The sequence below is a fragment of the Solanum tuberosum genome, unplaced genomic scaffold (genome assembly GCF_000226075.1).
Source record: "Solanum tuberosum cultivar DM 1-3 516 R44 unplaced genomic scaffold, SolTub_3.0 scf00136, whole genome shotgun sequence".
In the NCBI taxonomy this organism is placed as follows: Eukaryota; Viridiplantae; Streptophyta; class Magnoliopsida; order Solanales; family Solanaceae; genus Solanum; species Solanum tuberosum.
Window position 1 is genome coordinate 1331874 of NW_006239061.1, and position 101825 is coordinate 1433698.

General features: G+C 33.3%; 12 protein-coding genes and 2 long non-coding RNA genes across 21 annotated transcripts in view; 10 read left to right on the forward strand and 4 right to left on the reverse strand.

The window, feature by feature from the left end:
• LOC102593148 (actin-101) overlaps positions 1-6285 on the forward strand; it is a 24605-nt gene extending 18320 nt beyond the window's left edge. Inside the window, exons 5-6 of one of the 2 annotated variants that reach the window (NM_001425383.1) lie at positions 5206-5722; positions 5866-6285. In NM_001425383.1, the coding sequence (NP_001412312.1) occupies positions 5206-5722; positions 5866-5931 (583 nt within the window). In that variant the 3' untranslated portion in view covers positions 5932-6285. The remainder of the gene's footprint in view (positions 1-5205; positions 5723-5865) is intronic. The other variant, XM_015310660.1, reaches the window with a different exon arrangement.
• Positions 6286-6330: 45 nt separating this feature from the next.
• Positions 6331-12397, forward strand: LOC102593487 (uncharacterized). 4 transcript variants are annotated; one of them, XM_015310659.1, is made up of 4 exons: positions 6331-7161; positions 7265-7324; positions 7655-8017; positions 10976-12397. In XM_015310659.1, the coding sequence occupies exon 4, from the start codon at positions 11008-11010 to the stop codon at positions 12184-12186; it is 1179 nt and encodes a 392-aa protein (XP_015166145.1). In that variant the 5' UTR covers positions 6331-7161; positions 7265-7324; positions 7655-8017; positions 10976-11007; the 3' UTR covers positions 12187-12397. The 4 variants fall into 4 exon arrangements, with proteins under 4 accessions (XP_015166145.1, XP_006351820.1, XP_006351821.1 ...); XM_006351758.2 differs by having other exon boundaries at positions 6331-7324; XM_006351759.2 differs by having other exon boundaries at positions 7265-8017.
• A 3152-nt stretch (positions 12398-15549) lies between these two features.
• LOC102594237 (WAT1-related protein At1g68170-like) lies at positions 15550-18274 on the forward strand. Its single transcript, XM_006351760.2, has 7 exons — positions 15550-15932; positions 16047-16109; positions 16732-16848; positions 16933-17167; positions 17393-17551; positions 17624-17775; positions 17865-18274. Exons 1-7 carry the CDS (start codon positions 15739-15741, stop codon positions 18115-18117), a joined length of 1173 nt encoding a protein of 390 aa, XP_006351822.1. The 5' UTR covers positions 15550-15738; the 3' UTR covers positions 18118-18274.
• Positions 18275-19637: 1363 nt separating this feature from the next.
• On the forward strand, positions 19638-37005 carry LOC102594897 (uncharacterized). The gene is made up of 5 exons (XM_006351762.2): positions 19638-19641; positions 31841-31861; positions 33741-33870; positions 36347-36397; positions 36744-37005. The coding sequence occupies exons 2-5, from the start codon at positions 31847-31849 to the stop codon at positions 36770-36772; spliced, it is 225 nt and encodes a 74-aa protein (XP_006351824.1). The 5' UTR covers positions 19638-19641; positions 31841-31846; the 3' UTR covers positions 36773-37005.
• LOC102594575 (multiprotein-bridging factor 1c) lies at positions 21523-22252 on the reverse strand. The gene has a single exon (XM_006351761.2). The coding sequence runs from the start codon at positions 22048-22050 to the stop codon at positions 21610-21612; it is 441 nt and encodes a 146-aa protein (XP_006351823.1). The 5' UTR covers positions 22051-22252; the 3' UTR covers positions 21523-21609.
• A 711-nt stretch (positions 37006-37716) lies between the features above and the next one.
• Positions 37717-38819, forward strand: LOC107061424 (uncharacterized). Its single transcript, XM_015310661.1, has 3 exons — positions 37717-37892; positions 38059-38109; positions 38556-38819. The coding sequence occupies exons 1-3, from the start codon at positions 37757-37759 to the stop codon at positions 38600-38602; spliced, it is 234 nt and encodes a 77-aa protein (XP_015166147.1). The 5' UTR covers positions 37717-37756; the 3' UTR covers positions 38603-38819.
• A 4341-nt stretch (positions 38820-43160) lies between these two features.
• LOC102595895 (GTP-binding nuclear protein Ran2-like) lies at positions 43161-46515 on the forward strand. Its single transcript, NM_001288004.1, is given in 8 exon segments — positions 43161-43201; positions 44169-44238; positions 44576-44632; positions 44769-44886; positions 45319-45408; positions 45506-45685; positions 45780-45857; positions 46180-46515. Coding segments are annotated over 8 exon segments (666 nt in total). The 5' UTR covers positions 43161-43198; the 3' UTR covers positions 46250-46515.
• Positions 46516-47508: 993 nt separating this feature from the next.
• LOC102595557 (uncharacterized) lies at positions 47509-48935 on the forward strand. The gene is made up of 3 exons (XR_001473969.1): positions 47509-47702; positions 47817-47867; positions 48708-48935. It is a non-coding gene; the product is annotated as an uncharacterized lncRNA (long non-coding RNA).
• Positions 48936-49573: 638 nt separating this feature from the next.
• Positions 49574-52309, reverse strand: LOC107061425 (uncharacterized). Of its 2 annotated transcripts, none has more exons than XR_001473971.1 (4): positions 52151-52309; positions 51145-51220; positions 50886-50970; positions 49574-49850 (listed from the first exon to the last, which is right to left on the reverse strand). It is a non-coding gene; the product is annotated as an uncharacterized lncRNA (long non-coding RNA). The 2 variants fall into 2 exon arrangements; XR_001473970.1 differs by having other exon boundaries at positions 49574-49854.
• Positions 52310-55841: 3532 nt separating this feature from the next.
• On the forward strand, positions 55842-59344 carry LOC102595232 (GTP-binding nuclear protein Ran2). The gene is made up of 8 exons (XM_006351763.2): positions 55842-55951; positions 56977-57046; positions 57396-57452; positions 57594-57711; positions 58135-58224; positions 58321-58500; positions 58592-58669; positions 58995-59344. Exons 1-8 carry the CDS (start codon positions 55949-55951, stop codon positions 59062-59064), a joined length of 666 nt encoding a protein of 221 aa, XP_006351825.1. The 5' UTR covers positions 55842-55948; the 3' UTR covers positions 59065-59344.
• Positions 59345-68854: 9510 nt separating this feature from the next.
• LOC102596237 (tubby-like F-box protein 8) lies at positions 68855-73267 on the forward strand. The gene is made up of 6 exons (XM_006351766.2): positions 68855-69299; positions 69676-69724; positions 70525-70992; positions 71186-71273; positions 71722-71854; positions 72341-73267. Exons 3-6 carry the CDS (start codon positions 70645-70647, stop codon positions 73053-73055), a joined length of 1284 nt encoding a protein of 427 aa, XP_006351828.1. The 5' UTR covers positions 68855-69299; positions 69676-69724; positions 70525-70644; the 3' UTR covers positions 73056-73267.
• A 1862-nt stretch (positions 73268-75129) lies between these two features.
• Positions 75130-77824, forward strand: LOC107061426 (uncharacterized). 3 transcript variants are annotated; one of them, XR_001473972.1, is made up of 3 exons: positions 75130-75315; positions 75697-77056; positions 77492-77824. XR_001473972.1 is itself a non-coding variant. In XM_015310662.1 (2 exons), exon 2 carries the CDS (start codon positions 75762-75764, stop codon positions 76935-76937), a length of 1176 nt encoding a protein of 391 aa, XP_015166148.1. In that variant the 5' UTR covers positions 75130-75315; positions 75697-75761; the 3' UTR covers positions 76938-77230. The 3 variants fall into 3 exon arrangements, 1 of the variants encoding a protein (XP_015166148.1); XR_001473973.1 differs by lacking the exon at positions 77492-77824 and adding an exon at positions 77392-77482; XM_015310662.1 differs by lacking the exon at positions 77492-77824 and having other exon boundaries at positions 75697-77230.
• Positions 77825-79124: 1300 nt separating this feature from the next.
• LOC102596569 (ABSCISIC ACID-INSENSITIVE 5-like protein 5) lies at positions 79125-83446 on the reverse strand. Its single transcript, XM_006351767.2, has 4 exons — positions 82585-83446; positions 82401-82472; positions 81742-81771; positions 79125-79630 (listed from the first exon to the last, which is right to left on the reverse strand). The coding sequence occupies exons 1-4, from the start codon at positions 83254-83256 to the stop codon at positions 79550-79552; spliced, it is 855 nt and encodes a 284-aa protein (XP_006351829.1). The 5' UTR covers positions 83257-83446; the 3' UTR covers positions 79125-79549.
• A 3730-nt stretch (positions 83447-87176) lies between these two features.
• On the reverse strand, positions 87177-100577 carry LOC102596909 (probable helicase MAGATAMA 3). Its single transcript, XM_006351768.2, has 20 exons — positions 100411-100577; positions 100169-100328; positions 98979-99106; positions 98555-98752; positions 97801-97992; positions 97545-97580; positions 97130-97218; positions 96884-96934; positions 96115-96226; positions 95933-96038; positions 93683-93780; positions 93483-93596; positions 93277-93369; positions 90751-90804; positions 89989-90047; positions 89335-89419; positions 88389-88757; positions 88101-88223; positions 87912-87998; positions 87177-87586 (listed from the first exon to the last, which is right to left on the reverse strand). Exons 1-20 carry the CDS (start codon positions 100510-100512, stop codon positions 87395-87397), a joined length of 2448 nt encoding a protein of 815 aa, XP_006351830.1. The 5' UTR covers positions 100513-100577; the 3' UTR covers positions 87177-87394.
• Positions 100578-101825: the final 1248 nt, after the last annotated feature.

Genomic DNA, 101825 nt, shown 5'->3' on the forward strand with positions numbered 1-101825 from the left:
AAATCGATAATACAACTTTCGAAGTGGAATATTTGACCCGGGCAGCCTGTCCATCCATTCAGCTTTGACGAGTGACAATTTTTCTTTGATTTCGGCAAAATCCCATACTTTTGGAAAGAGAAGATCAGTATCGGGTTGGTGTTTCCTCTTGTTGCACATGCCGACACTCTCGTAACTGGCGAGGACTTCATCTATAGTCGGAGTCAACTCTACTTCCCCAAACCGAAATACCATGTTGTTGCTGTCCCAAAATTTCACCATCGTTCCAATCAAGTCAGGGTAAGCCACCATTTCCATTAATGATGGGAGATGGCCTATGTGTCTTTGCACTTTCTTTTTATCCTCCTTGTTCATGAATTTCCACCAAACTTGGAGATAAGGGTCAGGTATAGTCACCATTCGAGTTCTCAACGGCTCAAACGTTGGATTCATCCTACAAGAAAACAAACAAAGGTAAGTTAACCCCCACCCCCACTTGATAATCGATTTGTTTAAAAAATGACATATACATCCTTCAATTAAAACACATAAGTATGATTGTCTTTTTATTGGCAAATGGGCCAAATAGACACAAGGTGGGCTTCTAATGGGCCCAACACGCCTTAGGCGTTGGGTCGACCTAGTTTAAAATGCGCTAAAATTTGGGATTTGGTTTCGCTCTACGCTAGTTGACTAAGAGTGGCTTTGAAAGACCGGGAACCCAAGTGGACAACTTAGGCTGAAATTCACGACAACCATTGGACGCATGACGTACCAATAAATTGCCGATCCTTCCGAAAAAGGGTTGAGTATAAAAAGTCCGGCTGCGATTATGCAGAAACCGTCCTTAATATACTATACAGATAATAGGAAGATGCCATGAAATGCAATGACAGTTATATTAATTAAAACACTTTGAGAGCAAATAAACAATTTAGCAATTAATACAATTAGTCAAACAAGTCAAATCTTATGGTTAGAACTTAATTAAATCCCCAGCAGAAGTCACCATTTTGTTTTACTTAAAAATATATAGAAAGGGAAAATGAATGAGTTTTCAAAAAATCGATTAAACTTGGAAAAATGACTGAGTTTCCGGAAACTCGATTAAACTTATGGTTTAAGAGAAATCGAATTTCCAAAAGGACAGAGTCGCCACTTAATTTTTAGTAAAAAAAATCAAGAAAAAATATAAGGTTTTTCAAAAAGATTCAAACAGATAAAATCGATTGAAAACAAGGGTTCGAGTTCAATGTACGTTCCGAGAAGGTATTAGGCCCTCGGAATGCCCGCTAACTCGCGGTTGACCGACGATTTGACCAAAATGATTTTTTGACTAATTTTGAAATTTTAACTTAAGTAAAAGAATTTATTTATTTTAACTAATTATTTTTTAAAATTTAACTGAGTAAAGAACTCATGACTTTGACTAATCTTGAAAATTTAACAAAAGTAAAAGAACTCATTTATGACTATTTTTTTTTATTCTAACTAAATAAGAGAACTTACTTATTTTAACTAACTTTGCAATTTTGACTAAATAAAAGGACTCATTTATATTAACTATATATTTTTTTTTTTGAAATTTTTAACTTAGTAAAAGAACTAATTTATATTAACTATATTTTTTATTTATTTATTTATTTTTGAAATTGACTTAGTAAGAAAACTAATTTATTTCGAAATTTTAACTTAGTAAGAAAACTAATTTATTTCAACTTATTTATTTATTACCCTTAATATTTTATCACTTTATTTATTTTAAGGGGGAATGAACTAAAGGAAAATTTTCAAAAAGGGGAAATGACTTAAGTGACAAGACAAATAAAATTAAAGCTAAGTATAACACAAAGATACTTTAATTTATATATATAAAAAATAATTTATTTATTTTTTTTTTTTAAAATAAAATGAAAATGGCTATCTTGAGGAATTTAGTTAAATTAGAATCATAAATTAAACAAAGTTAGTCAAACACAATATCAATAATAAGGGAGGGAAAGGAAATAATCAAATTTGGGCCTTTCCCACATCTTGGACCTTGCTGAAATTGTCTAAGGCCTTTGGGCCTATTTTGCTTATGGAAAAATCTGCGTATACCCTTTACGTATATCACTGTATATGGACCGTGTTTGGGTCCGAATTTCTGCGTTTTTTCCTTGAACAATAGCTATTGACTTATGTCTTATCATCAGACTTGTATCCTCGTATTTTGCAACCTGTAAACCATATTTCTTGCTGTATACGAGTGTATATAGCAGGTATATCACCCCTTTTTGGGCCTTTTGAGACCTGCAATCAGCCATTAAACTGTACACCTGCTTCCTTGGCTTCACATATTAATCCATTGGGACTCGATTTTAAAGGTAACATCGAAAGAAGTGCAAGGATGGAGTCCAAAGTGAACTCGAATCGGTGTCACATGCGACAAAGTAAAGAGAGAAAGAAATTAATTAATAGGGTAAAAGGAATATAACATTCGAGGGTATCAACAAGCAATTTAGTACTACCAGTAAGTAGGGGAAGACACAAATAGAAAACTTAACTTACTCTTAAAATAGGATAGCAACATATGCAAAGAAGATATCAATTAGTCTACCCACTACCAAGATAGGACGAATCTATTTCCATTTTTATGCCGTAAAATACTACCCATTAGATGTGATCACGAGATGGACATCAACTGTATATATATTCAAAAAAAAGAATGCAAGCAAGATATGTTCTAACTGGTGCATGCATCATTAAAGGGAAATAAAGAAGAGAGAAGAAATAAAATAAAAATATAAAAATAAGAAAATAAAAATAAAAAAAAATATAAGAAAAAAAAAAAAAAAAAAGCTAACAAAAGAAAGTGGTTTGACAATTTGCTAGACTTAATCTAAGCTCAACCGGAGAATTCTCAAATGGACACTTAGTCACGTATTGTATGCAAATCATGAATAACATCAAATTTAATTCATTTAAAGAATCTAAATTAAACAATCTCAAGGATAAGAGCACACACAACTTGCTTGGTGATTAACAAAGGGGCTTAACCTTAGACACTACAAAGAAACTAGTGGAAAAAAAATGATTTAACTTTGACAAAAAAAGTTACTGCCTCAGGGAAATAAAAATCAAACCTCACATTTCACCTCACTATTTCCTACTTAAATCACAGTAAATAAGCCAACTACACATAGCTAACATTATTCGTGTTGCAACTACTCATAGTAAGGAGCAAAACAACTAGAAAGAAAGAATCAGTTTATCATTTTTTCGCTACTCGAAAATTAACTAATCTCATAACCACAAGTAAAATATTGGACAGAATGGAGGCATAGACTTGACTCAAACACACATGTTAAACCATAGTACAATCATGAGATTCGCAACTGGAGAAAACAAGTTGTCATATCCAACAAGCAATAGGCAAAACAACATACAACTTTCATACTAATCAGTTATAAGATTCAATCCTCATCTTGAAAATCCAATAACATCAATAGTAGCTTAAAGACGATGAAAATAAAGAGTACGAATTCACCGACATTCAAGTAAATGGACGAGAAGAAAACAACAAGACAAACCCAAATGGAGAAATAACAACATCAATTACGAAACGACAAAATTTTTGAATCCACGCTAAGAGTAAATACTAAAATCGATTCAAGATAGACATAGTACCAAGACACCAAGAACTCAAATAACCAACACATGAGACGAAACAAGATAAGGATGAGGTCGTTACCTTCTTCTGGGCAGCGAACTGGATAACAAACGAGCAGAACGAACTCTTCCACCACACGACCACGAACGCCAACAGCGAACCAAAGAACTAGGTGGAATCTCAAATGAACTTGTGGTAGGCAAAAAATGAAGGAATGGAACTTGGACTAGAATTAGTTATCTCCTCTTCTCCTCTGATTTCTTTAGTGCATTTAGTACATCCCTATTCTCGCCTAAACTAGTTTCTTCAAAAAATCCCCCCCTCCCCTCCAACCGTGAGCAAAAGGGAATACATATAGGGATTATCTAGGGTTCCCCCTTTCTTTCTTTTTTTTTTTTTTTCGGAGGGAAAGAAATAAAAATCCCCTTCAAAAGCCAAATTCAAAATTCAAAAAAAAACTTCCAAAACCTTTCACCCTTCCGGCTGAACACCTTTTCTTTGAGATTTTGGTTCATTCCCAAAGGGGAAAGGAGGACAGAGGCGTGCCTGCTATAGTGCTGTGGAGAGAGACGTTGGCTGCTGTCGAGCATTTAATGGCTCTGTCGTTTTCCCGCTGGCGTGAAGACGTTGTGGTCTTACTCTGTTTGGTCGCTGCCGCTAATGCTGGGATGTCATACTGTTGTTCCTGGGTTTCTATTGTGAAGGGGAAAGGAATTTGGGCCGGGTTTAAGGAGTTATGGGCTGGGAATTGAAGTGGGTTGGTTGGGCTTGGGAATTGGGCTGGTAATTAAAGGAAATAAAGAGGATAAGACTATTGGGAATGGGGTCGACTGGTATTGTTGTTCACAAATTGTTGTTGTATTATTAATGTAAGTAATGTGTGGGATTATTGGAATGGGGTTGGAAAATGGGCTGGGAGTTATAAAGGGAATTGGACCGATTTTTGGTATTAAGAAAATGGCCCAAAATGGTTCTTAAATGGGTTTATGGTGAGGTGAGTTAGATTAAATTTAGGGAATAGCTTTAGAGATTAATTCGGCTAGAATCTAAATGAATTAATATTAATTAATTAGCGAGCTTCTTAATCTTAACGAAGTAAAATAATTAACTTAATTATAAACTAATTACTTTAACAATATACACGACTAAATAACCAAATATTTAAATAAGCTAAAATCCTTTCGAGACAATTTTGAACATTCGTAAAATATACTAATTAGACACATAATTATATACTAATTAACTTAATTATAAACTAACTATTTAACTCAAAATTGTAAACTATTAGATAACTAAACAAACTAACCAAATATCTAATTAAACAAAATCTTTTTGAGACGATTTTCCAATATTTATAAAATACACTAATTATATACATAATTATATAAAAGACATATTATTATTTAAAAATTATAACAAGTGACAAACTATTTGAAACAACTTGCAAATTATTCTATTATATTTTTTTATTTTTTATTTTTGAAATTTCTAAAATTAATTACTTTAAAACATTTGAAAATTAAGAAGCTCGAAATTAATTATTATCGGGGAGGGTCAAAATTAGGTGTCAACAGGCGTGATCTTACTGATTGTCTGATGAAAATCCTGACCGAAAGAGGTTATTCATTCACCACTAGTGCTGAACGGGAAATTGTCCGCGATATGAAAGAGAAACTAGCATATGTTGCACTTGACTATGAGCAAGAATTGGAGACCGCAACGAGTAGCTCTGCTGTTGAAAAAAGCTATGAGTTACCAGATGGTCAGGTGATTACCATTGGAGCAGAGAGGTTCAGATGCCCGGAAGTCTTATTCCAGCCATCACTTGTGGGAATGGAAGCTGCTGGAATCCATGAAACAACTTACAATTCCATCATGAAGTGCGATGTAGATATCAGAAAGGATCTTTATGGTAACATTGTCCTCAGTGGTGGAACAACAATGTTTCCTGGTATTGCTGATCGTATGAGCAAGGAAATTACCGCTCTTGCTCCCAGCAGCATGAAAATCAAGGTGGTGGCGCCTCCTGAACGGAAGTACAGTGTCTGGATTGGAGGGTCTATCTTAGCTTCTCTCAGCACCTTCCAACAGGTAATACATAACATAACACGTGTAGCTCACACTATTACAATGCTTGCACGTTTCCTCAAACTCTTGCTTTGTAGAGCTGTATGTATTTGTTAATTTTTTAGCTGGGACCATTGCCTGATTTTGTTTCTTTGAACTACTGGCAGATGTGGATAACAAAGGGTGAATATGATGAATCCGGTCCTTCCATTGTCCACCGGAAATGCTTCTAAGCTGATCGTGAGTGGAGTTCAATGTTCTCGTTATCTGCTTCAACAGTTTGGTCATAGTTCTGAGCAGGACTTTGTTAAAGTTGGAATGTTTTGAGTTCATAAAGATGGAAGGTTTATACTGTGCTATAATAGGGTGTAAGCTTTTAGATCGTACCCAATCTTTTCTTAATGTCATTTGAGTGTTAGTGTTGCCTACTGTTTTAGGTGTTTAGAGGTGAGTTCTTTTCCTCCTCGCTTTTAATCTTCTTGTTCTTCTGGATTTTTGGATTGTTTTTTTCCGCATATACTTCTTATATACTGAGTAATGTCACTTCATGGCTTATAAATCTTTGGTATATGGTGTTCTCTGTATCGTCTCATGCTTTATACCATGAGAGGCATTGTAATGGCAGAATCAGAATTTTTACTATATAAAGAAGTTAAGATAATTCAATCTAACATTGTCATTTGGTTTGCCACACAAAAAAAAAGAAATATAATCCCGTCATAAAGCTTCTCATATTACGTTTAGTTTGTATCATAATTCACTAGGCAAACTTTGTTAAGTTAAAATAAACTTTTGATGTTTCGGATGTAAAACTATAAAATAACTACTCAATACTCCAAAGTTCGAGTTGTAATCACGATATATAATAACTTGAAAAAAATACAACGAAATTACACTTTGTATCACTTTTACAACTTCTGTGGTCCTTTTAGTTATTTTTCCTTTTAGGGCCACAATGCTCTCCTCTCATGTCTCAGAAAGAAAAAAGAAAAAAAGATTAATCAAATTCCTAGAAGGAGCATAGGTTAATTTTTGTAGCTTTGTTTTGCCTCAGCTAAATTTTTGGCTGTTCACTTCCACCCCAAGATTGAAGTGTTGAAAAACCAAGTTTAGTTGTGTTCTCTCAATCCAAAAGGTTCAATTTTTAATTCAAAATCATGATACAGAGTTGTGGGGCTGCCGTTTTGTTGGGTAATCTTTTGGTTTCTTAATGGGGTTTTCATGTTCTTGAATCAAGACTTATAGTGTTGGTTTTTCCATTTCAGCTTACTGCTATGGAAAATGGTCATTCCAAGATGCTGAAAGGCAGCTTATTATAGAGGATAGTCCTTTGCCCTTTAGACATATTTCCACTAGTATATCAACTTTCGATTCTTGCTTTGAAATGAGGGTAGGCACCGGAGAAAATATGCAAGTGATGATGAGAAAATCTAGTAGTTCGGGAGAAAATTCTTAGGCATAATGTATGTGGAGAGATGAGTAGGAGTTGGTACATTAGCTATGTTGGGTATGTTGTTGTATTTTGAAGAATCCACTCATTCTTACAGTTTTGATATTTGTATGCAGAAGCAAATTAAATTTTCCCTGTGACATGGGACGACAGCAGATAAGATGGAAGAGAAGACGGTGAGACTTCTAGTTTCCACTGTTTCATACATTGGAGAGGATGTTGCTTAGGAATTGAGCTGTGTTGGAATTAACCCAAAAAATAGAATTGGAAGACTGTTTCAAAGGCCATGTCTTAGATAGGTTGTAAAAGATGTGAAACACTTGGTGTCTAACTGATATCTTGGGATAGGTATTTCTTGTGAAGTTGCTGAACATCCACCTCTTTGGACTTGGCCGAGTCTTCTGATAAATCTATACAAAGATTTTGAGCTCAAAATAGTTGTTTCTCCAGGAACTATTTTTAGATTGTACCTATACCATGTATTGACTCTTCAGTGATTGTTGCAGTTGGTTTGTGGCAAAGTATTTGACCTTCCTGTAGTCCTCATGACCTTGAAAGTTGCTAGGCTGGACTGTTAAAAGCAATGCACCAGATATAGTCATCACTAGATAAAGATTCTAATATGACATGGTTGTCCTAAAAGAGGAAGGAACAAGCGGAAGCACGTGAATTTATGACCCTCCCTGCTTAAACTAGAGAAAACATGCCCATTACCCTGTGGAGAAGCAACAATGTGACTCTGAAGGCCAACCAGATTGAGTATTTGCATCTCTGAAGGCTGAGATAGGAAAGTGATGCATGAGGCTTGAACCATAAGTTCTGACATTAGAAACCGGTTAACAAGAAGTCAATGCTTATTCAAGTGAACTGTGAGTGAGCTGTCCTTTTTTCATTCAGATGCCATATGTATGCTTCCTTCTTCATTATCTCCCTTTGCTTTGGATATGGACAGAAGTAGATTATTTATCAAAAGAAGAAGTGAACTAACTCGCTATTCTGGTCTCATCATATGCACGTTAGTGTTGTTGTATTAAGATATGTGGTACCAAATGGCTTAAACTTCTGTTGTGACCATCTGAGGGTAGAGCTTCAACAGAATGTGCTTTTCATTGGTATGAATGAGTTTAAGTGCCTAATGCTTTCATGCATGACATAGGATCATAAAACAAAGCACTCATTTTCTTGTTTATTTATCTAATTGATTTCTAGTTACTTGTGTTATTGGTTTTGTTAAGACATAATTGAGTAGCTGTGAAATTTACAAGACAAAAACTTTAGTCTGCCCGAAAACTTTTAAATGTGCTCCTGTGTTTTTGGTTCCTATAGTTGAATTAATGTCCATCATCTTCTCTACTATGACCTAAACTCACTACCTGTGCCTCTCCTTTTCTTCCCTCCCTCCCCTATGATTGATTTCTTTTTTCTTTTAAATGCTGATTAGTTTCTCTGGTATCTTCCCCTTTTTGTGAACCGGAAGATTTCCTGCTCATTCACCATAGAACATAATACACACTATTCAATGAATCATTAGAGGCACTATGTAGCTCCTTTTATGTTAGAGGTTTGGTCCATGTCCCCCCAAATTCTGTGGATGAATAGACATGGTAGGGGTCAAGCCTAACCTTTACACACCTAGGCTCACAACTTTTAGTGATGGCTTAATTAAAAAAATAATTCAGAGGCACTCCAAGAAATGAAACAGAGGAGACATAAATGGTTAGGCAGGGAAAGAAAATAAGTTAAACAGTTATAGGGATCATGAACTTCTTGAGGGAAGATTACTCAGTTACTGAACCACATCAGTCCCTGTGGTGCATCCCTGTTGATAACATTATATTTTTTGTATAATGACTAAAGTTCCAGGTTGGGATGTCATCACTTGGATGATGATTGTAGTCACTAAGGCAACAGAAAAAAAATTGTTTTTGAAGGGACGCCCCCAACTCCCATCATGACATTGGGGATTGAAGTTGCTAAGAGTTTAACCTCTCTCTCTCTCTCTCACACACAGAGAGAGAGAGAGAGAGAGAGATTTGATGATTGAAACCTTTTCCTCACCTCTACACCTCATATCTCTGACAAAGTTGTTTATCCATTATATCTTTATCTACTAGTTTGCCTTAATCATGTTCAGATAAATTTGGGGGATAAAAGTTGAGAACGGTAAAATTAAGAAATGAAAGAAACTCTGCTATGGGTATATACAGAGAGAAATATATGGGAGAAGCAAAAGGAAAGATGAACAGCTATTAAAAGCAACGGCTTATATACGCATTGAGAGCCAGTAGGCACTACTTGTCCTCTCTACTAAAATTTATCAAAGGGTGCATTTAAGATTGATATTCTATGTTCCAAATTTAGCATTTGCCTTAGTGGTAAATTGAAGTTGAGAACAATTTTATCCACTTGGTTGTGAGTTGATATAAATGTATCGCTTGTAATCATTCTCCAAACAATGTGATACAACCCAGGGAGAACCACACCCCAAAAGCTGGCTATTAAGGTGGGAGAGCCCAAGATCATATAAACCCCACATCAGCTCCCCATTTAACCGATGTGAGACTTTTTTTGCAATAGGATCATAACACAATGTTGTGGATTTTTGAAGTAGTCTATTTTACTTTTGGTAGGAAAAACACTTTAGGGAGAGATTCGTGGGTTGGGGGTGGGGGGTGGGAATCCCCAGAATGTATCTGCCATTTATTTTTTCAAGATTGCTATGCTGCGTATTTGCCACACTCTCATTTATTGGATTAAGTGAGCTGATGTGTGAAGGCATTGTCACTTAAAACCACCTGTTGCTATCATCGTCCAGTTGTCATCAACAACGGCCCTCGTTTTACAAACCTCACTCCTATATTAAGTTTTCTTCTTCCTAGGCGATCAAACCAAGGTGTTTCAGAAAGCGCTCAGTAATCCCTTGTGCCTCCTCCTTAAAAGTAATCAAGATCTTATATTTAAAGGCTTGAAAGATTTACTTTATATTACTTAGTAAATTCATCGTTTTTTGCTTTGTATCTGCATTGGTATGATGTGTTTGAATCAATTCTTTTCCTTTCTTGTTAGTTCTTCATAACTATGAATGTTTCTTGTAGTTTTATTGTTTCCATCGAAATAACATGAGTTCTTTTTTGTAAGTTAACTCTAGGATTAAAGTCTTATGTACTTTGTATTCTACGTCTCCTAGCCTCAGTACCCCCTTTTCTAGTTGCAGATAGTAAAATCAAGAATCCACTTTTTTTGCATCTTTTTTTATGCATGAACTCAATCCTGAGAACTTGTATACCCTTTCTTCGATGAACGAGCAAAATCATATGATTTTTTTTACTTACTTTATTAATGGATATATCTGTTTCTCCTTCCTTATCAGTAGTAGCAGCATTATTCTCGTAATCCCTTGTCCTTCGATTCATGTTACTACTTGTCGTTTCTTTTGCTTCAGTTATCGCGTTACTTGGTAGTTGATACTGTTCCTTTCTCTGAATGCTATGTAATGCTTTCCTTATTATTTACTATGAAATCTTTGATTCCGTATTTTTTCTTTTCTACTGGATTTGATATAACCTTATTTGAGCGGAGGGTCTTTTGGAAACAACCTCTCTACCTCCACGAGGTAGGGGTAAGGTCTGGGCACACTCTACCCTCTCCAAATCCCAGCTGTGAGATTATGCTGGTATGTTGTTGTTCTTCTTTATTAATGGAGCGTGATGATTCATATAGCCAACCCCAACTTACTTGGGATTGAGGTGTAGTTGTTGTTTACTTTAGTATGTTTTGCTCTGTTAATGTGAAACATTGATTCATCGTCTTGATTTTTATAACTCCAGGATTAAGTGGACCGCTGGATTTGTTCAGATCAATGCAAGTTAATCACCATCTAGCTGGTTACCCTAACCAGAGTCCAGTGGTTCTTATGCAGCATGCTCCACAAGCAATGTCCTTTGGTGTAAGCAACATGGAAGACACCCCCCAAGAAATGCAGTTGCTTGGTGCTGTCAGACTCAATAGAGTTGAGATGCCTGAAGCGTATCATGAGGGTTTGAATGATGTAAGAGAAGTCTCTGGACATACTGAAGGGAAGCAGCCAGTGTATCAGCGTATGAAATGGTCAGATGACATGGTTAAGCTTTTGATTACTGCTCTTTCTTACATCGGAGAAGATGCTTTGAACAATGGAGTTCTTGTCAAGAAGGGTAAATGGAGGGCCATTTCCTGTGTTATGTCTGAAAGAGGTTATCGTGTGTCGCCTCAGCAATGTGAGGATAAGTTTAATGATCTGAACAAAAAATTCAGGAGACTGAATGATATACTTGGGAGAGGTACTGCATGTAATGTTGTGGAGAACCCTGTGCTTCTGGAAAGGATGGACCTACCTTATGATTTGAAAGAGGAAATGAACAAGATTTTAGGTAGCAGACAATTGTTCTATGAAGAAATGTGCTCATACAACAATCGGAATAGATTATTCCTTCCCCATGATCCAGTGGTTCAGCAATCTGTGTTTTGGGCTGTGAGAGGTAAATACAAATATGAAACTGGAAGCATGTCGCAGGATTTGCCTTTGAAGAGGAAGATAGGAGGAGAAGAAAGAGTTTCTAATATGGCCTGTGCATCTTTGGACCGTACCACTACAGCAGATCCAAATTTGGTGCAGCATATGCCTGCAAAAAGGAAAGCAGGAGGTGAAGAAAGAAATATGCATATGGCCCGTTTATCTCTGAACGGTACCACCACATTAGATCCAGATCCAAATATGCTTTATCCTAATAGCAATGGGATTCACTTCTCTTTGAACAATAAGGAGAAAAAAATGCAGGATGAGCATATTCTCCATCGCTTACAACAATTGGAAGAACAAAAGCTACAGATTCAGGCCCAATTTCTGGAATTGGAGAAGCAGAGGGTCAACTTGGAGATTTCCTGCAGTGAAGAAGACATGGAGTTACAAAAGATGCAGCTGGATAATAAGGTTATCAAGCTTGAGAATCAGCAACTGATGCTTGAACTCAAACGTGGTGGAAAGCAGCATTTTGTCTGAATCACGTACCAGTGTTGCAGTTTGTGGTCTGTACTTTTCTGTCTTGAAGTACCTTCTTTTAAACTTTCAATGTGTATTTTCTCTTTTTGTTCATGTTTACTATCTTTTGGTGTAGTATGTGCAAACTTTTAATCTAGTCTTGTTCGGCCTTATGACTGTACCATTACTCTATTGGCACTAATTCGGGCTACTTTATTTATGATGTGTTTGAAACTTCCATTTTGTTACCTGCTTCTATCTTCCATTTTGCCGGTTGAATTATCACAGCCTTTGTCAGGAAGCACTTATGCTGCATCTAACTTAATCTTAATTGAACTGATGATAGAATATTACTAAGAAGAAAAAAAATGCCAATGATGCTGGCATCTAAAGTAGTGATTGTAGTTTTTTTCAATCTTACTAAATGCTGCTTGTGATGCTTGACTGGAACTTTGTATTACATTTCAGAAAATTACTGGTGGTATTGTAGCTAGAGCTGGCAGAACTTCTCTCTGAACTTGTCAATGTTAAATCATTCTTTCCTTTTGCTGTCTAGAAATTGAGAAGGCCCTATAGCTACACTTATTTTGTATGGTTACTTTGTTAAGTAGTGGGGGCAAATGCTCAATCGTTGTGAGATATTTTACAGGATGACATAGATTCGTCCTGTGGAAACTGCCTCTTGCAGAAATGCAAGGTAAGCCTGCGTACAATAGACCCTTGTGGTCTGGCGAGCTTAGTGTACTGGGCTGCCCTTTTTCATGCCTTCTAACCTTTGAGACCCTGTAACCAACTTTTGATGTGGCTTCCTTCAAAAATTGTAGAACAAAACATGTTTGACAAGAAAAAGTTGTTTCCAAGCAAATTCTTGGCTGTGTAGTTGAAGTTGAAGACTGAAATGCAGAGTGTGTGAATAATGAACAAACAATATGAAAAGAGTATAAAAGATTAAGAGAACTCCAACAATTATATGAAACACCAAAGTATAAGATACTCCAAAAAAAATATCCACCTGAAAATCCATGCAAGTCTCCTTATATGTTTTTGCTGCAATTTTTCCTTGAGAACCTCAAGTAACCAACCAAAAAAACATAGGCATCATATATCATTGAAGCTCTGCTTGAAATTAAGAGTCTATACTGATTTCTCTTCAGCAGCAGCTGGTTGTTTAGCATCAGTTTCATCTGATACCTTTGCTTCTTCTGGTTTTTCGTCTGTGGTTTCCGAGCTCTTCTCATCTTTAACTAATGATTCATTTGCTGTTTCACTCTGTGAAGTTTATTTTCAAAGTATATTCAATATTACTAACTTCAAACTGAAAATAGTAGTATTGCTACAGAGAGATGGAGTCAGAATTTGACCTTATGGGTTCGAAATTCCATGATAGCAGTAACTGGATCTCGAGTTTAATTTTTGTACATATATAGTTAGTGAATTTATCAACACAATTACAGGGTTTGGATTAAAGTTACTGGGTTTGTTCGAACCCATAGGTACCTGTATTGCTACATTCTGTAATAATCTTATGTTATATACTCATTATTGTTTATTGCATGTTGAAACTAGTTATAATTTGAAATTTGATTATTGTAGTGCTAAGTTCATATCATAAAAAAAGTATATATATTTATACCTCAGTGAGTAATGATCCACTATCTCCAGCCAGTTTCTCATCTTCCACTTTCATTTCTCCGTCAATCTGCTTGTCAACTGCTGTCACCTCCGTGGTGGTGGTGGTCTCCTCCTCCTTTGGTTGCTCCGGTAGAGGTGCTGCCGCGGCGTCAGCCTTGATGTCCTTTGGTACACTAGCACAAGCTCCCATTTTCTTTCTTTAGGGAGAAATTTTAATTAAGTGTTGAAAGGAACTCTTAATGTCCCCCCTCACAAACTTAAATATAATGCTGATTCGTTGGAGAAAGGAAGGTGGAAAATATATTTGATGAATATTTTTTGCTTCAAATATGAATATTACACACATATATGGGGAAAATGAAATGTATATTAGAGGTAATTTCGATTTTCTATCTCAGTCAAAGAAAGTTTTAAGGAAAGTAAATATGCAATTCATGGAATTTTATTAATTTCAATCACAAAAAGAATTTGCTCTCGTTTCCGTGTTTGGACCTGGATGAATGAACCACCGGGAGCTCCTATGAGAGTTGGTTAAGGAAAGTAAATATGCAATTTATGGAATTTTATTAATTTCAATAACAAAAAGAATTTGCTCTCGTTTCCGTGTTTGGACCTGGATGAATGAACCGCCGGGAGCTCGTACGAGAGTTTTTGACTGCCTTTTAACTCTTTGTTAACGGAAAGTTGAAAAATGCATGTATTATTATGTAACAAAAGAGTTTTTCTTTTGGTAGAATAACAAAAGAGAATTATATTATAATGTTATATACACTGTGCTTTGCAATAACATGTAGTAGTATAATATTATACGTAACAAAAGAGAATTATATTAATGTTGTATAAACTGTGCTTTGCTATAACATGTAGTAGTATAATAGTATGCGTAAATCATTAAATGGATCGACAATTTGGTCATTAGGCATTATAGTTACTATTGTAGTATAACAAAATTGAAAATAGACTTGGAAGCAATTAACATCGAGAAGGTAGAGAAGTTATTTTTGATAGAATTTTTAGTCTATATATACTTAAGTCATTGCGTCCCCTTAAAATACACACATTTGCTCTTCATCACATGTACCTAAATTATTGTATATGTCCTTAATCGCCCTAATGTAAGCTACATTTACACTTTTAGCCTCCAAACATATTGTATATGTCCTTCATTGCCCTAATATAAACTACAGGTACACCTTTAACCTCCAAACATATTCTTCATATAATCCTCACAGACTTAATTTACAGTAAGCTTTTTCTAAGTCAATGAACACATATGCAAGTTTCTCTTCCTCTTTCGTTATACCGCTCCATCAATCTCCTTGCGGGATATATATATATATATATAACACCCCGACATGAATCAAAATTAGTTCTCGCTACAATAGACACAACCCTCCTCATCCTCATATTTCCACCCAATCATAATTAAGAAATGACAAATAATATTAGTTCCGTGATAATAATATTATGGTAAGTCATTTCATAATGAATAAATTTAAGGAATAAAACTTTTTTACTAACCTAGTCTCTCCCGCTTTCACCTCTCTCATTTACGTCATGCATGATTTCATTTATGTAACAAAAAAAGAAAAAGTAACACTATAAATATATACAGTTGTGAAAATATAACTTTTTATCCATACATGTGTACTCTTTTTTTTCTCTCTTTCTCGTGATTTTCTCTAACAATTTTTCACCAATCCCCCAAAAGCCAAAAGTCTATTCTAAACATTTTTTTGCTAAATCTTTTGATTTTTCATCTTGTAGCTTAATCTATCTGCATGCAAAACAAGAAGGTAAAAAGAAGAAGAGGGTTATAAAATTAAACCCTCCTTTTTTACGTTCTTGCATTGTTGATTTTGTGTGTTCCTCTTCAAGAAACCCTTTTTTTTTTGGGTAATTTTTGGGTTGTTGAAAGAGAGAACACAGCAGAGAAGATTAATGGAAAATTTATGCAATGTGTTGCATGGAATGAGGCCACTTTTGCTTATGATTATGGGGCAAATGATACTTGCAGGAATGAATATTGTGTTCAAACTTGCAACAAGCGATGGCATGAATTTTAGTGTTTTGATCTTTTATCGCTCTCTGTTCGCCTCTGTTTTCATGATCCCTTTAGCATTCTTCATTGAAAGGTTCAATCTTTAATTCAACAACTTGTATTTATTGTGTGGGGACATGGATTTTTCTATGTTATGCTTGTTTTCTTGAAATAAGGGAAAGTTTCATTCTAATTTTTGTTGTTTCAGGGGAAAAAGAGCCAAGCTAACAAAGATGGTTTTATTCCAAGGATTTCTGTGTGGTCTACTTGGGTAAGCCGTTCTATCTTTTTTCTTCTTTCTTTTAACTCTTCTATTAGCCAAGGGTCTATCGGAAACCGCCTCTCGAGGTGGTGGTTAGCTAGGTTTGCATACAATCTACCCTCCCTCACTACAAGAAAAGTGTGAATTACATGGGGATTTTCCTAGGGATTAGTATGAAAATTTGTAGGAAAATAAGTTTACTACGGATTTTCATACTAATCCCCAGGAAAATCTCCATGTAATTCACACTTTTCTTCTAGTGCCTAGACCACATGGGTATGTTGTTGTGTATTGGTTTCTAACTCTTTAAGTTGAAGCACCTACTTGTTTAGTTCAGTTCAAGAATGAAACAGTGTTTAGTCATAAGGTTTCTTGATCATTTTTATATAATGTATTCCATGTGTTTCAATTTGTTTCACGGAGTTTAAGACGTACAATGTATCGAATGCTCTTTAATCTTGTGGCTGTGGTGTTAGGCACATGTGGAAAGTTGAAATTAAAGAGTTGCCTAAAAAGAAACAGAAATCCTATTTGAAAATGGCTAAAAACGAAAGTGAAAGAAATAAATTGAAACGGATGGAGTGAAAGATTTTTGTAGGCAATTATAGTGAAAGGGTTCTTTTTGTTGCAGGGGATCAATAGGCCAAAACATGTACCTGCAAAGCTTGGTCTACACATCAGCAACTTTTGTCTCAGCCATGTTCAATCTTATCCCTGCCATGACCTTTATCGTTGCCATCATATTGAGGTACTTTTTGCGAGGATCGTTGTTGAGTTTATTAGTTTCATTAAATTTCAAACAAATGAGGTAGTATTATTGTGCATTGATCAGGTTAGAGAGGCTGGGTTGGCATTCAGCAGCAGGTAAAGCAAAGGTATTTGGGACGATCATTTCCATCAGCGGAGCGATGCTCCTATCACTCTACAAAGGGCCAGAGATACATATGGGGAGCACAAACATAAACTTGTTGAGTTCCCCAAAACATAAGGGGGAAAGTAAACCTTTAATAGGTGCTTTTCTTGCCATAGTTGGTTGTACTTGCTATGCACTATTGTTGATTGTTCAGGTGAGTTAGTGATGCTTTGGAAATGTCTTTTTATCTCATTTCGTGTGTAATATGTAGTTTTAAAAAGCATTTTGTAACATTTCAAAGTAACGGATGTTGATACTTAGCATTAGCGATAAGTTGTGTGCTGGTGCAACAGTATAGGAATAGGAGGGATGTTGTAATTCAGCAAAAGTGAAGGTATACCTGTTATTTTTACCAATCTATGTGTTTCTGTATGTACAGGCTAAAGCGGCTAAACAATATCCATGTCCTTACTCATTCACCGCTCTACTGAATGTAATGGCAGCAGTTCAATGTTTTGTTGTTGCAGTAGTTGTGGAAAGAGATTGGAATCAATGGAAATTGGGGTGGAACATTAGACTTGTTGCTGCAGCATATACGGTATGTATGGGAAATAATAAATCATTTCTTAATTGAAGTGTAAAGGATGATCATCTCATACTTGTGTTTCAGGGGATTTTTTGTTCTGGAGTACTGTTTACCATCCTTGCATGGGTTGTCCGGATGAAAGGCCCGGTATATGCATCCATTTTTAACCCTTTGATGCTTGTGATGGTGGCAATTACTGGATACTTGTTCTTGGGAGAAAAGTTGGTCCTCGGAACGTATGTCATTTTTCCCTTAATTTTCAGTCAGCCAAAAAACAAAAAAGTGAAAATGTAATGCCTATTCTAACTAATGTTGTTCACTGCAGCATCCTTGGATCAGTCGTGATAGTGTGTGGACTATACGTTGTCTTGTGGGGGAAAGATAAAGAAATCAAGAAAGTGAGCCAGTTGGTTCCGGATGAAGAAGAGATTGACATAAAATCTTCATCGCGTAAAGGCAGTAGCCATGGTGGTAGCAGCAAAAGGGAGGGAAAAGAAGAAGAAGAAGAACAAGAAGAGAATAAGAGGGATTCACAAGTTGGTTCTGAAATATTAGGAGGTATATACATTTATCACTAGAAGATGAAGGACTATAATGTATCATCAAAAAGTGATGAAACATGAAATACCATTTTTTTCCCTTTATGAGTTACGCAATGTGCAACATTACAACAACTAACTGAAGTTTTGTGTTGATGATTATATGACAAGCTAAGAACTAATTGTACTGCGATGAAAAGGAATAGAAATTTTTTTCTTGTGACGTTACTATTTGTTCAACTTTTTACAAGTTTAAATGTCTATTGGTGGTACACGTCTAAAGTTAGAGGGCATAAATGTCAACTGAAGTTAAGTTTACGTTTATGAATTTATGTCTTATGCCTTTTACTTACTGTCTTAATCTAGATTATTCATTCATAAATTAATCAGAGTGATCAACCTAATTCCATTTCCAGTTACAGTACTAACGGACATTGGCAAAGAAAATAACTGTTGTTCAAGAATCAGTACATTTTTCTATAAATACAAATGAAGTTACATCTGCTGTGAATTATATAGATGAATGAAAGTTACAAATATATCTGGTTCGGCCAACTAGTTTACCAACATACTAGAGATATACATAACATATACACTATCAATGTATAGTGTATTTGTTCTATATGCTGTATATATGTATGTATGTATAAATTATACATATAATTAGTATAAAGTATATATAACCTATACTTACTATATATTTTGTGGCCAAATAGTCGAGGCCTGTGAATTCATCCTTGCTACATATGAGCCAAGCAAAGGACGACAAATGGCGTAGTATTAATAAATCTGAGTTCAAATAAACACAAAATAAGGAGTAATTAGTTAACCGACTCTTAGGGCCCGTTTGGCCATGCGATATGGTATCATGATATGGAATCATGATATGGTATTATGATATGGAATCATGAGATGAAATTGAAGGTTTGTTTGGACATGCGATATGGAACTTTTGTGTTGTATATTTTCTCATAAACATAAAAATCATATAAGTTGTAAAACTATTAAAATAGCCCCAATTGTTTATTCAATCTTATCAAATAAACAAAAATTATAAAATCGCATAATAAATTATTACAAAGTTATTTGTTCTCCACTTAAGTAATTGTTTCATCTAACTTTAATTTAATAAAAAAAATTGAACATAAATTGTAGTGTACTAGTCTTTAATATAATCCTCCCACATAGTACGGACAATTTCCTCACGTTGAACTTGCATTTCTCGATCATGTGACCGAGAAGACGAACCAACATTGTTACTTTGAGCCATTTGTTGGTCAATATCCTCCGCAACTATATCTTCATGTTCATAGACCATAAATATTTCATCACTACTTTGGTATTCTCGCAAATAATTATGTAACACTGCACAAGTTATGACAATTTTCACTTGTGTATCAATATCATAATGGTTTATGCCTTGTTTCAGTATTCTAAATCTATTTTTCCAAGCTCCAAAAATCCGTTCAATCACATTGCGCAGAGATGAATGCCTATAATTAAATAGTTCTTTGGCATTTTGAAACTCTCTTTCACTTCCTCGGTAATCTTGCAAATGATAGCGTAGTCCTTTGTATGGAGCTAAAAATCCTTTTGTGTTTCGAAAACCAGCATCAACAACATAATATTTACCTACCAACAAACATTTTATAAAAAATTACTAAAAGCATATGTGACGTAAATGAGACAACTTTGTGTAAATAAATAATATTTATTCTAAGGATGTAATTTAAAGTTACCATGTGGCGGAAATGAAAATTGTGACGTTGGTTCAACAAGTGCATTCTCAAGTACTTTACTATCATGTGCAGTACCTTCCCAACCAGCAGCAACAAAGGTAAATCGCATATCAAAATCACAAGCACATAAAACATTTTGTGATGTTCTTCCTTTGCGATTACGATATGCTTGTTGCACCCTTTAGGAACCTTCCCTTCTATATATGTTCCATCAATCGCACCAACACAATCCTACCAAATAAAAAATACATCAATATTAGTTTACTGAACATAAAATAAATTGGAAGCATTATAGAATGCACTTCATAAAAATAATGTTTGTAAGAGTAATAAAAATAGTGCTTCCAAGACAATGCAAAGTCATAAAATAAATATTATCTCTTTAAACAAAGTTGATAGGAAATATGTAACTAAATACTAATAACTTACACATAAAATAGTAAAATCGCATGTCCAAACGCTGATTTCATCTCACGATACCATATCGTGATATGGTATCGCATGGCCAAACGCCTACTTAGTATGAATTTTCTAGATAGCAAGGAAACTATATGTTCCATGGTAAAAGAGCAATTTCTAGCTAATAACATAAAACAACTCTCATAATTAGTACAAGATAGAAATATTTTGCCACAAAACAGATCGATCGACCATATCATAAAATAACATTATGAATCGCTATTTAATATTTTTACAAAGCCATAACTTGGAAAAATTACAGGGCGACTAACTAATTAGAAGCATTACAACAACGGCAATAACCTTTATATCCCTCGCGTCCGTTCATTAATCTTCTTCGCTAGATCGATTATCTTCTTCTCAATCATCACTTTCTGTACCGCTTGCCTTACCTCCATCGGACCGCCACTGCTTCTTCCGCCTCATCTAAGCTTCCTCACATTAACAGCTGTCTTCTTGTTCAAACCGGTGTCGAATTTCTTCACCGTTCACCATGCCTGGTTCACAACTTACGGATCCTTGTGCCTTCATCTATGGCTTGTTCAGCACGATTGGATCCCACTCTTGTTTTAATTGGTCGACTCGACATCTTCGATCGATCAATTAACTAAAATTGTTTGATAAATAGTATTGGTTTTTGTTAGTTGGATGAACTTTGGATTGAGAGGGAAAAAGGGGAGAGGAAGGATTAGTGGATTGGGAACATGGAAAGTTCTGGTAAAATGTGGATAACAGAGGGTGATAATAGACCAATTTTCGTATATTTGGAGTGAACACAAATTATTTTGGAAAAATCTACTCCGTGTCTCTGTCGATTTTAATTTGACTCATACATATTCTTTTTTACCACAATAAAGAGTTCTGCTAAACAAGATATGCTTTTCTGAAATAGACTTAAATAAATTGAAATTAGTGTAATTTATGCTAAGTAGCCTCTCGTATTTTTATTTTATTTATAAATTAGCTTAATTATCAAAATTTGTTAAATACGTTGTTCTCAGTTTCGTCATTAACGACGTCTACAAATTCAAACAAAACCGCAAACTAAGTTGAACCCAAAAAAAAGAAAGAAGCAAACTTTCTTAATTGAGTATGCTATTCATATAGATGAGATCACGATTGTGGAATAATAGTCACATATTTTTTATCATTTTATTATTTGCATTATAGGACAACATTTTCTTGTGTAGTTATCTGGGAGCAACAACACAATCTAAAAATATCATATCACTATTAATTTTCTAAAAACAAATTAGAAAACACTGAGATCCTTCACATCTATACAAGGAACAACTATAGCCTTTCCATTTCCACACAAATTAAACTATACTTTTCATGACTTATGAATTTTACCTCTAAGTTTAACACCAAGCACTTTCTCCATTTTCCCCAACACAAGTTGATTAGGCACTGCCTTACCATTCTCATACTCCGCAACAACTTGCGTCCTTTCATTAATCTTCTTCGCTAGATCAGCTTGGCTCATCTTCTTCTCAATCCTCGCTTTCTGTATCGCTTGCCTCACATCCACTGTCACTTTCTCAAGTGCCGCTGGTTCCGCCGCCTCATCTAGCTTCTTTACATTAACAGCCGCCGTCGCCGCCTTCTTGTTCAATCCACCGTCGAATTTCTTCACCGTTTGAACTTGTGCTCCAGCTCGCAATGCCTGATTCACAACTTTCGGATCCTTCAGGTCTTGTGCCTTCATCTTCGGCTTGTGCAGCACGATTGGATCCCAATCTTGTTTCAATCCGCCTGTTGGTCGCATCGGCATCTTCGATCAATCAAAATATTAAAATGAATGCAATTCAATGAATTAATACTGGTTTTTGTTAGTTGGATGAAATTTTGATTGAGGAAACAAAAAGGGGGGAGAGGAGGCTCTTATATATAGAGGAGAGAATCTGGAAAGTTCTGGTAAAATGTGGATAACAAAGGGTGTATGGAAGGTTCTGGAGTCAGCTTGAACTTGTTCTCCAAGGACCAAGAATAATACACCAATTTTCGTATATCTTGAAGTCCACACAAAGTAATTTTTAAAAAATCGACTCACTCCGTTTTTTATTTGCTTGGTTCAACTTTAATTCAATACAAAAATATTAAAAAGTAAAGAATAATTTTGCTAAAAAAAGATATACTTATTGAGTGATTAGGAGGCTCAAAAAATCGACAAACAAATTGAGGTAGGAGGGGTTAGTTCGTTGAATATTATTTATTCCTCTTTTATTTTTACTTGTATTACTTCTGTAGTTTTTTTGTCTTTTAAGTTTGATTACATTAAATTTTGCTATAATGATCGTTTAGGATGATTTTGTCTGGTTGTTCGTAGGAGTCGGCATAAATATCAAAAAATCGAACCGAACCGAACTATTTTGATTTTTCGGTGTCGGTTCTTTATTTTCAAAATTTCGGTTCGGAGTTCGCGGTAAGGGTTTCGAAACTACGGTGCACCGAAGAACCGAAGTTTTATTAAATAAATTTACAAATATTTAAATTATATTAATTAATAATATTTATATATTTTGACTCAAAATATTTACTTGGCTCATTTCAATTTTTAAATGACAAAACAGTAAAGTGTAAATCCTAAAGACCTAAAGTCTATGTTTTGAATGTGTTGAATCGTGTATCCAATTAAGAGATAGTGTCGTTTGATGGTGTTGTGTGTTTTTTTTTTTTTAAATGTGTGGACAAATCTTTGTAGACCTTGTTTTGTGAGTAAAGATAATTGTTGTGTGCCATTTACCATTTATCTGCATATGTCTGCTGATTCTGTCGTTGTATATTTAGTTGGTCATCTCTGTAGCAACATGGGAGGGTAAATAATCCATCTAATTAACAAATCCTTTGGCATCTTTGCTAGAAACAAAAACAAAATTTGAATTCTTCTAGTTAAAGAATCATCTATGCAGCATCTTCTTAATTATAAATTAAACACATGAAACTCTTAACACTTTATCATATTCCCTCTTTATTTTTATCCACATCGAAAAACCAATTTAAAAACACTGAACTAGACCGAATCGAACCAATCTAGTTTGGTATGAAATATGGTGCACACTTTTCTAACATCGAATACCGAAGAATCGAACAGAAATTTGATTAAACCAAACGCCCACCCCTAATTGTCTGTAGTATTTTGTCATGATTGTCTTCATTTATATTTTTTTTTCAATATTATTTTGGACTATTTTTCTTAAGCCAAGTCTAGCTATATATGAGTAGCTTAAACCGTAAGTGGCGACTTAATTTAAATCTGCGTAAAAGTTATGCAACCCGCGTCTCCTCCTCTCTATCTATATACTTATTATACTCCATATATACCACCATTACAATAAGCATTCGTCTTCTTCTTTGCTATTTCTCCAAGTAAGTAAATTTTCTTGTTCCTCTGGTTGTAGTTACTTGATAATTCCTCCTTTTTCCGATAATATAACAAGAATCTTTTGTCACAACATAATGTTAATTTTAAATTTGTCTACTTTCTTCCATATTCTTGATAATAACTAGTATGGGAATCTTCCTTTTTCCTTTTTCTTTTTTCGTGTTTATGCATTTTCTTTGTGATTCTTGCATATTAATTAGTTGATATATTGTTTATTCCGTTTAATTTACCTTTCCCCAAATGCATTTTCTTGCTTTCTTGAATTTGATAATTGAATCTTGACATATTCTTCTTTGGGGGGTCTGGGGAGTTCGTTTTAGTCAGTTGTATTGTTTATGTGGCTTAATTTCTCTTTTTCCGTATATCTGTTTACATATATTTTATTAAACTGTTGATGATCAGGTTGATAGATATTGGATGCATTACTCCATACTAGTGGTATTCTTTATTAAACTGTTGTTGAAGAAAATATGTCCTTAGACTATAACAACACACCCAATTTCAGTAATTAAATAAATTATTTGGTCACATAATTAATAGTGATTGAATTTTGTTGACGATGAATATTTTTTGACTATCTTTTGATAGCTTCAAGTCTGCCCCTTTAGCAATGTGAACCTACATCTGGAATTCAACAAACTAGCAACTCCATTGTGTTTGGAGCATTATTATGTCTTATCAACTCTATTTTTCATAGAATGCTCTCTCATCTCTGACCTATACACACTCTTTGAATATGATATGTTTTTCCCAATGATTAAATACGGCTTTCTTTCTTGCCTGTGGGTTCTGGGGAGGATTGACATATACTGCCAATTTCATGAAAGGGGAGATAGCATATTTACTTTTCCAGAGCAGCAAGGCAGCTTTGGAATTGATCGAAAAGTTAAATATGCTCCTTGTAAAAGTAGCTATGCACATTGAGTTGTACTCTTCTCCAAAAATGTTAGTAATAACTACAGTATCTCAGTGGGATTTCTTATGGTGGGTGATATTATTGCTTACTATTTCTGGATACCCAACTATTGATGCTTGTAATTGTCTTTTAATTAGTGATTAGAAAATCAATTCGATTTGCTTTCCTAACTGCAGGACCATTAGCCTTTAATGCCGCAACAAATGCTACATCTGGTCAAACACAAAACGTATCTATGGACTCATCCACTTTACCGACATTTGGAAAGAAATATGACTTTGATAGTGTCGCCAATGAATCTCTGGTGTGGTCCAGGGATGTCAATGTCTCAGACCCCTCCATACTTGGATATCCAAGAGCTCTTGCATTTGGTGTTTCAAACAAATCACACTTTGGCACCCCTAAACTTGATTCCTACTCTTTTGGCCAACCAACAGCATCCATGTCAGGGAGCAAAGGTTTACTTTATTGTCCATTTTCTCATGTATTGGAGCAGATTAATCAACATTTTAATGGAGAATTTTGTTTTATAATCTATATGCTCTATATTAATCTGAAATTCTTGTTGAGCTTTTATCTAGTACTACTAAGTAGGAGTACTATTTATTCCTACTTCATATTTTTGGATATCTTAAGTATTTAATCTTGATCAAATTTGCAAACCAGGAAATGAAAGTACACCGCCTTTTGTCAAGAGCTTTGGTTTTGGAAATTCAGCATTTGGCATTTATCATTAAGGAAGTAGAATAGCATCATATATTGCAACTCCAAAGAACGATATCACAGGACCCTGTGGTTGAAAAACTCAATTCATTTGTGGAATGCAGACTTGTCAAGATAAAATCCAGGAGGAGTAGAGGTTTGAGGACTACCAGTTAGGTGATAGAGGTATTCTTAATCTCTTATGTGGATTCAGATTCTGCTTATTCAAATATGTTATTGCTACCTTTATATGTGCATATCTTTCTGTAATTAAATTGATCAAACAAATTTTTTGGTCTCTATCCAAGCAAACTCAGAAGAAAGACCACTTAAGTCATTGCATGAGAATGATCTATAGACACTCTTTGAGTATGTTATTCCCATGATTTCTCTGCCAAATGGATTAAGTACGACTTTTTTTCTCGCCTGTGGTCCAGGTTAGGAATGGCATATGTAGATGCTACACTTAATACTGCCAATTTCATGAAAGGAGAGATATCATATTTACTTTTCTAGAGCAGCGAAGTGGTATGCACATTGAGCTGTACTCTTCTCCAAAAATATTGGTAATAACTGCAACATCTCAGTGGGATTTCTTACGGTGGGTAATGTTATTGCTTACTAATTGTGGAACCAATCTTGTGCCAGCTATTGGTGCCTTGTAGTTGTCTTTAATTAGTGATTAGCAGATCAATTCAATCTGCTTTCCTAACTGCAGGAACATTAGCCTTTAATGCAGCAATGAATGCTACACTTGGTCAAACACAAAATATATCTCCGGGCCCATCCACTTTACAAATATTTGGAAAGAAATATGACGTTAACAGTGTGGCCAATGAACCTCTGTTGTGGTCCAGAGATGCCAATGTCTCAGACTCCTCTGCATTTGGATCTCTAAAAGCTACCTCATTTTGTGTTTCAAGCCATTCACGCTTAGGCACCCCAAGATTTAATTCCTATTCCTTTGGCCAACCAGCAGTATACATGTCAGGGAGCAAAGGTTTACTTTATTTTCCATTTCCTCATGTATTGGAGTAGATTATTCAACATTTTGAGGGAACATTTTGTTCTGTAATCTAGATGATCCGATTGATATAAAGATTATTTACCGTTCATTGTGCATTACTTTATGCTCTATATTCATCTGAAATCCATGTTGAGCTTTTGTTATATATTACTAAGTACTATTTATTCCTACTTTATATTTTTGAATATCCTGAATGTTCAATCTTAGATCAAATTTGCAAATCAGGAAAAGAAAGTTCAACACCTTTGCTCAAGAGCTCTGGTTTTGGAAAATCCGCATTTGGTATTATTCAGAAAGGAAGTAGAACAACATCATACATCTCAACTCCAGATATAGGTAGCACAAGACTGGATGGTAGAGAAATTCAATCCATTTGTGGAATGCAAACTTATCAAGATATAAGCCAGGAGTAGTTGAGGTTTGAAGACTACCAGTTCTGTGATAAAGGTATCTTTAACTTGTTTTCTTATCCATAGATAACAAAGAACTCTTCTTTGTATTTCATTAAATTTTGTATACTTCATGGGTGAACTTGCAGGTCAGAAATGTGGTTCTTCATTTAGTGTTCCAGCACACAGGGTCATTGACAACAGGAGGCCTTTCATATCACCAGTATTTAACCAATCAACTGTTGATCAACCTCATTATTCCCATTTTCCAAGTACATTTGCAGTGGAAAGAGCAGGGGTTGACTCTCTATCAAATGAAAATTCTACCCCATTTCCGAAGTCACAGCAGTCCATTTCCCATAACTCTTGTGGCACTGGAAGTAGAGTGGAATCTACTGCCTCAGATGTTTCTTTTTCTCCATGGATCCATTCAAGTCCGTTTGCACCTTTTAAACCAGCTTCCAGTTCTTCCACTACCTCCACATTTTATCCATTAAAGAACTCATGGTCTTTTTCAACATCTGCCCCTCTATCTCCACATTCAGTCTCACCTTCCACATACCCTTTGTTAGCAAAACCATCAGGCCCTGATTTTGATCTAAAGAGATCTTTTTCTCCCACTTCTCAGGAGTTGCTCCACAATCCACATTATGCTTGAACTGCCTAAAGCAGTCACAACCTACACCACCGGGACTTTGTAATGTTTCAAGTACTCCACTTGCTGCGTGTCAAATACTGCAAGTGTTTCTGAACATATATGCAATTAGATCTCTTTTATATATCTCTGCTATTTGCTTTCTGTCAAAAATAATAGATAAATAGTATAAAAGGCACCTTGTGGTCTATAAAATCAGTGAAGCACTTTTATTGTGGTGTTGTACATCTAAGTTGTTCCTACTCTTCCAGCCTCTGTTCTTTGGTCCTCTTCAGCCAGAAATGACCCCTAAAGTTGGAGCAACACTTCCAAAAATCAACACTTCTCACCCGTCAACAGGTACACTTAGTGCAGTATTTCTTGCTCTTTTTAAAGTTGATAGTATGTTGGATTGTAATCCATGTAATTAATCCTCCTGGCTAGTTGCTCAGAAATTGAACAAGGATTTGGTCAGCAGCACCCGAATCTCAGTTGAGCACCCAAGTTTGGAAACATCCATCCAAGTTTGGAATTTCTAGTTCACCTGTAAGTTTCACATTTCTGAACAAGTTATTATAATTGATGTTGCTCCTGGATGTGTTCATTGGTTTCAAACCAAGTATCATACTCACTAGAAGTTACATGATGTAGGGGATGCCTCATTACTATTGCTATAATGTTATGCACCTTGAAAGACAGATATATTTATTACCTTTATTATGTTGTAATTATTGATGTTTTCCTATCAAGTTAGATGTAATTGCGTCTAGTTGCTCTGAACTTTGGCTTTATATTTCTTTGGATTTACTGCATCAAGTAGGTTTATATAAATTAATTTCAGTATTTCTCCAATAAGATATAAACAACAATATAGTTGTCCAAGTTCCAAACAAACTCTTCAAAGTATCAGGCAAGATTATGTTTTTATAGCTTCACTATGATTGTTAAACTCATACTGTTTATGTTTAACGTGAAAACAAAAGTTGTAGGCTATTACGAAAATTTCTACTGTTGTTGGTTGCAGGTTTCTAACAACCCTGGTCCAGTCAGACGAAGATCCTCGTTGATAATTCAGCATTCATCTCTAAGTCAGAGTCAGCATATGTTGCCAAAGAAATACAAACCTACAAGTGATAAATCAAAGGTGAGAAGTTTGATTTTATGTGAGACTTGTTTAGTAGTTCGTGGCATGCTTTGGTTGATGGACCAAAAGTTTAAGTTACATAAGATAAACACAGGTTATATGCAAAGATTGCAAGTATGGGTATCCTTTTGGTGAAAAAATACAGGACAAGTCCATATTTTTCTCTAATCCAAGTAAAACACTGGAAAATTCAACAGGACTATATTTGTTTATGTAGGTCCTCTTTTTCTTGGATAAAGAAAACGCCTATGGCGTACTAAGGACAGAAGTCATCATCATTCCAAGGGAAACTCCAAGGGACTGGGTTCTTCCTACCGCTGAAGAATTTCCACTGGGGGCTGATTAATCTATTGGACAGTAAGCTTTCTTTTTTAATGAACTTATGCATGCATACCTTCCTTTCGTTGATTGGTTCAGCTGGATTCTAATAGATGCATAAGTCAATTATCATAGTTAGGGAATGGGAATGTCACATGTAATGTTTTAGTGGATTACTTAATATCTAGTACTCCTACCATTTTATGTCTGCTCCATTAAGATCCCATTTCCTTAAACTCATAGTCTGGAATCTCTAATAGTTCAAATTTAAACCAAGTAACTTCACAGAATTTGTTATCTATTTGAGTATATCTAAGGATATACAAGTTGACTTGCAATTGAATTGCATAATTCCCTTTTCTGTTTCAGATGTAGGGATGCATGACGGAGACAAAGTTGGTGATAAGCCCAAGTTATAGCCTGGAGAGATGCATTCTGATAATTGTGACGATGATAAGGATGTGGATGGCATTATGCCAAAGCTCCAACGTGCTGACTACTACACAGTTCTTCCTATGGAGGAGTTGTTATCAAAGGAGAAGGAAGAAGTGCACACAGATGGGTTCTGCAGTTGGGATGTCACATTTTATCTGTTCAAACAAGTGAAAATTAAAGATCTTTAACATGTCTGCCTCCAACCTCCTCTAAAAGGTTTTGTCATTAGGAGTAGATAGCTGCTATTCTTTTACAGTCATCTCCTCTGAAGTTAGATTGCTGGGTGAATACCCAATATGTGAGTTTGAGGCATGGAATCACTGTAATGAACTGCTGATTATAGGGTAATATAAATGAATCCTGTTAGTTGCCGGTTTGCCGCAAGGAAACGTGATGTAAAGGTTAGGCTCGCGTTATGAGTTCAAACCCTGCTGCAGACAAACAACAAGGTATTTAAGTGGAAAGGTAGAGGGCAGATCCATATCCACTGAGTTTCAAATCATGAGCCACTGACCCTCAGGATTTCTAGGTTATCAAAATAAAAAGGTGTCCTGCTAGGCAACAATCTTCATCAAGAAAAGGATACAAAAACATCACCATTAAAAAATTGAATCCTGTTTAGATCCTTTTGACTTGCATGCCATTACTATTGAGGTTCTTTCAACTTACCAAAAAGGAGGTATTGGTTTCTTCGTTGTGTTGTTTCTGTAAGGAAGCCTCTCTCCGTTTGATGCTTTGCCCGAGATATGTTTTTACCACCACTGATGCAATAAACTATTCATCTCTGACTTTTGCAGGGGTTGCTGGTTAAAATTCTGGTCTCTTTGGGAGTTATCAAATCTCACCATTTTTGGTTGGATGTGGAGCACCTTCAGGAAGCCATTCAGAATGTTTTAATTTGTGTGGAGATGGTTTTCTTTTCTGTTATGCAGCAATATGCATACCATGTGGTTCCTTACAACGGCTATGTCGAAGCAAAGTTGAAACTGAAAAAGGATGACTAAGTTGATGCGCAAGACATTGGTGTGAATAGGCAATTTTCCTGTGATCTTGCATTTACCACCAGTAACAGTGTGTAATGCAAGTTTTTGGGCCTGTTGATACGGATCAGAGAGGTCTTAAGATAACTAATTTCCGTTTGTTAGTTAGCGAAGAAGATAAAATTTCTTTCATTTTCTCTGACAACCAATTTTTACTCTTTTGTGGTTGGACCTCTTGTAGTTGCATCAGTAATTTTTCTTCATGAGAGGCTGGTGTCCCTGCCGGCACCTGCAACAAGCTTGATTGTGACTTTGTAAGTAAACATTTTCTGAATATTCATTGGAGTAGGAGTAGGAGTGGAGTGTAAAATGACTGCTCCCCATCAGGGACAAAAGGCTTCATGTTTCAAGGTGAAAGGGAGTTTTGTTTAGTGCATTGATGATGTTAAAAGCTTCGCATAATAGGCATGTGCTCTCATTGGTGGAGGACGTTATGCAGAGAAAGTAGCTGTACCTACTGGACAAGTTCTTCCTATTCCATCAAGTGTATCTTTACAATCCTGAATTGGCATATACACTGTTTGGTCGACCATTTTCATGATGAGCAAGCTAAGCTTTCCTTGGGTGAAATGTTTCTGGTGATTAGATAGACCATAGCTATTCTTTAATACAATTTGTTGTTTAGCAGTAGTTCCTTTTTCTTTTATCTATGCAGATTATCAGCCATTTAGTCAATTGGCACAATCGTTTGGGTAGTATCTTCACAATTGATTCTTTATATCCCTGATCCCCATGGACTAAGATCAAGCATGTGAAATGACTAATAACTACATGTGTTAATTACTTTCAGATACATGGAGGCTCTAGTGGAAGTGATACCTTTGCCATTCAAATGGCGAAGTGCCTTGGGGTCAAAGTTTCATCACAGCAGGTTCATGATGATATCTTATCTCATTATGAAAAATCATTCGGCTAACTATGTCAAATCTTGTTAACCAGGAAGTGAGGAAAAACTTGCTGCATGCAAAGAACTCGGGACCGATGTCAAATCTTGTTAAGCTTGATATGTGAACTGATCTGCCAAATACTCAAACAAGAATGCCCTTAGTCAACTTGCACATGCCTCCCGACTAGTTCGATGAGGGGCAGAGAGTATTCATATAGTTGCACATGCCAATGGATGACTTCTAAGGTCTAGTGTTCACTTTGGCTAATAATGAATTAGCTAGATTCAGTTGGTTAATTCTGTGCGAAGCAATAGTAGTTCTCAATTGCAGCTGCAATTCTATGGATAGGCACAAGAAACGAAGCAATCTAATTACCCTGATATCCCCTAACTTCTCTTTCTGCTGCACTATTTTGGTTACACAAATTGCTTTTACTTCAATGAAGTTTATATAAAGCAAGTTTCTCTCTTTTAATTAGAGTGTTCAATTTGGTTGAAATTGTTTTTTAAAAGAAAAAAGCATCTTCTACGAAATGGGTAAATAAATACGTGATGACTTCATTGCTGATGAAAATCGTTTTTTCTACTTTGCCAATGCTATAAATATCCACCGACAGTCTTGTCTATCTTTAATTCATACCCACTTTAAAATTAAAAGGCATCTATATTTATATATCTATAGAGAGAGAAAATAATGGAGAAGAAGAAAATGAATGCAGTGGCAGCCATGGCAATTGTGTTGATGATCCTTCTATCTTCCAACACCGACACCGTCCGCGTTGCTGCTCAAGGCGTCAATTGCTATGACTCTTGTAACACCGCCTGTGTTGGTCTCCCATGTACTATGCCTTCATTTCTCCCTTTTATAACTATACCATCAATCGAATCGTTATTGGTTAAAGCAGAATTATTCATATCTCAAAACTAGCATAATTTTATAGTACTATATTCTTTTTTTTCAGCGAGAGAGTACCAACGTTGTGATGAAAAGTGTCGGATTAGGTGTGGACCAGGTAATTCGTTTTTTTTTTTGTTTTTGTTTTCCTTTTCCATTTCTCAACAATTATTTTTGCAACATAATCGAAGTCAATTTTAATTTTTTTAATCAAGCAGCTTAAATTCGAAATTTAACTATTGTTTTTTCATTTTGCAGATGGCAAAATTGATAGTACAAACCTCGGTTGAAAGTGCTGAAAAGTATCGAGGCTATGATATATTGTAGCGGAATTCCACAATAATAATTGTATCTTTGATAATAATTTCCTCATAGTTGGGAAAATAAACGTAACCTTTTCGTGTATGTTTAATTACTATTATGATTTTTTTTCCACTATAATAGATGATGATGGTGAAACTATTTCAGAATTATATTTGTCAATTATAGACCAAAGTATATATAGAGACGTTTTAGAATTTTTGAGACCCTACTTAAAAATCGTGACCGACCTAATCTTTAGATCTTATCTTATTCATTCAATAATTATTGAGAGAAACCTCTTTTCTTTTTCTATCCACACACGTCTGTGTATTTAACTAGCTTTAGCATTTGTATTTAAAAATTATTTAAATACAGTCTATTCAAATGGACTCTGATTTTTTTCTTCTTTTTTTTTCGCATGGTAATTATTCCTTTATAAATATCTCAATTTTACTCGTGCTTCTTAAGTCCTAACAAAGAGGATTTTGTATTTAAAGGAAGGACTTGAACCTAAAATTTCTGATCAAATAGAAAAGAGTACTTATCACTCCATTAAAAAAAATCTTTAAAATTTGTCCAATTTTATAGACGTGTACAGAAGCAACATAAAATGAGCTTGCGTGAAGATGTTAAAAGGTCTAGGGACTTGGAATGAAAAAAGGCCAAAATACAGCTAATCCAAGTTTGATTGTGAAAGATCCACTTGTTGAATTACATATTTGTAACATGGTGTTGTTGGTGTCAAAAACAAAAGAGAGTATAAGTTTGGTATTCAAAATTAGTCTTATCGCCACTTGTCCCCTACAGTACCAGTAGAAGTGATTAGCAGGGGCGGCTCAACGTACTTGGAGACCTAAAGTGAAATTTAACTTAAAGGCCTAAAATCTTTTAGCTGAGGCAATTATTATATAAATTGTTAACATTATTTTATAAGTAATAAGTTGACAAAACTGCTTATAAATTTATTTATTTTATTTAAAAGCACATAAAATAAATCAATCTAAACAGGCTGTAATTCGCTTTATCCAACAGATGATTTTTACTATTGATTCATATTTTTAATAGAGCTCTAATTTACATAGAGTATAAAAGGGGTCTAGAAAATTACAACGCGAGAGTTAGTGAAGAGAGTGTAAGAAGACAAAACAACATTTTTCTTAATTTCTTCTATTTGATTGAGGTTAAGGAGAATAAAATAATATATATATATATATTAAATAATTAATTTTTTCTATAAAAAAAATTAATTTGAGGCCCCCTAAAATTGGGGGACTAAGGCATATGCCTAATTTTAATAAGCATTGAGCCGGCACTGGTGATTAGAAGGAGCTTTATAAATACATCTGTCTGCCGACAGTCATCACAAACATAGAAGAAGAAGAAGAAGAAAATGAATGCAGTGGCAGCTATGGCTATGGTGTTGATGATCCTTTTATCGGCCAACATGGGCATAGTCGGTGTTGCTGCTCAAGGCGTCAATTGCTATGATAACTGCAACACCGGATGCGCCGGTCTCCCATGTATGTCTATTAATAGTAGAAATTTTGCATCTTTGACTTCCGTATCACTTTGCTACTTATAATTTCTGTTATTCAATCAGAAACTTATATTTAATTTTACAATGGTAGTATCTATTTTCTATAACTGCTTTAATTTCCTTGTGAATTATTTAATGAAAACAAAAAGGGGAATCAGTGTTTTACTATATAAGAAGAGTGAATAAAATTCACTCTTCTTTCGACACGTGGCACCATGGCCCACCTACTTTTATTTTATTTAAATCATATATCATGTATATTACTATATATAATAAAAATAAATAAATCATATATCATATATATTACTATATATAATAGTATATATATCTATAATATATAAATATAAGAAGAGTGAATAAATTCACTCTTCTTTCGATACGTGATACCAAGATGGCCCACCTACTTTTATATTTGGTTTTTTAAGATGGCCCACCTATCACAAACATGGCCCACCTACTTTTATACACTCCTCTTTCATTATATTTTAATTTTTTCCTTTTTAAATCGACACGTGGCACCATGGCCCACCTACTTTTAAAATAAATAAATCATATATCATATATATTACTATATATAATAATGTATATATATATATATATAAATATTACTATATAAGAAGAGTGAATAAAATTCACTCTTCTTTCGACACGTGGCACCATGGCCCACCTACTTTTATTTTATTTAAATCATATATCATATATTTTTTTACTATATAAGAAGAGTGAATAAAATTCACTCTTCTTTCGACACGTGGCACCAAGATGGCCCACCTACTTTTATATTTGGTTTTTGAAGATGGCCCACCTATCACAAATATGGCCCACCTACTTTTATACACTCCTCTTTCATTATATTTTAATTTTTTCCTTTTTAAATAGTACTAAAAAATAAATTTAAAATATTACAAATTCGATTAACTCTCAAAATTTTACGCGAATTGTATAATTAAGACGAAGGGAATAACATATATTATTTGAAAAATTACATTAAGAATACCATAAACCACAATAGTTAACAACTTACAATATTTGAAAAACATATTAACTCTCAAAATTTCACATGTGTCACATAAATTGGGACAAATGGAGTAACATATATTATTTGAAATTACGTTAAGAATATTATTAATCACAACTTAAAGTATTTAAAAATACATAACATATATTATTTGAAAATAATGTAAAAAATATTATAAATCATAATAATTAACAATTTAACGGATATTGTGCCCGTGCTTCCATTTAGAAGTGAGAATGTTTAGGAGCTTAGGGTTAGTCAGTCAATTGACCGATTTGCCCTTCTTCTTCAACTTCCTCTATTTACTACAAAAATAGTACTAAAAATCAATTTAAAATATTAAAATTTTGGTTAATTCTTGAAATTTCACATGTATTGCATAATATAATAGAGTGAGTAACATATATTATTTGAAAATTATATAAATAGTACTAAAATATAGTTTAAAATAGTACTAAGAATTTGATTAACTCTCGAAATTTCATATGTACTGCGTAATTGAGATTGAGTGAGAAATATATATTATTTGAAAAATAGAATAAATATGTGATATTATTAGAAAGAGCTTTAATATATATTTTAAAAATTATTTTGTCTTCCGTATATGATTTTCTGCATATATGTGGAGTTTTAAAGTTTTTAACATTTTAATATAGAAATATGATTATTTGAAAATTTTAGTACTTTCTTCATTTAAATTTTTCCTTGTTTTTCTTTTAATTTGTTCTAGATTTAAAAATTACATAAAAAGTACTTAAAATCACAATGTAATAATATAAGATATTAAAAAAACATAATTAAAAATCATAAAAGAAATTTTATTGACTCTTTAATTCCATATTGAAACATAAGAAGTTTGTTTGAAAATAACATAAAAAGTAACGTAAATTAAAGAAAAATAACAACTAAAAATATTTAAGAATCACATACGAAATTTAGTTGACTTTCGTAAAAGTACCTACGTCACATAAAATGGAACAGAAAGAGTAATATATATTATTTGAAAATGATATAAGAAGTGCTATAAATCACAATAAATTAACAACTTCAAAATATATTTAACAAAATCACATACAAAAAATTATATAACTCTCCAAATTTCATCGGTGTCACATAAATTGAAACAAAGAACTACTCCCAATTTATGTTATTTACTTTCCTTTTTAGTCAGTCCCAAAAGAATGTCACATTTCTATATTAAGTAACAATTTGATTATAAAATATTTATTTTACCCTTAATAAAATAATTTACAGTCATACAAATTTATATCATTCATTTTGGACCACAAATTTTAAAAGTCTTCATTTCTTTTTTAAACTCCGTGGCGAATCAAACTACCTCACATAAAATGAGACGGAGGAAGTAATATACATTGGGCCCGCGCTGGCGCGGGAACCTAATAACTAGTATAACATAATTAAGAATATGTTAATTTTTCAGCCAAGGAGTATCTGAAATGTGATAAGAAGTGCCACAAAAGGTGTGGAGATGGTACGTACGGAATTCTCTTTTATTAATCATGATATGACCGAAATATTAAAAATGTATATATTAATAATCTATATATTATATATAGATATGTATAATATATTTAATAAATGTACAAAATCTATATATTTATTGGCTATGAACCAAAAGCCATTATAAGAAAAATGTGAATTACATGGGAATTATTATGAAAATCTGTAGAAAACTTATTTTTCTGCAAATTTTTAAATTAATCCCCAGAAAAATTCTCATATAATTTACACTTTTCTTGTAGTCATCGAATTATAACCATCCCAATTTTTAATCGTGCTGCTTAAATTTGAAGTTAACTTTATTCTTCATTTTGTAGATGACAAAATTGATGGGAACATTGGTTGAAACTTGAAAGTGCTGAAATTTACTAGCAAGCTATGGAGGCTATTATTGTAGGGAGTTCCATAATTATAGTTGTCTCTTCGATAATATTTATTTGGAAAAATAAACGTTACTTATACGTGTATGTTTTTAATACTATGACTTTTTGCTGTAAGATGCATTGTATGTTTGATGAAACTATGTACTACTATTTGAAATTATAATTGCCAGTTCAATAAGCAAAGCTAGTCGAGTCAGAGTCAAATTTGCCAACGCTATAAATAACTCAAATCGTTCCTTCTCATGTTATTTTCATTACTTTCTCTCTTTACCATCTTTTGTTATCCACTATATTATTTTGGAATATCTGGCAGCAGCAGCAATATTTGTTCAGTTTATAAAATTAATGAATAATTTATTATTTTGTGTCTTACCTTTTATTATTGAATACTATTCATTTTTTTAATTTTTTATATGACTTATATTTAGTAAAGGTGATTTGATAAAATTATACTTATCATTTATTGTTTCTTAATTCATCTACCAAATCAATAGTGAACAACTATTGTTGAATAGAAGAAGTACCAATAAACTAGATAGAAAATTATTATAATTTTTATCTTCATTTTAATTTATTTATCTTATTTTTTTAATTGATTTTAAAAAAAAATATTATTTTTTTTACAACTCTTTAATTCTATTTTTTTTTAACTTCCCTTTGATGTGTTTAGTACTTATACTATACTAAATATGTGGTAGAACTTCTGAATCTTTTTACACTACTAAATAAGTTATTGTACTTGTGAAACGTTTTACTAAGTTATAAATCAAACAAATCAATTAAACGTTTGGTATTCCAAATTAGTCCTATCCTATTGAAAATTGATGAATATTCCTCCGCCACATGTCCCCTGTACGGCACTAATAATAGTGTTACACCGAGCAACATAAATATATCTACCGACAGTCCTCTCTTTTTATACATAGAAGAAGGAAAAAAAATACTTAATGGAGAAGAAGAAAATGAATGCAGTGGCTATGGTGTTCATCATCCTTTTATCGGCGAACATGAACACGATCGGTGTTGCTGCTCAAGGTGTCAATTGCTATGATAACTGCAACACCGGCTGCGCCGGTCTCTCATGTATGTCTATTATATACTTTTATTCATCGAAACTTAGGTATATTAAATTAATATAACTATGGAATCAGAAATGGATTCAAGAGTAGTAATATTTGACTTCCGTGTCACTTTACTAGAATTTTTGTCATCCAAAAGCTTATACGGCAAGAATTTGTTAATATTTCAGCAAAGGAGTACCTGATTTGTGATAACAAGTGCCACGAAAGGTGCGGAGATGGTAATTCTCTTTTTCTTTTTTCTCTTTTCAAAAGTTATTATGTATATTACTCTAATATACTAGTTCCTCCGTCCCATTTTATATGAGGAAGTTTGATTCGGCACGGAGTTTAAGAAAGAAAGGAAATTTTTAAAACTTGTGATTCAAAATGAATGATAGAAATTTGTGTGGCTTGTAAATAATTTCATTAAGGATAAAATAAATATTTTATAGTTAAATTGTTACCTAATATAGAAATGTATCATTTTTTTTGGAACTGATCAAAAAAGAAAGTAAGTCACATAAATTGGGACAGAGGGAGTATACTTGTTCTATATAAAAAAAATCTATATATTTGTTCACTATTTTATATGCCAGATTATTCAAAAGATTGAAATGTAATTACTCCTTTTTTAATTATGCAGCTTAAATTCGAAATTTAACTTTAGTCTCTTCATTTCTTGCAGAAAGCAAAATTGATGGAAACCTAGTTGAAAGTGTTAAAATGTATTAGCTAGCAAGCTATCGAGGCATTAATGTAGGGAGTTCTATAAATAATAATTGTCTGTTCGATAATAATTTCTTCGTAGTTGGAGAAAATAAACGTTACTTGTACGTGTATGTTTAATTATTACTATAGACTCTTTTTTTTCTACTGTAATAGAAATGCATTGTATGATAATGAAACTATGTACTATATATGAAAGTATAATTGTCAGTTCAATTTGCTAGCTGTAGTTACGTCAAAAGTCAAAATTTACCAACGCTTTATATGAACTCAAATCGTTCTTTCTCGTGTTATAGTTATTACCAACAAATTAGACATATATAAAAAAACTATAGCTGGTATATTGTTTAATCATGGAGAAATAGAGTGATGGCGGAACAAGTGAGATTTGTACTTCCCCATCAATCGGTAGATTGATAGCTTGAATCCTGAAGAATAAATGAGAATATTATTGATTCTTATGTTTGAATCACACTAAAAAAAAATTTATGATTTTAAATTTATTTTAAGTTATTTTTAATATTGTCAAACACTATATTTTTGATATATTTTAAGTTATTTTTTTATTTTTTAAACATTTTTAAATGTAAAATACTAACTTAAAAATAGATTTAATCAACATTTAAGTCAATCCAAACATCCTCTCTAAACTCTTGACAGTTATGGGGCCTCCTAAATTATGGGTCATAACTGTCCTCAGTGGGATTAGCTTCTTAAACTGAAATATTGGACCGTGTATTGGGCCTAGATCAAGCTAATGGGTTGGAGTTATACCGTAAACGTTTGATAGATGTATAAAAATAACGTCAAATAGAGTGTATTAATAATACTGTATTAATTATATATAGATTATTTCTTATGCATTGTTTGATTTGGTGAATTAAAAATAACATGCATTGCATAAAAATATTTATTTACAAAAATACCCTTCACGATTATGGTGAAAAAGATGTAAAAGAGATTTTGAGGGGCGATGAGGTCTTTAACCATGTAGTGTATGCATTAAAACTCACTGCAGTATTAAGACCTAGAAATTCATGATATAAGTAATACACACCTTAGTACACAATATTAGTCATACATAACATGCAAAAATGTACCAAACAAAATATTATGAATGCACAAAGTTAATGCATGCATTATTTTTACTAATACAACACTCTATCAAACGTCCCTTCTTATTCAACTTCAGTAAAAGTCTTTGCATACTCTACTAATAACTAGCTACTCTTTCCTTCTACTTTTAATTGTCATGTTGCGTTTTTCGAAAGTCAATTTGACTAATTTTTAAGGTTAAATTAGATTACATTAATTTGATATTTTAAATAAAAAATTTAGATATTCAAAAACTATACGGAAAATACTATAAATTACAAATTTTTACATATCAATATGATGAAAAACTACAACATAAAATGTTAGTCAAATTTCTTATAGTTTTACACTAAAAAGGAAAACTATGACAATTAAAAGTGGGTGAAGACAATATCAAATAAAGGCGTAAGAAATCAAAAAAAAAAAAAAAAGGAAAGAAATGTTTGTTACATAAAAATAAGAAAAATGGTAGACTCCGTTTGAAAGGATAAAAAACCGACAATTTATAAAACCGACATAAAAATAACAAAAATTCCCTTTACACAAACTCAAAATAGGCATTTCTCGCTCAAGTTTAAATGTTGAAATCCAAATTTAAGACTCAACAAAAACATCAACCTAGCTAGAAACTAAAATGGAAACCAAAAGGCCACTTTTTACATCAGGCAATTCAATTAGTTTAAAGTATAACTAATTGAACTTGCAAATAATTAGGTGTGTATATGCAAAGTGAAGCCTGGTATTTAAGTGGAGAAGAGTAGAGGGGCGGGTCTATTATCCACCGAGTTTAGAAGGCTGTGATTGGTCCAAAGAACGGGTCACAGACGAATTTCTCGGTTATCAAAAAAATAAATAATTAGGGGCGTATATGACTAGATTGGTTTGATTTTTTCAAATAACAAATCAAATTATTTGTGTCAAATTTTTAAACAAAATTAAACTATTAAGACTCAAGTTATTTCGGGTTTCCGGGTTTCTCCGGATTTCACGGACATATGATTAACTTGTGCTGTAAATATTTCTTTCGTCCTACCAAAAATAACTATCAAAGGTATTTCTTTTTTTAAAAAAACTCAAAATATGAGATGAGTAATGACACAAAAATATTCATTAATAAAAATAATAATGAAATCGCAAAAAATAAATATAGCAAATTAATAAGTCATAATGAAAATGATCATAATTTAAAAGTAATAAATCATGCTAAAGTAAGTCTAATAAGTATTAATTACATGATTAAACATTGGAGAATAATTAGAATTATGATATATATTTTAAATGTCTAAACCAATGTAAAATTAAAGAACAAATATTCAACATTATTATCTCTTTTTGTGTTGATTTTTTTTTTATGCTAGCATTAGTATTGATTTGATTTTGAATTAAGCTTTATAGAGTTACTAATATCTATGAACTAAAACATTTATCGGATTATTCAAAATTGTAAGTCTAAAAAAACTTGAAATAATTTATTAAAAGATAAAAATTATGAAAAGGTATAAGAAATTTTAGAAATTATATCAAAATTAATATTTTATGTATAAAATAAATTTTAGAAATTATATATATAATGTCAGCTTGATTTGGTATCGGGTCGACTTCTTTTTGGTTTAAACCAAACCAACTCATATATAGTCGGAGTTTTTTTTTCAATACCAAACCATTAGTCAAATTGTTTTTTTCGATTTAACTTAATTTCCGATTTAATGAGAGTTTCAATTCAATTTTGTACGCCCTACAAATAATTATATTTTTCACTCAAAGTTTTGTGTAATTTGTAATCGGAAAAGGGTCATATTTGCCCTTATATTCTCAAAAAAGGATTATATTTACCCTTCGTTATACTTTTTTGATATATTTGCCCTTGTCATCCAACTTAAGGTACATATTTGCCTTGAACAGTTAAGTCTCATATCTCCACTTTTGTCATCCTATGTGGCATCTACATGGTGCCTACACATATATTTATATTTACTCTACATTATTTTTTTATAAAATTTAATTATTATATCCAACTCAATATTATAATCAACCATTTAACCCATTAATCCCAACTCCTAATATTTATTTTATTGTCACTTTCGCCAAAAAAAAATAACAATTAGATTTGCTTAATTGAACCCCAAATCCCAAAATCTCAAATCTCCCCAAAACACACACATAGAGTTTGAATTTTTTGCTGAATTTTCAAGAATATCAAACAGAGCATAACGAAGAACAACAAATATACCCACCCCTCACCTCGAAATCCCCAAAAAACACACACCAAGATCAAATTTTTAGCTGAATCTTCAAGAATATTAAACATAGCACAAGGAAGAACACCTAATATACCCAAAACACACACACCCAGATCAATTTTTCAGCTGAACTTTCAAGTAAAATGATGAACAACACTTATTCACCCATCAGAGAAACTGCCCAAGAAGGAACATAATCCTATTTTCACGAAGAACCCTCTTCGATTTGGTGCGGCTGTTTCAGATTCCCTTGTTTCCCATCAACCCGCAAAGAAGGCGAAGCAAATTCTCTGCTCCAAGAAAGAGAAAACTGAGATTCATGGATAGTGAAAAATAAGAAGGAGTTGAAAGAGTATTCTGAACTTGTAGCTGGACCCAAATGGAAGAATTTGGCAAGGTAGATCAGAAAATACTGTAACCCTAAGAAATCTTCAGCTAAAACGACGCAGTTTTAGTATGATTCAGATAGTTATGCTCTCAATTTCGACAATGGCGGTGGTGATGGAAGGGATGATGATGGGCTTTTACGTAATTTCTCATCTCGATGCCACATAGTATGACTACATGTAGATGCCACATAGGATGATAAAATTTGAGATATGAAACTTAACGGTTCAAGGGAAAATATGTACCTTAAGTTGGATGGCAAGGACAAATATATCAAAAAAGCATAACGAAGGGCAAATATAACCCTTTTTTGAGAGTACAAGGGCAAATATGACCCTTTTCCGATTTGTAATACAACAAGGGACATTAAACACAATAATACATTTCTAGTGGACCCAATTACTAAATATATTAGCTTTAAACTTACAAAAGTAAAACAAATATAATTTTTTTTTTTTTAAGGACAGTGCTAAATGGTCAGAAATTTAAAAACTCTATAAAAAAAATTTGTTTTAAAATAAATTGATTTATTTTAATTAAAAAGTATTAAAGTTAAAATGGTAAAAATATTCAAAAAATAAAATAACATAACGTGAAATATGTTATTTTACCATTCTGGCTAAATTCTGACTACATTTTCTAGCCATGTATTTTTATTTTATGTAGATATTACTTTATTTAGTTTTCACTCAAACACAAACACACACAAAAAAAAACACACACACACACAAAATTTAGAAATTCAAAAATAGAATATAAAAAAAGACTGGCGTCAAATTTAAGCAAATTCCCCAATTTATAAACCCTACTTCCGTTTCTCTTTTTCCTCACAAACAAAAAACCTCTGCCGCTCTGGGATTTTCTTCTCATCCTTTCGATAATGGTGAGTAAATCTCGTTAAATTTTCATATGATTGCTTGCTTTTCTTTCTTTTTTTTGAGAATTGGAATGATAATTAGATAATCATTGATGTGTTTATACGATTCGCTGGAATTTTTTTTTGTATTAACTTTGATTTGGATGAATATTTGAGGATGTAGATGAGTTTATTCTTCGCGGCTAACAGGAGAATTCTTATAGCTGCAAATTGTTTATCAGTGCTGGGATGATGAGATTGAGATGTTTACTGGATTTGTTTGGTAGTTGTTCCTTTTCTTTGTTTTAGAAGTTGGGTTTAGCTTTGGTAGGTGAGTTTTTTTTGTCGGGATTGGAATGATAACTGATTTTTATATACATAAGACGTGTCTAATTGACCCTGAATAGTTTGAGATTGAGTTGTGTATAAGCTTTGGATGCGTATCTGAGTGTTGGATTTGTATCCATATGGATACGTGTGCTGGGATTTGGCTTAAAACGTTGAAATGGTAAAATAGGGCTGTTAAAATATTCCTTTTACTCAAAAAATCTCTCTTTTGAGAGATTGCCCGTGGAGAACTTAGATGGTATGTTCTGGAGTTATATCATTCATTCTCTAAGATGGGAGTTAAGAAACATAAAATATTGACCAAGAGGAAAAGCTTTAAAAGATGCATGTATGCCATCTTCGATGTCTTAAATCTGTTTTATCTTCTATTTTGATGGGAGTATATATATATAAGGAAAAATTAGGTCCCCAACCCCTGTGTCATGTTGATGGGAGCAAAGTGCAACTTAGATTGAGGTGCTTATACGCTTTGTTGATTTTTTTTTTGGTCCAATTGCTTTTTGTTCTTCTAGGAAGTTGGTTTTTAACTTTGATTGTGATGTGTTTTTGAAGATGTAGATGAGTTATATTTGATATGTGATCAGTGTTGAATTTTTAATGTTTTGGCTTATTTCTTGTGTTGATCTTTGTGAATTTATTATTACAGGCTTTACCAAACCAACAAACTGTAGATTATCCAAGCTTCAAGCTTGTTATTGTGGGGGATGGAGGAACTGGTATGTTTCTATGTTTATCTGGGATTTGTTTCGAAGAGAATATCAGTAACATTATTTTGATGTCAAACAGATATTTTGTTTTGATTTCTTCAAACATTTGAAAAACATTACTGACTAGTGAGAAAATTTTGATTTCGGAATAGTTCTTAAATATGAAAGCTATTTCAATATAGTTAAGTGATAATGTATGAGTAAAAACACTGAATTTATGGGATAAATGCTATTTATAGTAGACAATCTGATCTTTGTAAATTGAAGTGAATGTTTCATTGAGATTAGTGGCTTGCTTCCTTTTGTTAGAGTACCCTAATGGTTCCTGTTGTAATTGGATTTCCAGGGAAGACAACTTTTGTCAAAAGGCATCTCACTGGTGAATTCGAGAAAAAATATGAACGTAAGTTTTTGATTTGTTGTACTGACAGAAGTGTTTAGATAATCTGGGTCATTATCCTTTTCTATAGGCTTGCGCTGTTTCTCATTATGTTGGTTTCTCGTGAGTGAATTATTTATTAAGTTTTTTTTTCATACAGCCACTATTGGTGTGGAGGTGCATCCACTAGACTTCTTCACAAATTGTGGGAAAATTCGCTTTTATTGCTGGGATACAGCCGGACAAGAGAAGTTTGGAGGTCTCAGAGATGGTTACTAGTAAGTGATTCTAGGCAGTTAAAACCTTTAGTTTCTGCAAGGCTCTGCTGCTCGATGGATGTTATTTCTGATTAAAACTTTTACTATCAAATCCTTGAGTGTTAAATGGGTAAAGTTTCATGTTTCCCAAAAGATGAAATATTGGTATTAAGGAATGCTGGATTGTTTGTGAAAAATCATTGATAACTTGTGGTGTTCTACATCAAATGCCATTATAGGTATTTCTACAATGTGGTTATCATATCTGAGGTGACAGTAATTGTGCTCACATCCGCGTCTCTTTTGAGCTCAGAATACCATATTTACCCTGCTATTCCTTTTTTTACATCAAACACTTGTTACTTGTATGACTGCCTTGACATTAATTGTCTTGCTTGAAGCTTTTGGTGACTGTATTTTGGCTTCTCATATTTCTCCATGTCAATTGTGCAGCATTCATGGGCAATGTGCAATTATCATGTTCGATGTTACAGCCCGGCTGACCTACAAGAATGTTCCTACTTGGCATAGAGATCTTTGCAGGTGAGGAACTCTTCATAGGCTGCCAGCATTATACTCTTTACTTATAATTGATGATATGCAATGGAAATCTGAAATGCTATTCAATTACTTTTTCCAGGGTTTGTGAAAACATCCCCATTGTTCTCTGTGGAAACAAAGTTGATGTGAAGAACAGGCAGGTTAAGGCAAAGCAAGTTACCTTCCACAGGAAGAAAAATTTGCAATACTATGAGATCTCGGCAAAGAGTAACTACAACTTTGAGAAGCCTTTTCTGTACCTTGCTAGAAAGCTTGCTGGGTAATTAATGGTCATAAATATAAATTTATTTCATGTCTGCTCTTGTCATATATACTTTTGATGTATTGAACCTAATTTCTTGTCCTACTTGTAGGGATGGTAATCTTCACTTTGTGGAATCACCTGCACTTGCTCCCCCAGAAGTACAAATTGACTTAGCTGCACAGGCACTGTAAGAGCTCTGTTTACTTTTGGTGCTTCATTATTTTTTGTTTCTGCTAATATCTAAGTTTTATATGAGTATTCCATAGAATTAAGAACTGTCAGCAAATCTGTGATAATATCAGATATTCACTTCTTTATATGTATATCAAAGTTAGCCAATGCTCATTGGATCTTAATATGTAACGATTTTGACCATGAGCAACCCTTGCATCTTAAAGAATACTAATAAGTATTAGGTTCCTGCTTGGTTATGTGATGAGCTAGGCTCCTTGTGCTTAACATTTTGTTTTCTTGTACGATTTTTAATTTTGACTACTCTGTTTATTCAGGCATGAACAGGAGCTTCAACAAGCCCTTAATCAGCCACTTCCAGATGACGATGATGAAGCATTTGAATAGATGGCATAGCTCAGAGCAGATCAGTTTCACCGTTGCACCTTCCCAAATTCCTAGTCCTTAATTTTTCTGTATTTGGACTTTGTCTTTGTTATTTATTTGAGGATCTATTTGTTGCTTCCTTGTATTATTGATTGGTTATTAGATATGTTTGTCTGCGGCCACGAGGCTTTGTTTTGTTAGGTTAGTTATGCCGACCTTGATGTAAGGGGCACATTATCGAGGCTCTGTTTTGAGCTTGTTATAATATTACTTGGTCACATATCCGACAATTTTTTGACTGAAGATACTTAAATGTCAACTGTTTGTGAATAGTGATGGTAACTAATTTTCATCTGTTTAAGGGTGGAAGTTCATTTAAGAAAGTTTTTAACTTTGGAGACAATATATGAATACATTGTTCATGATATTTTACCATAATAGAGGGAGTAATAGTTTACTTGCTTTTGATTGTCTAAACGAAAGTTTGTTGATTAGATTTCGATTCACATCTAGTAATCTCTTTCTCCAACCTCCAATTATGTAAAATATAGTAATAATAATATTATTTTTTTAAAAAAATAAGGTCAAACTACAACTTACGAAGTTTGACTATGGAGTAAAAAAAAGAAATTCGGTGATATGAGAGTCACACAAGAACTTAACTTTTTAATTTATTTTTTCAACATTTAATTTCAATTCTTGCTTCGCCGCTGATTGTAATTTATTTAAATTGTATCCGTTTAAAAAAACAATATTTCAAAGGGCTCTGGAACGACAAAGATTACTAGTTTTCTGTTTTCTCACCTTACAGTATCAAGCATTTTAAACTAGTTCTCTAAATTTTTTTAAAAGTTCGACTGAAAAGAAGATCTAATCTAGTCCATATAAAAATAAAATGCTTAATGCATACTCAGCTCCTTAACTAAATAGACAATTTCAATTCAAGTTTTTAAGAAAAAATTGCAATTTTTTTCATTTGTATATTAGATAGTTAAGTTAACTAAATAAAATATGTCATCTTTTATCTTTAGTGGACACACTCATCTTAATCAATCATAATTCAAGTGTATAAATAGAATATCCCGTTAAATTTAAGGAATTGATCACGTATTATTAGGTCAAAATAAAATAAAGTTTGTTATATATTTCAGTCAAAGTTTACTTAAACGGTCAAAATTGGTGGAATGAAAAAATAACAATATCCTGTATCCCACTTGTCCACTACGGCACTAATAAAAGTGACTACCAATATATAAATGAGCTTTCCATTGAAGGCTTATATCTTCATACTATAACACTAAAAAGCATAGAGAGATTAATAAGAAAACAATGGAAAACAAGAAAATGAATTCAGTGGCAGCTATGGCTATGGTGTTTATCATCCTTTTATCGGCCAACACCGACACCGTCGGCGTCGCAGCTCAGGGCGTCAATTGCTGGGACAATTGCAATACTGCTTGTGTTGGTCTCCCACGTATGTCATCATTTCGATCTCCCCTTTCCTATTTATTCTTTTTTCTTTTATAATCGTAGCATTCAGTTCAGCTTTATGTAGTATTTTAGCGGTAATAATTTGTTATTTTTTCAGCGAGAGAGTACGCTCGTTGTGATGGGAAGTGCAACATTAGGTGCGGACCAGGTAATTAAGTTTCCTTTTTTCTTTACCTTTTCCATTTCTTTGTTTTTTAGTTTGTCTTATTTCATCTTTCTGTAATGAAACTCCTTTAACTTTGTTTCAACAAGAATGGACCCTGCATTACACGATTCAAATTTGATTGAGTTTTTAATGTGGGCTTCGAACACCAAATGGGAAACTAAAAAAAACAAGCAAGTATGCAACTATGGTAGTTTGACTTTCATGGTCAAACTATATTTTGGCCTGAAGTCACACATATTATATTGAACTATGAAAAAAAGTTGAAACTAATAAAGATCACAAATCCAAGGGAGACAAATGAGCGGGTTAAATGGATTGAATCAACAAAAGAGTTCTCATTTGATTATGTTCAAGGTTTACATGGGCAAAGATAGATCGAGTCAAATCAATTTAAACAATAGATCATATTTCAATTCAGTATTTTTTTTTAATTTCTAATTTACACTCTGTTGACTCTATTTTGAAAAAAATTATAATTTTTTTTATTTTTGTCACTCTTTCTCCTATTCTCGAATACATTATTTTTACGCGATGTATCGGGATATGTGTGTCTTGTCTCAACAAAAAATATATATCAGGATGCGATTTATCGAGATATTGAGTAATATATCTGAAATTCTTAAATTTTAAAGGATTTTTATAATTTGAAAAAGAATAGGAATATGATGTATATATTCATTTTTAGAGGAATTGTCAGTTTTTTTTATCCATATTGTATTAATTTATTAGTTGACCAGAGTTGCAATGTCTCCATATAATTTTTACGGTGCAACTTAAATTGAAAATTTGACTTTAGACTTGTTTTGTGGTATTGCTACGCAGATGGCAAAATTGACGGTAATGAGGGTTGAAAAATGCTAAAAGTGTACTAGCAAGCTACCAAGGGCTATTATTGTCTATTTTGATGATAAATCTTCATAGTTTGGGAAATAAACTTTGTAGTTACATGTATGTGCAATCTATCTCATTAATTGTCATGATTAATAGATGCATTGTACTGATCAAATAAATTACATATTGAAATTATAATAGCCAGTTAAATTTATCATATTTCTTTTTATTTCTAGTTTTTAACACACGTTTTACGGATCTAAGGTTTATTTCTTTGAAATAACGTTCAAATATTTTGGTACTATAGACTTTAAGTATTATTTAAATTCAAGTACATACAGTGGCGGATCCAGGATTTTCAAATTGTGGGTGCTCCCTTGACTACCGTCACAAAATATAAGTAAACAAATTTATAACTTGCCATTAAATGGACAATTAAATTAAACCACACTACAAAAAAACGCCTAAATTGCAGGGGTTAAAATTACATGTTCTGACAGTCAGTAACCCTCACAATTTAGTGTTGTGGCAGTTGAGAGAACTCCTGCAATTAGGTGTGCCACAATTAAGTCCCAGGAGTTTTGGACGAACCCCTGCTACCATTAGCGGGGGCTTATTACTGGGGGTTTTGAACCCACAAATGTATATCTATAAAACTGCACTTCAATATCTAGGAGTCAAAACCCCTGCAATTTGTGAACTTTGGGAGTCAAAATCCCCACAAATCATGAATTTTACATTAAGATTAACTAGAGTTCTAACCCCTGTAATTTATGAACATGTAACCTTCTAGAGCATTATGCTAGAAAAAATCTATTTTAAATATTAATGACTAATTAACATGTACATCATAGTCAAACCTAAAAGGGCTTATTAGTATTAAGAAATAACAAAATATTTCAACAAAAAAATATATCATAAAGTGTACTATTAGTTTTACAAACTAAATTGAAACATACCATTCACTTCAACCATTACGATTACAAGAAACTTCAAATCACTACAAAAACTGTCATTCGCTAATCTTGCTTTTATTGATGAAAAGGGTTCACTAGCATCCATACTCAAGAAATGACCTGCAACTATTCATGGAACTTCAACGATTGTCACTACGACTACTGTCACTAGCATCATCTGTCTACAAAGAAAAATACACAATAAGTAATATGATAAATGCTCTCACCCTTCTTTTGTAACCTCTTTTGAATGCAATAAAATGATTAGGACTGAAACCTAATCCAACCATTATGGTGATTTATAAAAAAAATACTTACATATTGTATGTCAATAACAGTATGTAAACAAATACTAAATTCTCTACTATGAATGTCAATACAAATGCCAATCATAAACAAATAGGTCAATACTAACATACAAGAATATGCAAAAATATGTTCTGGACCTTGCTACTTCTTTATTGCACATAATAGTAAAAGAATCACAAGTTTTTATCTTGTTCTTGCATTAATCCAGACCAAACAACACTCCACAAAGTTCTATAGACAAATACTCATATTTCCACATTCTTTTTTCCTAATTCAGACCAAACAACACTCCACATTCTAAGCTCCAGAAGCAATCCTGGAAAATATGTTCTAGACCATGAGTGCTGCCTTGCCCATAAAACTTTGCCAGAAATAAAGAAGCTAATCTCAATAGATATGTCACTAGAAAACACAGTGGATCCAGAATAAGCACTAGTTAGCTTATCGTCGGTTGTCTCGGAAAAAAATCAAGGCTTCAAGAATAAACACTAGTTAGCTTATCTATTAAATCCAAATATAAAAGTCCAAGAAAAGAATATAGGTATAGTAGTCAGAATATAGAGTTTATACCACTATGATTTGATCAAAGACGCGATCAAATGGCTTGCAAGTCAAATGTTCAAACACTATATCTCTAGTCTTCCATTTGCCAAAACAACATTGAGGACACGGACATTTTATTCTATCTTCTATAGCTCCATTTTTAAATGCAAATTCTAGGAACTGATTCAAGCCAACCAAATATTCTTTTGTGGTCCTTGGCATTCTAATCCAAGATTTATCCATAAAAAAAAACAAGATTAGCAGACAATATCACCTATAAGATTTTCATGAGAAAATTATAAGATTACAGACATATTTAACAATTTTTATGTAACATTATATGCAGAAATGGAAAGAGTACCTCAACTTTCTTTATCCCTGAAGATCTAGAAGCTCTCCCGTTAATTCCAGTTCCAGATAAAGCAAATATTGAAAAGGGGCCAGACCTGATAAATTAAACAAGAACATTCAGTATCTGAGAGCAAATGTCTATTTATCTCTATTTATTACTACTGTAGTTGACTTTAAGCATAAGCATCAGATGAACTTGAGGCCTCAACTATTTCCCTAGAGGCCTAACCACTGAGAAATTATAGTGATCTAAGCAAATGAAAGAGTACCTCAACTTTCTTTATCCTTGAAGATCTAGAAGCTCTCTCGTTAATTTCAGTTCCAAATATTGGAGAGGGATCGGACCTGATAAATTAAACAAAGGAACATTTTCTATAAGATTATACATTTGTTTATATAAAACAATACAGGAACAATGTAGGACACACTTTGGTCCAAAATGGGATGTTTTTCTACAGAGGAAGTCTGTTTATGACCTTTTAGATATGCTTTCTCCTGGCCAGAATTACAGATATGGTAAGGGCCAAAATAATCTGAGACACTGGCTATCCTAGAAGCTATCAAGCATTGTAATAACAAACATTTGGATCATATCATGATCCAACCATATTCAATATATTTACAAAGAATACTTGTGGATAAATGCAAACTACCTTGGAATATAGTCAATTGGATTGAAGAGATACAACAAATAAGCAAAGACATGCAAATTTAGAAGAATGATAAATTAGTGATTTAGAAGAAAAAAATGAAGATACAAATCAATAAGAATATAATGTATGAATACAAGTATACAGAGATAAGTGAAGATTGAGGGCACATGTAACAGCTAAAGAAGAATTAATTAACAAACAAAAAGGGAAACTATATACACCTTACTCCAGCTTAAACAAGGATCGACGGAGACGACAACTCCAAATTTTACGAAGAAACAAGGCACCTGTTAGCGACACCATTTGAGACAAAGTGGTCCCAAAAAATCTGTAGACACAGAATGTCTCGAAGAATCTGTAGAATCACCAAAATTATAACAAAATAAACCTAATTCTACCACAAAATACATGCTCAAATTTGATATTTCAAAATTTTCATCCATGAAGAATACAACAAAATTAACCTAATTCTACCTCCATGCATCTATACAAACAACCAAAAAATAAACTTATCTAGTAAATACAACCAGTAATTTGTACAATTTGTGAAGATTCAGATGAGAAAATCCAAAAATGTGAGGTAGGTTCATTATTCAAAGAGGTGAGAAGTGGAAAACATTACCTTAGAACACCTATCCCATTTTGAATCTGGTGAGTAGCTGAAGTTTACAGAGTTGTGAGGAGACGTGCCGCTGTAGACGGCAGAGAAGTGCCGCTGTAGAGAAGTGTGGCGGTGAGAGAAGTGTGACAGTGAGAGAGTAATTTGGAAGGAGTGAAGTTTCAAAAGTTGTGTTTATTTTGTATTTTGTTATTAAATTAAAAATAGCTATTTATTAAATTACGTATTTCCAAAAGCTATGAGTGTTTTTTATTTCATGAATTAAAAATATATATTTTATATTTTGAAATAAAAATTGTATTATGAGATAGCAGGTGTTTAAACCCCCGGTATTTACTTAAATTTTTTTCTGGGGATTTTAAATCCCTGATGTTTACTTTTATTTTGCGTCAGCTACCAAACCCTCGTTATTTAATGTAGTTTGTGGGGGTTGCAGCTAACCTCCACTTTGAAACCCCCACGATTTAGGTGTTTTTTTGTAGTGCCACAATAGCAAAAAATATTAATATGATAAAACTACAATAAATATTATTTTTTATAACGTTTTTTTTAATAAAAAAAAATAGCAAAAGGGAAACAGAGAAAGAGTAAAAAGAACAATCAACACAAGGTGTGAAAAATAAAAGTTCTAAATGAAATAAATAAGAATAGAAGAGTTGGTCTTCAAAATACTTTTAAAAAAATGCTTAGAGTGGGAATCGAACCCAAACGCGGATGCAATACACATCCTTAAAAACCCAGAAATAACCATTGAATCAAACGACTACCTGTGTAGTCGGTGCTCACATTCTTTCAATTTTTTATATAAATATACATAGTTTGATACGAAATTAATGGGTGCTCGCGCACCCGAAATGTCCAATGTGGGTCCGCCCCTGAGTACATATGATGGTATTTGATCAAAGTTTGTTTTCAATTAATTTGTGTTGTTGCTGGAATGAACTAAAAAGATAAAACATAGTCAGTCTAAAGCATCTATCCAAGCACTTTTTTATAATGCGAAGAATATTTAATAAGTTATGGATTGTTTTCTGATGAGGTTAATTAGTATAAATTTTTTTGAAAAAAATGAGTAAAGAGTTACTGTTGATGATTGTCTCAAATTGCTTCAATGATGTTGACAGAGAACGAGGTGAAAATAGTGAGGACAAAGAAAGCAATAAAAGTATCTTTTTTTATTTTTTGTATGCCAAATAAGAATCCTAAATAAAGTCTTAAAATTAATTTAGATTCCAAATTATCATATAATATTTTTTTATTTAAATATTAATAATATATGAAATATATATTTTAAAAATGAATATTTCTAAAAGGAGTTGACGGTGTAATTTTCTTGACAATTATGGGCCCATAACTGTCCATAGCGGGCTTAGCTTCTTAAACTGGAATACTGGACGGTGTATTGGGCCTAGATCAAGCTAAAAGGGTTGGAGTAGTGTTTTAGAAGGCTGGGGTGTGAGGCGAGATGTTTTATATAGTTTGGAGCGAGACGTAAGCTTCGAGACATGAGACATAAGTTTTATGAATCTACGGACGTGGTCTCGTGTATATTCTTTTTTATAATTTTATTACTAAGAAAACAAGCAAAAGTTTAAACTTTCAATTACTATAAATAAATTTAAATTAATAACCTATAAGGCTATAATATATAGAAAAAAAATATTATGATTTTTATTTGAGAAATGTATTAATAACCAATAATGAAGAAAAAAGTACTATTACAATTACTATTTGAGAAATATCATTACACAAATAAAAAAATATGATTTCAATAAAAAAAAAAAGTTCAAAAATAATAATAATTTTTAAAAAAAGGCCCGAGGTGTACGATTTTTACGCCCAAGGTTTATGTTTTACGCTAGGAGCTTACACCCCAAATTCTAGGACTCACGTCTCATGCCCTATGAATGTACGTTTTTAATTTGCACCCCAGAGCGTTTTAGTATGCCCCACCTCAAAACTTCCTCAGGACTCGCCCAAAAAAACGTTTTTGAAAACGTTATACAATTTTTGCCACTTAAAAATAAGAAAAATGTCTGACTTCGTTTGAAAAGACAAAAAGCTGACAATTTATAAAATTAAGATTGGCGAAAATATCCCCTAATAAAAACTCAAAATAAACATTTCTCGCTCAATTTTATATGTTGGAATCGAAATTTAAGATGCAACAAAAACATCAACCTAGCTAGAAACTAAAATGGAAGCCAAAAGGCCACTTTTTACATCAGGCATTCAATTAGTTAGTTTAATAAGTAAAACTAATTGAATTTACAAATAATAATCTTTCCCACTTTATTGTGTTACTAGTACTTTGTTTAGTTCGCTTTTCTAATTTATGCATAACTAATGCTTGTATTAGTTATTGTATATTGAAGAGTAAATTACTAATATCATGGGTTTCTATGCATTAGTATTGCAATGAATTCTAATGCATGCATTAGCAATGTTAAAGATACAATTGTCCCTCAAATTTTTTTCACATCCATTCCAATATTTTTTTTTAAAAAAAACATTTCTTTAAAAAATTATGCAATGCTTAATATTTTTAGTACACCAAACCAAACATTGCATAAGAAAAATCTCAGCATAACTAATGCAAGTATAACAATACAAGTATTACTAATACATTATATTTTGCATTATTCTTAGATACTCTACCACAGGGACGGATCTACGTGGGCAGTAGGGGTCCATCCAAATCCCCTCGTCGAAAAAATTACATTGTATTTATAAGGTCAAATTCGATATGTATGGTTATATACAAAGAAATGAACCCCCTCAGTACAATTGAGAAGCTTAATTTAGTGGTCTACGGGTTCAAAGTTATGTCTTCGATCGTGATAGCTTCTAACGCTCGATAGTTTCTTTTATTTTTTCCATAAATAATATTTGCATAAATTATATGTAAAATTCTATATATTATAAATATGGAATAAGAATAGGTACTACTGTAAATATGTTAAAAGCTAAAATAAAAAAATCAATAGCGTGATTGATTAAACTTCTAAAATTTGTTATTATGAATTTTTTTTATTAAAGTACTTTTTGTATATTAATAATTTGTGTTTGATTAATTAATTTGATTTTTTTTATTAATATTAGAGTTTTGTCGGTGCTTGAGCTTGACCAAGATTCCAAAATTATTTTTGAAGAAAAATATTATTTTAAAGATAACATATGATTGAAAGGATATTAATTCGAAAGAAAAAATTGAACACTGCAAAGAGGAAGGGGAAGGCAAAAAAAGCACAATAAATTTTAGAAAGGACTCGAAATAGTAATAAATGTTAAACGGGACATGACAATGTGAGTTAAAATTAAGTGGATTAAAATGAGTATTGCCATTCACCGCCCCACGTTTTTAGTTATCTCATAATTTTTGTGCTTTTACTTCATATATATGTTTCAAACTCCCGAATGAAAATCCTAAATCCGCTATTACTCTGCCAAACGGTCAAAGTTTTGTGTAATTTGTAATACAACAAGGGTGACTAAACGCAATAATACATTCCTAGTGGACCCAATTACAAAATATATTAGCTTAAAACTTACAAAAGTTAAAAACAAACATAAAGAATTTATTTATTTATTTTTTTAAAAAACATTAGTTTATTATGTTTCTAACACACACACAAAAATTTGAAATTCAAAAATAGAATATAAAAAAAAAGACTGGCGTTAAGTTTAAGCGAATTCCCCAATTTATAAACCCTACTTCCGTTTCGCTTTTCATTCCTCACACACACAAAAAAGCTCTGCCGCTCTCTCTCTTGAAGGAATTTTCTTCTCATACTTTCGACAATGGTGAGTAAATCTCGTTTATTTTTCATATAATTAGTTGATTTTTTTTCGAGAATTGGAATGATAATTAGATGATTATTGAGATGTTTATACGATTCGCTGGATTTATTTTTTTGTATTAACTTTGATTTGGATGAGTATTTGAGGATTTAGATGAGTTTATTCTTCTCGGCTGGTAGATTATCATAATTGGAATGGGAAGTGTTGTTATGTACAGGAGAACTTTTATAGCTGCAAATTGTGTATCAGTATTGGGATGATGAGATTGAGGTGTTTATAGGCTTTGTTTGGTCAAGTTGTTCCTTTTCTTTGTTTTAGAAGTTGGTTTTAGCTTTGGTTGGATGAGTTTTTGAAGATGTAGTGAGTTATTTTTTGTTGTATTTGGAATGATAACTGATCTAAGGTGTCTAATCGACCCTGAATAGTTTGAGATAGATGTGTGTATAAGCTTTGGATGCGTATCTGGGTGTTGGATTTGTATCCATATGGATTGAGGTATGGATACGTGTGGTGGGATTTGGCTTAAAACATTTGAAATTATAAAATAGGGCTGTTAAAATATTCTTTCTTTTGAGAGATAGCCTGTGGAGAACTTAGATGGTATATACTAGAGTTAAATGATTCATTCTCTAAGATGGGAGTTCACAAACATAAATTGATTGTTGAAAATCTACATACGAATAATTAATTTAGAAATTATTCATTCTTTCTATAAGAAAGAATTTTTTTATAAATAGCAAATATGACCAAGACGTAAAGCTTTAAAGATGTATGTACGCCATCTTCTGTGTCTTCAATCTGTTTTATCTTCTTTTTTGAGACATCAAAATCCCCCACAGGTTTCAGTTTGAGGTGCTTATACACTTTGTTGATTTTTTTGTTGTCCAATTGCTCCTTTTTGTTCTTCTAGGAAGTTGATTTTTAACTTTGATTGTGATGTGTTTATGAAGTTTGATATGTGACCAGTGTTGAATTGTAACTGTTTTGGCTGATTTCTTGTGTTGATGTTTGTGAATTTATTATTACAGGCTTTACCAAACCAACAAACTGTAGATTATCCAAGCTTCAAGCTTGTTATTGTGGGGGATGGAGGAACTGGTATGTTTCTATGTTTATCTGAGATTTGTTTCTAGTATCGTTTGTTTCGAAGAGAATATCAGTAACAATATTTTGATGTCAAACAGATATTTTGTTTTGATTTCTTCAAACATTTGAAAAACATTACTGACTTGTGTGAAATTTTGATTCAGAATAGTTTTTAAATATGGAAGTTATTTCAATATAGTTAATTGATAATGTATGAGTATACACTGAATTTATGGGATAAATGCTATTTATCGTAGATAATCTGATCTTTGTAAATTGAAGTGAATGTTTCATTGAGATTAGTGGCTTGCTTCCTTTTGTTAGAGTACCCTAATGGTTCCTGTTGTAATTGGATTTCCAGGGAAGACGACTTTTGTCAAAAGGCATCTCACTGGTGAATTTGAGAAAAAATACGAACGTAAGTTTTTTATTTCCTGTACTGACAGATAGAGTCTTCTGATAATCTGGGTCGTTATCCTTTTCAATAGGCTCTCGCTCTGTTTCTTGTTATGTTGGTTTCTCGTGAGTAAATTATTTATTAAGTTTTGTTTTCATACAGCCACTATTGGTGTGGAGGTTCATCCACTAGACTTCTTCACAAATTGTGGGAAAATTCGCTTTTATTGCTGGGATACAGCCGGACAAGAGAAGTTTGGAGGTCTCAGAGATGGTTACTAGTAAGTGATTGTAGGCAGTTAAAACCTTTAGTTTATGCAAGGCTCTGCTGCTCGATAGATGTTATTTTATGATTAAAACTTTTACTGTCAAGTTAAATGGGTGAAGTTTCATGTTTCCCAAAAGCTGAAATATTGGAATTAAGGAATGCTGGTTTGTTTGTGAAGAATAATTGATAACGTGTGGTGTTCTACATCAAATGCCACTATAGGTATTTCTACAATGTGGTTAATCATATCTGAGGTGACAGTAATTGTGCTCACATCCGCGTCTCTTTTGAGCTCAGAATACCATATTTACCCTGCTATTCCTTTTTTACATCAAACATTTGTTACTTGTATGACTGCCTTGACATTAATTGTCTTGCTTGAAGCTTTTGGTGACTGTATTTTTGATTCTCATATTTCTCTATGTCAATTGTCCAGCATTCATGGGCAATGTGCAATTATCATGTTCGATGTTACAGCCCGTCTGACCTACAAGAATGTTCCTACTTGGCATAGAGATCTTTGCCGGTGAGGAACTCTTCATAGGCTGCCAGCATTATACTCTTACTTATAATTGATGATATGCAATTGAAATCTGAAATGCTATTCAATTGCTTCTTCCAGGGTTTGTGAAAACATCCCCATTGTTCTCTGTGGAAACAAAGTTGATGTGAAGAACAGGCAGGTTAAGGCAAAGCAAGTTACCTTCCACAGGAAGAAAAATTTGCAATACTATGAGATCTCAGCAAAGAGTAACTACAACTTTGAGAAGCCTTTTCTGTACCTTGCTAGAAAGCTTGCTGGGTAATTAATGTTCATAAATATAAATCTATATCTTGTCTGTTCTATTCATATGTACTGTTGATGTGAACCTAATTTCTTGTTCTACTTGTAGGGATGGTAATCTTCACTTTGTGGAATCACCTGCACTTGCTCCCCCAGAAGTACAAATTGACTTAGCTGCACAGGCATTGTAAGAGTTTTATATGTGTATTCCATAGAATTGATAACTGTTAGCAAGTCTGTGAAAATATCAGATATTCACTGTTTTATATGTATAACAGAGTTGGACAATGTTCATTGCATCTTAATATGTATATCAGAGTTAGAACTGATGATTTTGATCATGAGCAACCCTCGTATCTTAAAGAATACCAACAAGTATTAGGTTCCTGTTAGGTTTAGATCATGCAAATCGACCCTATAGCGCTTGGCTCTGTGATGTGCTAGGCTCCTTGTGCTTAACATTTTGTTTTTTCGTTGTACGATTTTTAATTTTAACCACACTGTTTATTCAGGCATGAACAGGAGCTTCAACAAGCCCTTAATCAGCCACTTCCAGATGACGATGATGAAGCATTTGAATAGATGGCATAGCTCAGAGCAGATCAGTTTCACTGTTGCACCTTTCCATATTCCTAGTCCTTAAATTTTCTCTATTTGGACTTTTTGTCTTTGTTGTTTGAGGATGTATTTGCTGCTTCCTTGTATTATTGATTGGTTATTAGATATGTTCGTCAGGGGCCATGAGGTTTTGTTTTGGTAGGTTAGATATTCCGATCCTGATGTAAGGCGCACATTGTCAAGGCTCTGTTTTGAGCTTGTTATAATATTACTTGGTCTCATATTCGACAATTTTTTCTCTGAAGATATTTAGATGTTAACTGTTGGTGAATAGTGATGGTAACTAGAAGAGAATCCCATGTCAGCACGGGCCGAAGGGAAGGGGTGTGTATATATATATATATACACTTAGGGGTCGTTTGGTTTGAAAATGAGTTATGATGGGATAAGTTATGTTGGGATAAGTTATGTTGGGATTAGTTATGATGGGATAAGTTGTGTTGGGATTATTTTTTATTGAGTGTTTGGTTTGTTGTATTCAAAATAATAAATTTTAAGAACAATTTATTTGTTTACAAAAATGCCCTTCATTAATGTAAAAAGTGATATAACAAAAGGGTTGAAAGAGACATTTTTGTCATTTACCTATTTATCCCGGGATAAGTTATCCCGGGATTACTATACCACCCTAGGTTAGGGATAACTTATCCCGGTACTAATTATTAATCCCGGGATAAGTTATCCCGAACTTGCCAACCAAACAACAAAATAAGCGGTACTATAATTTAATCCCAGGACTATTTGGTATTATCCCTCACACCAAACGACCCCTTAGTATATGCACGCTTAGTTGGAGCAAACATTTTGAGCAGGCAAAGTAGTGGCCACCGCACTTTTACCGTTATGTTCACAAAAATTATAAAATAACTAGTAGTTGATGTAGGTTGTTAATATGCGCTCAAAAAGGAGAAACTTTGTTGAGGTTAGGGGCGGCTCGATACCTTTAGAACTGAGGCATCCGTCTTAGGTCCAAAAATTTGAGGGCCTCATTTTTTTAGTAATAATAGAATTATTATATTTATTTTTTAACAAAAAAATAAATAATATTTTGTGTTTCTTTTAGTTTGTTTTGAAACATTAAAGAATGTTTTTTTTTTGGTCAATTTTTAAATTTAACTTCTACATGACATGTTTAAGATCACAAGATTATAAAATATTTTGATATATATATAGTATAAGACCATAGAAAAAATAAAGCATTTTCATTAAAAAAATAAAATAATTTGGATTTCAAAAAAAAAAAAAAAAAAACTAGTCCTCCGATTTATATTTGGCTTTAGGCCACTAATTAGGTTGAGCCGCCACTAGTTGAGGTAGCTCATTCTTTGATGATGGTATAGGCAATCAAAATTCAGCTATACATGACAAATCACGTGATTTTTCTTCGTTGTACTCAACCCTTTTTTACTTATACCTATATGGCGAAGTTGTATATTGTAAAGGAATAAATAAGTTAGAGATTATGCTATATTAAATTGTGGAGTGCTTATTACTTTTGATTCGTCGGAGTGGATGGTCCCAATTTTCGTTTCTTAGTTCCTTCCATAGGAAGAGCAAATCTTGGAGGTTCTTTTTGAGCATATGATGAGATAATCAGTGCACCAGTTTTTTGATGGGGAATTCTAAATAGCAGCTTTTGTAGTTGGACATTGAAAAACTTATGTGCAAACTGACAATTGATGTGAACAACGATTCATTCTGAAAATAATGACGAAAAAGTGCACATTGTAGTTAAATTATCATTCTATCTATTAATTTTAAAAGTGTACTGTGCCAATCAAACATACAAGGGGAGTGAAAATGGACTAAGAAAATGTTAGATACACGCAAAAAAGAACGAAGCGATTAGATAGAGATCAACAAGTAGTTGAAAGAGAAGTAAAAGTATGTGAATTTAATCTTGTAGACAATTTTGCTGATTCAGCAAAATGGCTAAACAGGAAAAGACAAAGAATATATATAAGGTAAAACTCAAAAGTAGACAATATAATCTCATATACAAGCGAATTCACTTGGATACAATATATCTAAAATAAATTATAAATGATTTTTATCTCATGTATTCTAAAATACATGTATATGGATGTATCTAAATGTACCAAAATCTATTAAGATACGTAATACTATTGCAAAAGTAGAGTGTATATGAGTAATTAGCTCTTAAACTAGTGAGATTTACGTAAATTTTTCTAATTATTAATTGTATTTATTTTTTTGTTGACCTAAATATACAATGTCTCCACTTAATTTTGGAAATTTTACTTTAGACTTGTTTGTGTGGTATTGTTGCGCAGATGACAAAATTGACAGAAACCTGGAAAGTGCTAGCCAGCTACCAAGGACAACTATTATCTATTTTCATATAATAAATCTTCATAATTTGGTAAATAAACTTTATAGTTAAGTGTATGTGTAATTTATTTCATTATAATTGTCATAAATCATAATAATTAATGGATGCATTGTACATCATGATGGTGAAAGAAACTACATATTGAAATTATAATAGCAAGTTGAATTTATCATATTTGCCATCTTTATATGAACTCTAATCATTCTTTGTTACAATTAATTCACCGACATATAGGGAGAAATCAAGGATTATATTGATGAAAATAATGTTGAGTTACAACCTCCTTATATAGGGAGAAAATTGTAACATCCTAAGTTAACTATACTTAGAGTCCTACTACAATACCTATTACTACTATAAAAATAATAATAATGCAATTATAAATAATCTAATCCTAGTCGTAATATAATCCTAATCATAATATAATTCTAGTCGTAATATAATCCTAATCATAATATAATTCTAGTCGTAATATAATCCTAATCATAATATAATTCTAGTCGTAATATAATCCTAATCATAATATAATTCTAGTCGTAATATAATCCTAATCATAATATAATTCTAGTCGTAATATAATCCTAATCATAATATAATTCTAGTCGTAATATAATCCTAATTAATATAAGTAGTCTAATTCTAGTGCGACTCTAATTCTAGAGCAGTGCTGTAAACTCGTCAATCAGCTTCGATGGACCTGTTCCTTTGACATGTTCCAATCGTCAGCTTCCTTCTTCATCAACACTTGCTGCAGACACGTCAGTTAGTTTCGTTGGATTTGTTCCTTTGACATGTTCCCATCGTCAACTTCCTTCTTCTTCAACACTTCCCCTCAAGCTAGTGAATAGAGGAACGGTTACTCCTAGCTTGATTCGAATACGCAGCAAAAAAAAAACTTTGAATACCCAGCAAAAAATTGTTTTGTCAATGCTTCGGTATAAATGTGATGGCTAGTCGTTGCTTGTGATAGTTCATCTGCAGATTGATACGAGTAGTTCCACCAATAAAAACACTTAAGAGCAGTATGATTATTCCTACCACAGATTTGACATGACTTAATATTATTCCTCTCCTTATTTTCACTTTGAGAACTTTTATTGTTCAGAGAACCTGGTCCATATTGACTGTTCTGAGAACTTGTTCCCTGTCCAGCAGGCTTGAAACCTATTTCTCTGGAGTTGATGTTGTTGTTTCCTCTTCCCCTGCTCAAAAAGGCAGAGAATACCATGTGATGGCTTTGTTGTGACACCTCTTCTTCATCTTCCCTTATATCAAAACTCGTGAGAGCATAAATAAATTGATTAAGGGTGGAATATAGTGTCTTACCTAATGTGATTATCCTAAACGTCTTGTATTTGAGACCTAAATCTCTAGCAAAATAAATTACTTTTGTTGCTTGAATATAAACTTTTTTCAAGCATTCCCACATCTCCTTGGCAATTGAGCAGCCCACAATTAGGTGCATGCTTTTTTCGGTCAAGGTGCTTGAGATCCAACTCCTTAGTAACACATATTTCTCCTTCCAATCAGCAATGGTGTTACTTTCTTTTGCATCCTTCTCGACCTCTATAACTTTCCCAGCAGTTTGTCCAGTGGAACAACTGTTTTTACTTGGTTCATTCTCTGTGATGAGATATGTTTGTTTTCATCACGTGAATCAATTGGGATATTTGTGTGTAGTTTGTTGGCTTAAGTTTAATGGAGCAAGCGACAATGATTTGGTGAAGTGGGGAGGTTGACATGGTTTCGGTAGAAGGGGCCATTGCAACGTGTGTTTTCTTTTTTTCTTTTTTTTGATCAATACTCAGAGAGCGGAAGAGCTTTTATGCTCTGATACCATGTAGAAAAATGTAAAGTCCTAAGTTAACTATACTTAGAGTCTTACTACAATACCTATTACTACTATAATAATAATAATTGTTGAAGAAGAAGGAAGCTGACGATTGGAACATGTCAAGGAACAGGTCCAACGATGCTGACTGACGTGTCTGCAGCAAGTGTTGATGAAGAAGGAAGCTGACGATTGGAACATGTCAAAGGAAATTAATATTACGACTAGGATTAGATTATGATTATGATTTTAGTACAACTAGGATTAGATTATTTATATTTGCATTATTATTATTACTATATAGTAGTATTGTAGTAGGACTCTAAGTATAGTTATACTTAGAGTCCTACTACAATACCTATTACTACTACTATAATAATAATAATACAATTATATATAATCTAATCCTAGTCGTAATATAATCATAATCATAATATAATTCTAGTCGTAATATAATCCTAATCATAATATAATTCTAGTCGTAATATAATCCTAATCATAATATAATTATAGTCGTAATATAATCCTAATCATAATATAATTCTAGTCGTAATACAATCCTAATCATAATATAATTCTAGTCGTAATATAATCCTAATTAATATAAGTAGTCTAATCCTAGTGCGACTCTAATTCTAGAGCAGTGTTGTAAACTCGTCAGTCAGCTTCGTTGAACCTGTTCCTTTGACATGTTCCAATCGTCAGCTTGCTTCTTCATCAACACTTGCTGCAGACACGTCAGTCAGCTTCGTTGGACTTGTTCTTTGATATGTTCCAATCGTCAGCTTCCTTCTTCTTCAACAAAAATAACTATTACAAATATACTTAGTGTAATTTCAAAAATAAGGAGAAACAAGCTAGTTGTGCTCTATATTTTATTTCGATCCTCGTAAGTCGTAACTAAAAATGATTAGGTTGGTCACGAGTTTGTCTCAAAATGCTGAAATGTCTCTAAATGTCAGGTTTATCAGCCAATTTAATACTAATAATACTCCTAGTACTTAGGTTGAAGTAATTATCTTTGTCTACTGTAAGAATATTGCAAGAGGCAAGTTGCATGTGGTAAAACATGATTAACTATAAACGAGTAAAGTACATTACATATATCGATAGTTCAACACTTCAACTTAATCAAATCATAATCTCAAATTCATCATTATGATAAAAATCACAACTTACATTAAATTCTGATTCGCATCACATAAAATTTGTATCATCGCCACAAACATAGAATGGTATCCACTTTGTGTATGGTATTTAAGAATAATCCACTTTGAATTATTCGCTTTCCTATGTTATAAAATATACTATAGTAATCATTTTACTAAGGAATCCTTGGTAATTTACTTTAGATGGCCAAACATGTATAACATAGTTTCAACAGGGAAAAAACAAACATATCCAAAATAAATTTTAAAAAAGACATTATTTTATTAATTTTTTGCCGGTTTTAAACATAAATGTCTTATCAATTTTCATGAATGATGATGAAAGGCAAAGCATGCCTCTTCTTTTAAGTTTAGATAAAAGGCATTTTTCTTGTTACCTCTTATATTTTGTTCTGTTCACTGTCACGCCCACCACCTTCTTACTATATTTTCCACCTTTTTTTCCCCTTCAATTTTCTTCTTTCTCCTCAATTATTGTTTGCAAAGTCAAAAGCCTAATCGCAACCTTCAATTCACCTCTTTAACCACATTACTATGCGGAGTTCCAATTTTCACTAAGAAAGTTCAAAATATATGAATAAGTAAATATATAAAATAATCGAAAAGAGTTCAACATCTTCTATTTATACATAAAAATATAACAATAGCGCAGATTGATAACGTGTTATGATTTTATATAATTTACTACCTTTTTTTTTTTTTGCATATTGTACATTTTACTCCATCTGTCCACTTTTAATTGTCATGTTGCGCTTTTGAAAGTCAATTTGACTAATTTTCAAAGTTAAATTAAATTACATCAATTTGATATTTTTTTAAATAAAAATAGATATTCAGAAACTATACAAAAAATACTATAAATTCCAATTTTTTGCATCTCATGAAAAAAATACATCGTAAAATATTAGTCAAAGTACTTCTTCATTTTTAATCAAAGATTCTAGTTTGAGTCTCCTCGGGTACATAGTTATTATCGTTTGATTATAAATAAGGAAATTATGACAATTAAAAGTAGACTTAAGTAGTAGTAAGAAAATTTCAATGAACGGAGTCACGTAACCACCCTTAGCCTAAGCCCTAAGGTAGATTTGTCAATGTACACGAGTTCATGCTCTTGATATGAGCTTTGAAGAAAAATTAATTACTCTATTAATTGATGAAAGCCCTATATATATATATATATAAAATTGCGTATATAAGTAATTCACTATGCTTATACGTATGCATATGAAATACGGTGATTATAAATTTTGCGTATATAAATAATTCACTATGTATACACATATGCATATGAAACATGACGAAATAAAAAAAATATAGTGTATGAATACATAATCGGTGCAGATGATTCCATGACTTTTTAATTCTACCCCAATATGTGTGAGTGATCTATAAATTACACTTGCATAAGGTACCAACCGTGTTTTAAAAGGTGGGGCGGTATATAAGGTGTGACGTTTTATGTAGCACAGGTGAGACATAAGTCTTAAGGCACGGTACAATGCGTAAATTTTATGGATCTGTAGAGTGACATCTCATGTATGTTCAATTTATAATTTTACTACTAAGAAAATAATCAAAAGTTAAAGTTTCAATGATTTTACAAATAAATTTTAACAAATAACCAATAATATAGAAAAAAAATCTTAGTATCTTAATTGACTTATTTTAATTTTCATAAGTCGATTTCATGTCTTTTAATCTCCTTCCCATTTTCCCGATTAAAAAAAAACTAAAATTAATTTATACCAAACAGTGCGAATAGGAATAGTGGGTCAGGTTTAGGTGTCTGTAGTTCTATAGATTGAAAAACATGACACTTAATATTTCCTAAATTTCTTCTTGGATTTTGTCAAAAAAGTCAAATTGAATTATATATATTGTTATGTTAAATCAAAAGTGTATTCATTATAATATAAAAAAAGAGCCTCCACCGTTTAATTTTGAACTTGAATATATATGCATGTCAGAAAGAATAAAATAAATAAATAAAGTTAAATTCCAATTACAATCAAAGTGTTTTGCTTCCTATTTTATACCACTACAACAAAAATAACTTTTAGCGATAATAAACACACATTAATAAAAAATGTTAAGTCTTTATCGACATTAGTTAAATGTCATTAGATACAATGTCGCTAAAGGCTTTAGGAACATATACAAAGAGTACTAATTGCCGCTAAAAATATATATTTAGCGATAATTGAGTTATTCCCGTTAATTAATTGCTACTAAAATCTTTTTTTTTTTAATGTAATGTATGCTTCTCTAGGAAAACCAACCCCTTATTTCAATGTCTCCTAATAAAGAAGAACCAAAAGTCAATGGCAATAACACTTTTTACCAAGTTAATTTAAAGGGAAAAAAGAGAAATATATCCCCTAATTATCGTAAATGGTATACAAATACCCTCTGGCATATTTTTGGGACATTGGTGCCCTTGTTGTCCAAAAACTAGAGCATATATGCCCTTCACACTAACGGAAGACTAAATAGGGACACGTGGCACAATCTTATCCGTCAATAAATGTTGGATCGATGAATAAGATTATGACACGTGTATGTCCGTTAGTATAAGAGTATATATGCTCTAGTTTTTGGATGACAGGGACACCAATGTCCCAAAAGTATGACGGAGAATATTTGCATACCATTTACGATAGTTCAAGAGTATATTTATCCTTTTTCCCTTTAAATTAACTTGGTAAAAAGTGTTATTGCCATTGACTTTTGGTTCTTCTTTTCTTTTCTTTTTCTTTTTGCCTTTTTAGCTTTGTCTATTCATTGCTGAGTAGACTTTTTAAAAGAGGTTACCTTTATTAATGAAGAGCCTTCAATTTTACTATGGCCATGCATTAGCCAGGTAGAAGTAGATGAGAAAATACCAACAATTATTTAACACAACGAAAAAAATATTATTCCGTGGGGTGTCTAGTTTGAAGAAAAGTTATGAAATTAATTATATTGAAATTAGTTATATGCAGATTAACTATTTGAATATAATCTTTGATTAATTGTTTGCTTTATTGTATTAATAAAAGTAAAAATTACACAAATCTCATAATGTTAAAAGCTAATAACATCTTATTCTTATTTTTTTTTCCGAATTACAATCTCTTGAAATTTAAGGATTATGAATACATCACATAACGTCTCGATAGATCGCGTCTCGATACATTATCTTTATTGATACAAAACACACTTGTCCCAATACATCATATCCCGATACATATTGTAAGAGTGATGTATCCAAAAATAGAAGAGAGAGAGAGGAGGAAAATAGGGACTTTTAGTAATTTCAAATGATAGAAAATTTTAGAGGATATGATAAATAGGTTGTGAATTACTGAATTTAGGTGATTAAAATAACATGCATTGCATAAATTTTAAAAATAAATTATTTGTTTACGAAAATAGTTTCCACTTTATTTAGCTTTGTTATATTAGTGATGTATAAAAAGGTTTTGAGGGACGTATTTTTATTATTTTATCCTAAAATTATTCCTCCACCCAAAGACATGAATAACTTATCGCTATCTAATTATAAATTCTGATAGAAGTTGTCTAACAAATCAAAACATTAAAGGTACTAAAAATTTATCCCACAATTAATTTTCCTTATCCATCATACCACACATATCCTATTTATTACAAAAGTATTTGGACTACATTTTGATCTACTAAGGCAAGGAACATGTATTTTATTTTTACTATTTAAGGAGCAGGTATTCTATTTTCAAAAGTATTACTAATGCTATTTTAAATTTTTTTATTCTCAAATTTATCCAATCCGAGCAACGAGTAATTTGGTTATTTATTTAATGCTATATGCGTAACGTATAATATATGGCTAACACATTCAGTAAATTTAGTCATGCTACTATAAATGTAAAATATTAATTCCTTACATACTAATGCAATTTCTACAGTAAGAAATTGTTTCAGTATAAAAAAAGAAGCATTTTTAGACAAATAAAAAGAAAAGGTAAACAAACATCTACAAAAGAAAAAAAAGGAAATTTTTGAATGTAAAAATCGTTCCTTAGTAATATTTTATCATAACAACTAAGTTCTGTTTAAAATTGATTTTCATTTTATGTTATATGATTTTTAATTAGGTGATCCTAAATTAAATTTATATCAAATATATCAAAATGTCTTTTAATCTTATGATTCTAAACATGTATAAAAATCTGTTATCAAGTTATTATTAAAAAAAAAATGATTATAAAAACAAACTTATAATAGAATGTACTCATTCCTTTTTTCAAACGAAAGAAACTCGTTTTTAAAAATCAAAAATAAAATAACAACGTCATTATAAAGAAGTTTGAACACGGGTTTGTTGGAGTATAAAAGTTTAGTTTTTTTTTCCTTGTTAAAATAAGAGCAAAAGAATAAGTCAAAAACTCCATGTTCCCATGTCTCATATGTTGGTAGCTTCGTAGAGGCAGCCTCAGTTGGATACTGCTCACGTAGTGCCCAATTTACTATTTTTGTGTGTGTGTGTGTGACCACCATTAAACTATTTTTCTTAGTGCTAATAAAGTATATGCAACATCCTCTTTTTCTATTTTGTTTATCCCCTTTTCTTCTCTTACCTCTTCTTCTTCACCAGTTCTTTTTTTCTCTCTCTGGTTTGTTGAACTGCATTTAATGTTGGGGTTTGAGTCCGGATGAGAAAGATAGAGACTTGTAGTAAATACTGATTCATACAGATGATGATATTTCTGAAAAATAATGTTTCTTGGCTCTGACCCACTTTACCTTTCTTGATCTACTTATCTTATCTATGAAATTCTTGGTTTCTTGATGATGCTGTTGTTGTTCTTGTTCTTGTTTTAAGGTACAGATCTCTGATCTTTGAGCTCTGCTGGTTTATTTTCAGATCTTATGTTTCTTGGTGTCTGTAGATTTGTTTCTTGGTTTTCTTTCTTTACTATGTATGTTTACTGTTCTGCAAATGTGGAGATATTCTTGGGTTATCTAGTTTTTGGCTTCTTTTTTTTCCCCATGTTTTCTGGTGTGAAGATAAGTTACCCCTTTTGGTAAAAATCTCATCTTTTAAGGTTGTCATCTTCAGATTGAAGTTTTTTACCTTCCTTTTTTTCTGTTGGGTGTAGAGGGGTGGTTTGTTTTTTGATTTTATTGATCTTTTGGGAATTTGGAGTTTTAATTTTTGTTTTGCTGAGAAATTTATCTTGTTGTCTTGGGTTTTTCAGGATTCTAAAAGAAGTTATGGAGCTTTGATTATCCTAGAGCACTATGCAGGTTTGTTATCTTCTGGACTCTTCATCTGTACCTCAACCTGTATGTATAGTTTAAGTTGTAGGTTTTCATGTGAAATGAAGTATCTATGTTGGTTTGTAATTAGAAAAAGTTAACAGGGAAAAAACCTTTTCTTTTTGGTCATAAGTAGATAAAGGGCAAAAAAAAAAGTAGATAAAGGGCAGCCCGGTGCAGTAAAGCTTCTGCAATAATGAAATTGGTACTTGAAAGGCTATGAACGTTTTTTTATAGACTCTGGTTGTCTCCGTAGCTGCTTATGGAATTTGCATGATATGTTTAGTATTAAGCTTTGAGAGAGAAATGAATTTGTAACTTCCTGACTTGAATCTAGACATTGAGTGATAAACTGACAAAGAGTTGAATCTTCCTTTCTTGAACTGGAATCTGGTTTTGAACTGCTTGAGTGCTTGGTATACCTGTTGGTGTCAACTTCAGCGAGTTTACATCTTCTATGTGAGTAGCTTATTTCATTATTAATGATGATTTGACTGAAAGATTGATGAGATTTGAAAGCAATTATATCTTTTATACTCATTTTCTTGCAACTCAGCTAGGACAACTGGCATGAGGCAGCACCTTAAGAATCTAAAGAAGTTGCATCTGTTAACAGTCATGTGATTTACTTTACTTAGGTGCCCATGTGAAGATGTCTCTTTATGCTCTTTTCTTTTCCCTTTCCCTTCTTTTCTCTTTATATGCCTTTCTTTCTTTTTCATCTTCGTTTTTCTTCAGAAATCTATTCTTGTTACTGAAATACGACTTGTTTTCTTGTTCTTTTGCAGCTGTAACTATTTGTCAAGCTTTCTTTAGGATACTGGAAGATTGTATGATATGAAAGAGTTAATAGGCCAGTAACATTTATTTATGGTGTTTGGCCTTTGACCTAACAGTTTCAAGTTCAGATGTCGTTCCGCAGTATAGTTCGTGATGTAAGAGATAGTATTGGTAGCTTATCAAGGCGAAGCTTCGATTTAAGGCTGTCTGGTCATCATAGGGACAAATCACATGGTTCATTTTATGACTTAAGTGACCAGCCTCCTGTTATCCAAGATAGTTGTTGGGCCAATCTTCCTCCAGAGCTACTTTTTGATGTAGTTAGAAGGTTAGAGGAGAGTGAGAGCACATGGCCCGGTCGTAAGCATGTTGTAGCATGTGCTGCAGTCTGTAGGTCATGGAGGAGTATGTGCAAAGACATTGTTAGAAATCCGGAATTTTGTGGAAAGCTAACTTTTCCCGTTTCCCTAAAGCAGGTACTACTTTAGCTTGAAGGAATATTTCTTGTGCTAACTTATTTAAATTTTAAAGTTCAGAAATATGTGGTTGCTGTGTGGTCTGTGGGATCAACCCAAGTGGCAGTTCTATTGACCGTTAGAGTTGGATAGTTGTAGTGGAAGTTACATGCTAGAGAAGTCTATTGACTAATCTCTTACCTTCTCTTTACAGCCTGGGCCTCGTGATGGAACTATTCAGTGCTTCATCAAGCGGGATAAATCTAATTTGACTTACCATCTTTTCTTGTGTCTTAGTCCTGGTAAGCATTACATTGTAGGCTGATATTGGCTTGATGCTTAAATAATTTACATACATATATTTAACTCATCCGTTCGTTGAAAAAATTCAATGATACTATCTTTGCACCCGAGGCATATAGAAGGTACTTGCAATTTAGAACAGGAGGCAACCATTATCTTTGCTGTCTTTCCAATCTCCTGTCAGATGAAACCACTGATCTGTTCCTCCCCCGTCCCTTCCCACTCAAACCCAAAGGCGTAAAGTGGAAACAAATCAAAATAATTTAAAAGTTTTCTCAATTGAGTTAATGATATCATAGAGACTTATATTTCCAGTTGTAATCTCTGTCTAGAGATATTTGGTTGTGATGCGTTACTGCTTTAGTTACTCTTGCTTCATTGCCCATATAATTTCTATGTGAGTGGCAGTTGTTCAGAGGTTAATGAGTATTTCAACTTTCTTTGTAGCATTGTTGGTTGAGAATGGAAAGTTCCTTCTCTCTGCAAAAAGAACTAGACGTACGACTTGCACAGAGTATGTTATCTCAATGGATGCAGAAAACATCTCTAGATCAAGCAACACCTATATTGGAAAATTAAGGTAATTACTCAAGCTATTCAATTTGTTTTCCAATAACTTTCTTGTTTTTACCTGGTATTACTGAGATGTATCAGGAAATCTTAATTTAATGAAAGAACAGAAACACGCATTTGATATATTCATCATCCCTTCTCCTCAAAAATGGTTTCTCCGTTGTTAGCTAATACCAATACTAAAGCATGAGCAACCGTGGAGACTTGAGATTCGTCAGTAATTAGCCATGGTTTTCAATGGAAAATAAGTAGACATATAGTCTATTACGCGTGGATAGATTGATCAGGAAAATAGAAGTTCTACGTGACGCTAGTTGTCCTAGATAAAAGCTGAAATGAAGTTCTCTGTGGCATCATCTTATTATATAGTCTGGGCTATCAAAGTCCCTTTTCCATTCTGTTGTTGAGGAATGTATCTTAAATAATACTAGTACATTTATATTATTGATTCTCCTTTCATTATGGGATGATATAATTTCACTGTCCATTGCAGATCGAATTTTCTAGGTACAAAATTCATTATATATGACACACAGCCTCCTCACACCGGTGCACATGTCCCTCCTCCGGGGCGCACAAGCCGTAGATTCACTTCCAAGAAAGTCTCTCCTAAAGTCCCAACTGGAAGCTATATCATATCCCAGATCACTTACGAGCTGAATGTGCTTGGAACACGGGGTCCACGGAGAATGCACTGCGTCATGCACTCAATTCCTGACTCAGCCCTTGAAGCCGGTGGCTCTGTGCCTGGTCAACCAAAGCTTCTCTCAAGGCCCCTTGAGGATTCATTCCGCAGCATTTCTTTCTCAAAGTCTCTTGATCATTCCACGGAGTTCAGTAGTGCGCGATTTTCTGATATTGCTGGAGGATCAACTAATGAGGAAGATGATAACAAGGGGAAACCACTGGTCCTAAAGAACAAGGCTCCACGATGGCATGAACAACTGCAGTGCTGGTGTCTGAATTTCCGAGGACGAGTGACAGTTGCATCTGTCAAGAACTTCCAGTTGATTGCTGCCACTCAACAACCTGCTGCTGCACCGACAACATCTCAGCCAACAAGTCAATCAGATCATGACAAAATCATCTTGCAATTCGGGAAAGTAGGCAAAGATATGTTTACCATGGACTACCGGTATCCTCTATCTGCATTTCAGGCATTTGCCATCTGCTTGAGCAGCTTTGACACAAAATTGGCTTGTGAATAGAGCTATAACATTTTTACATTTAGGGTGCCTAAAGTTATTAACTGTAATGCTTCTATTCTGGATTTGTTGTACTTCTTTTCACTAATGAAAATGGAGATTGTCCCCCTAAAATTACGCCATGGCGTAAAAATGCTTCCTGTGAAAAGTTGTAAAAGAAATCTATTTCTGATCAATGCGCAGGGCACCGACTACATCACTGCCATTTACAAGAATTTCCACCAGAAAATGAGATTACACTAGATATTTATACGCATGTAATATTAAGAGCATTTTATCGCATTTGTGACTTGAAAACTGTTCAAGAGCAAGGATATTCGTGTATATTTAAACTTGTATAAAGTTAAATAAATAGATATACAAATTTTACGTGGCATAATGCGACATTATTTCAAGTGTATCTCACATGTATTATGCCTTTTTCTATTTGGAATTTAAATTCATTTAACATAACTGGTTGAAACTTGAAAACTAAACGGGTATCTGAGTCTAAATCAATTACTTTGACTAGTCAACTATAAATATTTTACTTCAAGTCATTTACCAAGAAATAGAATATTTTACTTCAAGTCTAATTAAGCTGGGAGTATTTTAAAAGTTGTACATATAAAATCCAAAATAAATCACTTTCAACTACTTTTAATAAATTTATTGCAACACTATAATGAAATTATTGTTCATTATTACACTTAAAACTTTATCTACTCACAGAGATACACCTGCACATAACTTATGTATATTATTGTTGAAGAATTGGTTTAATTTGTCAAAGTTATCAAACATAAAACAAAGATTATAGCTTTGTTAGTGTACAGTCCAAACTGGGCATGTTAGATATTTATTTTTTTTGGGGAAAAAATAGCATGTCTAAAATAAAGAATTTGATTCAAAAAGTCTGAAACACTATCTCGAAGAAAAACCCAATGAAATAGATATGTCTAGGAAGATGTGGAATATATTATTATTTTAAATTTAATCAATTTGATAAATTGCACCTAGATTTTAAAAATCACTTAAAAGAAAAACAACACAAGAAAATAAAATAAAATAACGAGAGGGGGTTGCTCGAATAGTAAGTCCTCCCATTTTCAACCAGAAAGTTGCGAATTCGAGTGTCTGTGTTGTTTTGACCATATGATAATGGTAATATGATTAGTATCTAGACAAACTTATAACACATCTAATATTTCAGTAAATATTTGTCATCTTTTGTGAATTCAGATTTTCGTAATTTCACCTGGCACCTGCTATTAATAACTTTTCCACGTGTAATCAAATACAAAAGATGTCAAATGATGCAAGGAGGAAGCAAACAATGGTCACCGAGATAAATGTGGTTATGTCTGCGTATTGATCGATTTTGTTCGGATTTGAAGTATATTGGTTTAATTTATTGATTATTGGTTTGTAGATATACTAGATTTGTTATTGAATCATTAAGATATTGACTTATCAATTTATCGATTATTGATCACGATTTAATCACTAAGATTTGACACAAAACGAATATGTTGAAAAACATTCAAAAACAAAGTGACAAACCAAGTGAATCATACACACCAGCACATGAGTTAACAGATCCATCTTGCTCAAAAGCAAAAAAAACTAGCACATTGTATTGAGACAACAAGAAATAAAAATATGAAATTAAATTCTAAGTCAATAACTTTATTTACCGAATAATATATATAATTTACTATAGAGTTATTGGTTAACCTGTTAGAAAAAAACTTCAAATCATTAAAATCAATGACTCGATAATTAAAAAAATAAAATTATTATCCAAATTACAAAATTAATAACCCATCATCACTAAATCGATATTATTACAATTCGAATTATCGATTTCCATTTGGGAGAACCATAAAATAGCATAAGAACAAAGAGTAGTATATAAAAAGGAATAAAGTATAAATACCTTTAGCACCACCATAAGAAAAAGTACAAATATAAAAGTTTGAGGGGGAGAAATAGAATAAGTTCAAATTTCGAAGACCATTAATGCAAAAACCTGAAAAACATTCTGGTTCGTAAATCAAGAAATGGTGCTTTACCTCTTAAAAAAAAAAAAAAAAAACTTGTCTTGGTTAACTTGCCATATTTATTACTGTAATATATTTTCATTTGCTTCTTAAATACGTCTCGATTTGCAACCCAATATTTTGTGTCACCAGCAAAGGCAAGGGGCCTTCATGTCCTTCTCTAGGGTTCAATATATGTTCCCTTCTTCCTCTTTCTTCCTCAACTAGCTTTTCCTTCTCAGGTATTCTTCTTGCTTTTTATTAACTCAAAGTTACAATCTTTTTATTTGTTTCATAAAGATCTAATTCTTGGAAATTGAATTTTGATTTGGGGTTTGTTTTTTGAGTTTGAAATTCCATGTTTTTGAGGTTTATGTTGATTTTGTCTCTATGAATATGAAGTGGGTTTTGGTTTTTGTTTGGAATTGTAACCGTTAAAACCCTTAAAGGGTCTGTTTTGATATAAGCATTTAGCTGAATTATGGTGTGTAGTCTTATTTCTGTTTGTGTTTCCTTTGGAAATTTGTAGGATTTCTATATTGGGTTATAAAAATGATGGGTTTTTTTTCCCTCTCTTGTTAACTGATTTTACTTTTTCTTGTTTGGTGTTATGTCAATTGCAGTGTTACTTAATCTTATAAAAAAAAAAAGGGAGAGATTTTGAGGAGGTTTTGTTTAGCGGGTGAAAATGCCTTCTTCAGATAGTCGTGGTTCTTCGATGCCATTTGCGTCATTCCGTCGTTCAATTATGAGTATAAGAAGTGAACAGGTTCATTCTGTGGAATTGAATCATGATTCTACTGTTCAGGAGATTGAGCAGGGAGTATTTCAGAATCTAGTGGCTACTCGATTTCAGGAACTGTCGGTTGCCTCTGGTGATGAATTCCTTTCCATTGCATGGATTCGGAAGTTACTAGATGTGTTTAACAGTTGTCAGGAAGAGTTCAGAATCGTGTTGAGCAACAATAAGGAACTCCTCTTGAAATCGCCTCAAGATAAGCTTTTGGCTGACTACTTTGATAGAACTATAAAAGCACTTGATATTTGCAATGCTGCCCGTGATGGGACTGGGAAAATTCGACTCTGGCAGAAGCATTTGGAAATTGTGGTTTCTTCATTGGATTCTCGACAAAAGACGATTGGCGATGGTCAGCTACGTCGGACTAGAAAAAGTCTGATGGATTTGGCTCTTGTGATGCTAGAAGAGAAAGAAACTGGAACCGTTCTTTCCCAGAGGAACCGTTCTTTTGGACGCCATAATAAAACCAAGGATCACCAGCGTCGTCCTTCTGGGCACTCAAGGTCTCTATCTTGGAGTGTGTCTCAATCTTGGTCAGCATCTAAACAGCTCCAATCAATTGCAAGCCATTTGGTTCCTCCCCGTGGACATGAAATAGCTGCAACAAATGGGATAGCAAACCTTGTCTTTACAATGAACTTTGTTCTCCTGTTTGTACTGTGGGCTCTTGTTGCTGCAGTCCCTTGTCAAGATCGAAGCCTCCAAATTCATTTTTCTATCCCAAGGCAGTTCTCATGGAGCAATGCCCTTTGGTTGCTTCATGGTAGGATAATGGATGAAGCTAAGAAGCCAGAGCGCCGCAATTCAAATGGATTGTTGAAAGAAATATATAAGCTAGAAAAATGTGTCCATCACTTGACTGACTTGATAGACTCTGCTCAATTACCGTTGACCAAGGATCTGATGGAAGAAATAAAAAAGGGTGGAGAAGATTTATCAGCTGTCTCTGAAGTTCTTAAGACTGGTCTTACTCCACTAGAACGCAATTTAAAGGAAGTATTCAGAAAAATTATGAGTTGCCGGGCAGAGGGTCTTGAACTCCTGGGAAGTGCGAATCAGCCTTAGACTATATGTCGTCTTCAAGTTCTAACAAAATGAAAAAACATATATACATTCCTATTTTGGTTTTGCTGGTATTAAAGAAGTAAAAAAGGAAACAAATGTAGCAACTGTGGTTTTAGCAGGTAACTGTTTGTATGCACTACTATACCTTATGTAAAACCAGTTTCCATTTTCATGTTCTGGATTGTGATGGTTTCTAAATTTTTTAATTTTTTTTCCTTTTTCTGGGAGGGGGGTGGAGAAGGTGTTTTGTCATGATTATACTTTTACTTGAATGCAGCTATTGATTTGTTGTATCTCCTTGGTGACATACATATTAACTGATGAATACATGACAATCCTTGTATTGTCAATGATGTTGAAATTTGAGGAGCTGATAAGAGTTGTCAGTTCTAAGTTCATATACTTGGTATTTACCATATGCAGAGATCGTCTAACAGTAATTTTGGCCTTGCAGAGATTTCAATGTCTTTTAGACGCATAATGTTAGGAATGTAATTAGCTCATTCAGGTGCACTGAATCCCCAAATGAAAAGACAACCTTCTTTGAACTGCAGGGACAAGTGCAAGATTTTATCTTATTCAACCACCTGATTCTTCGCGTCTTAGTGTTTTTCTTCACCATTTCTTACCAGCTGCAATCAAGTGATAGATATACTTCCCCTGAAGCTTGCTTAAATTAAGCATGCATCATTCAATGTGATTGTGGTTGATTTCCTTTGTCGCTCTGGTTATAGTCGATCGATCCGCAGTTGTTACTTAGTATTTGCAGCATTCAGTCATACTAATATAGTAATGTTTTTGATATAGTCTTTTGGTTTACTGGATTTATGCATTTCTGCAATTCCCATTCTATATTTTGGCTAGAATAAATTAAGCAACTCCCTCTGCAACTTGGAATTCTTGTCCCATGTTACATTATCTGCAGGTTGAGTTACCCTTATCTGGGACATTTAAGACAGCAACTCCTGAGTATTTCCTGTTACTTTAATTATGAAATATACCTTATCTCAATTTAATGTTGAAGTTGATACCTCTGTTTTATCGTCCTTGCATTTTTTTTGGTTCAAACTTTTTTATGTTTATTTGATATAAATAATTATTTTTGGTCAGCCTCACATGTCTGCAGCATGCAGTCATCCCATTTGTCAATAAGATGGGTTGCACATTAAATTTGAGCAGTTATTGTTGGTCCCTCCTTAACTTGCTATCAAATAAGACCATGTGAGAACAGCCTGTATCAGGGCACATGACAATTCTGGTATGATTAAAATGAGTTTTAAATTAGGTTTATAGATATATTTAGTAAACTTCTCAGTCTATCGGAAACAATTTTTCTACGGATACAATCTGCACATGTCTTACCCTTTCTACATTATTCTATTTGTAGAATTATACCGAGTATGTTATTAGACTCCATTGTGTGTTGTGATACTAGAAGTACATGAAACCAAAACAAGAAATGAAATTGGCCTTACATGTTTGTTTTACATTCAAAATTAGTGATGGATATTTAAGAAGCATAAGAGTAATAGATATTTAATAAAGTACTTGTTATGTTGACAGTCAATTCGTTCGATTTTAAATCCTATGGTTGGAATTTTCCGAATTCTGATTTCTGATGTGACATTTGTCAGACATGATGCTATTTGCTTCCTCTTACAACTGTTTTGGATCTTGCTGATTATGGATCCCACCATACTTTTTTGTTGGCCAGGATGTTCAATTATGTGTCACTTTGACAATATTGCCACTTCAAATATATATAATTTCTCATTTAACATGATATCAGAATAAATCTTTATCTTCGAGATATTGCCTAAAATTTGTCACAAACAAAAATGTTGAGAATAACTCACTACCGAATGTCATGTCCCATGAGGGGTATTTTCTTACCTTTGAATCGACTGAATCACTCTTTTAGTTTAGTCTATGAAATTGGCGAATCGTGGGAACTAGTTAGTTACATCATACATGGGGTCATGGATTAAGGTGGAGCAGGCCTTGAACTACTAAGATTTTAACCCGCCCTACTCTGCCATGTTTTGCTCTACCATGTTTTGCATTTTTTCTAAAAGAAAAAAGTTGCCCTGCCCTGCCCCTGATCAAATTGCAAGGCACAGGGAAACAATGCATTACTTTGATTAGATACCAATTTCACTGTGGCTAATCCAGACATTAATTCAAGACTTGGAACATAAATACTTGTATAAATAAGAACACCTCTTATTGTAAAAACAGACACTACTGTAACATTAGTTATTAGTAGTATAGACATATAACCAAGTAAGTTCATCATTCTTCCCTGCAACCAGCATGATATGCCTGCGGAAGCTAAAACTACAATATATTCTCTTCTACTACAGAAAGCTTACAAGCCTTTTATACTACATACCCTAGTCATGCATAATTCATGATAGAACTTTGCAGCTTTTTTCACCTTCAGTGCTCTCTTTAACGGTTCTGTTATCTAATAAGTTAAACTACAGACTATGTGCGGTCCCAAATCCCTTTGGTAACCAGAACAACCTTTTCCTTCTCTGAGTTCTCAGCAGCTCCAACAGAAGCACCATGTCGATTCTTACTTCTTATGGTTAAGGAGATTTGAAGACAACCTACCAGCTCATAGACCGAACTCTTCGCAGAACTCTAGGTGGTCTTCGCTTCTCTACAACTGGTATCAGGTTCTCCATAATCTGCACGGAAATAATATGAAAATGAATATTGAACTGTGAACAGACACATTCCAACAACTGAAAGCAACCTCCCAACACATCTTATTCAGACTGCAAACATAAAGTTCACATACAAATCTCATTTTAAAACTAGGCTAAAAAAGTAATACCGGTCTTTAGAATTTGATATGTATGACCACACAAAATAGTGGACAATAGGGGGTAATTTGGATCTTTTGGAACCCCGCCACTTCCTTTTCCCCATAAGACCCAGGGGGTTACTACACAAAAAAAAAAAAAATGATCAATATCATGAAATTTTTAATCTTCCATTGGACTCCTTTAGCTCTTTCAGTCTTCTCCCAAGATCCATTTTTGTTTCGTTATATCTCCCTTTTCTCACACTATATACCTATAAGTTTTCTAATTTAGGGGGAAAAGAACAGCTTAAGATGTCCCCCTGTAACTAGTTTTATTGAAATAACAAGAGCAGAACAATGCAAAGCCAATGATAAAAACTAGGACGACTATCAGAATCAGATTCAGGTTCATGCAGGAGGAATTACGTCAAAAACAGATTCAGGTTCAATGTAGGATCACCCAAACACCCGATAGATTGAAAATGTAGAACAGCTTCTCTTTGATTGGTCCAACATACCCTATTCCATCCCTCCATTCAAAAAATGCAGAGTTTGCTTCACGAAAGAGGATGGGAAGAAAAGAGAGCCTTGATCTTAGTTTAAGAAAATAAAATGACTGTTTTAGAAAAGGAGAAGAAGAAAAAAGAAAATAGCAAAGATCATTGATCTTAGTTTAGGAAGATTCAAGGTCTTCTTAAAAAAAAAGAGACAAGAAAGACTGTCTTAGGTTAAGTGCCAATAGAAAGAAACTAACCTTCTGATCGCAAAATTACTACCACTGAGTTTGATATCTTTAATCTCATGGGCAAGTAGCACATAGACTATCAGAAGGCAGAGTTGTAGTAAAAAATCTCAACCTCCCTGACCCTTACACTGACATTAACTCAGCATAAGATTGATGTTTTAAAGAGGAAGAACCAATCTCCATACAAGCAAAAGTGTAAGCAAGAATACAAGAGACATTGCAACAGAGAACTTCATGGAATCATCTCCGAACTCTAACTAACTGTGTTTGACACATACAACTTATATACAAATGCATAAGGTTATATCAAGAACAGTCTATTTACATGCATAGGTATGAGTATGACTGCACAAAAAATGTTTCCTAATTCAAAAAGGAAAGAAAGATGAAGAATTTAAGAAAAATCAAAATTTAAAGGAGTTCTTAAGCTGGTTTTGAGAGAAGTTCCAAAGACTATTATTCACAGGAGTTTGAAGTACATATATCTGACCGACAATTCAATACTCTTGGAGTTATCCATCAAGATATAGATTTATGAAGAAGAAATCAAACAGTTGTCAATTCGACACGTGTGTGCATATATTTGCACTGTGTTCTGCATTCTAGTCATGATTGACTTCATCTTTAAGGTCTTGGTTCTTTCTTTTGCCGTGTTTTTTGTAGGAACCTTTTGAATTTTGGGTTGCTTTTTTTGAAGCCAAATGCAACAAGGGTAGCAATTTAGAGAAGTGCTTTTATACCGATTGTCTAGAGTTGGAGAATTGCAGATCTATAAGTAAGCAGGTAAATCATTTGGCAATGTTGCATAAAGGACTACCACATGAAGAACTAGTTGTTTATAAACTGCTTGACCCATTCCTGAATCCTCACACAAAAAATAGTGAGGTTGGAGTTCAATTTGCTCAGTTAATCGGTTGAATTCCTTTCCGTGTCCACAAGAGAATGAATAGCAACAAGCAATAATGTCACAAGAAATGAACAAGTTCAATTTTATATAAGAGGTGGAAAATAACAAAACTCAGCTCATACAGAGAAACAGAAAATAGTACCAAGGTTACTGCAAGCAACACGAAACAGTAAGAGTAGGAGCATGTCTGTGTTTATTAGACAATAGAACAAGCACAAGAATATAGAATTAATCGAGCAATACATAAGAATATATACACCAAGAATTTCATTTCTAATGCATCCTAAATTTTATTACTGAAGTGGCGTAGTATTATAGCGCCAAGGAGCGAAATTCATACCTGCTTAAGTCTCTCTTTATTCTTTTCCTCCTGCATAAGGCCAAAAGAATTGGTTGTTTTAGAAATTTCTTGGAACATACTATCCTACACGAAACTTAATTTTACAAGCTCCAAGTACAAGAAATCAGAACTACTAATAAGTAGCATTACAGTTCTTAAAAATAAAATGAACAGAAAGAAAACGTGCTTTTATTACCAAGAAGATGGAAATTTCACAAGTACCATAAAGATAGGAATTCAACCAAAGACAGAAGCCAAAATGAACAGGCTAAAAACTTTTGTGTAGAAGACTGATTCAACTTTTGGAAATCAAAATTATAATACCAGCCAATTTCACTTCGAAAAACTTTAGATCAGCTTGAATGCTTTTATTACCAAGAAAATGGAAATTTCACAAATCACAAGTACCCTAAAGATATGAATTCAACCAAAGCCCGAAGCCAAAATGCTGAGATGAGCGAGGCTACAGTACAGTGCAACTGAAATTCATAAAGCTAAAAACTTTTGTGTAGAAGACTCGTTCAATTTTCGGAAATCAAAATTATAATACCAGCCAACTTCACTTCGAAAAACGAGTTCAAATGAAAAAGAACAAAACTTTCAATCAGCTTGAATGTTAAGCAAGATCAACCACACTTTGGAAGAGAACTTAAACTAACCTCTTCCCTCACCAGCCTTGCATTTTCCTCCTCCAATTGTGTAACCAGAGACTCCAATTCCACTGTATAAGCCTGAAATTTCATTAATAACACACATGCATGTCTCAATTTTCGCCCCAAAAAAAACAAAACCTATGATCATCCACATGATTAGAAAATTAAATAAAATGAAAGCAAAAGACACCTGCTTTCGCTCTCTAGACCTGGCAGCAGACTCTCTGTTCTTGATCATTCGTCGCTGTTTCTGCTGTGTAGCCCTATCAGCCGGCAACTCCTCCACTGTTGACCTCCTCTTCCCTCTTCCACTCCCAGTAATAGCCACAACCCCATTTCCAAATCCCATGTGGGGTTGGGGTTCCATACCATACCCCCCTGGTCCATTCTGCATGGCCACCGGAAACTGACAATTCCCAGTACCCATCATGTTATCCACCACAAACCCTCCGGAAGACGGAGCCCCCGTGGCTGGAGGCGGCGGAGGAGGAGCGATTACCGGAACTCTAACATCCTCCTCTGTAACCGCCCCAGCTTTGGTCAAAAAATCCTCCAGAGTCATCTCCGGCTCCCTACTCCCTCCCCCTCCTCCTCCTCCTCCTACAATTTCCCTCCACACCTCATCAACAGTCTTAGTAGGCCCCACATCATCACCACCACCGCCGGCGGCGGCGGTTGCAGAGACAGAACAAGCAAAAGGGTCGGAATCAGAGTAAATGTTCTTGAGAATTTCATCCATGTTCATAGAATCGAAGTTTCTAGAAGGATGAGAGTGATGTAGAGAAGAAGTTGGGTTTTGGGGATGTAAAGAACGATCCGAATTAGGCGTTGTTGATGCTGACGGCATCACCTTTGACGCCATAGTTGCCGACTTCGTAGGGATCTCGTTTCTCCCTTCCCTTTTCTTCCTCTGAAAATACACAATAACTCCTTATAATTTCACAAACTTTGGATCTTTTCCCTTTTTCTCTCAGCTTTTCTTCCTCGTCTTCTCCAGAGGCGTGTAGAACTGCTTACTTGAATGTGGAAAAGAGAAACTCCAAACTAGTTTGTCTTATTATAGCACACCAACAAGTGTTTTCAAGTATTTCCGTTCAATTTTACGCCACACTGTAATTTTAAAAAAATTAACTTTTTAATTTTAATAATATTTTTTTTTTCTTAAATAGCGTACCAAATTTTAAAAAAAGTTTCATCTTCTAATAAATATTTTATTACTTTTGTCAGATAGAAAATTATTTATATAATTGAAATTTAGATCTATTCATAATATTATAAGATAGAGAAATTATATTCAAAATACCCGATATGAAAGTAAAAAAATAGGCCTATTAAAATTTTATAAAAAGTATATTTTTAATAAAAACTTAAAAGGAAAATAAGCCTATTAAACTTGAGGTACTATAGTAATCGCCGCCAAAGAAAATGGCAAGGGTTGAAAAGTTAACATGTTATACGATGAGCAGGGGTGTTCACGGGTTGGTTTGGATCGATTATTGGTCAAAACTAAAACCAAACCAATTTAATCGATTTTAAAATTATCAAAACCAAACCAAACCAAATATAATATACATTTATCGGTTTGGTGGTTATCGATTTCGGTTTGATTTGGTTCGGTTATTCGGTTATTAACCATACACAAAATAAAAGAACAATTCGTTCAAAATGTGAAAAAAAGTGACAACAATCCATTCAAAACAAAAAAATAGTTAGAATGACTTAAATTACTGAACTTTCGATCACTGAATTTACTATCAATAAAACTTTAAAATTCACTATATTGGCCTAGAAGGAAAAGACAATAACATTTTCAATCTCACATAGAATTGTCATAGACACCCATATACATAAAATCAATAAGATAAATGTTTTTACCTTGGGCATTCTTGATTTCAATAAGTAAAGTATAAGGAAATTTTAATGAAAATATATATAAGATCTTCAAAATTGTTTATAAAACAATATATTAAGTATGTACATTAATAAAATATATGTATATAATTTATTGGTTCGGTTCGGTTATTTCTTCAATTTTTTCGAATAAAATCATAACCAAATCAAATACTACCGGTTTTCAAAAATCTAAAACCAAATCAAACCCAACCCAAATAAAATCGATTTTATTTTATCGGTTTGGTTTGGTTTTTCGATTTGGATCGGTTTTTATCCAAATCGTGAACACCCCTAACCATGAGTAATATTTTTTACTTTAAATTGCAAAAAGAAAAAAAGATTTTAGTTAAAAAAAAAAAGGATAAAAGTTTTCTCATAATTAAGTCTTATATATATAAAATAAAAAATGGTTGTATTCTTATATTAAAAAAATGCTTGAAGTATCATAACAGGTTGACTTTTTGATAAATAAATGAAGAAATTTACAGCCGGCAGGAACCGCTAAAAAATGCAGACATCTACAAATTTAATAAAATTATTTAGAGGAAATTATTTAAATATACCCTTCGTTATGCTTTTAGTTCAAATACCCCTCTCATTATATTTTGATATAAATATACCCCTAATTTTAATCGAAGGACACTTGTCAACTTAGAAATCAAATAACCCACCTCCAATTTTAAATACCCAATTCCCTTTAGAAACCCACCCATTTGGTAGAGAAGATGATTATGAAAAGGGTTTGGTTCAAATTGGGTATTTAAATGAGAGTGGGTTATTTGATTTCTAAGTTGACAAATGTCCTTCCATTAAAAGTAGAGGTATAACCCTTCGGGGTGGCCTAATGATTTGGGCTTGGGACTTTCATGTTGGAGGTCTCAAGTTCAAAATTCCTTGCCAGCAAAAGCAAGGGGTTTGCCTTCTGGGTCGAGCTCGTCGCATCAGGCTTGCCTAGTGTGGGTTACCTCTCCTATGTGATTTGCGAGCTAAAAAGTAGAAATATATTTGTATTAAAGTATAATGAGAGGGGTATATTTGAACTCAGAGTATAACGAAGAATATATTTAAACTATTTCTAATAGTACAAGGGTATATTTGACACTTTATCGATAGTAGAAACACAAATTCTCATTAAAATAAATAAATTAGAGAGCGTATCTTTTTAATTGAGCTTATTGCATGATCTAATTTATATGCTAATAATTGAGAGAAATAGTTGAGTAGTTAAAATGCGATTACATTTTTTTAATATAAAATTTACAAGTTGGAGTATTACACAACGACTTCAATTTTCCTGAATTTCCCAAAAAAGAAGAAAAAGAAATGCGTTAATTCTCAGGAAACAATTTTTCAGTAGATTCGTTTGTCTTTTTCGAAAGCAATATTCTTGGCGCTATCCTACAAGAAAAAACTTCTCGGGAATCGGATCGATTCATTGTATGCGAAACTTCCTCAACTTAATTACTCCTTCCTGTACTTTTCGAATTTTGAGGTTTAAACAGATCTATTTTTTATTATAATTTTTTTATATTATTTTGAATTGTCAATTATTGTGACTTACAATATTTTTTACGTAGTTTACAAATATATAAATTTCATTTCAAAAAAATTGAAGATTTCATGCGTAAATTTTCGATCAAACTTAAATTATTTGACTCTCAAAAAATAAAAAATGTCGCACAAATTGAGACAGTGGAATACTATTTTCATATAATTTTAGTTTCTTTCACTAATTATTTAGTAAAAAAAATTTTAAAAGATATTGTGCCGAAGATGTCATAGTTTCCTTTTGAGAGTCAAATGATGCTCCCCATGTTCCTAATTATTTGTCCACTTTTCTTTTTTTAGTTGTCCCTAATTACTTGTTTATTTTGACAAATCAAGAAATGACAAAATAACTTTACCTATTATACCCTCAATTAATTATTTTGAAAAATGTATAACTTCTTGAAAATCTTAAGTTTTTAATTCATCCACTTCATAATTAATAGGGGTAAAATGGTAAACTCACTATGTCAATAATTGTTTTCTTAATAGGTGTGTCAATTCAAAAATGGACAAGTAATTAAGGACAGAGAGAGTATAGATTTTGATTAACAATCTTTTTTATCATATTGATATAAAAAAAATTGTAACTTGTTGTACTTTTTATATAATTTTTAAGCATCTAAATTTTTATTTTGAAACTTCAAATTAATGCAATCTAATATAACTTTTAAAATTAATTAAATTAATTTTCGAAAAACATAATATAACAACTAAAAAAGGAGGAAGAATTATTATTTGATCCTTTACTTTCGTCCTCCGTTTTTCTTTTATCAAAAATCAAAAGCATAGTAACTAATTGCGTTCCAAAGTATTTTGTGTTTAGAGTTCTTTAAATACGGTATTCCTATTTTTTTTATTTAATTAATTAATGTAATGATATCAGTGGGTTTTACGTGTGAGACTTGATTTCCTTATTTTGTCCTTTTATCTCTGTCCCCATTTCACTTCTTTGCTTCCCTTTGCACCTTTTATTTTTATTTTTTATATATATACTACATAAAAATAAAAAAAAGCAAAAGCATTTATTCATCTCCCAAACAAACTTGCGTGCATGAACTAATTAAAGGTTTCTATTTTTATTTTCAACTCAATGTATTTATTTATTTATAGAAAGAAAAGAAGTTCTAAAGTTGCGTACAACCCTCTTTCAATATTTTTTTCTAAAGTAAGGCATGAGAAACTACTTTAGAAATCTTGAGTTGAAAATTTCTCAAAAACAACATATATAGGTGTAAAATATCATAAACTCCACTTTATGAGATTCTACTGGTAGGTGATTGATTAAAAAATGAATTGATAATTTGATTTTAACCATTATGCCAAATCCTTTTGGACACCAAGTACAAGTAACCATTAATAAGATTAGCCTTACAAATCATATATCAAGTTGTTCCAATAATCAATTGAAATTCAGTCTCTACACTAGAATGATTTGGACATCATTATGATACCTACAAATTATGTTCTAGTATACATCGAGAGACTTTTGGAACAATCTTGTAAAAGGGGAATTCATATTTGTCAAAAAAAAATGATGGCAGAAAGAATTGTAGACAAACCTAGTCCTCATCGTAGCCCCCTTCTTCTCCAGCATAACCCCAGTCATCCTGTGGGGCTTGATCAGCTTCAGCAGCAATGGGCACTTCAATGTCCATATCTTCTGGAGGAGCCTCACGTTTGTCTTGCACAATCTCCACTTTCATTAATTTGAGATTCTCCTGACTGAAGAATTCAGCATAGGGCTTGGAGACCTAAAAGGGAGGCCAAATAAACAAATAAATGTTAATTGAATCACAGAAATCAAGGATGTAGCTGAGGTATAAAAAGGAACCTTGTGAAACTTGAAACTTTACAAACTGCACACAATGTTGGAGGAGTTCAGCAAAGGGAAAGAAAACTTAAAATGTGTAACATTAAAGCAAACACTGTTTTGGAGTGTAATAAAGGAAGCTAAAAATTGGACAGCACAAGAATAAGGTCATTTTTCTTGTGCTGTCCAGTTTTCCAACACAAGGTGTTCTTTATTTACCTCATCCCTCAAGATGGAAAACACATAATTATGCCTTCAGTTTTTACCTTATGGAGCGCATTTCTCTTCTCCGCGCTCTCAACTAAATTTTGCCAACGTGCGTCTCTTCTTAACGTGGATGCAGAACCAACTACCTAAAATCAAAATGAAGAACATTGTTTACAGAACATTAACTGTCTTACAAAAAGTAGGATTGAGCACTAGAAAATTATCATTTTCGTTTGCTAAATGAATACCAGGACAGAAGACCGAGCTCTGGTTATGCCAACATTCATTCGCCGATAATCAGCAACAAAACCAATGCCTTTATCTTTGCTTGCTCGAACACATGAAAATATTGCAACGTCCTTTTCACGTCCCTGTAACAAAGTGAAATTATTCACTCTACCAAATACAGAGAAGAAGGTAAATTTAACTATTAATCTAGTATGATGGCCTTCACAGAACCAAAAGCCTGAATCTCATTTAGCACAATTCAGAGCTAAATGATACAGGAAATCTGTCAGAAAAAATCAAAGGATTACCTGGAAACCATCAACAGTGTTGATATCAACTACCTTGTCAGACTCCACTCCAAAGGTTTCTCGGAACTTTTGACGCAAGAGTTTGACTTGATGCCTATATGGTGATATAATAGCTAACCGGGAACTTGATTTAAGCTCTGGATATCTGGAGACCAGTTTGTGATACATTGCAAGCACAAATTCAGCCTCATCAACATTTTGCCAAGAACCACTTCCAGATGGCTGGGACTCCTTCCCGTCGTGAATGTCAAAAAAGCAAAAAGGTCCAAAGCAACGGTATTCATGCCAAGAACGCTTTGTCTGCTCTTCAACATCAGGCCCATCTTCAAGAGCCTCCTTGTAAAATTCTCTGGAAGGGAAGTTCCTTATCTGTAATTTGATACAACTAAATTAATTTATCCCCAAAACAGAGAACATTTTGAACTTCCTGTCACGGGCCTAAACTCAACATTGCATTTGACGTTACAATTATATTTTCTTTTCTTTGTTGTCTGTTCCAAATTGTGCGAAGACTCTGCATCTTATTCCATTTATCTGTGGATTTCTCAAGGCTCACTTTCTGTCATTTTCAAATCTTATAATCTCAAGATAAAAAGCAATAAGGGTGCATGATTCATAGGTTAAACATTTGATCTTCTTTGAGTTATCAGTAAATGCATTTCTCATGCTTTAGGATCTGATGCAAGCACAATGCAACAGTAAGCAAAATCAGCATCCTTGATGAATGTAATTCTATTAGAGACCAAGTCTCTAAAACTATTTTCTAGTCAAATGGGCATAGGTCAATGACAACAGTATTATTTGGCGGTTAGTAATTGGAATAAAGGCCTAACAGTTTCTAGAGCTTTTGGAAACATGTCTGGACATTGAATAAATGGGATTAATGTCTCAGCAGTTGCATAAAGTGTGCCAGTTCATAATGCCATAGAAGAGAATACTCGCAAACCTCTGGATGCATGCGATATTGAGTCTTCAGCATCTGTACTGGATATCCCGCCCTCTGAAGTCTCTCAAATAAGCTGGTGCAGTATCTGTCAATCCCACACCCAAGGAGGAAAGACGAATTAGAGAAACAGGAATTAGGATTTCCAAGAACTTATCTGGTAACTTGGAACAGTTGGATTTTTTCTCGAAAAATGAAAACAAAGTTATCTCCATTTTCATTTCTAAACACACTTTTGATGTCATATTTGTCATACAGAGAGTCTAGACCTAAAAATCATAAGAAGTTCTATAGGAAAATCATATTTATTTTTTTGAAGAAAGTTTGGAATGATTAAAAGAAAAGACCGTTAGAAATAGGAAACCAAGCAGGAAACGAATGGTAGACTGGAGCAGAGTTAGTGAGGGTGAAATATGGAACAGAGGGGATTGGCAGGTCAAAGGATGGGAATCCCTGGTGGATAGATAAGCCTGGAGAGTCAAAGAAGCTGAATGAATTTTTTATGGTCCATTAAAACATCTCTTCTTTAGACAAGATGGCAGCAGAAAGTTACAAGAGCCTGTGTACTTGTTTCTCAAAAGTGTTAAAGAGGCAAAATACTTCTGTTTCATGATCTTTTATTTACAGCAACTAGATGCAGTCACGCAGTTGCTTTACCCAAATTTTCCAGCAACAGGTGAGATCACAGTTGCTGGTAGTTGAACTGGATCACCGACCTGTAAAATATGGGAAAGATAAAAAAAAGTTTAAAATGTTTCCTGATAAGATACAGTTTCATATTAAAGGAGAAAAGGAATAGTGCTGCTTTCAAAATTCTCTTCAGCATAAAGCACATCTGAAAACACAGATCACTATCATTGTATCAGAAGTGCTCATATGTAGCAAGGGAACTTTGGCACGCAAACAGTTTTATTTTTTGATAAACAAAAATAGTTACTAATGTGTAATAGAACTTAATAGTTTTGAATACACATCTTCTGTAATGTCTAGGGCAACAGTTGAAATATTTCATCTTCTATAGACTAACCATTTATTGTTGCTTTTTTGTAGTTTTACTCACCCAACAAGTGAACATGTTCAAATACTATTGAAATATTTTCAGTAGTGTGGAGATAAGGTTCACTCATTAAATAAATGAAGGGGATAAAATGCAGGAAATATGAGTTCTTAGCTATCATGACACTGAAAGTAGACAACATGTTGGGGAATCCCACAAACGAGAAGTCGATAAAAGGTGTCGATAAAAAGGTGGTCAGACTTATATCATTCATGTCAAAACCATGGAGTTAATTTTTATTCCAGAAGACAAGAACAGTCCACCATGGGAAGTATGCCCAAATCTCCCAAACTCAAGGAATACTATAAAATTAGTAAAAAATATTGAGGAAACAGCATGCATATTTGTATCAACATACATACCAGGAATACTTGTTTGCATCCATTGGACAACGGGAGAAGTGTCGATGGTTCCACCTGTTTAATAATGATGTTAAGCATTGCTCTACACAAATCGGCCAGCCATTATGAGAAAAATCCAGAAGCTCAATAAATTTGGTCAGCAAATCCAGTTAGTTCACATACAACAGTACAAGGCAAGCTCAACAAATAGTATTACTAGAAGATATTTCATAACTTATATGTATAGTCAGGAACATGATTATCAAGGAGTTTGAGCAGTAGTTTGACTTACATATTAGTATGTTAAGGGATATTAGTATTTCTCTTGTTGTTTCTTGTACTTCGATTATCATAGTATTTTGTTGTAGTTACTGCTCCTTTTTTCAGACTGCTTTGGCATGCTCTCTATAATATTTTGTCATGACTTCTCTACTTTATCATTTCTTTTTTCGATCAGCTTTGAATTGCTTAACCTTGAACCGAGGGTCTATCAGAAACAAAGGAGGTAGGGGTAAGGACTATGCATACACTCTACCTCCCCATCCCCAGACGCCATTCACGGGAATACACTAGCTATGTTGGTGGTGATGGTGGTGGTATATTAGTTGAATTATTTGTATATGGTCTTTTACATTATTGACAAAAAATCACACCAACAATAAAAGATAGAATTACCGAATTTGAAATTTTGGAACTTCTCAGACCCCACTAGTGGGATTACACTGGTATGTTGTTGAAATTTTAAAACATATTAGTCGTATATGAATTAGCAATATTACAGGTCTGTTTCTGTTCGGGTACGGTCCAGAAAGGGAATTTCGTAATGGTCATTGTGTTCTCTATTCGACGGGAATTTTGTAATGGTCATTGTGTTCTCTATTCGACGGGAATTTTGTAATGGTCATTGTGTTCTCTATTCGACGGGAATTTTGTAATGGTCATTGTGTTCTCTATTCGACGGGAATTTTGTAATGGTCATTGTGTTCTCTATTCGACGGGAATTTTGTAATGGTCATTGTGTTCTCTATTCGACGGGAATTTTGTAATGGTCATTGTGTTCTCTATTCGACGGGAATTTTGTAATGGTCATTGTGTTCTCTATTCGACGGGAATTTTGTAATGGTCATTGTGTTCTCTATTCGACGGGAATTTTGTAATGGTCATTGTGTTCTCTATTCGACGGGAATTTTGTAATGGTCATTGTGTTCTCTATTCGACGGGAATTTTGTAATGGTCATTGTGTTCTCTATTCGACGGGAATTTTGTAATGGTCATTGTGTTCTCTATTTGACTGGAACTCTTCCTTAGTGAGAAAAGAGGTGTAGCACCTCCCTACTTTTCACAAACCTGTCATTTTACTGACTGCAGTAACTCCCTGTAAAAGTGCCTTCGATATGGCCAAAGCAAGTAACAATGGTTGGTTTTAACCACATTTTCCCCCTAAAGTAGAACCGTAAATCTCTATTTTTTTTCCTTAGCAAGTGCAATATTTCCACTACATAAGGTTTGGACCACTTGAGCAAGTTCCATTTAAATTATCTTAGATTCCTAAGGCAAGAACTGTTAATGCCTTCTCCATAAGATAAGGACCAGGATACCAAATTCCTCATTTAACATGAACTGCACTTTTGTCATTCCAGACCATTTAAGCATATTTGTATGAAGTTAGGTATGACTCAATGGACTCATCCATAAGATTAGGACCAAATGCATACACTGCAGGATTATTTTTCAATAATTTGCAATTTGGTACTTGTATTTTGCTTGTGAACTATGACACTTCTAATGGGTTTTATTTTGTTTAGGGGAAAGGGTCTAATATACCTCTGAACTATTCAAAATGGGTCAGTTTTACCCTCCGTTGTGTTTTTGGCTCAAAAATGTCCTCTTACTAGCCAAATAGCTCAAATAATATCCTTTTTTCTTACTGTTGCTCCAAAACAAGAAAAATGGTCCAATTTAACTCAAGTCTTCACAATTAAGAGCACTTGTCCAGAACTTAAAATGGAGGGAAAAATGTCTTATTTCGCATAGTTCTAGGATAAAAATTAGACCCTTTTTCTTGTTTTGGAGCAACCGTTAGAAAGAAGGGTATTTTTGATCTATTTTGCTAGCTGGAGGGCGTTTCTAAGCCAAAAACGTAACAGAGGGTAAAACTAACCCATTTTGAATAGTTCTGGGGTATATTTGTCCCCAACCCAGAGCTGCTGAAGTCAGTTTCATCATCTCCATTAAGTTTTACTAAAAGAGAGTATATTTCAGGACTAAAATTTTCTCCAGGAGGGAGTGGGCTTCAAAGATAATACGGGTGTGGGAAACAAACTTAAAATGCAAAAAGGTAAAGTAAACGAATATTTCAAAGCATTACTTGCTAAGTGTACCCAATGAAGAGGAACAACAAATGACAATGACAGGTAGCAAAAACAATAAGGACCGAGTTGTTCAGCTGATATTACCATATACTGGCATGTAATAGTCATTAGATTTTCTTTTTATAATGATAACCATTAGATTCTATCCAAGGTTATAGAGGACACAGTATCTTACAGCTTGAGCAGCTTCATCTATTATAACAACGTCAAAACCACGATTCAATTTAGTGAAAACAGGGGAAGCGCTGAAGCTAAGAGTGGAGAACACCTGCACATCATAATAGGTTAGTCATTGACTGGCTTTAGGTAGTTATAAAAAGAAGGTCCAACTGACATTGTGTGGACTTTTGTTAGCTACAGAAAGAGGTCCAACTGGCATACAATTACAGCCTCATCCAGAATAGAAGCACGAATGCTGTCTTTATCTTTCACAGGCCCTCCTTGCTTCTGCCTATCACCAATTTGTGAGTCCATGCCGGACAGCCTTTGTTCCACCTACATACACATAAACCTACCAGGTGACCACCTGCAATTGGCACTGGAATCTCTAGAATAATGAGAGACAAGTGCAAGGTACAGACTAGGTAATCCATGGAGACTGCCTGCACTGAATGATGAGCTTTAAGACCAATTCGTACTATTTTAGGACTGTATGCACGGTCATTTTCATCCCGGATACCTGAAATTGATAATCCTTTTTATAAGGACCTGAAAGTGATAGTCATAAATGCAATTTTGCAGCAGAAGACATTCCGAGCACAAGGTTGTTTGTGATTTCCTTTCATAAGACGATAAAATGTGGGCATCGAGCTTTACTGGTGATTACATAAGCTAAAGAAACAAATACATATATAAGTAGAATTCTTATTTTCCAGGGGGTGATAAATACATGCAGAAGTAAAATCTATTGAGAAGAGGCAGAGCATCTCATTTCTTTCCTTTAGTTCATATCATATCTCTCAATTAAAAAAATCATGTATCTTTTCGAAGTCACCTTTAAAATTGGAATAAAAACCATCATAGGTATAGAATTCCTTTTTGTGAGTCTTCCAATCCTGCAAGATCATAGGCTATGCTTGTTAGACGATAAGTGTACTACAGAGGGTTTTGTTTGTGTTGCTGATTTCTTCCAAACCCTTTTGATGATTCTCTAATGCTCAAGCGTTTGCTTCGGCGGGCTGCAATTTCATCACTTTGTTGCAACTCTGAGCCTTAGAAAAGCTGTAGATTCTCTTTCAGGTTTTCCCACATTTAAGCCTATTACCTTAAAGAGCAATCTTATTCTACGTTATATTCTGATGGCCTAGAAACAACCTCCATGACCTCAAACTACAGTATATTGCTACTACAGGAATGATCTGCTCAGCACTTCGTTCAAAACTTCTGTCTAAAAGCCTATGCTTCCTCTGCCAATATTTGCATGCTGGTTGGACTACAGTTCTAGTACCCATCACACATCATAATTTATGAAAAGGAACCAAGACATAAATTTGACATCTAATTATTTACCTGAGAAGGCTATGGTGACATCGCCAGCACAGGATAGAAAGTCGCTATATTTTTTTCCGTGTTATAATTCAAGAGAAGATGAACAAAAAGTAAATTTGACTTCTATTCTTCACTTTGAATAACATTGCATTTGGGTGATACAGCTCAGGGTAAAGAGTTCTTACAGGTTTACTGATGACTGCATTCCCTTGGGTAACCGATAATGTAAGGGTGGTGAGGCTGGGCACCGGACCGGAATGGGACCACCGGACCGGAACGAACCGGTACCGGACCGGAACGGGACGGTTTGACCGGTACCGGGATGAACCAGACCGGAACTACCGGGATGGAGGCTCAGTTCCGTCCCGTCCCACTATATACCGGGACAGACCGGAATGGACCGGAACGGAACGGGATGGGATAAACGGGACGGCACATATAGCTATTTCAAAAAATAATTATTTTTTTTGAGTTATTTTGAATTACGATAATACGAATGTTTTTTTTATTTTTCTAAGTTATATTAGTTTATAGTATTTAAGTTTTAAAATTTATAATAATTTTACTTAAGTTTATTTTAAAGATATTTTTTTAAATTTTTACGTATATAAGTTTGTAAGTTAAGTTTAATAAAGTTTTTTTTTTAGTTTTTGAGCTTATGTAGTTATGTTATAAGTTTTAAAGATTTGAATCTTTTGAAGTTTATAAGTTATTAAGTTATACTTATAACTTGTAAGTTAAATAACTTAAGTTTGTAATTTTAAAAAAATTAAATAAACAAAAAAGAAATGCTAATAAAAGTAAATAATGACAAAAATATTATTTTTTATTTTAATTAAAAATGATTTACCGGGACCGGACCGGTACCGGACCGGACCGGAACGGAACCGGAATGAACCGGTACCGGTATACCGGTACCAAATCATGGTACCGTTCCGTTCCGTGTACCGGTTCAATGTATCCCATCCCGTCCCGAATACTACCGGACCGGAATGGTACCGGTACAACCCGTTCCGGTGCCCAGCCTTGGGCGGTTAAGCAAATTTAAGTATACCAACATTTCTCATAGCACTCATCGACTTAGTTATCACATTGTTGTGCGTTATATCTATTTCATTCACAAGTGGAACAGATACGAAAAGCTTCAAAGTGACTGATATAAGATCAGTAAAAAGATCTTCAGGATATTTTCAGAATAATGGAAATTTCACGTTGTAAAAGCACAAAAGGAGCAGAAAAGTGTCCTATAATTTTGTAAATTCAACAATCATGTAATAATATTCATCATAGCAACACCACTACAACTTGTGTGAGAAGAAATCTGTACATAAAAAAGAGCATACCAGTGTTTAGAATGCGCAATACAATCTCGTCGAGAGCAGAATTTGACGGAGCACAAACTAGAACACGAACACGATACTTTCGACTGGAATTGACTACTTCTGGTTTCTAGAAAAACAGTTTAGTGTAAGAGGGCACAAATTTAAATTTCTCATATCATTACGATGGACAACATCAAACATACCAAGTCATTGCCAGATGTAGGGAAAAATCCATCGTCCCCGTCTATTGGCATTTCTTGGTCTAGAGGATTAATCCCACCTAACCATGGGGATGCTTGTCCCCAGTGTTTGTATCTGCAAAGTTCAAACAGTTTACCCTATGAGATACTCAAAAGGAACAAGGTCTTAAAGAGATCTGGAAAAGGAATCCTTTACACAATTCTGAACTTTGAATTTATACAGATTATGCATGTATCTCGAAGAAGCATTGGTAAAATAGGGGAGACAAGTTGTCAACAGCCAACAAATACACCTATAAACTGTATAGATCACTCAGCCAATAAATTTTTTTGAGGATATCACTCAGCCAATAAAATCCAAAAGAATACACCATCTTCCGCCCAGGTTCTCCATCCATCCAGAAAGAAAGGAGATGTTGGATCTTCACAATAATCAGTTAACAAGTGTATATATATTTAGCTTCATCTCCACAGTCAAAGGATCTTGCTTCTAGATATGGTGGCACAACTTGGAAAACAAAATGATCCACACAATGGTTTCTACCCTGTCATTTTAATATGCTTTGAGGATTACACAGTTAATGAAGATTTTATCACCCGATTTTCCACTTAATCCTTTCATCATGTAGAGCTTAAAAGACTGCATATACACATATGTATGGCTGGTAAATATACGTAGATACATCAAGACATATTCTTTTTTAGATAAGTACATCAATCAACCCGTATTTATAAATATCAACAGGAGTTCACGTATGTTCTGTAGACATACTTGTCTGACATGGATAATTCTGGTCCACGTTTTACACTGCTCAACTTCACCCTGCACAAATTCAGTAGATAAAAGAGAATGTATTATCCTTTCCATTAGGAAAAAACTTTGTATTATATACAGATAAACAGAATAAAGGTGAGCCATTAATGTTTTCCGTTGAAGGCAATATGCCATAGCAACAACCAGACTTCTTTTTCTAATATAAAAACATCTCAGTAACTAAGAAAAAATTAAGCGGCATACCTGTTGGAGTGTACTCTAGCAGGAGTTGCATGCAAAATGGCACTGAGAATCCCAAGTATGGTTTGTGTTTTTCCAGTCCCTGGTGGACCCTAGAGTAATGAACTTTGTTAAATACTTAACTCTATTAAAGTTCCAACTTTCCGTATAAGAAGCATCAATGAGACTAGATTAACTTGAATATCAACCACTGCCTTTTTAAATTTTATACACTAATCTCTTTTTGTGGTAATTTTGATACATTAAAGTATTTTTCATGGAATAAATAAAAATAAACAATTGAGCACTGAGCAGCTCCACTCGTCATGGCTTTTCGAGATACATACGTACATAAATCACAAAATAGAACACTTGAAAGAGCATTAAGAAAAGGACTATTTTGTTTCTACAACCTAGAAATTAAATGGATAAGTCAAACCTGTATTAACACAAAAGTTTGCCGGGAAAGCCCTGCCTGCAAAGAGAAATGTTGAATAAGAAAAATGTATGCTAAATTTTACATGACTGAGAACTACTAATAGGTCATTAAGGGGGACAGAAGCACTGAGTTGGTATAGACAGCATATATACATTTATATATGTGTTATGTGTGTGCGCGCGCGCGCTTATGTAAAATTTAATATATTAGAAAGGTGCTTACTGCATATAATAATAAAGTTGTTTTAGAAACTCACATTAATAGCGTCAAGCTGAGACTTGTTGTGATTGTTTTCAAGAAATTCCTTCAAGGGTCTAGATATTTTCCAGGCATGATCTTCTGTAGAACGATTGCTATCAGCTGCTGATAGTATCAAATCCTTGAATGGGAGGGAGCTCACTGACCGCAGAGCAACATATTCACGGGCTATAGTTGATAAACTGCATATCTGCAAATTGAAGCACGCATGTAAAAAAGGAAAATCACTTCACAATACGATACGATACTTTATTTTCTTCTTTAAAAGCAGTACCAATTTTAAGTTTTTAACTATATAGGAACTGGTACTTTTTGTTTACTTGGTAATATTAAATCTGAAGCAGACGAATAAATTAGCATGTCTCAACAAAGTTCGCTGCAAATCATCTGAATCTGCTGTACTTGCTTTAAACATGCGGTGAACTGATTCATCTTCACCATGACTAACTTACCAAGATTGCACTAACATAAATAAACATTGAGCATATCTACTGCAACTTAACACAGTTTTCGTACATAAAGAACCAAAATCAGGCATAGCATTATTTCCATCAGTATCCTTTTGAATTTGGTTTAGCTCAATTTGTAAGTTTGATCTACACAGACACAGCATCTCGTTTTTCAGAGTGGAGCTTCATCCAGAAAGTATAATAAACTCAGCCCAAGTGTTACATATTAACCACATGTAAGAAAAGACGTAAGGTAGAATCACAAAGAAATTTGACAAGAATTTAGAAGTTATTTCGGGGTACCTTAAGAACATGCAAAAGCTTTGCATTTTCGGTAACAAGAGGACGCATACTCAAAAGCCTAGAGCAAGCTTCGATTTCCTGTGTATTCAATTGTTTGACCTCTCCACTAAGGTGCATCCGAAGTCTTATTTTGTCTGGTCGACGATCCTCAACCAACGCAAACGCATATGCAGTTGGGAGTCTCTTACCATCTCCAAACTGCAAATATTTTACCACAAGCACCGAAATATTGAAGAAAAAATTTTAATTTCGGACAATCAAGAGACCTCAGAAAGAAAACAACGATGTACGGTGATCACATTATAATGCTTGTATTCAAAATTAAGTAGGATGGCATGGGGACACAAATTTTTCAACACACATTTTGGACTCATTAAAAGTAAACAACTGAAAAGCATAAAGAAAGTTCACAGCAATAGGGTACCTCCTTATTTGAAAGTAACAACAGATCATTCTGTTGTATTGATTCAGAATCACTGCAGGAAATCATCGGAAAGTGAAATCCGTCAATCTCACTGCACCCTACAGTTACTGCCTTCATCCAAAGTGTCTCTACAATTCCCAAGAACAAATATGCTAAGTACGTGAATACAAAGTCAACCAAATAAAATGATAAAATGGATCTTGAAGATACACCAATATAAGCTTCTAGTTATGTATATGAAATTGCAATCAAGGTGATAAATTGTGAAAATATTAATCATTATCAAGTTTTAAAGACAAGAATAATCATAATAGTATTAGTTGTTCTTGAATCCATAATAGTGGTAATGAAAATCCAATAACTCATGCATAAGTCCATGTCAACAAGTGGACAGAGTCATCCTTTCTTTCATCTACTAACACCTCTATAAGGTTGCCCAACAATGAACGCAACAAGAAAAACTACTACTGTGCTTCAATCCGAAGTTAGTTCAAAATCTTCAAATTTTTCAAGAGATAGTTCTTGTCATTCTTGAATTGGTTCGAGATTATGGCGTTGTTGTTTTCTTAGTATGGTTCTTTTCATAAAAATCCACACCCATCAACTTCGTCTTAATTGTTCATATCCTAACCCAAACTAAACTCAAAAACACAAAAAAAAAGATATATACTCTTCAGTATAAGGGAAAAAGGAAGGAAAAAGAAACTAAGGGTGGGAAAAAATTAAAGGGGAACGGAAAAAACGAAAAATCTTGGGGCAAGAACCACGTAAATGTGTTTTTCTTTTTGTTTTGATAAAATCCTAAATACATTAACAATGTGGCGTTAGATAACAAAAACAAAGAAGAAGTACCTTCTTCATCAATCTTGACTTGGTTTGAGATTACGGCGTAGTTGTTTCTTAGTATGTTTTTTTATCATAAAAATCCACATACACATCAACTTCGTCTTAATTGTAGATATCCTAACCCAAACTCAACTCGAAAACACAACAAAAAGAAATATAGTTCTTCACTGAATAAGGGGAAAAAGAAAACTAAGGGGTGGGAAAAAATTAAAGGGGAACGGAAAAACGAAAAATCTTGGGGCAAGAATCACTTAAATGTGTTTTTCTTTTTCTTTTTGGTAAAATCCTAAACACATTAACAATATGGGGTTAGATAACCAAGAACAAGAACAAAGAAGAAGTACCTTCTTCATCATCATCTTTTTTCCCTTGTATTATTTGAGCTTTAACTTCTTCAAATAAAAGAGGTTCGAATGTTGCAAGATAATCTTGAACATCTTTATACGAATTCTTGGCCTTTTTCAGAACAAGAGCGTTGTCATCATCCCCTTTACCCTTCTTCCGCTAAACAAATTGAAATACATAGATATTAAAACCCACATTGAAATACAAAACATGAAATTGCAAAAAAAGATAGTGAAATTACATCGGATTCTTTGAGGAGACCAAGGTAGTCCCAACTGAGAACAATTTTGTAAAAGCGTAAACTTAACGCTTCTTCGTCTAAGTTGTTCTTGTCGATCGCCATTTGAGAAGAAGGACCCTTCTTGTGGGTTTTAGGGAAAACAGAACAGCAGAGAGCATTACAGGGTTTTAGAGGAAGAAAGGGGTAATTATATAGTTTCCCATTTTCGGGTTTTCCTTTTCTTTTGTGATATTTTTAATTAATTGAAATATTTTGGACAAATAATATTTTCTTTTTGTGTCCCTAAAAAAGGATTGACAAATTTACATACAAGTTTTATATATGTATAAATATAAATAAAAAATATATTTATCTTTTAAATTTTACTTATGATTAATATGTTCTTCCAATAATTTATCAAAAGAAAGTTTAATAAGCTCATTCGATTGGCTGGTAACGGGAGTTGATCATTGTATAAAATTTAATATCAATATTGTGGATTTATTTTTTTGTGACATAAAAAATTATTCAATATTATTAAAGTCCACAATCAGAGTCAGTTGAGTGAACACATGTTATTGAAAAAAAGTATTCTTATATAGTATATTGTATGGGTGTTGCTTTGATTTTCCTAATAAATGTGGAAAAAAAAAATTAAAAATTGCACGATTTTATACCATGTATAAATATAAACTAATAATCTTCGAAACAAATATTTTTAAAACGAAAAAAAAAATCAATTCAATCCTTCTATTGTTAATCATAACATTATAATCTATGCACTATTAATCAAAAAAAAAAAAAAAAACATGACAATCATATACTAATATTGATTTCTACATTACACAATATATGCATAAAATAAACTAAATTACCCCTAATTATATGTTGGTGGAATATGTACATTTCATTCACTAACGAAAGTTACAACAACATATTGAGTATAGTTTTACAAAATAAGGTCTGGAAAAAAAAATAGAGTGTAAAGATAGAACGATGGTTTCCAATACCCTCGGCTCAAGATAAAAGTTACCTTAAAACAACAACAACAACAACATGCCCAGTGAGATCCCACTAGGTGGGGTCTGGGGAGGGTAAATTGTACACAGACCTTGCCACTACCTCGTGGAGGTAGAGAGGCTGTTTCCGGGAGACCCTCAGCTCAAGAATAACAAATCTAAGTGACAGGAGAGATATATATAAAACATAACAGCCAATACAAACGATAGCGTATAATCAACAAATGAGACAGTAACAACAAGAAAGTAATGCGATGCGTGAAACGCAGTAAACAACATAAGGCTAGGTCTACTCCAAATGCTAACAACCCATACCCTTGCAAGGGAAGACAACACGCTAGCCCTACTAACCTACAACCTTAATACGAGACCTCCACTCCTTCCTATCTAGAGTCATGTCCTCGGTAAAGTGAAGCA

Excerpts from the sequence above, each read along its gene's own strand:
- LOC107061426 (XM_015310662.1), top strand. The coding sequence starts at position 75,762 with ATGCCTTCTTCAGATAGTCGTGGTTCTTCGATGCCATTTGCGTCATTC.
- LOC102595232 (XM_006351763.2), top strand. Across the intron at positions 57,453-57,593 it reads ATTTGAGAAAAAATACGAAC|CCACTATTGGTGTGGAGGTT; the intron begins GTAAGTTTTTTA and ends GTTTTCATACAG. Across the intron at positions 57,712-58,134 it reads GGTCTCAGAGATGGTTACTA|CATTCATGGGCAATGTGCAA; the intron begins GTAAGTGATTGT and ends TCAATTGTCCAG.
- LOC107061424 (XM_015310661.1), top strand. The coding sequence starts at position 37,757 with ATGGAGAAGAAGAAAATGAATGCAGTGGCTATGGTGTTCATCATCCTT. Across the intron at positions 37,893-38,058 it reads CGGCTGCGCCGGTCTCTCAT|CAAAGGAGTACCTGATTTGT; the intron begins GTATGTCTATTA and ends TTAATATTTCAG. Across the intron at positions 38,110-38,555 it reads CCACGAAAGGTGCGGAGATG|AAAGCAAAATTGATGGAAAC; the intron begins GTAATTCTCTTT and ends CATTTCTTGCAG.
- LOC102594575 (XM_006351761.2), bottom strand. The coding sequence starts at position 22,050 with ATGCCGATGCGACCAACAGGCGGATTGAAACAAGATTGGGATCCAATC.
- LOC102593487 (XM_006351758.2), top strand. The coding sequence starts at position 11,008 with ATGCAAGTTAATCACCATCTAGCTGGTTACCCTAACCAGAGTCCAGTG.
- LOC102594897 (XM_006351762.2), top strand. Across the intron at positions 33,871-36,346 it reads CGGATGCGCCGGTCTCCCAT|CCAAGGAGTATCTGAAATGT; the intron begins GTATGTCTATTA and ends TTAATTTTTCAG. Across the intron at positions 36,398-36,743 it reads CCACAAAAGGTGTGGAGATG|ATGACAAAATTGATGGGAAC; the intron begins GTACGTACGGAA and ends TTCATTTTGTAG.
- LOC102596569 (XM_006351767.2), bottom strand. The coding sequence starts at position 83,256 with ATGGCGTCAAAGGTGATGCCGTCAGCATCAACAACGCCTAATTCGGAT. Across the intron at positions 82,473-82,584 it reads GGTCTAGAGAGCGAAAGCAG|GCTTATACAGTGGAATTGGA; the intron begins GTGTCTTTTGCT and ends ATGAAATTTCAG. Across the intron at positions 79,631-81,741 it reads ATAAAGAGAGACTTAAGCAG|ATTATGGAGAACCTGATACC; the intron begins GTATGAATTTCG and ends ATTTCCGTGCAG.
- LOC102594237 (XM_006351760.2), top strand. The coding sequence starts at position 15,739 with ATGGAAAATTTATGCAATGTGTTGCATGGAATGAGGCCACTTTTGCTT. Across the intron at positions 15,933-16,046 it reads TTAGCATTCTTCATTGAAAG|GGGAAAAAGAGCCAAGCTAA; the intron begins GTTCAATCTTTA and ends TTGTTGTTTCAG. Across the intron at positions 17,776-17,864 it reads GAAAAGTTGGTCCTCGGAAC|CATCCTTGGATCAGTCGTGA; the intron begins GTATGTCATTTT and ends TGTTCACTGCAG.
- LOC102596237 (XM_006351766.2), top strand. The coding sequence starts at position 70,645 with ATGTCGTTCCGCAGTATAGTTCGTGATGTAAGAGATAGTATTGGTAGC. Across the intron at positions 70,993-71,185 it reads TTCCCGTTTCCCTAAAGCAG|CCTGGGCCTCGTGATGGAAC; the intron begins GTACTACTTTAG and ends TTCTCTTTACAG. Across the intron at positions 71,855-72,340 it reads ACCTATATTGGAAAATTAAG|ATCGAATTTTCTAGGTACAA; the intron begins GTAATTACTCAA and ends TGTCCATTGCAG.
- LOC102596909 (XM_006351768.2), bottom strand. The coding sequence starts at position 100,512 with ATGGCGATCGACAAGAACAACTTAGACGAAGAAGCGTTAAGTTTACGC. Across the intron at positions 97,581-97,800 it reads CTCAGCTTGACGCTATTAAT|GCAGGGCTTTCCCGGCAAAC; the intron begins GTGAGTTTCTAA and ends TTCTCTTTGCAG. Across the intron at positions 97,219-97,544 it reads AAACTTTTGTGTTAATACAG|GGTCCACCAGGGACTGGAAA; the intron begins GTTTGACTTATC and ends TCATTACTCTAG.